We start from the raw sequence: 144,179 nt of genomic DNA, 5'->3' as shown, positions 1-144,179 counted from the left end.
TGTGGTCTAATTTCCAATCACTATTCCTGGCAAATAAGTACTTTTTTGTTTAACCTGCAGGATTCACATCCCAAGTCTTGTGCTTTAGTAGTCTAAAGTGTGATCAATGATTCAAAACAAACTGCTAACACAACTGACTGTTTTATTAAGAGAAAATTGTGGAAAGGTTTGGGTTGAGCAGGTCGATCAACAACCCAATTGAGCAGCATTTAACCTTCTGAAGAGGAGAATAAAGGTAGTAGTAGAATAGTATAATAAGGTAGTAGAATAAAGGAATGAACCTCCAAAACAAACAAAGAAAGAGGTTGTGGTAGAAGCCTGGACAAGCATTACGAAACAAGAAGCCGACAGTTGTGATGCATCTTTGAAGTTGACTGACCTCATTACTAATGTTGATGTGTCAAAGTAGTACCAGTTATCTAGTTTACGTACGAAACACAAGGGCACTTGCAGGGCAAGATTATCACCACAATGTTTATGGCATATTTATGCAGAAATATAGGAATTGCTAACAAACTTTCAAGCAATGTTGTGAAAGTTTCTGCCTTTAAGTTTTTTCTACTTTATAGTGTGTGATATCGGTTCCATGTATAGATATATATAGATGTCTAAGCATCACTTGACCTAAGCATCTGTTATTGAAGTTTCTGCTGAAGCATCTTTTTATTACATTATATAGCATTTTGTTCTGGTCCACTCCACAGAGCAAAAACTATGGCAATATTCCATGTAAAATGTCATTTTCTGTTTATTTCTTGTTTATGGAACTATTATACAAGTGCATTATTGCAGTTGTCTTGTTCTACTCAGTATTGGCATTTAGCCTTAACTATTTGAGGTAGCCTGCTATTTCAAAGTAGGCATAGTGGATGAGAAAAGGCAGTTTACTCAAGAAATGCAGGCATGAGACCATTCAGTGCTTTATAGGTCAGTGTTCTGGGTTTAGTTAGGACTTCAGCTTCTGTGTCCTGGAGTGAACTGGAACAACCAGACAATAAAGTATTACAATAATCCAACCTAGAGTTAACAAAAGCATGAACTAGTGTTTCTGCATCATGTAGTGACCTCATATTTTTTATCTTAGCAATATTTCTCAAATGAAAGTAGGCTACCTTTATGACATTATCTACATGAGCTTCAGATGAGAGACCAGTATCAATAATCACACCAAGGTCTTTTTCTACTGCACATAATGAAACAAAGACCATCCAGAGATTCTCTGGAATCAGAAACCTTATTCTGGCTGTCTGTGGTCCTAGAACAAGCACTTGTGTCTTCTCAGAGTTCAGCAGGAGGAAGATAATAAGCATCTACTGTCTATTGTCTTTTACGCATTCTTTTTTTAAGCTGGTGTCCCTCATCTCGCTGTGCTCAAACTGTGTTGGCAACGTAATGGGAAGCTTATGCCATGTTTAACCCAAACGTAGCATATATAGACAAAAAATCTGTGAGCCTAAAACTAAAATTTTTTTACCTGTTTATGATATAAAAGTCACCATTGACATCTACAAACTGATAATGATAAGTCACATAATAATTGAATCAGGAGAGGACTGAACCTTTCATTCCAACAACATTTTCTAGGCTGTCAGGATGACTAGTATGATCAATTGTAAAAAAAAATAACTGTAAGTATTAGGTTATGTACCACTTTTGCCACCGTCTCTGTGCTGTGATGAGGCCTAAATTGTGCCTGGTACATTTTATAAACGCTATCCTAATGTAGCTATGAGCTGTGCTTGATATGTGATTGTGAGGAGTGATGGACATCTAATGGAGCAAACATGGACAAACTCAGAGTTCATTTGCAAATTGTGAGGCAAAGCAATAATTCAACAGTGGCTTAATTACTTGGCTTCCTATTTGGAAACAAATGTTGTTATTGTTGTTGTTCTAGTTATTGGTGCATTTATTGATGCATGAAAAATAACAATTAAAGATCCATATTTGTGTTTCTGGATTTTCAAAACTTTCTTTGCTCTTTTTTTCACAGTTGTCTGAAGTCTGCCACAAATCACGGTGTACTTGAATAAATATTTGTGAACCTATTTTACTGGCACTTCTCCAGTCCGTTGAGAAGTTTACAGTTTGCACTATTAAAGCCCTAAATGCCATGAGTGCCCAGCCAAGGAGAATCCGTCTGAAGCCATGGCTACTGGCCCAGGTAAATATCAATATTATTCTCATCGTAATGTTATTTTTTGTGTAAATTGTTGTAAATGCCTTAAGTAAAATTGATATAGTTTTGATGTTTTCAAGAGGAAAAATAGTATCACAATATTCAGAAAGAATCCTCTTCGTTAAGGACATTCATAGTTTGTCCATGTGAACTCCCTACATGTAATTAACTCTGAGGTTGGCAGTTTTTTCAAAGTAGGGTTGTCTGAGACATGGTCAAGTAACATCTAGACACTGCCTTGAAACACATCAAACTGTCTCTAAACCCAGGAGGAAATGGGTGTTAATAAACGGCCATTTCTTTGCTGTCCAATTTGTTAATGTATCATGAAATCATATCTTCAAAATGTAATGTTTTTGTTAAAGGGATGTGCTTACTCACGTTTGCAAGTTTATTGCATTAATATTATATATAGAAATTTGGTCCTTAGCAAAAGCAGTGTAAAATACTGTCTCTGTTACTGCAAGTCTAACTCTTGTGCAACTTCTGTGTCTGCAGTTAAATTTGAGGTCTAAATACAGATGTGTGCAGTTTTGGTTTTAAATCCTTATTTCTTGCACTTTACTCTTAATACATACTTGTGTGAACAAACTTTTATTTTTTTCTTTCAAATTTTGTTACTTTTTGTATTACACAATGTAATAGGTATTCTGATCGTATAAATGGGAGTCTATAAATAGGGACATATTTATAATGTATAAATGCACAGACATGTTTCCTATCTCTAGGTGAACAGTGGGAAATACCCTGGCCTCAAATGGCTCAATAAGGAGTGCCGCTTATTTCAGATACCATGGAGACATGCCACACGCCATCTACCAACCCCTGAGGAGGAAAACACAATATTCAAGGCAAGTCTTTAAAGGCAACACTTTCATTTAGTTCCAGGATTATTAATATTAATTGTAGTTCATATGTAAATAAAAGTATGGGACTTTTTAAAGAGATTTAGCTTTCTGTTCCCTCAGAGTTAGGAGCTGCTCCTAACTAACTAACAAAGATATTTATATAGATTTAAATTGCATCTATATATTGATTCTGATGTCATAAAATCCATTGTGTTACTCTGATATCGCAGATTGCACTGAAATAACTAATCAGGAACTAGACACTACACATTCAATAAATGCAGACTTTATGAGAAACAGTATTTTAAACACATTAGTACAGAAGTGTTTTTTATCCCTTATTCTAGAAGACTGTCATCTTTGCTGATGGTTATTCATAGCTGGTCATAGTTCTGCTTTGGCTGCAAAGTGTGAGAGTCCTGTTTCAGGTCTGTTGTAGTGTTGCGGTGCATGCAGTCATAGTCTGTTAAATGTCTTTCTTACAAAGCAGCATGATCAGCATTTCTGTCTTTTATGGTTCTATATTTTGTAGGTCTTTATTTTTCAGGTCAGACTGCTGAAGCACAACACCATTTGAACAAATTGATTTCTGTATAATTAACAGGGTTGCCAGATATTTGAACTTCTTGTATTGTGGATAGATTCTGCAGATCAGCACAACACTGTTAACTTGTTTCCTCTGAAAAGATTAAGGGGAAAATGCATTTACAAATTTCTAAACATCAGGCTAGTTTCACAACTTATAGTCTGATTTTAAAGCTGTGGTTAAAGCCAGAGTTTTGCTAAGAGCTGCAAACCCTCACTCCAAGCTCCACAACAGTTCTGGTTTAAACAGCACACTTTTTGGTTTATCTAGTGCATACACCTAGTCTGTTTCTGTATTTGTATTCATCCATACAGCATTTATATTTTATGGATTTAGGACACATCTTAATAATATTAATATTAATGATAATATTCTTTGTAGTCGGTTAAATCCTAGTATTTCTAGTTTACCTTCAGGGGGTTTTCCACATTCTCATGAACCACTTTGCAGAAGTGAAAGTGCTTCAAGTTTCATTTCCCTCAGTACCATTTGCTGCATGAAGAAACTGGTCAAGAAGACGACCCTAAAACAACAAAATAATTTCAAACCATTTGCATACTACAATTTATGATATATTTCCCAGATTCACTTTTCAATTTGGTAAAATGGTTACAGTTTAATAGTTCTCACAGTTCAGAGCTGAACATACAGGTTCTTCTGATTTTTCTGAAAGGTTTTTATTTTTTCCAGGGTTTTGTTGTTTTGTACTAAGACCCTGAATGTGGCCTGAATAAATTGACAATAAGAAAATATGAGCTATGCAGGTTCATTTTTTGCTATTATTCCTCCCAAGGCCCTTAAAATGTTTTTTTTTTTTTTAAAAAAAAAAAGGCCTGGGCCCTGGAGACGGGGAAATACCAGGAGGGTGTAGACGAGCCTGATCCGGCCAAATGGAAGGCAAACCTGCGATGTGCACTCAACAAGAGCCGTGAGTTTATACTGAAGTATGATGGTACCAAGGAGACGCCAATGCAGCCTTACAAGCTTTATGAGGTGTGCGAACTGCCAGCAAATGGAGGTAAGAACTAGTGCACCTCACCAACATTGGTAGAAGTACAAATTTTTTTAAAATTACTTTTGTGTTACCCAAATTGTGTGTGTTTTGTTTTAATTATTATTATATTGTACATTTTGTTTGCTTTAAAAACTCAGTGTTTTATGCTTTTTTTTAGATGAGTGTGACAATGATGAGGAAGAGGTGAGCATTGCAGACAGAAACTGTTTACTGCACATAAGATTTAAATCATTTTTGCTTTATGCATATGTAGTCAGGATAGCTCTTTCAAAGTGTTTCTTATTCTTTGTTTCAGCTACCAAATTTTGCACACCTTTCCATTAGTAAGTCCCTTTTTTGTTTTTGCACGTAACATTTGAGGGAATATTAAAATACATATACATAGTTTTAAGTTTTGCTATGTATAGTGTAAAAACTGCCACACATTTTAACTAACATAAATACTTTTAAAGGTTAAATTTGGATTTAAATGTTAAGCATATGACTATATGAGGTTAATTATATAAAGCATATGAGGTTAATTATATAAAGGTACAATCATGGACAAAATAAAGTACATTCTCTGTTAATTCTAAGCTTTTCAATTCCTTTGGATTGATCAATTTCCTTAATTTCCTGTCATCAGGACAGAAGTTGTGTGATCAACAATGCAAAAGTCTTTTGACTTTTTCCAACCGGATATTATTTTTCTTCTTACATACACAGTGCACTTTATTAGTAACACCTGTACAGCTACTCCATTTAATGATCACACCAGCCAGTTGTGTGGCAGCTTTGGAGAATGTTCACATCAGAATGGGGAGAAATGATCTCTGTGTTTTAGACTATAGAATCGTTGTTGGTTTGAGTATTTCTGCTTTTGATCTTCTAGGATTTTCACCCAGTCTATAAAGTTTACACAGAATGATGCAATAGATAAATGTGAGTTGCAGTTTTATGGACATTGTTGATGAAAAGTCAGAGTAGAGTTGTTGGAGCTGACAGAAAGGCTATAATAACTCCGCTAATCAGTCTACAATTGTGAAGAGCCGAAAAGCATGCTGAGGGGCAGAATTTGGCACCAACAGCATGGATCAATGGATCCAGCCCATCCCAGTTACTAGTTCTTCAGCCCATCCCAGTCATCAGATCTGAATCTCTTAGAACATTATTTTGATAGAATTGGGGATTTAATCCCAAAATCTGCAGGAATTGCATGATGCTGTCATGCCAACATGCATCAGAATCTCTTAGGAAGTCTTTCAACATCATGCCATGAAGATCTGGGCCTGTTTTGGGAACAAAAGCAGAATATACCCAGTATTTGACACACTGTTCCTAATAATGTGCACAGTGTGTGTAGAACTGATGGAGGCTGTACTTTATTTCTTTTTTTTTTTTTACTTCATAACTGTAAATGTTAATAAAAGTTAAAAATTGAGTTTTGTGAGTTGGCTGCATTTAACATTTAGATTTATATATTTAATATATATTTTATATTGGTTTCAGCTGACCCCAGAATATAAAAAGTTTAAGATTAATGTAAACATAAAATCCTGAAAAAATTCTAATACAGAAAATATTAAATAAACAAGATATAAAGTGTGAAATATATAAAGACACAACATCATATACATGTAATCAAAATTGTTTTAAGAGATTTGTCCATTGTAAATTACTACTTATTAATTATTTAATGTTCTATGACAGATGCTTGTATCACTGACCCTCCAAGCTACTCACCATTCCTTACCAACCAAGATACATTCCCTCTTTCCATCATGGGACCTGGATTTTCTGATCACAGTCAAATTGCTCCTACTGTGAAACAGGAGGAGCATCTACTCAGGGAAGCTGTTCTAAATGGACATGGTCTGGGCACCAGGGTCATGGCACCAGCTGCTCTTGCCCACACTGTTGAGATGCCAGACACCATGGTGGACAGTCCTATGCCAGAGGTGAGGCCTGAAGTAGAGAGCCAAGTGCAGCCATGCATCTCTGACCTGCTGAGCAGTCCTCATATGCTGCCCTGTAAGCATGGCATCTTTCTTTTATATTCTTTCTGTATATCTGTTCTTCTAATATTTTTTGTATCTAACCATCTACGTATAATTCAGCTGGTTTGTTTTAACCAGTCTTAGATTTTGAATCTCCAAATTTGGTATGGACAGAGCAATGTACTAATGTTGAGGCAGAATTTAGTACCTACCACATCTGCATCCAATCAACAGTTTATTTTACTTCTAGTCTTAATTAGCCATTATGTTCAATATATCTCATAGCAGAGCTTCACATGACCGCTAAAGACTAAGATCTGACACATCTATTATAAAATATTCTTATGTGCCATAAATACGAGAGTACATGCAAGAATGTGCACCAAAAGTCGACATGTGCTTGTGGAACATCCTATTCCAGATCTAAAGTATTAAAACCTCAAATTCGTATTTAAAGAAATTGTTTTATTAAAACGGTCAAGTTGAGTCATAGCATTTTAAATGAAGAAAGAAAGGATAACCGCTTCATAAGTAGTTGACAATGTAGCTCATCTTCTGTGCTGTAATGTGCAGCATTTCTGCTGTGTGGAAAGTTTTATCCTGTTATGACACACAGTATCTGTCCTGAAAGTGAGAAAACTGAGGGATATTATGAAAATGCATCACGTTTTGTTAAAATGGTAAGAGTACTGCCACAAGGTTGTCACTTTAAACAGGAATGAAATCTTAATCAAGAGAACCTGGTAAATATCAGAAATAAATCTTATAATTAGATGCTTATTTTCAGCTGCAGTTTTTCTGTTTGAGAAAAAAGAAATCAGTATTTTGCTCAGTCACATTAGATAGAAGATCTTTCCAGATAGACAGGTAGAAAACTTGGCAGTGTCGTGTCTGGTTGAACAGCTCTGTAAGAAAAGAAAATAAGCCTTTATTTTTCATGTAAACTTTTCAATACAGTGGCATTTTTTTTTATTAAGCTTCTTTGGAAGAACAGCGTAGCAGTGATATTTAAAGGGGGGTTACTGGGCTGTAAAGACTTGAGCCCATAACTTCCAGATCTATAGTCCAGATCCTTTATCGACGTGAATGAAATGAACGTCTTTAAATAAACAGCTGAATTACCTACAACATTTGTTCTCCCTTAACAACACCATTGCTGTTTTAGAGAAAGCTAATGACATACAAATGTGGTGATGTGTAGTGATTTAGCTTTAGTATGCTAATAAGCATTTTAACATGATAAAAACAAAATCTTTAAACATACCAAAAATGCATTTTCATGTTTTGAGCAAGAACCCAACAATTTCACATTTAATCGTTCCTATTGATGCTGGTAATACTCATATTCATAGGTAAGTATTACATGTGCTATTAATGTGAAAGGATATAATCTGTTATTTAGTTTGGCTTAATTAAAACCTTTTTACTTTATTAAAATGTGTCCTCAGAAATTTAATAAAACTACCCTGCATTTCAAATGTTAGAACTGAGTTTATCTGTTTGCTTGTGATGATGTTGCCCCTTCACCTTATTATAAAAAAGGAAACAGTGATGCAGTAAACCTCTATTTGATTTTGAATGCAGACCAGACGTTACGGTTCTTGTCACCTGTGTAGGCTTGTGTTGACTTTATAAGTAGGTATTTGTAAAATGACCTTCAGTACTGGTTATCAAGTAGCTTATTACTTCATTAAACTGTACTTATTTATGTATAATAAGTTGACAAATCCATAATGTGTTAAAAACGGATCAACCTGCAGATTATCATGCAGCATGATTTCTCATGCATTTCAGATCTATTCAAATAATACCTAGAAATAAAATAGCTTCAATTAATGCAGTGATCCAAGTCTTTCAAAAATACCTTAAGCATCACTGATATAGAAATCAGAACTTTTGCTAATATATATTTGATGAGACTTGTTTACTACTGATAAATGCTTTTCATTTGAAAAACGATTCCATTTCTCTTTCTTTCTTAGTAACAGACCTTGACATTAAGTTCCAGTATCGGGGACAGACCGTGGGCTCTATGACCGTGAGTAATCCTCAAGGCTGTCGGCTTTATTCTGGTAATTTGGCACCAACACCAGAGCAAGTGGAGCTGTTTGGGCCCATCACACTACACCAGGTGCTGTTCCCTGGAACTGCAGGGATCCAAAATGAGAAACAGCGCTTCTACACTGAGCATCTGCTAGACGTGATGGACCGTGGCCTTATCCTTGAGATACAAGGCCAGGACATCTACGCTGTACGATTATGCCAGTGCAAAGTATTTTGGTCCGGGCCGGGAGTGCCTGATGTGGGTCAGCCTAACCCAATGGAAAGAGAGCGCAAGATCAATGTGTTCAGTCTCAATAACTTCCTGCAGGGTAAGCTGAGCATTTGCTTTGTACTGATTAGTGTAACAATATGCTGCTATGGTGGTATTTGGAATATGGAAGTCTGTAAAGCCTTTTACTTTTATCTTTTACAGAATTAATAACAAGCGCTTAAGAAAATAGAATAATTTGAAATGTGCAAAATGAAATTTTAGCAATAGACTCTGTAAACTGCTTTAAACTGAATCAGTAGCCTGGAACTGTTAACACAAGCATTGTCACAAAACTACAGAACTCTTGTTTATAGCTGGAGACTGTAGTGGCAATAAAGAAAAAACTTCCTGTCACAAAAAAAGGAAGTAACCTTAAGAGGAACCAGACACATAAAAACAGTTCAGCAACATGGAATAGTGAGATTTTATTAGTATTGAGATTAGTATTGGGATTTGATAGTTTTGGGTTTGGATTCCACAGGCATACATGAAAGACACAATTAAACAAAAGTAATGCCACGTTGAACCCTAGTCACTCTTTTATTATAATGTGAACGGTAAAGCTCTTTTTGCAGAGCAGCTAATCTCTTGATCTCTGCCTGTTCTGCAGCATAGAGGACAGCTGATAATTTTTTTTTATTCGTAATGAGAGAAAATTGTCTCGTTCAGTGTCGTGTCTCACCAACTGTCAGTTATTTAAGGTGGTGCTTTCTCCCAGTTGAAAGACAACAGGGATGAAACATGCTACATAAAAAATATAATGGACTAAACTAAAGTAATTATATTTACTTTGAAAGATGAAATATTCCTTGAATATTGAAAGATACAGCACTTTATCCAATACTAGTAAAGGAGTCCAATCTTCACAAAAGACATGACATTCAGTGTCCCATATCCTGAAAGGCACCAGTGTGTCAGATCAGTTACTGTTAATATGTCAGTGGAACAATGGCAGTGAACAGACAGGCCTTGTGTCACAGTGCCATCTATCAGACTTGAGTATAACAGCAGGATTGACACAACACAACTTGATAAGTGTGTAATAAAAATAAAAATCGTTATCATGTAATACTTGATAAGCTTAGAGACATTATGTCCCTGTGTCAATCAAGCGGAGCGCTTACCAAAGTCACACAATATTTTTACAGCTTTTGGAACTCTGTGCACACATAAGGCACACCAGGTTATTAGGCGCACGGCCGATTTTTTTAGAAAATTTAAGGCTCTTAGGTGCACCTTATTATACGGTAAAATACGGTACTTCATGTAATATCATATATTACATTGTTAGAGAAATCTTTTTAATCTCATCTAGCTGTTTGCTAATAAAATCTGAAGTTGTTGTTCTTCGTACTCTTCTTCATCCTCTTCTTTGACGACTTCTTCGTCTTCAGTCCATTGGTCAGATATTAAAATGTTATAATGCTTATTATACTTGGCAATAATGATAATATGATGAAGAAAATGGACTAAAAATTGTGGAGTTTATTATAAAGATATACAGTTCACCACACCTGTTAGAGACATTTGTCACTTTAACGACATTTCCAGCTGACAAATATATTCCCTAATCAGGGATAACAAATCTCTCAAGTAACTTGGTGTTAATGACAAACAGACCAATGTATTACTTTAAAATTATCTTCAGTTTACCATCTCCATCAATTTGGGTTATCTAGAAATGTATTTTTCTGTTTTGGAGTAAGGGAAAAATGCACTGAATTTCTCCATCAAAATTACTTCATAGGAAGAACAGGAAGTTGCTAAATTTTTGATATTATCGCTTTCTTTTTCCCATCTGTCTTTAATGTACAGCGATGATTCACCTTGTAGAAGTTGGTAATAATCTTCAACATTGGCTGGGCCCTGTAAGCAGAGGAATTAACTAAACCTAATTTATTTAAACTTCATCAGTTTTTTATTTTCCGATAAATGCTGTTGGAGCTGAAAATATCTAAAGACATCCTCTAGAAGAACGTTTCAATTTAGAATCTAAGGATTTAAGTCTTAATAATTGTCCTTGATCAATGGTTGAACAATATGCACTGATCCCTTTCTTAGCCTATATTTTTTTATTCAATGCATATCTAGCGTAAATGAATTTGCTAGAAATGTAATGAAATTAAATTAAATGCTTAAAATGAGTATCATGAGAAACCCATTCATTTGAATACATTCAAAGAGTCCTTTAGGTTGTATACCTTAATAATCTTAAACCTTTTTTATTTAAAAAAAATATATATTTTAAAGAGTTACCCAAATCCATTACCATTACCCAAAACCCAATTAGCCTTATTTAAATTCTTGTCTGCAATCTCTGTCTTTCCATCTTGCTTGATATTCCGGATTGCACCAACGGACTTTTAGTCTCAGCTGTGCTGCCTGAAAATATATTTTTGTAAATGTGGAAGGGCCTTTTTTTTTCTTTACTCAACTGCAAGGTTTTAAATTTTACCCTTGGTTCCTTGCCTTGCCTTGCCATATGAATCAGGAGACCAGTTTATCCCGCTCTGAAAATTGCTTTTTGGACATGGTAAAAGGTAATGACTGGACAAGATAACGTATTCTTGGAAGTATGTTTTGCTTGACAGAATCCACCCTAGATCTCTTGTTGAAAAATGGTAAAAGACTCCATCTTCTGATATAGTTCCATTATTCCATCTTTTTAGTTTCATTATTGATGGGGCCATAATTAAGGAATTCTAACTCGTTCATATCTGTAGGGATATTTATTTTAATTAAGTAATTCATATATTTAAAATCCCAGTTTAAGGAATATCATTTTTAATTTCTGTTGGGGGTTATAATTAAAGGTTGATACCTGTGTTGTTTTTTTAAATATTAAATTAAAATATATTAAGGAGTGGCGACAGAGGACACACCTGTCTAGTGCCCCTCTTCAAGGTGAAGGTCTTTGATAGATTACCATTCATCATGTATTTGTTTTAATTTTAGTTTTTGTATCAGAGTCATGTGTCAGTGTTGTCTCTGTGTTGTCTCTGTGTTTAGTGTATTTATTGTAGCCACAACGGTACAATACCATACAGGGTACAAGACTATAAATGTTTTAAAACAGTATATAGTGGAAATACAGGACAAGCAAAAAAATCCAGACTAAAATGGAGCAGAAAGGGGCGCAAACATGAAGGTACCATGGAAGTGAAGGGAACACCAGCATTCCTCCACTTCATTATCAACAGATCTCTGTGATTATGAGAAGAAGGCATGGTGGACACTATCATGGTTAACCATAAGTCTCACTATGAGTTATGAGCCACAGACCCAAAGATCTGCACTTTTATGTACAAAGTAGCTGACTAGCATAATTATTCTTTGTACTTATAAATAAGTTGATGTGTCTTTTCCTCCTCTGACAGGACTCATCATGTACCAGAAGGGTGAGGTGCCGACTCCCCCACCTTTTGAAATTTACTTCTGCTTTGGGGAGGATTGGCCTGACAGAAAACCCAAAGAGAAAAAGCTCATAATTGTCCAGGTGTGTAAATTCATTTGTAACCCAGGAATTCACCATTTGCTTAAACTGAACAGTAATTAACCCTAACCCTAACCCAGTACAGCAAATGTACAGTATAGCCTATAGCTATGATTATTACACCAATTTCTAGACATTAACACTAACTATTTTAAGCTTGTTTTTAGTGGCTGATCCTGTTTTCTAATTTGAAGCTTTTAGTTCAGGTATATAGCAAAATTATCTGCCAATAGAATAAAATACACAGTGGCAAGAAAAGTAAGTGTATAAATATTCTGCAGTTATGTATAAATTTGTCTAAAAATCTGGTTTGATCTTCATCCAAGTTACAGTAATCAACAAACACTGTTTGAACTTAACACATTATTTTAGTTCTTTTACATATTTAATACATCATTCAGATATTCACAGCACAATTTGGATTATTAAGACCAGAATGTTAAACCTTAGGCTAATTACCTCATGTTAAAAAGAATGTTAAACCTTAGGCTAATTACCTCAACAAAAAATAATTGTGTGCTATATCGTGTGCTATTCTCAAGAAGTAACTGCTACTATGAACTATGCCTTGTACATGCCACCTTGTAGAACATAAAAAAAAATCTATTCAGAAATTGAGTATTCAGTAAAATTGGTTATTGTTGACTTGACCACTTTAGTTTGTGGAATTTAATGTAGGCATAACACTGTACTGCTCCACTATTTATGCTAATCCTGAGGTAATTTTTTTGGACATGACCCAAAATGAACCCAAGATATGCAGCCATATTTCATATGCATAAACGAGGCTTTCTCTTTATAGCACTTGGGATAGATTCCAACACAACCCTGACTAGTGAGTAAGTTTCCTGTTTGCTGGTTTGGTTCTGTGCACCAGATGGTACCCCGTAACCCATTAATTTTTTTAAATAAAATTGTGTCTAGTCATGAGCGTAACTTGTACACATTACTCTATTAGACTATAGTCTCTAGAGTCTCTATTAGTCTTGTCATTAAGTTAAAGTGACTGATATATTTAATTTTGGGTATTATAATGTTTCTCCAGTGATAACTGTTGAAATGTTTCGGTTGAACAAGATTAATCTGAGTAAATAGTAGAGGTTTACCTCTTCTGTATTTAAAGCAATTCCATTCCTGTTCCTTTCACTCAGGTCGTGCCTGTAGTGGCAAGGATCCTGACTGAGATGTTCTCCGGGGAGCTCTCATGGTCCACAGACAGCATCCGCCTCCAGATCTCCAATCCTGATCTTAAAGACCAGACTGTTGAGCAGTTCAAAGAGCTCCACAGACTCTTGCAAAATCAACAGGCCCAGGCCTCATGGCACCAGAACATCCACTAACAATACTCAGGCACGTCATCACGTGATCCTGCTGAGGAGGAATGTAGCTGCCATGTATGGTTTTAAAAGAGTGGATCAGCAACATTTGAACATGACACATTAGCTAATTAAAGAATCCCCCACAACAGTAAACATTTGTCCTCATTCTTAGAATGAATGTTGTCCCTTAGATTTGTTTGTGGTAGTAGGTTGCTGTTCAGGGAATAATACCGAAATGTTTACAACCCAAACTGCTTTGCAGATTTCATGATGCACCAAGTAACATGATGACAGACAGACCGAGAGAGAGACAGATCATCATCATCATTTTTTTCTAAATAGGCCATCAGAGATGGAATTAATAATAATTCAAGAACATTAATAATAATGTCAAACAAATTCCACTCATGGTCCTTGTTTCCATACCTGTATTTACTTGCAGTGCAGTCCTACTAAAACGCTACCTTTGGCACCACCAGGGCTTATTTAATTGTTTGAAACTTGCATCAAATTGTTTTGTGCTAAAATGTTTTATTTTAATTTTTAAATTGCTTGGCTTTCAATAAATAACATGAGACAAGTTCTAGAGTTCTGATTTTTTTCTGAACCTGAAATGCAACATACAAACACTAGTGTACATGGTCATAGTTTTTTCAACTTGCACTACAAACACATCAATGGTCAGGTTGAACACCATTTATGAGATGTGTCAGACTCACAAAAAATGCATATAGTATATACCATTCTTGCCACTTGGCAGCTGTGATTTCATGCAGTTATTTAATCAGCCAATCAATGTGGCAGCAGCAAAATGCATAAACTCATACAGATGCAATTGAGCTGTAGTTATTGTTCATATAAAACAAATTTGTTCACATGGTTGTTCAAAGGAATAATATTTTAGAGTAATAGGTATCTAGCATATAGCAATCAACAACATTAAGCTCAGGTGAAATTTAAATGCCAAAAGTTAGTTTGTCATTTTTATGATTAATATGTGTACAGTTCTTCCAATATGTATACAACATACCATGCAGGAATTACATTTATAACTTAATAGCAGACTGCAGATAAAAAAAAACAAAAACAAGCTTGTGCTGTTGTGTTAATGTCCAGTCTTTGTACGCTGCATGTTGTAATTTTTCCTTGAATACAATATTTACTAATTAGTGCATTGGTTTGGTGATTAGTGAATTAGATTCATTGTTCCGTTATGGACCCATGAACCATGTGAAATGTCCTGTCATTTATGTTGTGTTGAGCATCCAACATGATTTTTTTTTTTTTTTTTTTTTTTGCAATGCAAGTAAAGATGTAAGATGACATAATGTATAAAAAATAATGTGTATAAGAGCCAAGGACAGCAGCCATTTTACTGATACTACACCTGCAATTTATATTTCAACAGATTCTGAATTTAGAAATAGTAGTAAACCTGGTTTATACTACAGACCAATAACCACTGGATTACAGCTAAAATATTTTCATAAGAAAATATTGACTTGCATAAATTGTGGCGACTGTTATACAGTTTCCTCTTAAGGTATATGGGTATATGAGATCAAAATACTGAAGACGACTGATCAGAATTAAAAATGTATTTCCTGGTACTAAAACAATCCAGCTTTGATGACAGACTACACAATTTTCAGGACTCATGACACTGAAGAATAATTGTCACTCTGTACTGTATACTGTATGCATGAACACCATTAATTCAAGAAAATCCCTAAATTACAGAAAAACATTTGTATTTGAACTTTTGCAAATCCTGTGTTTATTTAAATTGACCCATAAAAAAAGCTGACCAACCTTCAAATCATATGATATACTGTGCTTATAGTGAACAGATTATGCTTTTATGTCTAAATAATGCAAGATTTTTTGTTAAGATTCACAAATTTAATGAAAGTTTTGTGAAAGTTTTGTTTCATATTAGTGGCACAAATATCAATAATATAAATATCACTAAAGAAATACTAAGTATGAAAAAATAATCAAAGCAAAAATTAATTCATAATTAAAGACCAGAGATACAATTTAGAATGACATCATATAAAAGAAGAGAGGGCCCTATGATTCCTATTGTGCCACATCCTGTGGACAAAGGCTTTACTTCTTTTCTGACATAACATCAGGGAGAATTTGAGGGATTTCTGTTAGTGAGTCACCAAGAGATCGCTTTGACTAAAAAGAGTTTCTGTAACTTTTTTAAATATCTTTATTTCAGTCTGGCTAAAAAATGTACACAATGAGGCCCACTGATCTTTATCACATTTGAGGCAATGGTTCTATTACATTTGTCACTAAACAAACAAACAAACAAACCAGTAAGTATTCGTACAAAAAATGGAAGAGCATATTCTTTATCAATTTTAATACGTTTGCATAATCCAAACAGAACAAAAACTTTCTGCTGGATTTACAAAAGTTCAATGAAGCTAATTTTCTCTCTCTCTCTCTCTCTCTCTCTCTCTCTCTCTCTCTCTCTCTCTCTCTCTCTCTATATATATATATATATATATATATATATATATATATATATATATATATATATATATGTATATATATATATGTATACGTATATATATATATACATATATATATACGTATACATATATATATATACGTATATATATATACGTATATATATATATATTTTAGCTTCATTGAAAATTAGCCTCATGAACTTTTGTAAATCCAGCAGAAAGTTTTTTTTTTGTCTGTGTACTTGACCTTTTATGGAGTTTTGTGGTTATTACTAAATACTTAAGAGCTGTGTCAGGAATGCACTTTGGTGGTCAACATTATATATATATATATATATATATATATATATATATATATATATATATATATATATATATATATATATATATGGGATAGATGGGGCATGGAATGAATGATGAACGTAAAGACTGAAAGACAGAAGTAGAACACATTTTGACACATTATTAATCAAAATATTTTATAATTACTGTATCTATTAAACATAATAAGGATTTATACAGACTAATAGAAAACCTGAGGCTGCCGGGTTTGATCCAGTTGCTCCCTCTGCAACTGGACACTTTTAATTTTAAGACCCCAGCTCCAATCACAAATAACATCAACAATAATGAAGAAGCATACAGAAAGGAAACAGAGCAGTTCACAGAATAGTGTAGAGACAACTATCCATCTTTTAAATTATATGTCTAGACATAATTGTTTACTTCATGAGGACTTGAATGAATCACTTATCAGTGGACATCAACATAGCAATGGAGCCCAGACAGACCGGCATCTCCTGGACCCTCAACAACTTACTGTAGAGACATGCTCCTCCCTCACCATCTTCTACAGAGAGACATTAGAGAGTGTCATGACCAGCTATCTCACCATGTTGTGTGGGAACTACAGTCTCAGAATACAAGACCCTACATTGGACTGTGAAGAACAGTTGAAAGATCTGTTCTCTTTTACTATGTATTGTTCTACACATATTGTCTTTACAGTATATAACATGTTCTAATATATGCAAGCTATATAGAGAAATGACAATGAAATAACCCAATTGAACACATAAACTTGATAAATGAGGCCCATTGTTGCCTTCTTCTTGTCCAAAGGCATAATCATTAAATGTTCTTCCCTCATATCCTCCCCCTTGTGGCCTGTTAGTAAACCTATTTCCAGTTATATGTTGACTGATTATTACAGTCTTGGGAAAATTAAATTGATATTCTTGGATTTTAAGATCACAAATGAATATCCTCAAATGTAAAAGAACTGAAGATCATAAATGAATACCCTCAGATGTAAAAGAACTGAAGCAATTTTGTGAAGAAGAGTGGGCCAGAGCCTCTCTAAACAAATATGTAAAACCAACAATAAGTTATTGTTGCTAAAGGTGGTTCTATGTGCCCCTGAATTATAGAGGGCACTGATTTCTGATTTGTGAAAATAAACTACACATTGATGTGATTTTGTTGTCAAATTGATGAAAACAAAAGATGTCAAATGGTAAAATATATCTATATATGTATAGTAATAGAAAGGAAATGATTTATAATCACACTCTCTGGTGTCACCCATATAAGAACAGGATCCCTTTTTAGTCTGGTTTCTCTCATGGTCTCTTCTTCACATCATCTCATGGAGTTTTTCTTTGCCACCATTGCCTAAGACTTGCTAATTAAAGATAAATCTAAATTATTTTTAAACCTTGTAATTTCTGTTCTATATTTGTATATTTCTCTAAAGCTGCTTTGAGACAATGTCCATTTGTTTAATTTGTCATATTCTGTGTAGAATGATTTCATTTCAGGTGAGACCTGCTGAGGCACTGAATTACTGCTTTTGCTTAAGCATGTAGCCATTATAGCACTCAAACATGAAAGCAGACTGGGCCCAGAGAAGACCCAGATTTTCAACATTCTTAGTCAAATGCAAAAGCAAATGCACATTGTAGGTGATCTGATCTACAAAGACTGAACTAATTTAACATAAACCTTAAAAGCCTCATGAGCATGTTAATATCCTTCTGGCTAACATTAGAACCTTGCAAAATGCTCACACCCTTCACTAGTAAGGTGCAAAAATTGTTTGGAAGTACCTTATTTAGGACTGGCAAACTATAATGTAAAAGCCAGTTTTGCCATTCGTAAGCTTTCCAAAACCTTCTCTCAACAATGGGACTCTGGAAAAAAACACTCGGAGGCTTGATTGATAAATGTTTTCTATCCACCCTTGCAGTGTTCAAACCAATAGACCATGGTTTACAGTAGCTTTTGGAACCAAACCGCAAATTGCCAGCAAACCCCCAGCAACACATGATGCATATAAACAAGGATTATTGGGTCAAAATTGGGCAAGTCCACAATTGAAGCTGGCCCTTCTATGCCCAAAATGCTCTGTTCATTAATTTTGGCTATCTCAGCTATTTGCACAGTTGTGTCTTGATCTCTAAGGTCTGGCAACTCATCCAAACATGTAGACAGTGCCCACACCCATACTCACCTTTGAACTGTTTGAAATTTTGCAGTAAAGTTCATGCAACAGAATTATACATGGCACATAATGCATAGACCTTTGTTGTTTTGAATGAGTGATCTACTGGATCATGCCCCTGAAAACCATTTGCATCCCTCCACATAAGTTTTGAGGAAGCTACTGGTTTAGATGACCTAAACCGCAAGGCAAATAGCAAGACATTTTTTATCTCTTTCCTCTGGGGGAACTTCATTAACAGGGCATAGTAAGTGCCAGATGCTGAATTTGGATGACTGGAACACAGGCACCACCCATCACAGAAGCCCCTGTGGCATTGTGCTTCAGGAAAAATGCGAGGATGTTCAGCCAACTGGTATCTGTGACATGGTCATTTGAGGGACCTGAAGAGACTCAGTAGACTGATTTAGTGGGTTTTTTTTTTGTTTTTTTTATGATGTCCAATAAGCAATGTGAAGCTGTTGTGATGTGTGAAGTGGTTATAGCAGTAGTTGTGTAACTCTCATATGTCTTTCACTCACTTTTCAGCGAGGTTTATCTCACTGCCATCATACCTTCCATATGGAAAATGTCCATCATAATCCCAATTCCTAAGAAACCTCGGCCTTCAGAGCTCAATGACTACTAACCTGTTGCCCTTACATCTATAATGGTGAAATGCCCGGAGAAGCTGCTGCTGAAATTCATCTTGCCAGTTGTCAATCCACAACTGGCCCCCTCCAATAAAAGAGGCACAGAGGACGCTGTAGCCTGTCTGCTGCATCTCCTCCTTCAGCACCTGGATTCCCCTGGCAATTTTGCTCGGATAGTTTTTGTGGATTTTAGCTCTGCCTTTAATTGCATCCAAAGACATGTGATGATTCAGAAGCTGTATCACCTCAACATCCCCTCTCAGCTGATTCAACTTATACACAACTTCCTTAGCGACAGGCAGCAAGTAGTACGGCTGGGCTCAATTACATCCTCTGCTCTTACTATTAATACTTCACTCAGTGGTGTGAGGGTAGCCACCTGAATCTGAATGTTAGCAAGACAAAAGAGCTGATAGTCAGTCCCTCTACACCTCAGCACCATACTGTCATTCAAAATCAACCAGTTGAAATAGTGGACAGTTTCAAATATCTGGGAGTGACACAGGATAACACACTCACCTTTGCTCAGCACATTATAGACATTCAGAAAAGAAGTCATCAAAGACTGTCGGTCATTCGCAAACTCAAAGGACTTAATGTCGCTCCTCATTTACTATTACTACTTTATCAAAGCATTATTCAGTCAATTTTACTGTATTGTTCAACTTGTTTTTTTTGGCATGCTTTCTGTTAAAAATATGGTCAAACTCACAAAGGTGTCCAATATTGCTGCAAAAGTTATAGGTCTTCCTACACCTAACCTTATAGAACTCAATAACACAGCTATCGGACGCTTTGCCATTTCAGTAGAACGGGATTCCACACATCCACTAAATGAGTATCTAGCCCCACTGCCCTCAGGGTGCAGGTACAGGGCTCTGAGGTGCAGAAGGGCCCTGGACTGGAGCAGTGGGTGTGTCCTTAAGTGGGGTACCCATTGTCAATCTCACTGTCTCCAAAATCCTGCACCCAGTTCCTCCTCTGACCCCAATGAATTTCCGGACCTAAGTTCAGTGCCGCCTGTATACCATGACTTCAAGACCATTCGATTGCGCCATTGATCTTCCTGGGACTTCGCCTCCTCGTGGTCGTCTATTCAGCCTTACTGGGCCAGAAAGGGAAGCCATGACTACATACATTCAGGAATCACTGGCTGCTGGTCTTATTCGTCCATCCTCCTCCCCGGTTCTTCTTTGTCGGTAAGAAGGATGGTTCACTGCAACCCTGCATTGACTATCGGGCACTTAATGCCATAACAATTAAGAACCGATACCCACTGCCTCTTATGTCTTCTGCTTTTGAACTGCTCCAGGGGGCCACTATCTTTTCCAAACTCGATCGCCGGAACGCCTATCATCTGGTGTGCATCAGGGAGGGTGATGAGTGGAAGACTGCCTTTAACACTCCCACTGGTCACTATGAATATCTTGTCATGCCTTTCGGCCTCACTAATGCCCCGGCGGTGTTTCAGGCGCTGGTAAACGACGTGCTACGGGAGATGCTGAACCAGATAGACCACCTTTGTCTATCTCGAGAATATACTCATCTTTTCCCATTCTCTGGAGGAACATCAAGTGCATGTCCGGGCTGTGTTGCAACGCTTGCTGGAGAATCATTTGTTTGTAAAGGCTGAGAAATGCGAGTTTCATGTCAGCTTCCTGGGGTTTGTTCTCTCAGTAGGCAGCATCCAGATGGATCCTGTTCGTATTACGGCAGTCAAGGATTGGCCGAGCCCTAGGTCACGCAAGGAGCTTCAAAGGTTCTTAGGGTTTGCCAACTTTTATCTGCGATTTATACGGGGCTTCAGTGCGGTTGCCGCCCCCCTCCATCGGCTCACCTCCACTCTTCAGACCTTCACCTGGAGAAACCCTAAGAACCTTTGAAGCTCCTTGCGTGACCTAGGGCTCGGCCAATCCTTGACTGCCGTAATACGAACAGGATATACTGTATATATCTTCAGTAGATATACATATATCTTTAGTAGATATACAGTAATACTTCACCTCGGAGGCCGAGCTGGCCATTAATAGGCTCAAGGACCTCTTCACCTCTGCCCCCATATTGACTCTACCTGATCCAGCTCTCCAGTTTATCGTTGAAGTCGATGCATCTAATCAGGGAGTAGGAGCCGTTCTCTCTCAGAGGTCATCCAAGGACAATCGGGTCCACCCCTGTGCCTTCTTCTCTCGCCGTCTCACCCCAGCAGAACGGAACTATGCCATTGGGGACCGGGAGCTTCTGGCTGTTAAACTCGCCCTTTGAGGAGTGGCGTCACTGGTTGGAGGGGGCGAATCAACCTTTCATTGTTTGGACCGACCACCGCAACTTGGAATATCTCAGAACGGCCAAACGTCTGAACACACGCCAAGCTCGCTGGGGTCTCTTCTTTGGCCGGTTTAACTTCACCCTGTCTTATCGTCCAGGATCCAAGAACAGTAAACCTGATGCCCTTTCACGCTTATACTCCCCAGAAGAGGAGGATTGTAGCACCGAAAGTGTCCTTCCCACTTCAGTGACCATCCGGATTCTTCAACTGGATATCGAGAGGAAGGTCCATCAGGCCACCTCTGGGCAAGCCACTCCCAGCAATTGTCCTGCAAACAGACTTTTTGTCCCTAATAGTCTACGCTCCCAGGTTCTCCAGGGGTGTCATTGCTCGCCTTTGTTCTGTCACCCCGCTGTGTCCCGCACCTTGGCAACCGTTCAACAGCGTTTCTGGTGGCCCACCCTCCGCCGGGACGTTCGCCAGTTTGTGGGGGCATGTACCACCTGTGCTCAACATAAGAGCTCTCATACTCCACCTGCTGGGTTCTTTCGTCCTCTTCCTGTCCCTCTTCGACCGTGGTCTCACATTGCTGTGGATTTTATTACTGGATTACTGGCCAGACCACCATCCTCTCTGTAATGGACCGGTTCTCGAGGATGGTGCACTTTATATCATTGCCCAAGCTCCCTTCTGCCAAGGAGACTGCTCTGCTCCTCCTCCAGCATGTCTTTCGACTGCATGGCTTGCCTAGGGACATGGTTTCTGATCGAGGACCTCAGTTCACATCAGGATTCTGGCGAGAGTTCTGTCGACTACTGGGGGCCTCAGTCAGCCTGTCATCTGGATTCCACCCCCAGACCAATGGTCAGGTTGAGCGTTGTAATCAAGATTTGGAGGCAGGTCTTCGCATCTTATGAGCTGAGCAACCTGAGTCCTGGTCCACCAAGTTAGTATGGGTGGAGTACGCCCACAGCTCCTTGCCCTCCTCAGCCACAGGCATGTCTCCGTTCCAAGCTGCTTATGGATACCAACCACCTCTTTTTACATCCCAAGAATTTGAGGCTTCTGTCCCCTCTGCTCTTGCCCTAGCCAAACGTTGCCATCACACCTGGAGAAGAGCTCGTGAGGTGCTTCTTAAGTCCTCACAGAACTATGCCCGGTGGGCTAACAGCAACCGGTGTCCGGCACCTAAGTACCGTGTCGGCCAAAGGGTATGGCTATGCACCAAGGACCTTCCTATCAAGGGGTCTTGTCGCAAGCTCACTCCTCGCTTTGTCGGACCATTCCCCATCTCCAAGATACTCAACCCAGTAGCTGTACGTCTCAAGCTTCCTAGCAGCTTACGTATACATCCCACTTTCCATGTGTCTCGCCTCAAGCCCGTTCAGGCCTGCTCTTTGATGCCCGTAGGAGGGAGGGTACTGTCATATTCTTCCTGCTCAGTTGGATGTTAAAGGGCCACTTCCGGGGCGGAAGCCATCTTGGCTGTGGCACTTCCGGGTTATACCATTTTATAATCCGCCACATTATATAAGCACGCGGTCTGCAAACCTTGCCAGATTGTCTTATCGCGTTACTGCTCGTGTATGCCTTTTTCGGTCTGTAAGTTTCACTTTCATTTCCCGTGTTGGATTTCAGCCGGGTGTGTGTCAAATTGTGGATTTTCCCTTTTGTTATTTTTTTTTGGATTACTCATTTTTGCCTTTGTCGGCCAGAGACCCTTTTTGTATTTATGCTTATTTCGTTTGTGGATCAGTCCTATTTTTCTGACATTTTGGTGGGATTTATTTTTTGTTTTTTTCTTCTGTGGACTTAAAGGCCTTGTAGGATTATTCATTTGTTTTCTTCAAGAATTTTTCCTGGACTCACTCTTCTTGATTTTGTTTGTGGATTCTTATCATAGTCTCTTGTTGGGACATTTTGCTTGGCCTGTTTTTTCTGTGTTGGATTATTCACTGATATTATATACATTCCCCTTATTAAACCTATTTTTGTGGAAGTCGTATGTGTCCTGCATTTTTGGGTCCATTCCCCCCTGCACCCTGACACAATAGACATCACTGAGTGTTATTCTGAATGTTTTTGACATTTGTGTATTATGACTGTTTATGTTTATGTTGTGTGTGTCGAACAAGTGCAGTGTTGTGGAAAAGAATTTCCCCTTTGGGGACAATAAAGTAAAGTAAGTAAGTAAGTAAGTAATATGCACGCTACTTATTAAAGGTATGGTTTAAAAAATTACAATTCTTTCATCATGTACTGACCCTGAAGTTGTAATCCTGTATAAATGTATTTGTTCTGCTGAAATTTGAATGATGTTTTACCCAAGCAGTTTTGGGAAACCATTCCCTTCCATTGAATATTTTTCCTACTATGGAAGTCAGCGTGCCGCAAACTGTTTGGTTATCAGCATTATGGGATCGCCAAAGTCAAAGTGGGAAGTCAAAGTGACCACTAGGGGATGACCCAGAAACAAGCTTCATTTCATCTTTAAAGCCTCAAATCCTCTAAAAACACGAAAAAACCTATTTACCTAGTAAAGTTTATACTTTCAATATTTTTTAAGCCCACACACAAAGCATAATATGATTCACAGCCTTCATACTATTAGAAAATTATTTTGGAGAAACCTGACCTAGGTGGCGCTAGACCGGTTTTTCCCTTACCTTTAGACGCTTCCCGTTCTTCACTGGGGTAATATATTCCAAAACAAATATTCCACAAAAATCCGTAAGCCTTTTAATCCAAAACGCTTTGGTCGCGCCGCAAATATTCCGTTTGTGTTCCGAAAACTGGAAACAGTAGTGCGCCATCATCTTGTTTTGCTGCTCTAACTTCTCATTGGGGTATTCAAAAATTCTAAATTTACGTCATATTTATAGCCCAGGGCCTAACGAATCAAACAAGCCCTCACTTGACCCAATCGGTGCTTGTATTGCAGAGATAGACGGCTGAGAAGCCAATGATGTCATGACATCATTTTTGGGAACCCGCCTTTGACTGACAATTACTCCTTCCAATAGCAATGAAATGGGCCGGGACCTATACAGCTCTTTAGCCAATAAGCAGACGATTCCAACGATATGCAACATGCCGCGTCTCCTCTGCCAGGATCTGCATGAAAAAGCTGCGCAGAAGAATTCTTGCGTAATCCTTGACCTTTTGTCACTCTCACAGGCTCAGGGTGTCAAGTTACAGGCCTGTTTTCACCGAGTAGTAGACAGAGTGTCTCTCTGCTTGTTTTAGGCCTTTTAAACTGAGCATGCAGTCTTTTAATTCAAAGTTATACAGTAAACAAGTACACAAAAACGCTGGACCAGACGACCATGTCCGTAGAAAAATATTTTTATTGAAGCCATTTTGGGTCTTTTGACTTGAATTTTTTTTTAGTGAATGCCAAGACATGTGGCTATGACCCTCAGTTGTTATTTGGTCCCTAACATGTTCCAGAAAAATAAGATTAATCAGTTTATCAGGTAAACAACCCAGGCGGAAATGAAAACCTTCCATTCTAGCCTCTGTAACTTTGTGCCAGTAAGGCCTAGAATCAATCTGAAGAAGAATCTCTTCTTTCCAATGAGACCAAGACACACCCCTGTGTGTCAAAGTATGTGGGAGCTGTACCACTTTTTGTTGGGTAGGTTATGTAGGCGAAAAATCTGCAAAAAGGGGGCCGAGGCATAAAGGGGTTAAAAATCTTCCTTTGCGCTGAGTAGAACAAAGAAATAAGAACCGGAACATCTTGGAACAACTTAAGGGTTATGACAGAATTTTTCATTTTGGGAGAACTATTCCTTTAAGCATATTAAATTTAAAATAGCAGTTTCTTCACTTTGAGGTGAAAGGGTCCTGCCTCTTTGAACTATTTTTTAGAAAGGAGTTTTTTTAAGGACTTAACTATTTTTTAGATTAAGGAATTCCCGCGTTGGAATCTGATGAAAGTCTGATGAAAGTGATAAGACACTGCCTAAGAAATGCCTCAGTAGTGCAATCAAGATACAGAAATTCAGATGAAACTGATGTTGACAATACACCAGTAAGATTATTTATGTTCTATTGTCACTAAACGAATTTCTTTAATTAAACTTTAATTTAATTTCTTAGATCATGATCCTTAAAGTACTGTGTGACATAATACATTTTAAATATTTTCAGACTTAGTTCCTAATCCTATTCAGGAAATAGTTCCTAGTTCCTAATGTATTTGGAACACTAAAACCAGCAATGACAAAAGCTTGTGAGCAATTTTCAAGGGACATCCTAGGATTCTGGGTCACAACGTCAGGCTCTTGACAAAATAAAAGTTGATGCTATCTACAGTAAGTTTCAAATCAGAGTATTCTTTTTATTTGATATGCTACCTTGCTTCCTAACAACAAAAAATTTTGCGTTTTATTTATTTGTCCCACAAAAGCAATGCTGCAAAAGTAGTCTTGTTTGGAATCCTCCAGCATCAATGCCAAACTTATTGGATAGAGGGGAAAAAGAAAACATCCAGAAACCTTAATGCTCCTTGATGATTGATTGACATAACAAAGTGTTCAAGATATTCTGTTGTTGTTTTTGGTGTGTTTGATTTTCTTGAGCAAATTTAAGTTTGATTTCAAACAAGGCTGTCCAACGATTAATCACAATTAACCATGCACAAAATAAAAGTCAGTGTTTATGTAATATGTGTGTAATTGCACGGGATATGATGGCTGAACCACATGCATCAAGTACAAGCTCAAGTACAAGAAACTACCGATCAAAGTTGAGCCAGGCTGGATGCAATGAGGTTAGTGTAAATAGGAAAAGAGGGAGATAAAGATGGTGATAAGGGTAGGTTTTTCTTGAAAAAAAAAACAAAAAAACAGACAGGTGAAGTCAATCATGTTCCTGATCATCCTTAGAACTATGATGATACATCAAGCTCAAATATATGTCCTGGATGCACTGAAAAAGAAGGGAAAGGATATGGAACTCATCCGACAGAAGATCGACCTCACATTTTCCTTTAGGAGAAAAGAGATTGTAGTCCATGGTCTCAGAAATACAGGAAAGATCAGGCAAGAGTTGTTTTAATTATTGTGTAGACATTTTGGCTCGTGAAGCAAGGTAAATATTTATAATTATAACGTGTTGTAGTGACTCCTAAATATTTTAATCTAAGTTGAAATTGACAATAATGGAATTAACGTTACACTTATTTGGTCTGTTCGTCCGCCGAACCAACCGTGTAATCTTTATTAATTCTATGAAGGAGGTATCTTCCCGGCCAAGAAAGATTCACTTCCCTTTTACTTTATACCGTAATTTAACTTAAATTAACTTAATAGAGCTTGTAGTTCAGACCAGATGTTGCAGGTACCTTAAGTTTGTGAGCGATACTCAGAGACAATCACTTGTGGCACAAAAATATGGCGTTTAATGAATGAGACAAACACAACATAAAACTAACTACACAAACAAACAAAAGAAATAGGGAAAACAAAGATGAAAATAAAATATACAAAAGAAATTAAAATTGGGGAAAGGGAGGAAGAGACTGGAAAAGAAGAAATTAGAGAAAGGAAGGAAAGGAATAGCAAGCTTAGGCTCTAAAATTAATCACACCCTAACTGGGAAATCGTCACAGAAACTTAAATTCACCTTAAGACTATCACTATCACTATACGTCAACTATCATAAATATTAGTGTGATTCACACCTGAGAAGACAAAGGCCCGCATAATGAGCTGCATAATGAGCCTTTCAGGTAAGTGTGTGACTGAGAGAGGAGTTACAAAAAATAATGTGAGGACAAAATAAATGTGTATATTTTTTGTTTGTAGTTTATTTAGAATGTTTAACTAGTGGAAACAATGCCAGACAAAAGATAAGTACTAAAAAAATCCTAAAATCCACATAAAGTGCATGTGTGCAACCTAGTGCAAACAGTGCAAGAGAAGAGACCGAGCAAACAGACACTATACTACCAAATATATACTAACAGACACTATATGACCAATACAATATGGCTCTGTTAAAATCTTTAATGGAATCTGTTAAAACTTTGTGCTTCTTATAGCATTGTTTGGGGGCGTTGATCTTGTTTGCATAGTCCGCGTCAGGTAATTTTCAAATGAATGGCGCGCACGCGGTAGGTGGGATCACATTAGCGCTATTGAGGTCGAGCCAGAAAAACTGTACCTCTTTTTACTTACATACAGATTACACAAAAAGACAATATTTGCTTTTGATATTTCCTCATTTAAAAGTAGACATTTCAGGCTTTCATTAGACATACAGTATGTTCGTGTGATAAGTATTGGTGGAGTTATCAGTTCATGTTTGTAACGTGTTTCAGGAAGATGGTCAAGGAGACAGAGATGTCTGAATGCACACCCTGGTTATTTTCTTTATTTGCCAAAAGCACAGCGTTTTGTTGTTATTATGAAGGCACTCAAATAAAAGTAGACACTTCACAGTTTCGAATGATGTATTACATGTATGTGTATGATTATGAATGACGATGTATTTTAAGTGGATTTCACGTTGAAGAGGAAAAAATGCACCAAAGACGCGCCGGCGCGCCTTTGGACCACAGAGGGTTAAGGGCCTTGCTCAGGGGCCCAACAGTGGCAGCCTGGTGGACATGGGAATCAAACTGACAACCTTCTGACTGGTAGTCCAGCACATTAACCACTAGGTTACCACATCCCCAGTCATTCTGTAATGTCGGCAGATGATTACCACTGTTGCTGGGATCAACCCAAATCTGCGCAGCTGGGCTGATCTCCCGCATTTAACAAGTCAGACCCACTTGCAGGATTTGATGCATGCACTTCTTTTATTTAACAAACAAAACTACACAACTTACATGTAACATAAAGAAAGCAAATCATAACTGACATGGAAACAGAACCTGGTTAGCACATTGTCTGGCCTTACAGCTTACATTACATCAAATATTGACTGACAATTATTATGAAAACAAGTCAGATATATATAAAGCAGCACATTAAGGGAAACAAGTAACAGGTGAGAACACATAAGGAAAGAAATGGTATGGCACCGCTCACCTAATAGTCTAGCAAGGAACTACATTGGCAATGTGAAGCACTGCAGAAAGTTTTATCTATGCCAGCTATTTACCTGGGTGACAAGTAGGTCTTCTGCAAGTGGCATGTGTTCAGTTTGGGCCTTTTTACACCTGGTCACTTCATGTGTTTTCTCTGATCCGATAGCTATCTAATTTGTTAAAACTGTTCCATTTACATTAGGCCACATAAATGCGTCTTGGCGGATCGGATATCAATCCGATCTTTCTACTCCCGCCCCCAATGCAAATATATTTTACCTCATTTCGGGGTAATTGAAATGGAACATGCTTTGGTGTATGTGAGTCACCTGCGAGTGATGTACTTCCGTTTGGGAGGAGTATAGCGCTGATGTATGTGGCTTGAACAACCACATTCATTTACACCTGTCCAGTTTCATCTGAAACGCGTCCCAGACCATCTCCTGAAGGGGTTTGGGCGATCTGATTTATATCCGTCTTGAGGGCATTTAGACCTGGTCTTTTTACCATCGGATAGCTATCCGATCACAGAAAACTCATGAAGTGACCAGGTGTAAAAACCCCCTTTGTTAGCTCTGGAACAAAATTCTCTCTCCTCAGTGCTTCCTGCTTTAAAGATGCTACTGGTATTTCAAAGCAGTTCTGTTTTTAAAGCACATTTAATGACACCATAAATATTTCAATATGTCTTAATCAAACAACTGGAAAAAACAGTTGCATAGCAATCTATTCTCACATTATTCACAAAAGGGCATTCATGTAGAGGAAAGTTTTACGGGATATAACATATATATATATGTTAAGATTATATTCTAGTAGCTTTTTTACTACTCTTTTCATACTCTTTGTATCAGTGTTCAGAACAAGAAACAGCAATAAGGGATAATTACTGCGACTGCAATAAGGGAGGTTTGGCGAATCACTGCTTCTAGACTTCATTACGCACGTCCGCGCGCTCTACAGAGAAGCACAGGTACGCGCAGTGTGCACGCGCAGTCAGAGCTGGAGGCATTTATCTATAACGTTAATCGGCGGAAAGTCGCAAAGACGGCAACCAAAAGCAGTGAAATGTCACTATTCTTATTAGCAGAGTTGATAGCACAAACACAATATTAATGCAAACAATCCATTCAATACTGAATAAAATGCCTTGGAAATGCCAGGCATGTGATGTTCACTTGTGTGTTCAGCTAAAAAAGGAACTGTTTCCTTGTTCTTCCTGTTTTTTTCAGTTTTGCCCTGATTGTGTCTTCTGTGTTATTACTAACTTCTAATGTTATTTTGTGTGATAGTTAAATATTCTAAATAAACTGCAAACAAAAAATATACACATTTATTTTGTCCTCACATTCTTTCTTGTAACTCCTCTCTCAGTCACACACTTACCTGTAAGGCTCATTATGCAGCTCATTATGCGGGCCTTTATCTTCTCAGGTGTGAATCACACTAATATTTATGATAGTTGACGCCTACTCGCATATGCCCTTTGCAAACAAAAAGTGTCTTAGAAAATTTAAATCAATATATTGTTTTCTGTGAGCGAGTAAACAAGATGATTTTCACATAATTTTGAAGCGAAAACTCTAGGCTACAAGATCCAGTTCTCAAAAGTCCTGTGAACCAATGTTCTGTTTGTGTTTTATGGCCTTATTCAAGTGATTTATAATGTTTCATTTCTCACTAACCACACATAAACATTGTTTTCTCAAAAACACAATCATGTACATACAAGCTGCTCACATATTATTGTAGTCCAGTTTGTGCTGATTACAGTAATATTAGACTTTAACCATTTATATCTTCATAAGCAACTGAAAAAAGCACAAATGTCAGGGTATGACAAAACTTCTCCAGGCCCTGAAAATACCCTTAGACCTAAAAGGGTTAAGGACCTCTTTATATCTTGATCCATTCCTATATAGGAGAGCTCTCAGCTTTGTGACATTCTTACATTAAAAGACAACAAGCTCACACACTGAAGAATTATAACGTTAAAATTTAAGGGTTCATCAGAAGTCCAGTTTCCTCAATTGTTCACAATACTTTTTAAAATGATTCTCTAGGCTTGCAGCACTGACTTATAAAATAGTATAATCTCACAAAGACTCATCAGAGACTCACCTCATCACCTTTAAGTAAATTAAGTGTCCAGTCCAATGTTGGCTGCTTTTTGCCGAATTAGACCTGCTCTTTGTGTCCAAGCCTTTATGATCTTTAAGGTACAGCAGTCGCTGAGCTGCTTGTAGTCTGAAGGCTTGCATGTGACTCTTAATGTCCACCAGGTCTTGACCTCCTTCTTCCATTGGCACAGAAAGTGTTGAAGCCTGTATCCAGCACTGTTTACTCCAGAAAATAATCTATACCAGCTCTCAATCAGTTCATCAGTTGGTTCCATGACTAATACTTTGTGTCATGAGCTAGAAGTTCACCAGGTTGTTCACCACGAGAAATCTACCTGGCTAAGACAATTGTGGAGTGTAGGTTCTGACAAGAAGATATTTGTTATTTAAAATATCCAAGATTTAAAAGTCTTTTTAAAAGTCTTAGCTCCTGGTTCCAAAGATTTGAAGGAGCTTTTTCATAAGAACTGTTCATTGATGTACTTAAAAATAAGACAGAAAGTGTGTTTGTTAAAATAAATGATAGGAATAACACAGATAGCAATTTGGAAAACATAAAAACAAAGGTCTCCAGCTTCACCTCTACAGATTCTGGGGGGTTGTTTAAGGCCAAGTGGCAAAAAGGTTAAAGATTGAGTTGGTGTTTAATTTTTAAAGATGAATTGTGTGGTGGTGTGTTTTTTTTTATCTATGTATTTTAATGAATGAATGAATGAATTTCCCTATGTATTCTTTATTCTTGAATTATATTTTATTATGTTTATTTATTTATTATGGTAACACCATTAACCTATGGAAGGTTGCTCTGCATCTTTGTCATTGAGTCAATGATGAGCTGCGACTGCTGTTTAAGGGACATCTAAGTGAAGATCTTCACAATCATCATCCTCATTGTCATCCTCTTCTACATAGAATGAGAGAAATTTGTCATCTTACTTTCATGCATGTGTGTGTGTGTGTTTGTGTGAGTGTGTGTGTGTGTGTGTGAGTGGAGTCTCACTTTCGTGCGAGTCGGCTCTCTGATATTCTGGTTGTGTGATGCTGGTGCTGAAGTCAGGAAGCTTCCCCTCATCTTTGGCATGAAACTGCAAACACACACACACACACACACACACACACACACACACACACACACACACACACACACACAATTGTTTATAAAGTCTTTCTTTGTCTCTATTTCTTACACAAACACATACACACCTCCTGATCCATCATCTCCTTGATCACGGATTCTATATCATGTCCCTGTAGTTCCTCCTGCAACTGAATCAGTTTCAGCTCTGCCTCCAGCAGCATATTTAATGCATGCAGAGGATACGCACGCTCTGGCTGCACCGGAGCATCCTACACATACACACACGCAATTCAAGAACTTTGTAAGTTCTAAAACTGCTCTAAATACAGTAAATACACTGAACCACTCAGATAATTTACTTTCTGTAAGTGTGTGTGTGTGTGTGTGTGTGAGTGGGTGAGTGTAAGTGTGTGTGTGTGTGTGTGTGTGTGTGTACCTGCTGTGTGATGTGATCTAGTTTGTGACACGTATGTTCCACAGCATTGCTCAAAGTGTTCAGTTTGTGTGTGAGTCTCTCCAGAGTCTCTTTAGCTGCGTCTTGCTCCTGCTTTTCCTGCTGTAACTGAGAGACAAGCTCCTCCACCAAACTCCTCCTACTGACACACACACACACACGCACAGTCTAATAAAGTACAGACCGCTTGCTCTCTGCTGCTGAGTGTAAAGTGATATAACACAAATATGAGAGAAAAAGTGAACAATAAAGGAACAATATGAGGAATGTGTGTGTGTGTGTGTCAGTGTTGTAATGTTCTACTTAAGTAGAAATGTCATGTATCTGTACTTTTCTTCCCTATTTATGTCAACTTTCACTCTAACTCCACTACATTTCCTAGATAAAATGTATACTTTTACTCTGTTATATTTCCACTAAGCATCTTCGTTACTTGTTACTAGAAAATAAAATCAGAAGAAATGTGTGCGACTGTAATAAAGGAGGTTTGGCGCATCACTGCTCCTAAATTAAATGACGCTCCGCACGCTCTATTTCAGCGTAATCTTGCCAAAAGGAGACAGAAGCACAACTGAAACTGCCATGGAAGCACCTACTGTACTGGAGGACCTCCTGTTATCGTAGACCAGGGGTGGTCAACCAGTCAGAGACCAAGAGCCACATTTTTTACTGTGTTATTGCAAAGAGCCACATTATACACATGGGCAAACATGAATATCACCTTTTTTTCCCCTGCCATTTTGAGAGCGAACTTGACACAAATTGTTTACTCAAATGATCTTGCTCCTACTGGGAAACTTTGAGGTATTTTCATCCCACTCACATGCGCGTTTGATGAAAATACCGTATTGAACTCAAGCCAAGCGAACATGCACAATAAAAAGACCCAAATACAAACTTTGATATGAATATAAGAGCCGCAGTAAACTGGGCAAAGAGACGCATGCGGCTCGGGAGCCGCGGGTTGGCCGCTCCCATCGTAGACGACCACCCCGACGATAGTGGTGAACAGGGTGAAGAAGATAACGTTATACACCCGCGGCTGTATTTGCAAGAAATGTTTCTGTACATTGGAATGAAAGGTTCTTCCTACCGGATGAAGTGCCTCTTATGTCTACCGAAATTTTACTTTTTACTTTTACTTCAAATACTTAAGTAAATTAAATATCAGAAAATGACTTTTAATACTTGTACGATAAATATCAGATACTTTAAGACTTTTTACCAAAGTCTTTTTCTAGTAGGATACTTGTACTTTTACTCAAGTATTGCTTTCTAGTACTTTATACAACACTGGTGTATGCGTGTGTGTGTGTGTCAGTCTCTTACTGGATCAGTTTGGTGTCCCCTGAGTATTTCAGGTCCTGGTACTGATTGTATAATGCGACTCTCTCCTCCATCAGCTGCTGAATCTCATGCTCATTCTGCTCCTTCATCTTCTCCATGTGTGTGTGAGTGTCACACTGAGATATAAACCTGTCTACCACCTCCTACACACACACACACACACACACACACACACACACACACACACACACACACACACACACAAAAACACACACACACACGTATATACAAGCACACATTCTCCAGTTTAGTTTGGTGTCTGATACATGGTCATGTGACTGTAAGGATGCAGTAGAAATTAAAATCATGATGCATCATGACCATATGCAGGGCACTTCTGTGTGTGTGTCTGTGTGTGTGTGAGCGTGCGTGCCTGCGTGTGTGTGTGTAACCTGTGTGTTAGTGTCTCCTGTAGTCTCAGTGATGCGTTTGAAAGCCTCCTTGAAGCTTGAAATGGTTCTGTTGTGCTCTCCTCCTCCTGTTACAATACACTGGGCTTCACTGCACAACTCACCTGTGTGCAGCACAACCTTTTGGGCCTGACACACACACACACACACACACACACACACACACACACACTAAATTATGACCAGGAGGAGGAGCTGTTTAAAATACATATCATACACAAACATTTCTAAAATGAGCAGTGTGTGTGTGTCAGAGGTGGCAAAAGTACACACATCCTTTACTCAAGTAGAAGTACAGATACTCATTTTTTAAAAGACTCCAGTAAAAGTAGAAGTAGTGACTACACTCTTTTACTCAAGTTAAAGTAAAGAAGTATGGGCTCTGACATGTACTTAAGCAAAAAGTCACCGTTACGACTACCTGCTTAGTGTCATGCTGGTAACTGTACATCATGTTTATATATATATATATATATATATATGTGTGTGTGTGTGTGTGTATGTATATATAATTTTGGAGTGTGCTGATGGAGTGTTACGAAAGGCAGGCACTGATGTAGGTGAGGTAGGGTGGAGTCAGCGTTCACATTCATCCCAAAGGTGTTCAGTAGGGATGAGATCAGAAAACAACCACATATAGCAGGAAAGGTCAGGTGACCCAATACTTTTGGAAATATAATGTATACCAAGTGTATCACCAAGGCCATATCCCAAACTGTACGGAGATTCCAGCTCTGTCCTTGAAAACAACTCAAAATCATTGTGATGTTTTACAAATGACAAAATTAAATTAATTAAATTAAGCACTTTGTGTTTTTTGGGTTGACACCAGGGGCGGTTCTAGGGTTTCATCTTTAGGGGGTTTAGCCCTCAGTGAGAATTTAAAACAAGAAGAGTTCTATATTATATATATTATATGACAACTCTGCTAATAAGAATAGTGAAATTTCACTGCTTTTGGTTGCCGTCTTTGCGTCTTTCCGCCGATTAACGTTATAGATAAACACGCGTGCACGCTGCGCGTACCTGTGCTTTTCTGTTCAAATAAAGAAGCCAAAGACGCACTTTTGAAAGACTACAACACACGCGTGTAAAAGCAACGTAAAAAAATCGCTCTTGGATCAAACTGATAAATAATTTTCTTTCCCATCGACGACTACATTTGTACTTTTGTAGGCGTGCTGCTCATTGTTAGCTCCGCTATCCTTAGTCTAAAGCACTATTCGGACGGGACTAGTTCTACGTGGGGACGTGGGGGTAAAGTAATTATTACCAGAGCTTCTCGGTGTCCGAATGTGCCATCTCGGTAAGAACAATGTCAGTAAAGATTACGGCGACTTTTACCTTCTGTAAAAAGGTCGGGGAAAATGACCTCAGGTAATACTAACCACGTCCGAATAGACACGCTGTAAATATGTACGGTAAAATTCCGTCATTTCCTGTTAAAAGCGCGTTTTTCAAGCATGGAGGCGCCAAGTTGTTTGTTTGCGCACGTGATAACAGGAATCATACGCACATGACGACAAGGAGGTTACTGTGGTGTGTACAGCGAGTTCCCCCTCCCACTTCTGCTAGTTTTACCGAGATGTCTTGTCCCGTGCGAATTGGCCAATTAATATTACAGATGTCCTGAGGTAAAATTGCATTACTCCACGTCCTCACCTAGAACTAATCCAGTCCGAATAGTGCCAGTAAATAATACAGTACACCAGTCATATGGTGGAAAAGCCGCACAATGATAGGATGATAGGCTGGAAACAGTGCTCAATGAGAAGAAATAATACTAAAAGTAACGAGTCCGTTTTGAAAATGTAAGAAGTAAAAAGTACATATATTTGTGTAAAAATGTAATGAGTAAAAGTATAAACTGATAGTACTTTACTCCACTATTTATTTTTTCGGACAACTTTTTACTTTAACGAAGTAACGAAGTATTTTTACTCCGTTACTTCCCACCTCTGGTGTGTCTGTGTGTGTGTGTGTGTGTGTGTGTGTGTGTGTGTGTGTGTGTGTGTGTGTGTGTATACGTACCTTGGCTGAACTTTCTGCCTGATATGTCCTGGTGTACATCAGCTGAAGATCTCTGAGCTCCTGTTTCTTTTGAACAATCTCACCCTCCAACTCATCTAACTGAGACTGGAACGTCAGACTCTCCTCCTAATTCACACACACAGCTTACTGTATGTCTGTATTCATATCTCTGTGTGTGTGTGTGTGGGGGGGGGGGGTTTACCTGCAGGTGCTCCTTTATTGCTTGGAAGCTCCTTACCATGTGTTCAGACTCCTGACATTTCAGCTGTGCTTTCTCTAACTGGTTCTGCAGGTATAACATATGCAGGTTCTGTACGTACACACACACACACACACACACACACACACACACACACACACACACACACACACACAACAAATATACACATCAACAAAGAAATTGACAAGCTAAAGATAATCTGTAAGTAGAGGGAGGGGCCTAGTAGGTGTGATGAATGACAGGGGGCGGGGCAAAAGTAGTGACATATAACGGTAATAACACATTACCGTTATATGTGTGTATGAGTATGATGCGTGTACTTTAATGGGTTTCCGTTACCGTGGCAACCCCATCAGTCGGCAGGCCGGGCCTGGTGGTTCTCAGAGTGTTCAGTTCCTCCAGACGGTGGCGCTGTATGTTTGTCATGTGTTTCAGTACGTTCAGCTTCTTCATTTTCTCACTGACTTTCTGATCCAGAGCCTGCACTGCAGCCTACACACACACACACACACACACACACACTTATCATAGACAACTGGTGTCTGTATACTTACATGTGTGTATATACTTGATAACACTGTAACACACTGATTAAAATATTAAACTGTAGGTAGGTGAGACTCGTTATATTACGGTGTGTGTGTTCTGACCTTCCCAGACATGTTCCTGTAGGCAGCCAACTCTGAGTTATGGGATTGAAAAGCGTCCCTGATGACCTGCTCATCTGCCTACACACACACACACACACACACACACACACACACACACACACACACACACACACACACACACACACACACACACACACACTTAATACAGGGCCAAAAACTAATCACACAGTTTTGTCATGGATCATTTATTCCCATCCTTCTAATCCCAGTAAAGTGGGCGTGTCCTTACAGAGAGCGCCTCGGCCAGTTTCCGGTGTTGGAGTTGAATGTCATGCCTCAACTGCATGATCTTCTCTTTGTTCCTCTGTATTAAACACTGTGAACTCTGAGACTGCGCGCTCTTCTCTCCCTCTAGTGGACAGACAGGGGAACAACATGCCATTACTGAATCAATCCCACACATTCAGGGGAAAACAAAACAAAATAAACAATCACACAAAGCGAAAAGTGCTTCAAACATATATATATATATATAGAGAGAGAGAGAGAGAGTGCAATATACAGTAAATATAACGTTTTTAAATGATTATTATTCATCACTTCCCTCCCTACAGCGTCCCTTACAGTCACGTGACCATGAATCAGCTCCCTAACAGGTGACTCACTCACCCAAGAGCTGGATTTTTCTTTGTATCTCTGAGATTTCTTTATAAATCGGAGCTCTCATTTCCTTTGAACTAAAAGTCTCCGACATTTTAATAAAAATAAGTTTACTCTGTGGTTTATTATCGCTCGTAGTCAGACTTTTGCTCTGTTTGATTCTGATTCTTTTTGACTAACTGATTCGGATTCAGATTCACCCGTTGCTGGGCAACCCTGAAACTAGCTGAATGGGCGTGACCTGAGTCTACAAGCCCCGCCCACACACAGACAGGTTGGGGCTTTTTTTTTTTTTAAATAAATAATTAAATTAATTGATTAAAACACAGTGTTGGGGTTCGGTTTATGGATTAAACTTTTGTTTGTTTTGCCTTTTTTTCTCACAAACAGTTTAATTCTGCTCATCACTGTATTTTCATTTTCAAATGATCAAATTTTAAACCTTTTACAAACCATGTCAAAAGTTCAGTGTTAAACACACACACACACACACACACACACACACACACACACACACACACACACACACACACACACACACACACACACACACACACACACACGCACAGTATTTCCCTAATATCTTTTCCTCCATATTCACAGTTGATGCTAATTAGAACTCAGAACTCAGCCTAGTGAGAATGAATTAAACACAGAACAGTAAAACTGATAAACCCTGAGTCTATCTATTCTGCTTCTTTATACAAAACACTGCTTTTGTATTGTGTACACCTTCCATATACTGTAAAAAACATGTAATATGTGTAAAGTTCAATGTAGAACTAAGTAAATATGTAAGTACAGGTCTGTTTGTGTAGCTCAGGGATAAAAGGTATATAACCTGTAACTGAAACAGTGAGTAAGAGTTATTGCAGTTAAAATCATTAACCGAGTGACAGTATAGGTATGGCTTTGTAATTTTATATCCCAGTAACTGTACACAGAGTATATACTGTATGTTATTACATTATTTGGATTGTAACATATTTTTCCACATCTTAGTCATTAATAGACAGAAACTCTCTACATATTATTCATAACACATTACATGAGGTTTCATTTGTCTACACTATTTCCATCAACACAACTATCCATACATTTCACAGAGAAACCTCAGATTTGTTCAGTCCTCATCTCAACTTTTATTCCAACATTTCAGTGTACTGGAAAAGTGGAAAGGAATGCTATGGTTCAAATATTAAATATTTAATATTTAAATATTTGATCAAATGTAAATATTACATGTGTTTGGTATTGCATATACTTAGATAAATGTTTCTCATGAGGCTATGCAGGTGTGTTAGCACGCTTTAAACCTGTTGGTGCGTGCTCTCTGTCTGCAGATGGAAAAGCACACACAAGTACTTAATCTAACATTTGATAATTTCGATCAAAAGCTCTATTAGGAAGGCATAAAATGTGCCAAATTTAAACATGCGAATCCCAGTTGGAATTCCACACCGGATCAGCAAGGCCCGGGTTAACAACGACCGTCACCAGCGCTGTTGACATACAGGGTGCCATCGGAAATGGTATTGTAGAGTATTGTATTGTTTGTGTAGCAGCACTATCTCTTTTTAGAAGTGATTGGGGTGGGGCTTTAAATTGGATTTTTGTTCTGAGGGTATAAAAATGGTGTGAGTGACATTATAGGGGTGCGCCCCATCTATCAATACCTCATTTCTGTTGTGCTGTGTGAATGCCCAAGAGGTAATAGCTGTTTGCTGTGACCATATGACTGTTTGTTGACACAGGTTTTTATTAAGTCTACTTTATTTATCGTGGGAGCCTTTTTACATTTGCGTATGTTGCATGCCATCAAACTCCTTGACTAGCATAATTTACTAGCTAACAGGTATGTCATTATTTTTAATGTGTTTTAAATCGCTTAGTGTTAGGGATTAGAGTCACGGATCTGCGCAGACTTGGTGCCATGTGCGTTTGTTGTTTGTTTGTGTCACATGATTGCCCCGTCCACGTCTGCTCCTCCCCGGACATCACACCTGTTTCCCATTGTGTGTGATTGTCCGTGTCGCTATATATGTGAGCCGCGTTGCATTAGGCAGCGCGGCTTCATTGATCATATTGTTAGTGCCCCGTGTGTTGTGGTTTATGTTTGTCTTCCTATTGTATTAAACCCCTTTCATTTGAAGCTATCCTGCGTACGGGTCTGCCTTCAATCCACTTCTGCCAGGGTCCTGACACTTAGTTATAAACTTTTAATCTGTCGATGTGTTTTGTGTTTACTTGGTTAGTGTGTGGCTAAGCGAAGTTGCAGCAGGTGTCTGGCTTTGTGTATTGTACGACTATCTTGGAAGTTTACAATTTATGTTCTCTTGGGATAAAGAATTCCTAGGACATCAGATTGCTTGAAGTGACTGTTATAATTCTTTAGTGACTGATCATAAGCACCAAGTGAGGCCTGCTTGTGGGGTTGTCCAGCCAGGCCAGACCATTGACATGGCATTTTATCGTATTCGCGGATGAACACAGCGCAGCACTGATCTTTTTATATCCTTTTTTTCTAGTTTTCACAATTTGTGGAACTGGACTGTCCAATCCTAAGGCTTGGCTCCTTATAATCCTCCAATTCGAACAGCTGAAGGTAAAATGTGAATGTTAAGCCAGGAACGGCACATTACAATGTTTACCGACCAAGCTTTCACCATCTTGTGTCTTTCAATTTTTTTTTTCTTTTTTCAAACTCCTTTTTTTTCATGGTTCAAATGACTTTGATCCCTTTTCCCCATAATGTTTTTGGTCATTTCATTTGTATGACATCTGTGTTACTTTGTTTATTTTAATTTGGTATGTTGGTTGTTTATTTAGGCTGTAAATTCAGCCATTGTGGTTGTTGGCAGAGGTGCATCCAGTGACAAGTTGGTAGTTAGTACATGACTAGTTCAGTTTTTTTTGTTGTTGTTAATGGCACCTGCTGTGCTGATTAATGTGATTTTTTTTTTGTTGGAACTTAATATAAGTGAGTTCCCGGTAGTAGGCCCCCGGAATGGGGGTATATAGTTAGTATATACAGGACAATTATTTACATACTTAAAACATAAAAGAAGATAAATAACTTACAACAGTTTAAGTTTGAAATAAAATATGTGAAATGTTTGTTACTTGTGTGCAGCTGTCCAGTGAACTGTGGTCAGAGCTTTAAATGATTTTCTGTATTTTTACTAACGTGTGTGATTGGGTTTATTCTAATACTAGTGTATTCTCTCATTAAGACGGCTGATAGAGGGGCTGGTTTAAGGACTTACTTCTTGGGTTTTTCGGGCTTCCATTTGAAATACGTACACTCAGCTGTTCTCTCTCTCTCTCTCTCTCTCTCTCTCTCTCTCTCTCTCTCTCTCTCTGTCCCCTCTCTCTGCGCATGCGTGAACGAGGGGGCGGCACGTTGAGCGTATAGTCGTCTTTGTTCTCCCGGTGATAAGTTTAGTGTGAGTGTTGTTTTGTGAGCATTAGCTCAGGGTTAAACAGCAGGACGTGTGTTTCCAGTTTTGCACTGAGAGCATATGGCTGGCCCAGGTCCTGAAAGCCTGGCGTTTCTCACACCACGCCATGCTGTTAGAATAGACTCGAGTGTCAGTGTAGAGGAGTGTTGTTTAGCTGTAGGGAAGCTAGTGGGCTGTAACAACATCCTGGCTGCAGACCGAATGAACAAGAACATTATCTTCGTCAGAACTGTCGGTTTAGCGAACAGTTTAGTAGAGAGTGGGGTGGAGATTGGTGGTGTTTTTACTCCTGTGCTTCCTCTGCATACCCCTAAAACAGAAGGTCAGGTTGTCGAATGAAAAGGTGTATTTCAGTCGTTTACATGATGGTGAAAGATAACAGAGAAGATTTAGATTTAACGAAGACACAAGGACCATACTGAGACCATACTGAGGAGAAACACAGATCACTGCAGCACATGAGTTCAGTCAGGAGGCACCTGGGGAACACAGGATTAAGTGGACCATCAACTGAAGGAGAGAACAGTAGATGAGGAAGAACATGCATCTAAAGGTGAGTTTCAGGTAGCTGACAGGGTTGGTGGGTTTCAGAGTAACTGTTAAATTGTATGAACAAAACAGAGCTGACATTCTATTTCCACAAGAGAACCACAGTGACGTGTCTAATGTTGTGGACTGGACAAGAGAATTTAATGGACTGTCCATCCTAAGCCAGAACACCTCTTAGTGACACAGCTGTAATCTTATTTTCTACAATTTTTCTTCTTTCTTTTTAAGTGGAGCAGATTTAAAAGGTATATTGGTGAAAAATAAGTTTGAGAATCACACTTTTTTTTGTGTGTTTATGACCCCACCACTGTGATTGACAATGTTTTTTATACTTTGTGATGTTTGAAACTTGAGAGATTTTAATTGCCCCACATGGCCACACGCTAGATCTAATTCATCTCACTGAGTCAGATGAGCTTGTGAATGTAGGGAAGGATTTCCACAAGAAGTAGAATATTTGGGTTTATTGCTATAATATACTTTCTTTGGCAAGGCTGGACAGATTTTATAGTTTAAATAATCAACACTCTTCAGTACTGCATGGTTACTCTAGTAGGCATATCAGATCATGGTATGGTACAGTGTGGGAGAACCTTAAGCTCTGTAAAACCAAAAAGGACCTTCTGGTGATTTAATATCAATCCATTATGTCACAAACATTTTATAGAGGATGTCAAGCATTTTGGGATTGATTTTAAAACTTCATTTCAATCCTGCAGCACTTGTGGGACTTTTGGAAAAGGCAGAGATTAGACAACAGTGTCAACAATAAATAAAACTTTAAGAACTTGCTGAAATGACACATGATCAAGAGCAAATGGAAATGCTCAAAGGCACTCTTTGGCTGAGCTGTTACATTTTTGATTTTCAAATACAAGTCCGTGAGAGATCTTACACATCTTGTGTTGGTGTGATGTCAAACCTGTGCATGTTGTGAGGTGATTGGTGTAGATTTGGTGTTTGCACATTCTTTATTATGTCAGTATTAAACAACATTTTTATATCACTGAGTGCCAAGATTTTATTTAGTCTGAATTTAGTCCATCTAGCTTAATTAAATAATGAATAAATAATTGAGTGATGATAGTGTGACCTTATCTGAGGAGATATCACAGATATTAAAGGGTCACAGTCACTGACTGTTGTGTTAATCAGTGATCACACCAGAATCCTGAACGCTGGTTAGATTATTGAGACTGATTTGTGTTTTAAATGAATTCTCGTATGTCTGATCTTCCCTCAGCTCTACCACAATGTGAGACGTCCAGAAGCTGGAAAAACTCCTGACTGAAAGTTTGATAAAGATTAAAGAGCGTCACTGTCTGATGCCGAGACCAGCAGATCAGACAAAGGAGCTATTTATTCAGAGACTGATCCTCCTGCACTAGTGTCCCCCCCCCCCCCATGCACCAAGGATCCATCTGATTTCTGCCAGATTAGAGACGGACTCCTCTTTATCTGTCTCTTCTGGTACAGATTCATTGAGCTTTTGTCCTGATTTTTACTTATTAATCCATTCTATAATTAGAAATCTGTATAAAAGACAGCATAATGTTTGTCATCAATTATTATCAGATCTGTATGGATAGAAAACAATAAAAAAGAAAATCTAAAAAAGAACAGACCACATGCTCCTCAGCTCAGCAGCACAATTTGTTGCTTTCTGCATGTGTTTCAATGGTGAAATCATGACAGAAGTCTTAACAGATTAGGTGAAATGTCATTTTTAGTTTTTCACTTCTTTCTGAGCCGCTCTGAAGAACTATTTGTGAATAAATGGTTCTTCTTGTAAATTAAAAAAAAGTAAAGTGTTTATGAATCAGTTAATATGCATGTAGATTAGTCTGAGCTTGTTATTATGAAGTGTGATGAGTGATTGAGATATTTGTCTGTTAGTGTAAAACCTTTGGACTGGAAGTGTTAGTATATATTTTAATATCCATATGGCCTTAACATGTCTTTTCACTGCTTCCCAGAGAGATCTCATAAATCTGTGATTATCCCCAGCTAGTGTGTTCTCCTTAACCATTTTAACAGTATAGTGTTTTACACAGTGTCTGATTGTTAAACACTGAAATATATTCTAGATAAGTCATTTAAATACCCCATGTGTATTGTTATTTTATTAGTGAAAAACATTGTTAGCGTTTGTCTTAGGGTTTTTTCCCCACATAAATTTAGAGAACATTATTTGACCTCTCTGTAATCAGTTATTTAAAGTTTTATTAGAATCTGTTTTCTTTTCAAGTCAAGAAGCTTTTATTGTCATTTCAACCATATATAGCTGTTGCAGTACACAGTGAAGAGACGTTTCTCCAGGATCAGGGTGCTACATAAAAGGGCTAAGGACATGTAAGTAGTCTTAGCCACATAAAGTGCAACTGTGCAACCTGGTGCAAACAGTGCAGGACAAGACAAACAAGACAGTTTTGTTAGGGAAATAAAATTGCAGTTAATTGCACCACTATTTTTGATTCATTATTATGAATCATTTTACATGAATTCAGTGTTTGCTTTCAGGTTTATTGTTATCTGGACCAGACTGAAATATTGTTTTTTAGTGGTAATTAATGCATATATGAGGAAAGAAGTCAGTTCTACAGTATATTACAGCACTGAAGGTTTTATATATGATGACACTAGAAGTGATATGTTTAGATTCATATTAATGTGTTAGTGTAGTTATATTAGAAGCAGTGGTCAGTAGGAGAGGAACATAAATGTCTGCTGGATATTTCAGCTCTTTGTAGCTCTACAGTCTGCTGAATGAAGCTTCTAGAGTTCTGTGCTTGTGACGTAACAGAACAAACCGCTGTAATTAAGTGATGACGTAAAGACGTTCTAGTGTTTATTTAAACTTTCTAACGATACAATGAGACATTTAATGACTTTCATTCGCTCTCAGACTGCAGATCTTGTACTGCGCCCTCTGCTGTTTGCGGCTGGAGCTGCAGCTGCAGTCACGGCCGCAGGAGTTTATTATTATATTAATTTAGACGGCGATGGAGAGAGAAAGGCGGAGCGCGCAGACTCACCTGATACCGGAGGTACCCCCCCCCCTCTCTGTGTCTGTGTCTGTGTCTGTCTCTCTTTCTCTCTCTGTCTGTCTGTCTCTCTGTGTGTCTTCTCTTTCTCTTTCTCTCTCTCTCTCTCTCTCTCTCTCTCTCTCTCTCTCTCTCTCTCTCTCTCTCTCTCTCTCTGTATTAGAAGTAATATGTGTATGTAATGGAGACTGTGCTGACTGCAGGCTGAAGTGAGGAGGTGTTTTGTCTGTTTGTATTTAGACCCAGTAGAGACACTGAGTACAGATACAAATTGTTCTTTGGTGGAGTCAGACTTGATGTTTGATGTGAATGGAGTCAGAGACGCTCAGACTAATAGCACTGTCCCTGAGGTACTCACCAATCCACCATCACGCTAATCTCTACTTCTATACCTCATCACTCTCAGGGCCTTATGGACACTTTCATCACTGTTTGTCTTAGAAAACATTACTCATCTCTATATATATTTAAAAAATAAAACCAATACAATGTTTTTGTTAGTTAGCTAGTTATTAAGTCGCCCTCAGGGAAGTTGTTAGCTGATTAGCTGCATTAGCTCATGTGTTACCTGGGATTAGGTGAAGTACGTATGTTTGTTCTTACATCTTTTCATAACTTTAGACAATTAGAACTGAAGGTTTTGACACTTCTAAGAGTTTATTTTTCCAGGACTAGACTGAAGACTACAGTCATTAACGTCCAGAATGAGACGAGTCAGGATGTTTATCAGCATCAAGAAACCTTTACAGTTATTCTGTCAGGTGGTATTTAGATAATCTCTGGACACGTTTTTATCTTTGAGGTGGACAGAGAGAGGTCCAAGCTAGAGGAGCGAGTGAGGAAGCTGGAGGAACTACTCTATGAGGCACACAGAGAGTGTGAGAGAAACAACACAGTGTGTTAGAATAAGCTCACCGTACAGCTATTGAGAAAATAAGCTCATATTCAATAGCTAGAAATATGATGAGCATGTGTTGTGTCTGTGAGGAAAATATAAATATGAGAAGCACAACTTGGAATCTGACTGTATTGTTAAACCCCTGTGTGTTGTAGGATAGTGAGCGAGCAGAGGAGGCTTACAGAATCCTGCAGTCCCAGTATGAAGAGACATTAAAACAGCGGGATGGGCTACTAATGGTATTAACTGTTTTCCTCTAAAAGGTTTTTGAAACTGTTCTGATGAGCAACATGTTGTACTCTGGAGTGTCTGAATGTGTAGATGTAAATAACATGCTTCTGTTATTGAATTTCCAGGTCTCTCTGCCTGAAGCTGAGAGGAAATACAAGCAGGTGATGAAGACGAATGCCCAGCTGGAGAAGGAGAAGTCCAAGCTGATGTCCAGGGTGGACACACTGCAAGGCTCAATGCAGCAGCTGGGCCACCTTCTGTGTGAGACACGCACAGAGTGTATTGAGGCAAAGAGGGTGAGTGAGAAAATCCCTAAACACTTCCTTTAGTAATAATTAGGGCTGGTAATTTAACGCGTTAATTAGATTAATTAATTATGAGAAAAAAATAATGCGTCAATATATTTAACACATTTAACGCGCCCTGCCCCTCCCCACACCTGTACCAACGAGTACATATCTTGCAATAAGCTGTAGTGGCAAGTTAGTCAAGCATGATGCCAAATGACACAGATCTGCCTGGCTTTCTGAAGGGCAAATTTAAATTCAAAACTCTTTCCAATGGAGCCACTGATAAAACAAAAGTCCTTTGCGTTCTCTGCAATAACGAATTTTGCATACCATCGAAGTAGTTCTAGCATGAAATACTACCTGAACTCAAATCATGTTGCGAGCTCTGCAGTTAGCACAACCCAGGATGCTGCAGGCAAGCTCCGCCAAACCACGCTGACTGAAAATCGCCGCAAATTAAGTAAGTCGTCCTCAGAAACACTAACAAATGCAATATCTAAATGGATCGCAATGGACTTTAGGCCTGTTAATATTGTGGAAGACAAGGGGTTAATGGATGCCTTTTGAATTGCCTCTTCCGTTACAAGCTACACACTACCGGCGAGACATACACTACTTTCGAGAATAAATTATCTTGTATGACACCGAAAAACTATCAAAACAGGAAAAATTGAATCAAGCACAATATTTTGCTCTGACCGGAGACCACTGGACTTCAATCAGTAATCACAACTATCTATGTGTTACTACGCACTTCATCGATCGTAACTGGACACTTCAGTCCTTCGCATTAACGGTACTTGAAACAGAGACACGTCATTATTCTGATGCATGCAGGTGGAACTCATCACTTGATATGATCACACGTCTCTTACGGAATAAAGAGGCTGTTAAGGCTACTTTAGCCCAACAGAAACACAAGTTAGTTATGCTGACTGCTGCTGAGTGGGACAAACTGCACAAGCTGCAGATGCTCATTGAACCATGCAAGTAAGTCTGCCACACATCCATCCCATTTGTGGTTCCAGCTATATTTGTTACACAGCTAAAATGTCCTAGAGCTCTTACTAAGCAAGGTAAACATGCTTGTTACAAGAAAAATCCATAAAATGAACTTTTGTAAATGTTAAGGATTTTAAAATCACCTTTTATATTCATGTTAAATATGCTTATCTTAGCCTAAACTAAATGTACTGAAATGTATTTGACCTTGTTATCTTCCACCTCAGGTATGTGACTGAACTCCTTGGGGGTGAAACTTATGTTTCATGCTCTGTGGTGCTGCCTGCATTCTGCCACCTTAACCATGTAATGAGGGTCTATGATGAAGATCCAGCATATGTGGCGAGGTTCAAGACTGCCTTCAAGAAAGACCTTGCTGAACGCCAAGCTGTCATGAACAATGAATGGCTGAAACTTTCATCAGCTCTTGACCCACGTTTTAAGGACTTGAAAGGCCTAGCAAGAGGAGATATACAGCAGGTGTGGTCCAGCCTTGAGAAAATACTACAGAAGGCAGAACCCAGCACACATACTCCACAACCCAGTGAAGAAAATGAGCCAGCTAAGAAAAGGAGAATCCTTCTACTGGGTTCAGAGTCAGACTCAGAATCAGAGGAAGAAAATCATGTTAACAATGTGCTACAAAACTACAGAGCTCAACCCACTATTGAGATGGATGAGTGTCCTTTAGAGTGGTGGTCAGTTAATGCAGAGGCCCATATTAAACTGTCTTCCTCAGCTCACAAGTATTTGGCCATGCCTGCAACCACTGTACCATGCGAAAGACTTTTCTCACTGGCGGGCAGCATCGTGCAAAAGAAGAGGGCATCTTTAAACTCAGAAAATGTAAACAAATTAGTTTGTCTTAGCAACTGGTTGAAGGAGAAATAAGAAATTAGGGTTTCTTGTTGAATTACTGTTTGTAGCCTAAGTGATAGGCTTGTGTTCAATAATAAAAAAAATGTTACAGCCATTGTAGCCTAAGTGATAGGCTTGTGTTCAATGAAAAAAAACTGCTTTTTGTTATATTGGTTCAATCTTTCTCAAACACAATCATTTTAAATGACATTTTGGGGGAAATTCTCAACTAATATTTATGTGCAATTAAATGTGATTAAAAATTTTTAATCACTTACCAGCCCTAGTAATAATGTGATGAAGCTTGACTTTCATGTTACATAGTGAGTTTCTTCACAGGCTTTATTTAACTGAGTGAAATTAAAGCAGTTAAAGCTCTGGGTTGTTGATCAGAAGTTTGGGGTTCAAGATTGGGGTTTTTAATTATTGTTATACAGGAAGTGGCCTGTTGTCTGTGAACATGTGAACTTTTTCACCATGGCTGTGTTTCAGAAATATGAAGTAGAGCAGAAAATCTGTAAATATGTGCAGAACAAACTTGACGAGAAGAAGGCAAAGCGTAAGGAGAAGCTCGTGACACTAAGGGTATGTTTTTCCCCCTCATGTGTTTTTGTCCACAAACCTTTTCAGGCAGTTCTGACTGATGAGTCAACACCTCGAAAATGTCTGAATGTGTGTGTAACAGTAAACAAAGCCAAACAGCATCAGTTGTTACATTTCCAGGAGTCTCTAACTGCAGTTAAGGAGAAATATGAGGAAGCGATGGCGAACATAAGCCAAATGGAAGACGAGAACTCCAACCTGAGGTCTGATGTGGAAACTCTACAAGACTCGGTGCAGGAGTTGGACAGAGAGCTCGCTGTGTCCCAGATAACATGTAAAGAGTTAACAAGAGTAAGTTCCTTTAGAAATAATAGATCATAAGGTCATGATGAGTTACTCCACAGGTTATATGTAGTTTAATAAAATAAACAAACGTTTAGTTTAAGATGCTAGTGTTTATTATGAATAGAGTTAACACATTGTAGATGTGAACATTTATCTGTTCTTTTTGTCCATGTCCGTGTTTTAGGAATGTGATGGAGCAAAACAGCAGCTGAGGATCCTGCAGTCCGAGTGCAGTGAGATGAAGGACATTTTACTGAAGGTAAGATGTGTGTATTATGAAACCAGCCTGAATTCTACTTAATGAGCAAAGTCCTCCATTTTCTAACTCTATACCTGGGCTATGTTAAAGATAGAGTCTCAGGTATTGGTTTGTTGATAGAGCTCATTTAAACACTGGATATTTTGTTTAAGGCTTAAATCCATGTGTTTTTTTATATTCTTAGTAGTTACTCTGAAGTTACTTCTTTTCGGGTGAAGTGGTCGTTTAGCACTAAAGTGTAAACGTCTTCTGCACTATGACTGTGTTTTAGGACTGTGAGAGAGTGCCAGAGGTTCACCGTATGCTCATGTCACAAAATGAGGTGTTAAAGAAGTTGTTAAAGCAGAATGAGGAGTTAATGCAGGTAAGATCTGACTGCTTTTGTGACCTTTACATGGAAAAATAAATGTGACTCAGAAGAGTTCATTTGAGGTAAACCATAAATACTAATCTTTTACATAAATACCTGAAGCTCAAATCCAAAACACAAGACTTTCCAGACCTAATGGTAGAGAGATGTGAGAGAGTCAGAATTAAACACAGGCCTAGTTCTGTATGCAATCAGCTATGACTCCTCATAAAGCTGTCACTCAAACTGTTAATCATGTTACAATTCAAATGACTTCTAATATAGTAAAGCATGGAACCATGAGAGATTTGGGTTTAAGTATTAAACAATAAAAATCTTCCAGGCCTCTCTGGATGAAGCTGAAAGCAAATATGAGAAGACAGTGATGACCAATGCTGAGCTGGAGAAGAAAAACTCTGACCTGATGTCCCTGGTGACCACGCTGCAAGGTACAGTGGAGGTGATGGAGAAGAAGCTCGCTGAGACCTGCAGGAAGTGTGATGACATAAGGAGGGTAAGAGAGAACATCCTTGTATTTAGCTTTAGAAATATTATGAGGACACTTGACATTCATGCTGCATGATAAGTTGCACCATCAGTTACATCATGTAGTTAAACAAAATGTCTACAATGATTTCTGGTTTCCGGTCTAGTTTGCTGAAAGTGACCCATTGTAGATAAGAATCATGTAATGTGTGTTTTAGGAGTGTGAGCAAGAGCGAGAGGCTCACATTAAACAGAAGTTACGTTGTGCAGACTTTAGGAAAGCTTTAAGTGAGTGCAGTCAGTTACTAAAGGTAAGTCACGTGTGTCAGTTGTGGGTCAGAGATGTACAGTACAGATCAAAAGTTTGGACACACCTTCTCATTCAAAGAGAACATTTAGTTCATAACAAAAAAGTGTGAAACAACTGAAAATATGTCATGTTCTAGGTTCTTCAAAGTAGTCACCTTTTGCTTTGATTACTGCTTTGCACACTCTTGGCATTCTCTTGATGGGCTTCAAGATGTAGTCACCTGAAATGGTCTTCCAACAGTCTTGAAGGAGTTCCCAGAGATGCTTAGCACTTGTTGGCCCTTTTGCCTTCACTCTGCGGTCCAGCTCACCCCAAACCGTCTCGATTGGGTTCAGGTCTGGTGACTGTGGAGGTCAGGTCATCTGGCGCAGCACCCCATCACTCTCCTTCATGGTCAAATAGCCCTTACACAGCCTGGAGGTGTGTTTGGGGTCATTTTTTTTCCACACTTTTTTGTTATGTATATAATTCCACATGTGTTAATTCATAGTTTTGATGCCTTCAGTGTGAATCTACAATTTTCATAGTCATGAAAATAAAGAAAACTCTTTGAATGAGAAGGTGTGTCCAAACTTTTGGTCTGTACTGTAAATACTGTAACTCTGGGCATTTTAAACATTGATATTTAGGAACAAATATTTACGCTTTAAAACATATGTGACCGTGTGTGTGTACAGTATGTGTGTGTACAGTATGTGTGTGTACAGTATGTGTGTGTGTACAGTATGTGTGTGTGTACAGTATGTGTGTGTGAACAGTATGTGTGTGTGAACAGTATGTGTGTGTGAAGACTCATGTTCCTGCTGCTTGATAAGTTACTATATGTTACTACAGTCCAGATGACTCTTGTGTTTTTCTTGCACACTGGAAATCATTCCCCTTAAGCAAGTTTTTTTTTTACCTCTATATCCTGATGAACTTGTTAATTAGCTGACATTCTGCTTCATGACTATGTTTTAGGAGAATGAGCAAGAGCTCGGAGCTCACAATATCCAGATGTCACAGTATGATCAGATGACTTTAACACATAATGAGAAGTTACTAAAGGTAGGTTTTTCTTCTCATGTTACCAAGCCTGATATTGTAAAGTGTGTGTGTGTGTGTGTTCTTGTTTACTTACCGATGAGATTTCTCATGTCTAAATCTGTGTGTATAGAAACAAATGGCTGAAGCTGAGAAGAGATACGAGCAGGAAAAGGAGACCAATGCTCATTTGGTGAAAGAGAAGTTAGATCTGATGTCCCAGGTGGAGAATCTGAAAGGCAAAGTGGAGGGTTTGGGTGAACTGCTGGCTGAAAAACGCAGGCAGTGTGCTGAGGCCTTGTTGGTAAATCAGTTCCTTTAGAAATAACCCGAGGGCTTGTTATGTTCCTGTTACATAATGTTACAATGCAGGTTGTGTACTCTCTCTAACAAAAGTATTGTAACAGCAAGACCAGATCTTTGTTTTGAAGGCTTAAGGTAAATCTGACAATAGATCAGACAGAATTATTCACTTCAGCTTTCATTTCCTGATGCTGCTTTAATTTAAGCAACATTCATGCAAATATAAAGTGTCATTTACTTTAATCACCTAAAGACAGTCTGTTCCTATACTTTTGCTCACCTCCAAATTGTCTGGTCTGCCATCATTTTTTTGTAACCCATCTAGATGTAAAGATCAGGAAATGGAAAAGATGTAAATCTGATCTATTACCTCTTTAATACTTCCAGAGTAAACTACATACTTGTACAAAAGACAAATTCATGATACTCTGTTTCCTGTTTGACACTGTGTGAACAAACTGTTCACACAAACTGTGTGTCTTTAAGTAGTAAAGATTTGAACATCTTTTGCTCACTGGATGTGTTTTAGGAGTGTTCCATTGCAAAGAGCATTCAAACTATGACCAAATCCAAGGAGGAGACTTTAGAGCAGGAAAAAGATTCAATTAGGGTTTGTTTTTCTTCTCTCACAACCACAGCTGTTATTGTGAAGTGTGTGTGTGTGTCTGAATGTGTGTAGTAGTAAATAACTTTGTTAAACTTCCAGGTCTCTCTGTGTGAAGCTGAGACGAAGTACAGTGAGGTGATGAAGACCAATACTAAGCTGGAGAATGAGAACAGTACCCTGCATTTCACTGTGGTCAGACTGCAAGACTTGGTGCATAACTTAAAGAAAGAGCTCTCTGAGACCAAGAGAACGTGTAATGCGGCACTGAGAGTAAGTTAGAACATCCTTGTGTTAAAATGCTTGCATTGCGTTCCTTTTTATTAGAAGTAACATTAGGAAATGGAGATCTCACACATTGTTGTAACAAAAATGCAAAAAAAAAAACAACAACAGGAAACCCATATTTATTGGCACCCCTGCTTAATGATAAAATTTTAGTGTGATCATTTAAAAAAAAAATCAGACTTAAATAGATCACAGCATATGAGGTTTATTGTCGATATAAACATTAAGTGGTCAATGTTGTGTTTTAGGAGTGTGAGCAAGAGCGGGAGGCTTACAGCATCATGCAGTCTCAGTGTGATCAGATGAAGCAAACTCTATCTGACCAAGAGAAATCTCATACGGTATTATTTCACACGTTATAGAAGTGTGTGTTTGTGTCTTTAGTCCACAAGTGGCGGACTACAAGGTGGTCAAAAAGTGAAAAACAAAATGACAATTGAGAAAACAACATAATTTCAGACAAACCAGAAAAGGTAGGAATACTTTGCGAATGGAAGAATTACTGCTGATTGGACAATACATCTGTCACTTAAACTATACAGGCAGTAGGAAATTGTGTATAACTTTATTTCAAGTGCATGTGTGGAGTTCTGTGTTCACATTAAATCTAAGAAAATAACAATCCCATTGTCAAGCAAGAAAAGGAAGAACATTCATATGCCGTGATTCTTAATATGCTGATATCATCTCATGGCATAAAGATTAGTTTGTGATCTTTAAAAACACACCTGAAGAATACAGGTATGTTTCAGAGACTGTCCCAGATTAAATGATGTAAGGAATGCTATAAGAGCAGAGCTGCTCGGACCAGGAGAGTTGTTCGGTTACCAGACAATGTGGTTAGAACTTCAGTAGAAACACAAGTTGGGTGTTAAACCTGATGACATTATGCTGTTTTGCTGCAAGAACTTAATCCATAAGGAACAGCGCAGAGACACGTTGAAGATTTGTTCAACATTATAACTCCATGGGACCAAACTATCTGTGGCATGTGGATACACTAAAGCCATTTCGTTTGGGAGACATTTTACTGGAGTAACATTAATCAGTTTTTATTGTGAGCATATTTAACAATATAATTCCACAGTAAAATTGAATGATCTTTACCGTGAGCATTGAGTAGGTGACTATGAAATGATCTGAGATGGTTTGATCAACATTTTGAAATATCCATTTTATAATAGATTTAATATTTTCTCCTGGCACAACTTTATTGCCAGATATGGTGACTTTGAAGAGAAATATTGTTATTCTACAGTAACATGAATTTATCTTTTTATTCTTTATTTTCCCCATTATTAAAATGAGAGGTGTTATAAAATAGTTTAGCCCAGGGGTCAGCAACCTTAAACACTCAAAGAGCCATTTGGACTCGTTTCCCACAGAAATTTTGACATCTATAATGAAGATAACACTGCATTTTTTTGCATAGTTTTTTTTTTACCTTTACAGAAAATATAGAAATGATACATTTTGGGTGTTGCAGCTTATTAAATATATGATAAATAGTCAAAAAGTTTTTCTGCATGAGAAATACGATGTGTGGCGGGAAAGCGTGATAAAAGACCGAAATGCGTGACACCTGACAGCCCTGCATGACATCAAAATTTTAACTTGCCGCTGCAGCAAACCAAAAATGCTTCTGTGTGTCGGATTTCACAAGATGGCAGTTAAGACGCATATTTTGAGCGACAAACAAATTAAACACGGTTTATTTAAATGTTACTAGAGCATCATAATCGTAGAATTTAGAATTACATTTTTAAAAAACTAATTAACTAAAAAATAAAATAAGTTAGATTAAATATTTATTTTCCAAATCTACAGGGAGCCACAGCAGAGGGATGAAAGAGCCACTTGCGGCTCCGGAGCGGGTTGCCGACCCCTGGTTTAGCCTTTATATTGTGTGAATCCTTTTGTTAGTTATTACTTGTATACAATTTTTGTATTTCTTTAGCTGTGGTGAAGGAGATCACGGATGCTTGTACAATATAAGTGCGGCTAGTTTAACCGTTCCTTCAGAAATCAGATATTTTCCACATGGACTGCAGAAATTTGACATATTATTATCCACATTAAGGACAATACATTTTTACACATTTTGACTTTCTACTGCAGCCTGCTGTACTTCCTGTATATCTTGAGTGACAGATGTATCGTACAATCAGTAGTAAGACTTCCATTCGCAAACTATACCTACATTTTCCGGTTTGTCTGAAATGTCATGGTTTCTGGTTTGTTATTTTGTTTCCAGATTTATTTTGTTTTGCACTACTTGGCCACCATACAAAACATTCCAGGCTGTTTTGATGAGTGTTAATTTGAATCCATTTGTGTGTGTTGAAAAAAATAAAGCCAAAAACTCAATTTGTTGAACTTCCAGGTCTCTCTGGCGAAAGCTGTGGAGAAATACAACCAGGCGATGGAGTCCAACGTTCAGCTGGAGAACGAGAAGTCGGACCTGATGTACCAGGTGCACAAACTGGAAGGCACAGTGCAGCAGCTGGAGGAGAAGCTCTCTGATTCTGCCATGATGTGTGGTGCCATAAAGCAGGTAAGTGACACAATACTGGTGTTAAGCAGTTTAGTTAGAAATGGTTTGAGGACCCGTGATGAGCGTGATGAGTCACTAATTGTAAGCTTTTCCTCTTATAAATGTTTTACTACTACTTTTATTGCAAAAAAATCACTATAATATTACAATATAGCAATCAGTATATGTATATGGGTGTGTTTTAGAAGTACGAGCAAGAGCGGCAGGCTTACAGCATCCTAAAGTTACAGTACAATCAAATGAAGGAAACTCTACAACATAACAAAGTGCCACCGAGTGTAATCATATAATCATCACCACTCATGTGAACTCTTGTGTCTGACAGTGTGCTAACATGCTTTGGGTGTTAAAATTCCAGGCATCTTTGCCTGAAGCTGAGGAGAAACACGAGCCGGCGATGGAGTCCAGTGCACAGCTGGATGGCGAAAAGTCTGAGCTGATGTCCCAGGTGAACTCACTACGATGTTTAGTGCGGCAGCTGGAGGAAGAACTTTCTGAGACACGCAGGAATTGTGAAGAGATAACAGAGGTGGGTGGAATAATACGTCTATGAAGTAATGTGTCGTTAATTTTGACTCAGATATGAACAGCATATGACTGTGTTTCAGGAGAGAGATAGAGAGCTCAAAGGTTCTTAATACCCTGCAGATGTAGAACAAGATGAATGGACTCTAATCTATGATGAGATACTAAAGTAAGTTTGTCTTCTCACTGTATCATGACTGCTATAGTACACCATGTTTTAAAAGAGTCAAAATTTAAGCTTCTTCCTGATCATCTTACTACATTAAATCTGTTTTTTGAACAGAACTATTGCATAGGACCATCCTGTGATCTTATTAACACCGGAGAAACCTCCAGGGTCAGTGTTTAACACCTGGTATGCAAAGTCATATGATGACAGTGTCCTGGTTCTTACTAGAACCCAACACTTATGTCACGATGGTCTGGAACCTGCTAATCAAATCAAAATTAGTGTTCTCTTTCTCTTCACTGCTGGGCCCTGAGAGGTTTATCTGATGTGAGTAGAGCGGAGAATTAGTGCCATTAAGGGCCCAACCCATGGGACAGATCATAGAAGCTTGGGTTACAGTTGGGGCCCTGAGAGCTCAGTTCTAAGCACCAGTAGGGTACCATTCAAACAGCCATTGGCTCAAGTTTCATAGCAATCTTAATTATTACACAATTCCAAATTGACTGTATATGATTGTAGAAAGAACATCATTCATAATCACACTCTTTACTGTTTATGGTCATTCAGACTCTCCAGTGTTTATAATAATTTATAATCACACTGTCTGCTGTTGGCCAAATAAGGATGGGTTTCCTTTTGAGTCTGGTTCTTCTCCATCATACCAGCTAAAGTAGTTTACAGTAAGTACTATGACACTGTTGTCATATGACTTTGTGGTGCACACAAGAGATTACCCAGGTGTAATTCACTGTCCCTGGTGGTTAGTAGCGTGAAACAAAACGACTGTTAACATGGAGGTCCTCGAGATGAAGTGGATTAAAAAAACATTCCTGCAAAAAAAGTGTCAGTTTTGATTTGTACAGTTTAAATCAACTTGTATGTGAATTTATGAAATTTATTGAATTTATTGCATTAATTTTAATCAAATAGATCATTCAGAGTGAAGTAAAATAACTATTTTGTTATTTAAACAGGGTACAGGTATGTTATTACAATAGATGATAATGTCTAGTATAGAATTATTTACAAAACTGGTTTGTAAGTGAATTTTATCACAATATACAGTGCCTTGCAAAAGTATTCAGACCCCTGAGCAATTATCTCATATTACTGAATTAAAAATGGTGCACTGAAATTTCATTTTGTTCATTTCAACTATGAACACTGGAACTCAGAATCAATCATTAAGTGATGTTATTTTCATTTACTATATATATATATATGCATACAGTGCTCAGCATAAATGAGTACACCAAATTTGAAAATTAGGATTTTTATCAAATTCTCATAGAATATGAGAGCAATTTGCTGTATTTTTCAAAAATAGTTTTATTATACATTTCAATTTTATTAACATAAGGGTGTGCACACCTAACATCTTTAAAATAAGAAAGCTAATACATTTAATTGAAATGAGGTGTAAAAATGATTACATTCTACAACAGACTGAACTAAATCTAATATTTAGTATGGGCTCCTTGAATTTTAAGAACAGAATGAATTCTTGTAGACATTGAATGAACAAGTTGAGGACATACTGTACAGCATTCTATCATTTTTCATTCTTGATGTATGAACACTTCCAGATCATGGATGCTGGATGGACTATGATGTTCATCTTGTCTTTTCAGAATGCCCCACAAGTGTTCTACTGGCTTGAGGTCTGGTGACATGTTTGGCCACTGAATCACTTTTACCCTGTTCCTCCTGAGAAATGAACCAGTGGTCTTAGATGTATATTTTGTGTCATTATCATGTTGAAAGGGTGCCCAGTGAAATAGGGCACTATCGTCTCTTTCAGTATTTCACAGTATGTCTGTAAATTCATGATGCCATCTATGAAATGCAATGTCCTGACACCTGCAGCACTCATGCAACCCCACACAAGAACACTGCCACCCCCATGCTTTACTGTTGATACCATGCATTTTTCACTGTACACCTCACTCTTGTGACACCATACAGTTTGGCACCCATCAGAGCCAAAACATTAATCTTTGTCTTTTCACTCCAAAGTATAGAGTCCCCTATTCTTTATCTTTGACAACATAAGCCCTGACAAATTCTAGACAGGCTTTTTTTGTGCATGGGCTTCAGCAGTGGCTTCCATTGTGGATGACAGCCATGCATGCCACTAATCTGCAGTATACATCGTATGGTGTCATGGGAAACACTCACAACAGTTTAACTTTCAAATGATTTAGCCAACTGTGCAGAACTTGTCAACACAGAGATTTTATTTAACTTTTCTCATCACAGAACGCTTTGGTGTTGCAGGGAGGACGGCCTGGACATCTCAGGGAGTTTCCCGCATGCCCAATTTTGCGACAATATTCAAGCTTAAAAGTAATGTTTTATTAATTTTCTTATAGCTCTGACCTTTTTTGTGCAAAGGAATTATTTTCTTTCTCAGGTCTTATGATATTTCTTTTCCATGTGCTGCCATTTTGTCAGCATTTTATCGGATTTGATTTTGTCTCTTAAATACCACTCTTAATTGTCAATTATTCTGTTTCCACCTGCGTGTTGATGGATTAGACGCATCTTCTGGTGAATTCCTGTTAATTACAAATCAATTGTTTGCTTTTAATAACACAATCATTGGGGTGTTCTAATTTTTACATCATGATCTTAAATTATTTTGTTAGAATAGTTCCAATTTTGCCTTTGGTACTGACTCATTAAATCTCATTTAAAACAAATTAAACAGATCTGCACAAATATGTTATTATATAGAATCCCATAGCAAGTTTTAATTTTAAAGCAAGATGGAGGTTTTTCTGAGAACTCTGTCAGGGTGTACTCATTTATGCTGAGCACTTTAAGTATTCAACCCCTGTGGTGTGGAATCTGGCAGGTTACAATGATGAAAGAACTTTACCATTGCCATCTACCTGTGTATCTTGTGTAGAGACTAACCACTGGTGCTAGAGCTCTGTTATGTTACAGAACACAGATTGGGGTTTGGAATGATTACTCTTTACAAATCAAAAGAATTTCAGTTGTGAAGGTCACAAGATCTGGATTATACTGTTAGATTTTTTATTGAATTTGGCTGCAAGGTCATTGGGTAGCTCGCCAATGTACTAGAATGCCTCTAATACGTAAAAGAAAAGTAAGCTGGACCAAGTTTAGGGGAAAGTTTATTGAAGATGTTCATGAAGCATAGCAGTCAGAGCCAGCAGGTTCAAGGACAGCTATTTTCCATTCACTGTCACACTACTGAACTCTACACTACACTGTTAGAACACTGTAAAAATACTGTATATAACTTCTGTAAAATTCTACATACAATGTACATATCACATATTGTATTTTTTATACTCCTCATCCTCTACAAATATAGTGCTTTACATACATCTGCACTATGTCATTTTATGTGTATCTATAGCCTTTATATTTATTCACTGTATATATGTTTACATAATATATATATATATATATATATATATATATATATATATATATATATATATATATATATATATATATATTACATGCTGTACATATGCTACACATCTATCTATCTATCTATCTATCTATCTATCTATCTATCTATCTATCTATCTATCTATCTATCTATCTATCTATCTATCTATCTATCTATCTATCCTAATATAATCATGTTAACTGCAGGAGGGGCACATGCACCATGCAATCAGCCATCAAAACTAAATTTCAAGTTCCAAAATCTATCTATTTCTTCTAAAATCTGGCCAATGACTCAGCTGTTCAGACATCTAAAGAGAAGTTCATTCCACCACCTCGGTGCCAGAGCAGAAAAGAGTCTTGCTGTATACCTACCTCTTACCATTAGAGAAGTTGGAACCAATTGTGCAGTGCTGGTAGATCTGAGGGACCGTGGTGCAATGCGAGGAGTAACAAAGCTAAAAAAAAATAGATCTGGTCCATTTTTGGCTTTGTAGGCAAGCATCAGAGTTTTGAATCTGATGTAAGCAGCTACTGAAAGCCAGTAGAAGGAGCGCAGCAATGAGATGGAGGGAGGAGAAGCTCATAGCCCAAGTTGCTTGATGTCCAGTGTTACGTTTCCACAGTCTGTGATGATTTGGGGTGCAATGTCATCTGCTGGTGTTGGTTGGGTTTTTGAAACCCAAAGTCACTGCACCCGTTTACCAAGATATTTTAGAGCACTTCATGCTTCCTTAAATGACCATGGTATTGGTGTGCTTGACTGGCCAGCAAATTCACCAGACTGTCACGAGGAAAATGAGAAATGCAGATGAGCTGAAGGCCACTGCCAAGAAACCTGGCCTTCCATACCACCTCAGCAGTGCCACAGATTGATCACCTCCACCTCCGTCTTATGGTATTTCGTGTAAACATTTAAACAAGCGATCAACAAGAACATGAAACTTTATTGAGGTTTGTAATTGAACTCTAGCTTTTTGTTTGAGCCTGCTGTTGTGGTGTGAGGGGAGAAAGTCTGTTTCTTCCTGGGTGGTAATGTCTTCCTCACCGTGTGTTGTGCTCGTCACCTTCACAAGTGTGTGTGTGTGTGTGTGTGTGTGTGTGTGTGTGTAAGGAAGGTATGCTAGGGGACAGTTTAGCCTGACGCTTTGCCTCTGTTTGTAGGTTACTTTTACAGTAAATACATTTTTATAATGTGTCAAATAACTGATTGGAAACACATTAATATTTAGGAGGGTACTCCCAAACTCTTACCACCACAATGACAGTTGGGCTATACCATGGGAAATGGTATGGGATCAGGAGTAACACAGGCCAGGGATCAAAATTAACATGGTTAAAATCCTGGAACAGTCAACTCTATATAAAATTACATAATGGCTACATAATATTAGACACAATGTCAAAAAGAGCATAAGATTTTGGAAAGTATTCCATTTGTAGTTCACACACAGAAAAAGGAAGCCTTTGTGTTTATTACACAAATGAGTGTGGATCATCTAAACGCTGGATTTTCCAAATAATGTGAAATTCATAGTATAGACTTTTGTGACAACTTTTTTCTCCTATTCTCATTATTATGAACTTTTTATCATTGCAAAATCAGTGCAGGTTAGTTTTAAGAGCATTTTTATGAATGAGGATACACGTGTTAATGAAAAACGAGACAATTTATGATATGTGTTATTACATTAATTGGCTAGATTTCAGAGCTGTGGTGAATGAGGTCTGAAGCAAAACATAACCACACTTAAGCAACAAGACTAAATATTATGCAACTTCAGAAATAGTTCAGAAACTTTTGTTCCTAATCATCAGCATTGAGCTCACCAAAGAACTTTGAACTGTTCATCATTTTAAGACATTCACTCAGATAAGTTCAATATAAGTGACTAATAATATCAGCTTCTTGAGACAACATACAGGTCAGGGTGTATTCTGCCTTTAAAAACAGCTGCAATTTGTAGGAAAATTATGTGTATAATCTGTGACAGAGCATGTGCACTCATGTTCCTGACAGTTTTAAGGGTAAAATATTTGATGAACACCTTTTCCTTAATTTTCAACAAAACAAAAGATTTTGACATAGCAAAGCTGCCTGGTGACTTTGAGTCCCAAATACAAAATTAGTTTAAAAATTTTTTAAACTACATGGAATTATGAATTATTATGTTGAGATGAGCAGAACACTGTTATAGGACACTACATGAACTATAGATATATATCTGACCTAAATGTTACATATTTAACATCTGAACATATTTTCAAGTTAATAATAAATATATAAATAAATAAATATAAATAAATATTTCTGTTTGTAATTAAACCTGCTGGTATGTTGGATGTTTTTTTTTATTTTTTATAAAGAATATGTTTTATAATGTATGATGAATGTTTTAAAGTGCTTGTTTAACAAGTTTAATATGTTTAATGTACTCATCTAACAGTTTTATTGTCAGCATACTGTAATTTCAAAATAGTTGAGAGAAAATATATAATTAAAATTAATTGTATTATATTTATAATTAATTAATTCCACGTTATATATTTGGTATTTAATGATTCTTTGTGGGGTTTTTTTAATAATAAAATTGTACAAAATGTATTCTAAGAAATAATTTCTATTAAAATTTAAACAGTTATAGACCATTGTTGAACATATCTAAAAAAAAACAACAACAAAAATATATTTACTAACAACACATTGTGCGTTCAATTTTTCAGTAGATATTTTGTATTGAATTCATATCAGTATTTTTGTGAAAGAACTATTTTACTCATGGTCAGTTTTTCAGTTCTCTCCGAATCACCAAAGGAGCCGACTCAGAGTCGACTCAAACCGAAACGACACGTGACTTATATGTTTATTTCGAAAGTAAAAGTCGGTCTCTCTACCGCCATAAAACACTACAAGAGGAAGAAGAAGAAGAAGAAGAAGAAGAAGAAGAAGAAGAAGAAGAAGAAGAAGAAGAAGAACAACAACAACAACAACAACAACTCTATGTCTCGACTCCATTTTAGGATCGTTCAGACAAGTTAATCATCTTTAAAGCGGCAGAAACGGCGACATTAATGTCTCAGAACAAGGACTTTACTAACGGTGAGTTATACTGTAGTATCGTGTAAAATCATTTTTATTTGTGTCTGGTTTCAAATTCCAGGAAGGAGAAACAACAAAAACTATCACCAGGAATAGCAAGCAAGCATAAATGTAACCTTTTTGTGAAAACCTTTTCTGAAACCTGTTGCTGATAAAATAAGTGTTATAAATAAAAAACTGAACAAAGCAGGAAACTACCGAACACAGGCACATGCAGCTGCCTTCACTTGTTTGTTTTTGGGGGTTTTCTCCTTCAGTCTCCTCTTTGCCAGGTGAAATCAGCTGTCTTAAGGCCTGGATAACAATTTTTGGTTTCCAGACCATGCATTAAAAATAAAGAGATTAACTAAGAGCTAATTTTCTCTAGCTAACATTTAATAGAGTCATTGAGCTTTGCTTAGTTAATTACTGATGACTGCATTAATGACTGCATTATAAAATAGTGTCAGATAAAAAGTCAAAAATGCAAATAAATAAAAAAAAATAATAAATAAAATAAATTAAAAAAAAAAATTCTAAAAATAACCACTAGATATCATTCTGTGTAGGGTCTCTTTAGGTTGTTTCTCCCTTCTGGGATTTATTTATTTTTTTTGTTATAAAATAAAAAAAATAATTAGAATAAAAATCTTAACACCTAAATGGTGATATTAGGGTAAATGTACCTATTAAGCTTACCAAATGTCCTTCAAGATATTCTGTTGAGTTCAAGTCACATTTTTCATTAGGAAAAGTTAAGTTAAAATAAAATATTAATCTCTCATACAATAATATGTAACTTTATTTAAAAGTAAGACTGAATGTGCTTAATGGGTACATTTCTGTTTCCTTTAAGCACACACATTAAAATTAAGATCACAACACAATTTAAACCTTTTGAGGTTTGTTAAAGTTTTATTTGGAGGTGCAAAGTGTCAATAGTAAAAACTAAATCACTGCAGTCAAGCCATATGCTGATAAAATTAATTAATTATTCAGTCAATCAATTATTCAGTCATAGTGAAGTGCCAAACATATTGCATCACAAATTAATAATAAACTAACTCTATTAAACTAATAAAACATTTTATTTATCCTGTTTGCCCAATAACCATAAAAACAAGCTTAATTATAAAGGCCTATTAAGTAACCTATTATGTACATTTATTTATGTTCTATTAGTCACTTTTTGTAGAGATTCTCAATCACTTGGTAGTTCTTCACATACAGTAGAAGTATCCTGCACCTTCTAGTTCTGCCTCACACAGGCAGGGCATCTTCAGTTTTCTCTCTCACAGGCAGGGTTGCTGCCCTCTGAAGCACATACCTGCATGGGAATTATGTCTTGTGAAGAACTGGCAACATGTATGTTGAGAAAGTTGGATCCACAGATTGTTTCCACATTCAACACAATCTGAGACATGGAAGCTAAATGTAAAATATGCTGTCAGTGTGTGTGTGTGTGTGTGTGTGTGTGTGTGTGTGTTAGAGGCTCACTCTTTACCTCGTGTGAGACTTCACATGAACGTGTTCAGATGATCCACTGGTTATACAAACAGAATTATCGTTATCATCAGCTTCTGTTTACAACATTTATTCACTGGATAATACAAGGTGCACATTGAGTTCAACCATTTTAACTCTGCAACATTTCTAGTGCAATAACCAACTGTCAGGACCCTGGCAGAGGTGGCTTGGAGACAGACCCGTACACAGGATAGCTTCAAATGAAAGGGGTTTAATACATGAGGGAAAAACAAACATAAACCACAACACACGGGGAACTAACAATATTATCAATGAAGCCGTGCTGCCTAATGCAACGCGGCTCACATATATAGTGACACGGACAATCACACACAATGGGAAACAGGTGTGATGACCGGGGAGGAGCAGAAGTGGACGGGGCAATCACGTGACACAAACAAACAACAAACGCACATGGCACCAAGTCTGCGCTGATCCCTAACACCAACTCACTCACTGTGCTACATAAACAAATAATTGCTTTTAATTAAATCAATGAGGGCATTTTTTAAGGATAAAGATATAAAAATTCATGTAATAATTTAATTGCACATTTGTTTGTGTGTTTTCTAGGAGTGTGATCCATTCCATCAGAAGAGATCAGACTCTTCAGGACTCAGCTGTGTATTTGTGTAAACTTTACTAATATTTAAAGATGGAGACTCCTGATCAGGACACAGATAATGTTTCTACACCATCAAACAACTGGTAATCTACGACATCCTTGTGTTCTAGTCATTAAATATTCACATCTAAATTATTATTAGTAAATATGAAATGATTTAACCAAATGTTTTAATATTACAGTATATAATTATACACATCTAACAGTCACTAATTCACAGTAAAATTGTATTGTTTAATGTAAGTGAAATAAAGAGTTATATAAATGACTAAAGGACTGTGTATAATGTTGTACAGTAAACTCCAGGGAAAGAGATCAGAATCACAAACATACAGCTGTAACTCCATAAAGAGTGACTGGTCTATGCATCATCCTCCTGTGTTTAAAGATGGAGACCCATCAATTCCGCACAGGTACAGTAACGTCTCCTCACTGTTAATGTCATTGCTAAAGTCACACTTAAAGGAAAATTTAACTACATAAACAGGATGACAAACTAAATAGGTTTCCGATGTAGGTTTCCTTCAGGTTCTCTAGTTTCCTTCCACCTCCCAAACATATACCAGTAGGTGTACTGGTGAAGATAAATTGCCCCTATGTGTGATGGACTGGTGTCACATTCAGGCTGTAGTTTTATACTGGTTATAGTTAGGGATTTTATACCTGTGAACCTTTCTGACATGATTTCTTATAAACTGTATCTGTATTTGTATCTGTTTAGAACACATTACCTGTTCATTCAGGCTGATGGATTCAGTCACATCTCTAACAGACACAGAAATAAACCTAGAATAACTAGAGTTAAAATAGGGCGAGATTTTTTTGCAGTTCCATAATGTTCCATAGTCATGTGGTATTAAGTACTGAGAAAACTACCACTAATGTAGTGTGAACTGATGAAATGAACTACAAATTTCATTTACAGTGATCTACAGAAGACAGGAGACAGAACAGAAACGAAGATCACAGATACAGGGTAAGATCAAACCCAACATGACTGTGACCCTGACACACTGATATTATAAGCCTCTCTGCTGTTATTAACTAAAGAAGGATTAGATTATAGAAAACATACAGGAGATGAAGGAAAACACATAGTGAGAACATTATAAAGACCTATCTGTGGTGACCAGTCAGAAAATAGTGATCTTAAAGTCTAATAATTGAAATCCATGTCTCACCACATCTTCTTGTTTCTCCATATCACAGGCACGACCCAGAATCTGCTGCTGCAAATAAATTCCAGAAAAAGTTCAAATTAAATCTGATGAAGAAGTTTCAGTGTTTGAATGGAGTGATAATAAACCTGGGAACCCAAACACTCCTGAATGAGATCTACACAGAGCTCTACATCACAGAGGGAGACAGTGGAGAAGTTAATAATGAACATGAGGTGAGACAGATTGAGGCAGCATCCAGGAGAAGAACAACAGAGGAAACACCAATCAAATGCAATGACATCTTTAAGCCTTTATCTGAACAGGACAAACCCATCAGAACTGTGCTGACAAAGGGAGTCGCTGGCATCGGAAAAACAGTCTCTGTGCAGAAGTTCATTCTGGACTGGGCTGAAGGGAAAGTAAATCAGGACGTCCACCTCATATTTCCACTTCCTTTCAGAGAGCTGAACTTGATGAAGGACCAGAAACTTAGTCTGATGGAGCTCCTTCATGTCTTTTTTAAGGAAACAAAAGAAACAGAAATGTTCAGTTTGGAAAAGGTTCTGTTCATTTTTGATGGATTGGACGAGTGTCGTTTTCCTCTAGATTTCCAGAACACAGTGAGAGTGTGTGATGTAACTGAATCAGCATCAGTGCCTGTGCTGCTGATAAACATTATCAAAGGGAATCTGCTTCCCTCTGCTCTCATCTGGATCACCTCCAGACCTGCAGCAGCTGATCAAATCCCCTCTGAGTGTGTGAATCGAGTCACAGAGGTACGAGAGTTCAATGACCCACAGAAGGAGGAGTACTTCAGGAAGAGGATCAGTGATCAGATCCTGGCCAATAACATCATCACACACCTGAAGTCATTAAGAAGCCTCTACATCATGTGTCACATCCCAGTCTTCTGCTGGATTACAGCCACTGTTCTAGAGAGAATGTTGTGTGAAGCAGAGAGTGGAGAGATCCCCAAGACTCTGACTCAAATGTACACACACTTCCTCATCATTCAGACAAACATCATCAGAGAAAAATACTCAAAGAAGCAGGAGAGTGATGAAGAAATGCTTCTTAAACTGGGACAACTGGCTTTTCAGCAGCTGAAGAAAGGAAACCTGATCTTCTAGGATGAAGACCTGAGAGAGTGTGGTATTGATGTGAGAGAAGCAGCAGTGTACTCAGGTGTGTGTACTCAGATCTTCAGAGAGGAGTTTGGGCTTCACCACAGTAAAGTGTACTGCTTTGTTCATCTGAGCATTCAGGAGCATCTCGCAGCTCTGTATGTGCACCTGACCTTCATGAAGGAGAAGAGAAATGTTCTTAAACAGAATCAATATTCTAATGGGTGGATGAAAGAAAATACAATATTACATGTACACATTGCAGTACCTCAGACTTTACAAAGCCTAACCTTAATGAAGGAGAAGAGAAATATTCTGATACAAAAGCAGAGCTTTAATTTTTGGATGATATATTTTAAATTTATATGCATCTCAGATGTACACAAGAGTGCTGTAGATCAGACTTTAGAAAGTCAGAATGGACATCTGGATCTTTTCCTTCGCTTTTTTCTTGGTCTCTCACTGGAGTCCAATCAGAAACTCTTACATGCTTTAGTAACACAGACAGGAAGTAGATTCCAGAACATAAAGAAAACATTTCAGTACATAAAGAAGAAGATAAGTGAACATCTTCCTACAGAGAAATCCATCAATCTGTTCCACTGTTTGAATGAACTGGGTGATAATTCTCTAGTGGAGGAAATCCAACACTACCTGAAATTTGGAAAACAAAATGAACTTTCTTCTTCACAGTGGTCTGCTCTGGTGTTTGTGTTACTGACTGAGTTTGACCTGAGTAAATATTTCAGTACAGATAAAATAACAGAAGATGTTATTCTGAAGATGATGCCTGTGATTACAGCATCCAGTAAAGCAATGTAAGTAAATGTGAATATAACTGTTCTACTGTTACAGTGTTAGAGAGGAACTGAACACACTCTAATATGGACTTTGGGATGTTCTGACCTGAAGGTGTTACAGAGTGGAGTTCATGTAAATAGATAAATTAGGGAATAAAAACTGCATTAATAAATGAATGATACTGAAGGGCAGCTATTAAACATGTAGAAGCAGGTGATTACATTTGAGGGAGTTTTGAAGTTTTGTTTTTATGACTTATCTTAATATCTTAAAATAATTAGGAAGTTAATGCTGGGTTTATGTTGGATGTTTGGTGTATATTTAGCACACCTGTTTATAGAACCATGTTTACTGCATTAATGAAAAATTACCTTAATTACTCTTTTATTTGTGAGGCGGAAATTCAATTCAATTCAAGTTTATTTGTATAGCGCTTTTTACAATTGTCATTGTCCCAAAGCAGCTTTACAGAGCTTAAACTTAGAACAAAAGGTTAATATAAAGAATAATTTAAATATTAATATTAGATATATTTAAATGTCTATGTATTTATCCACAATGAGCAAGTCTGAGGTGACGCAGGTGACTATGGGGAGGAAAAACTCCCTAGAATGGAAGTAAGAAACCTTGAGAGGAACCAGACTCAAAGGGGAACCTCATCCTCATGTGGGTGACACTGGAGGGTGTGATTATAAGTGTACAGTCTGATAAATGTTAAAAGTAATGTAGTAATTCCCTTTTAAAATCATTACATTGATTACATCATTAAATTAAAATAATTCAGCCAGTTGGCAACATTTAATCCATTATAAAATGGAAAATTCACATTGATTGTTGATCAAACTGACTCATATCACTTCTGAATGACCTACTCTAAAATAAAGATTAATCAAGCCTTTTATTATGAATTAAAGTTAGTTAGTAGAATTTTATATACAATGCCTGTATATATGTAAATTATATATAACCTACTCATCCATATTCCATCCCATTCACGGCTCACTGTACAGAATTATTTTTCATTCATTTATTTTTACTGTATCTACATCCTAATTGTATCTACATTTTAATTTTCCTCTGTAGTTTTGTTCTTATACCCATTTTGCTATTTTTCCTTATACTTCTGCTTACTAAAATAAGGAACAGTCGTAAAACACATTTCACTACATGTCAGACTGTGTATGTTTATGTATGTGACAAATAACATTTTAAACTTAATTAATGTCTGTAATATAATGGATTACAGACATTGTAACTTTGAATGAAAATAACTTTAAATTTCCACAGTAGAATTATTTTGGCTTTACTGTGAGCATGATGTATCTCAATATAAAGTGAACTGATTCAGTTTGATCAACTAACAATTTGAAATATCTATTTTATCATGGATTAAAAGTGGCAAAAATTTAAAGAGCAAATATTAAATATTTCCACAATAAATTTGCTTGATCATTATAGTGATCATAGAATAGGCCATTATAAAATGATCTGACTTTGATCAACTAACAATTAAACTGTCCAATCAAAAATCAATCAAATTTGGAAATGAATCAAAATGTCAATTATATTGAAGCATAGACAGTGAGTTTGAAGAGGTATTACTTCAAAATCCTACAGTAAATTTGTTTATTGTGAGCATAGAGGAGGGCATTCTTAAGTGATCTGATTTGGTTTGAGCAACTTACATCTCAAAATGTTCTTTTTATAATGCATCAAATTTGGATTCTGGTTGAATACAATAGACAGAAATATCTAGTTTGAATGAAAATTACTTCAGAATTCCAGAGCAGCATAATTTGATCTTTATTGTGAGCATAGAGTAGGTCATTATGAGTGATCTGAGTGAGTTTTATCAACTAACACTTTTAAATTTGTAAAAGATTTGGTGATTTTGAGGGATTATTAAAAAATTCCACAGTAAAATTGGTTGAACTTTATTTTCTCTATACATTAGGTCATGCTCAAATGATGTAAAATGGTTTATCAACTAACAATTAGGATGGTGTATTTTATAATGGATTTTAAAAATAAATTTTTCTTTTTCTTTATGTACCTCATTTTTAATATGTAATGATTATTAAAACTTTAAGGTTTTATTCTCATTCTAAATAGTATGGATTGATTTGTATTTGTTTTGTTACGCATTTATTACAAAACTATCGTTTATTGTTCTGTGCAGTAGGAGCTCACGGATGCTCGCTTTCCGTTTACATCACTATTACCGCTAAGTTTCTAAAGGCTGCACCCGTAAAATATGTATGTGTCTAGTTCAACAGTGATTAACTGCAGCAAGATCTGCTCCTTTACCTAAGAAAAACTGTTCATTAAAATCATGACAAAACAAATGTGTTCTCATCCTGGGGCCAATGCAGTGTGTATAAGATAGGAGTGATGTGTTCATATCTTCTGGTTCTAGTTAGGATTCTAGGTACTGCGTTCAGGACTAACTAGAGCTTTTTTTATGCTCCTACTGGAACATCCAGACTTTATCTATTTTAAAATGTGAGAAGGTTCAGTGAAAGCTTTGAGGATGTGTTTGATCATTTGCACAAGTGTGAGTTCATTATGTTTTATTTTATTTCCTTTAGTATCAGCTGTGATTCACTTGGAGTAAACAGTTGGTCATCTCTGGACTCAGCGCTCAGATCAGAAACCTCCAAACTGAGAGAACTTCATCTGACTGTGAAAACACTGAATCTGTCTAGGAATAAACTAGGAGACTCAGGAGTAAAGATTCTCTCTGCTGGACTGGAGAATCCTCACTGTAAAGTGGAGACACTGAAGTAAGATCATCTCTCTGAGTACATGGGGCAACACCAACAAAGTCATTTTAACTCCAATTAAAACACTGAATGAATTTAATAATATATGATGTGGTGCTGATTAATTTTGACTATTCTGTTAAAATCATCACTTTAATAAAATCATTTTAAATATCACCAAACTAAATAATAATCAGACAAATATAATTTCAGAGAATTTTGACTCAAAGACTGAAAATAAATCGTCTCTAGGTTACGACCGTAACCATAGTACCCTAAGGAACGAGACGCTGCGTCGAAACGCTATGGCAACGCCGTGCTCTGAACCACGGGTGTAATCTGACCGATAGGCGTTGGGATGTGACGTCATCGGCGGGTGACGTCGCGTAAACAGGAAGCTACAAATGGCTGTGAGATGGACAAGACGCTAGCTCCTGCGAGAGAAGGTAAGTGCCGCAGGGATGCAGGGAGTGTGGCACAGAGACGCAGCGTCTCGTTCCTCAGGGAACTAAGGTTACGGTCGTAACCTACAGGCGTTCCCTTTCGGATCTCGGAGTGTCCAATCACGCCACACTGACGGGACCCTGCTTAGAGAGTGAGGGCCTCGCGTGTGAGGGCCTGCACGTGGGACAGAGGAGCCCGGGGTGGCTTGAGGTCAAGGTCATAGAACCTGACGAAGGTCAGCGGGGTGGACCAACCCGCAGCGTCACAGATGTCTTGGAGTGCCACTCCAGCGGACCAGGCCGTAGAGGCCGCCACACCCCGGGTGGAGTGAGCTCGGATCCCGAGCGGTGCGGGGAGGCCAGAGGACTCATGAGGCGACACAAACGCATCCACTACCCATCTGCTCAAAGTTTGTTTAGTGGCCGGGAAACCCTTCATGTTAGGGCCGTAGCAGACGAGCAGCTGCTTCGACTTTCTTCACGGACTCGTCCTGCAGAGGCAAGTGACCAGTGCTCGCACTGGATACAGTCGGTTCTGTCACTCCTGTTCGGGGGCTGTAAACGGAGGAGGGCAGAATGCCTGCAACATGACAGGTCTTTAGGGGCCCGAAGGCACCTTAGGTACGTACCCAGGTTTCGGATAGAGAAACACTCTGGCCATGCCAGGGGCAAACACCAGGCAAGACGGGGCCACGGACAGGGCCTGCAGATCCTCGATCATCTTCAGGGAGGAAATCGCAAAGAGGAAGGTGGTCTTAATAGACAGAAACCTAAGGGCCACTTCGGTCAATGGCTCGAAGGGGGGCTCCGATAGAGCCGCCAGCACAAATGCCAGATCCCAGACAGGCACTCTGGGTTGCGTCCCGGGCCTCAGCCTTCGGGCGCCACGGAGGAAACGTGTCACCAATGGATGCCTACCCAGCAACTGCCCCGCCGGCGGGGTGCTATATGCCACGATTGCGGACACGTAAACCTTTAGGGTCGAGGGGGTTAACCCCTGCGGCAAACTGTTCCTGTAAGAACTCCAGAACTGAGCCGATCGGGCAGTTAACTGGTTCCAGGCCATGGTGTGAGCACCATGGCCTGGAAGGAAGCTCTGTAGTGGAGGAAGCTCTGGAGTGGAGAAGTACATGGGATAATTACATTCGCTCTTCGACCTTTTGGCATTTCGACCGGTTTTAAGGAACGGTCTAAGGTCGATAAGCGGGGTACCACTGTATATTGTTTTCTGTGAGCGAGTACACAAGATGATTTTCACATAATTTTGAAGCAAAAACTCTAGGCTACAAGATCCAGTTCTCAAAAGTCCTGTGAACCAATGTTCTGTATGTGTTTTATGGCCTTATTCAAGTGATTTAAAATGTTTCATTTTTCACTAACCAGGCATAAGCATTGTTTTCTCAAAAACACAATCATGTACATACAAGCTGCTCACATATTATTGTAGTCCAGTTTGTGCTGATTACAGTGATATTAGACTTTAGCTATTTATATCTTTATAAGCAACTGTAAAAAGCACAAATGTCAGGGTATGACAAAACTTCTCCAGGCCCAAAAAAATACCCTTATGCCTCAGAGGGTTAAGTGTCCATACACACTAATGTTGACAGGTGAAACAATCCTATTGAATGGTGAAGCTCCGTGTGTGTGTGTGTGTGTGTGTGTGTGTGTGTGTGTGTGTGTGTGTGTGTGTGTGTGCGCGCTACATAAACAACTGATAAATGAACAGATCTCTTTCAGCTCATTGTCCTCTTTTTACAGTCATGCAAGTTCTGTTAATTGACTGCTGATTTTGAGTTCTTCTCAAACCTGTGCCCACCCTGTTTTACCCAGGCCCACCCACTGTTCACAATCTTACAGTAATGTTTTGTTCAGTGTTAATTATACCTTATATAATAAAAATCTGTGTCTGTGTCATCTGAAGAGTGTGTCATTGTGTCTCTCTACAGTTTGTGTAAGTGTGGTGTCTCAGATGAAGGTTGTGCTGCTCTAACTTCAGCTCTGAGATCAAACCCCTCACACCTGAGAGAACTGGATCTGTACAGGAATAATCTAGGGGACTCAGGAGTGAAGAGTCTCTCTGCTGTACTGGAGAATCCTCACTGTAAACTGGAGAAACTGTGGTAAGATCATATCTCTGAGCATCACATGACCTGCTCCTCAGTAAGACACATTCTTTAATAGTGAGACTGAAGCAGAAGTTTTAGGTTCATTATCAATGTCCTGAGGAGGAAGATTGTTTCTTTTCACTGTATACTGATGATTTCTCACAGACTCTGATGTGACTGCAATGTGTCTGAAATTACTGTGAAATTTATTAAAACATTGGAACTAATCACACAAACTGGAGCTGGGACACAAACTAAATGTACTGTGTGAGCTGCAAGGTTTAAAAGCAGCACTGACATGGAAATGATGGAAATAAATAGAACTTGGTGGCTAAAATTACACAAGAGTTTCTGATCAGCTCACACTATTACAATATAGAATTTATGGATTTACCCTCCATCAGGGGCAGAAGGGCTGTGTCACGGTTACGGGATAAAACAGACCAAACGCAGGATAGCAAAAATAAACAGGGTTTAATAACAACAGGACACGAAACATAACACAGACTAGAGCCAGGACAAGATGACCAAACAACAGTAGATTCCGCACTGCATAAGGCAACGCGGCACAGTTAAATAGACAAAAGATAATGTCAGTGGGAAAAAGGTGTGTGGAGACAGGAGGAGCAGACAAAGGTGGGGCAGACACGTGACAAGGAACATAAACAAATGCACGTGGCCAAAGTCCGGGCTGAGTCCTGGCAGGCTGCATGATGAAGGTTAAAATGATCATCAAGAGTCAGTTATCTGTCAGCTATCAGCTTTTTTTATTATATTTATTTTAACTTCTTAATTTTTTACAGTCAAATCAGTAAAACTTGTTATAAACAGAACAGAAATAAAGAAGTTTTCTGTATTATAATGTAAGAACATGTAAAATTCTGTTCTGTGTACAAGTGGGTCTGTTTTACACTCTAACTGTTATAATAAAATTAAACTGTAATAAGACTCCATTGTAAAAAACAGAATGATTCAGAGGTGAATGAACTAAACCTACACTATACATGTCAGTATTTGTACTATAAATTTGTGTTGTCAAGGTTTTTGTTAGAAACACAAGTCTATCAACAAGATCCAGCTTTAGTGAGGACCACAAGAGAGGAACAATATTCCCCCAGTACTAAAAGCCTTCTCTGAAGGGGAACCTACACCTGACCTAAATGATATTAAACACTGGGGACTGCTGAGTTTGTTATTCAGAGATTATAAATTACTCTCCAAGGTTTTGGCAACAGACTGAGTGAAGTCTTAGAACAAGTCATCTATCGTGATCAGACAGATTGTGTCCCAGGAAGATGAATTTTTATAATATTTCTGTTATCTGGGATATTTTAGAAAAGACTTTTGACCGAGTCGATGTGGACTAAATTTAGTCCTGATTGTTTTTCCATGACAAAGGTTTTGTACAGTGATGTTGAAAGTATACTGAAAGTTAATGGTGACTTATGTGGATCCTTATAAAGTTTATAGAGGTGTTAGACAAGGTGGTGTCTTGTCTGGTGTGTTGTATACTTTAGTAATAGAAACACTTATAAACAAGTTAAGAACAGATTTGTACTGATTATATATTCTGAAGTTCACAATCCTGATTATCAGCTGATGATGATGATGATGATGATGATTTAATTAGTGATTAGGTGGAAGTTTGATGTTGGAAAATTAAAAGAATTTAAAAACATCTCTGCTACAAAAGTAAACGGATATAAATGTAAATCCATATTTTTTACAGAGTTAAACTGTTTCATGCCTTTCTGCAGTGTAATAGATGAACATTTATTGTGTTATAGTCTATTTGATGTGAGGAAACATTCTCACTAGAAATCTTATTTGTGGTTTGGTTCTGTTTCTGTCAAATTTATTTAATGAATATATCTGACAATATTTTAGTAATTGTAATAAAGGGTTTTAAAATCTGTTGATGAAGAATTTGTCATTGTGTTTCTCTACAGTTTGTGTAAGTGTGATTTCTCAGATGAAGGCTGTGCTGCTCTGACTTCAGCTCTGAGATCAATCCCCTCACACCTGAGACACATGAGTCTGTCTGATAATAAACTAGGAGACTCAGGAGTGAAGAGTCTCTCTGCTGTACTGGAGAATCCTCACTGTAAACTGGAGACATTGAGGTAAGATCATATATTAAAATATTAATAATAAATCATGGTCTAATCTTCATCCAGGTCGTAACAATAGATAAACACATTCTGTATAAATAAAACACAGTCACAGTTGTTCTTGTCAATACTGAATAAACCATTCACTTTAACCCACTTTCACTGTCTGGGTTTAAAAAATACACCAATGAACTAACAACTTCTCCAAAAACTAATGATTACTGACAGTCTGATAACTTAACTGTACTGATCTCTCTCTCTCTCTCTCTCTCTCTCTCTCTCTCTCTCTCTCTCTCTCTCTCTCTCTCTCTCTCTCTCACACACACACACACACACACACACACACACACACACACACACACACACACACACACACACACACACACACACACACACACACACACATCAACTGTATGGGCTGCACAGATCTACACTAAATACACACTCTTCCAATATATATCCATCAATCTGTTTACATGCTGTTTTACACACTGTTCCTTTACTATTTGCACACACTGTCTGACATTTCAGTTGACTGATTGCTGTTTTGCACAATGCTTTACTATATCTCATGTAACTGCTGTTATAACACTATGTTCAATCCAATATTTCTGCACATGCAATATTGTTGAACATACAGTATTTATTAGAAAGAAAGAAAGAAAGAAAGAAAGAAAGAAAGAAAGAAAGAAAGAAAGTAAAAAGAAAAAAAACAATAATAAATCTGTATTTTCAGGTTTCTGTAAAATTCTTGTGGGCCTGTGATCAAAGTGATTAAACTCTAGAAGTGTCCCTGTGTACAACCAGTGAAGAGTGTGTTATTTTGTCTCTCTACAGGTTGTGTGATTGTGGTGTCTCAGATGAAGGCTGTGCTGCTCTGACTTCAGCTCTGAGATCAAACCCCTCACACCTGAGAGAACTGGATCTGTCTGATAATAATCTAGGAGACTCAGGAAAGAAGCTGCTGTCTGATCTTAAGGATGATAGACATTACAAACTACAGACACTGTGGTGAGTAATGACCTGTTAATAAAAGTTTAACCTCATTATCATTACACACTGAAACATCACATTTTCTTTTCAATAACTTTCAGATTATCAGGTTAGAAAATGTCACTATATTCTGTTTAATCAGAGTTTTTCTAACGATTCTCTTTAGTGCTGTTTTGTGTTCAGTAAAGTGTGTTGATGTAAAATTCATGTGAAGGCAGAAAACAGGGATTCAGACAGTCTACAAAAAGTCACAAATGAGTTGATGAGAGTGATTGTTAATGAACATTGTGTCTTCTGTCATTCCTGTAAAATTCACCTGAGTTTGTTCTTAAAGTCTGCACTTAAATATGAATGTAGAACAAGATCTAAATGACACAGTAGTGTTTGTTATTTAAAGTTCCTTTGATTGGATAAGAGTAGTGATGTGGTGGGTAAAGATCTGCTCATTATCCTGTTAGAACTTGTGGAAGTTCTCATTTGTTCTAGTTAAATGTTAGAATACAGATGTTAGTAAGAATGAAGAAATGTTGAATGATTCATTATAAACAGGAGATGATAATGTTTCTGTTGGAGCAGAGATGATTACATGTTGTTGATCATAAAGTACCACAGTCCACTTTGTGCTGATTAATTCACGAGTTTTTCTTTCATATTCAGGGTATAATGAATATCTGTGTGTGATGAAGACTCCAGTGATCCTGCATTACCATGATGGAGAATAGAGAACATGTTTATTAACACATCACTCATTTAGTTCTAACACATTAAACAGACTCAGAGACGTGAGAAGTGTGTGTTCATTGTGTACAGTGAATCAGACTAAACACAATTCTACACTGAGTTTATAATGACCTCTGATCCCTGGATAAAATTCCATGGACCTCATAAAATCCTGAGGGATTATTTGTAACAGGAGGACAAAAGCACATGAACTTGAGCTGAACTTGAGCAGTGGAAGAAAAATAAAAGGAACACTTTCAAGACCTGGAATTCTCACCTGTTAGGTCTGGCATCCAGTTGAGTTTATCTGAGGAGTTCATCTGAGGAAACCCCTAGGAGACTCGCTGCTTGTCCAGTCAAATAAGTTCACTAGAAACACACTGTTTAGTTGTTGTTGTTTTAATTATGGAAAATAACGATATCTTTCAAACCACTATTGTACACAGTGTTATTTTAAGTATTATGCCAATAATGACAAAGTACTTTTTTAATTTGTTTTGCAGAAAAAAATACAATTTTTGTTAATGATTTTTTAAAAATTACATACAAATTTATGCAAAATGACAATATTTAACTGAATTTAAACATGCTGTTCATTATATAAATTTTTTGACTTTTTTCACTAACAATCTAACGTTTTTCCTTGTAATTTTAAGGCAACTCTTGTGAAATACGGAATCGTCCCGTATTTACAGGCAAAATGACGTGTCCCGTATCAAATCAATACGGAACGCGATTTGTCCCGTATTTTACATAGGTCCACATTATACAGCATCCCATGCAAATCACCCCACTCGCATTGTGTGGAGACGCGTCCTATTCTGCCCCTAATACTCATTGCCATCGTTGGTTTGATTGGTTTGTTTTAGGGTAACGGGCCGTGAATCATGGCCAATCAGAGTCAGAGGAGGGCCGGACGCCACCTCGCCGGTTCTTTTGACAGAGTCAGAGTGACAGAAAATCCATATGAAACGATGGCATCTCCAGATACCTGACATGCTCCGATACTGCACACTACTACTTCTGGTCCACTCATATTCACTGATACACTGATTCCTCCAAAAGCTTATTTTTTGTGTTCTCAGTCACACTTTGTTGGCGTATATTTATTATTGTCATAGCTATGTATTCAATATGACCACTTAAGTTGTGATAGTGAGAGACTGAGTGCATCTGTTCACATTGATTTAAATAGCAGACATCTTATTATAATGTCCATTGGTATCAATCGTAATATTTTTATGAATAGATGTTTTATATTATGATATACCACCACTGGCACGCCATCGGGACTGTGGTCATCGTGGCCCCGAGGGGTGTGGCCCCCGCTGCGGCAGGCGTCCCTTATTTTTCTGTATTGAAGTGGCAACCCTACTCTTGTCAGTTATCAAGCATCGCGTTAGTTCAGGCAGGCCACGCAGTAAGCTGCATCAGCTGCTAATCAGCTGTCCACAAGGCGCACCAATCCAGCACAACTTCCGTAATTTCCCTCCTTTAAATCCTCACCTTCGAGCGCACCTACGCATCGCCACTGCTGCGATCCAACACCCTCCTCCATCCCCGACTCCTCCAGCCGAACCCGTCGCCAGCGCCGATTAAATTCTTCACATAAAAAAAATTCGCACCTCGCGCAATTTCAGTTCTGATTCTGAGCTGTAAAGGTGGGGGTCTATTCATTCCCCAGCGCTGCCTCCCCGCCCCGTCCATGCATGTGCACGGACAGGCACGTGGGAAAATTGTCCCAGAACAGAACCATCCCGCCAACACTAACTGTATGCTCGCTAACCTTCATTTACGTTGTGGTCCTGACTGAATTATATTTATGTGTACTTTTACATTTCGACTTTGCAATTCTGGATACAAATTTAGTCTAGCTTTTGACAAATCTATACAAAAAATATCTTTGCTTACATCATTAACTGAAATACATTAAAGACTGTCGCTATTTATAGTGAGACGTTTAACAATTACAGCTTATATTGTCCCATCTCCGGGATGGCTAATGGCCTAAAGACTGCAGTCAACACCTTGGACCTGGTCGACCCAGAGCTATGCAGAACGATAAAGACAACAGATGGATTTGCAATAGACTAACTCACTCCATGGAAGTAAACAGACGTCTAAATAGCTATGATGACCAATTAATGCTGCTTTGGACAGTAACACTGCAACACAATAAAAAGTCAAATGTCATTGTCTTGTGTGCAAAGTTGGAATTTTGGCATTAAGTCTTGTTCTAAAGGAAAGGTGAAAGATTTGTTAAAATTCAAGAGCTTTTTTTTTTTATATAGGCTTACATGCAATATGACATAACTGTATGATACAGAACTGTTTACTCTGTACCTGTTTTCTAGCAGTGGTGGCTGTAGGAGATGTTTTGTTGATTGTTTCATCTCCATTTCTGTCAGTACAAATTTTGGTTCTTGTGCAGATAATAGTCTAATAGATAGGCACTTAATAATATTTAAAGAACCATTACTACACACTGGGCCTACAGTGCATATTGTAGGGCACTCTAGTAGGGTGAACACATAAAAAAAAGCATAGAGTAGGGATTAGGGTGCAAAACACAGACTTAATTTACTGTGCAAATAGAGGGCACAAAAGTTGCAGCAATCTTGGAGTAGCAAACTTGCGGTGAGGGTTTAGGCCTCAGTGAAGGCCCTTCAGTAGGTCTACAGCCGAGGGGTGGTTGGGATTCTAGCCAGCAGCGGTGAGATAAAGGCCAAGAAGTATGGCACAGGCCATGCAGGCAGTCGAAGACTAGAGACTAGCTAGAGACTCCCTCTAGCTGCATGCATGTGCTGCTGTCACAATATGGATCAGTGTGTTGGAGTTCTGATGGAAAACAGACTGAAATAAATATGGACTGATGAAGTCCTACATAAGAATGGAATGACCATTCAAACCATTGTCCTGAAAACACATTCAAGCTGTTAATAATCTTTGACCAATGAATTAAATATAATAGATTACAAGTAGACACAGATTTATTTATTTTTTTTTTTATTATTTTTTAAAATATATCTGTTTTGGTGTGTGCTGCTGGTTATTTGTGCCTTCTTCTTAGTTGGTCACTTGGCAATAAGGTTCTTACCAGGATTATTTTAGATCTGCCTGCTAAATTTTAATTAGATTTTTGGGATCTCAACAGAGAACAAAAGTAACTAAGAATATAGACAAAGAAGAACAGTCAGGAGGGACCTGTTCGCTCACTTAAGTAAAATTTGGTAAATTTAGGTCCTGCCAAGATTGTTGATATCAGGTAAGAAAAAATGTACTATGTTATATTCTGTAACAAACTAAAGTAATATTTTGTGTTCCTGTCTTTAATTTATGTAGCCCAGACTAAAAACATTTAAGTTTAGACTAATGAATAGATAAACAAAAGAGATGAATTAATAATTGTAAATGTTTAAAAAGAATTACATCAACCTCAGCAAATTACTGTGTTTAATAAAGTTAATAGTAAAAAATTATGCTATAGGCAAAAACATAAATGTTTTTCATTGTGTACATGAAGTTAATTGGAATTCAAATAGTTTGTTTACTCTTCACATGTGAGTGATGTGCTTAGCTCATAACGTGATCCCAGAGGGCAAAACTTTGTCTTTTTTTAATAATGTAATAATGAAATAATTCCATTGGTTGTTCCACTCTTATCAGGCCAGTGGCAAAGTTGGTAGTGCTGGATGTATAGGCAACCCAAGTCTTGATCTCTTACACGTACACACACTTTTCATATTATAATAAATCCTGTAGGTACAGTATGTTCACACGTAGCGATTTTATCACATGTTGCTAGTCACTGTACTATGATTGGCACTATTAGCCTACATTTTACTTTTGACAACGAATCAGATTTATTGCTGCTAAAATGAAATATTCCAGAGGGAGAGTGATTGTATATCAATTTCACCAGTGCATATCTGCATCATATCATATCAAGTTGAAGGAGAGACAGTGTGCACTCTTTGCCATTGTGGCAACCTACGGTAAAAACACAAGCTCTAATTAACTTAGCTCAGCATACTGTATGGCCTTAGCGTGTTTAATGCAAAATAATAATAATCATGTAACACAGTTAGTTTTTGTTGCAATCTTCCACAATGCAGAATAGCCTCTATGTCAATAAACCCCTATCTCCTCTCAATGCACCTTAAAGGAGCTACTCCAGGATTTTTCTAAATTACAATAAAAACTGAGTGGTTTCACGATGATGATGATGATTTTGCTTTGAATGTGCTAAAACCATAAGCTCAGCTCAGCTACTATTGTTGCAATAATAATACTTCTGCTAGCAAGCACAGGAGGCTACAGATCACATGTGATCTTCTGTCTTTACTCCCAGTGGTTGACCAAGTCCCTTCAAATTAGCATAAAGTTAAACATACATAAAGTCAAATTTTTTTTGTCTTTCTGAATACATGTGATCTTCTGTCTTTACTCCCAGTGGTTGACCAAGTCCCTTCAAATTAGCATAAAGTTAAACATACATAAAGTCAAATTTTTTTTGTCTTTCTGAATACACCTACATCTAGTCGCTAATGGTCATTGTCACTCAGGCAGTTCTTGTTAAAAAAAAGACCTCTGTGGGATATTTTTAGGCCTATGTGAATTTTTGTGATTGTTAAAGATGAGGTGACACCATGAGTTATTTTGAGCACCATTTCTGTTATTAGTTATATGGAATATGTTTGAAAGGACAACAATGACAAAATATTTAGGTGTGTCTGTTCAGCAGGAACAGGCTTATGAACTAACAATAACATCTTTAGGTCTTATCAGATAGCTGGATTCTGTACAACAGCATCGATTGTATCTCTTCTAAAGATGAAGTTATAGCCAAGATCATATAGACTATTCAGAGCAGTGTTGTTCCTGTGGGGCACACAGCTGAAGTCTGAGAGAATCCTTATTTTGTTGAGGCATTTAAAACAACACATAACAACACAAGGTATGTTTGTCACACTTTAATGTTTCAGAGCATCAAACAAATTTAAATATTAGTCAAAGATAACAAGTAAACACAACATGGGGAAACAAAATGCAAACCTACATGGCCCAGAAGGGGCATCAGTCTGCTTTCCATATGAGAACCTGAATCTGTTCCCTGTTCTGGGCAGTGCTGTTGCAGTGTCTTCATACTGTATGGTGATGTTAGTTGCCACAAACAGTACCTTTCCCCAGTATAAAGCCCAGTGATGGGGGATTTTTCCTCACTACTCTCCTCCTGGCTTTTAAATCACACTGTTAGTATATTCATCTGCGTTGTAACAGGGCTATTCTTTTTCTGATATTCTTTTGGGGTGTGTGTTTATCTAAATATCCTCTCTCTCTCTCTCTCTCTCTCTCTCTCTCTCTCTCTCTCTCTCTCTCTCTCTTCTCATCTCTCTCTCTCTCTCACACACACACACACACACACAACAAACACACACACACACACACACACACATCACCCTTTCTCTCTCTCACACACACACTCACACACAAAACACCCCCCCCTCTCACACACACACACACACACACACACACACACACACACACACACACACACACACACACACACACACACACACACACACACACACCCTCTCTCTCACACACACACACTCACAAACATCCTATCTCTCTCTCTCTCTCTCTCTCTCTCTCTCTCTCTCTCTCTGTGTCTCACACACACACACACACACACACACACACACACACACACACACACACACACACACACACACACACACACACACACACAAAACACCCCCCCTCTCACACACACACACACACACACACACACACACACACATACACAAACATCCTCTCTCTCTCTCTCTCTCTCTCTCTCTCTCTCTCTCTCTCTCTCTCTCTCTGTGTCACACACACACACACACACACACACACACACACACACACACACACACACACACACACACACACACACACACACACACACACACACACACACACACACACACACACACACACACATCCAGCAGAGGATGAACCCTTTCCTCAGCTGATCATCACTCCTGATCTTGACAGGTGTGAAGGCCCCCTCCTGGAGTGCCGGGCGAGGGGGAGATGGACTTTGGGACAGTGTCAGGGAAGCTGCTCTACAGCTGCTCTATTTCACAATTGCTAAAACACTACACCCCATTCTCTGAACTCATTGCTCAGTGGCCTAAACCCATTTGTCGAATCAGTCACTTTGTAGGCAAAACCTTAAACAAGTTCAGGTAGTTAAGACACTGTTTGCATATCTCATCCACTCTTTTTGCAAAACTCTAAACACATTCTTACTCACTAAAACACATTTTGCACTGTGTTGCAAAATGGTAAATACATGTGGCAAAAGTTAAACACAACCACAACACAGCTGCCATCGTTTACACACAACAACTCAAAATTGTTCACACTTGTTTCTAATGATGTGATCAATTCACTTGTCTAGAATATAAGCCAGTTCAGAGTATACACTTCCTATACATACATCTATTGTTCATATACATACACTTTTGCAGAAGTATGTCTTTCTGTAACACTTACAAAAATCAAGCATTGAGTTAGTTCAGGCAGGCCACGCGGTAAGCTGCATTAGCTGCTAATCAGCTGTCCACAAGGCGCACCAATCCAGCACGACTTCCGTAATTTCCCTCCTTTAAATCCTTGCCTTCGAGCGCACCTAAGCATCGCTGCTGCTGCGATCCAACCGGCTTCACTGTTGCTGCGATTTAAAAAGGTGCTTCGCTGCTGCTGCGATTTAAACGGCGTTTCGCTGCTGGCACGATTTACAGTTTTTTCTGAATGCTTAAGCGCTAATCGTGATTCTTGTAGCACAATTTCTAAAACTATTAATACGTATAGCAAAACCACTCACTGAGTTTGCAAAACTAAAAACACAAACACTGCTTTGCACTCAGTTTGCAATTTTGTAACACACACTTTGCAAAACTGTAGGCACAATTCACTGCACAACACTCTTTTTGCAGAATTTAAACACAACTCACTGCTTACACTCAATTACCAAATTTCCAACACACTCTTAGCAAAATTATTCACATGTATGGCTATCATTAACACTATTTTGCCAACTGTCTGGCACATTTTCACATGTGAAAACTGTTTTAGACAATTAGTTCACTGTGCAATCAGCCTAAGCCCTATAAATAAGCCACAGGTAAGCTGTCTGTGTGGAGTACGATGGAAGGAGCAGTAAGAGTGAGAAGAGTGAGAATCAGAGGAGGCCGAGTGAGAGGACGCGGAGGTGAAGAAAGAGGAGGAAGAGGACGTGGAGGTGAAGAAAGAGGAGGAAGAGGAGGAAGAGGACGCGGAGGTGAAGAAGTAGGAGGAAGAGGAGGAGGAAGAGGACGTGGAGGAGTAGAAGTAGGAAGAAGAGGACATGGAGTTGAAGAAGCGAGAGGGTTAGAGGAAGTTAGAGGAAGAGGACAAGGAGGAGCAAGAAGAGGACGAGGAGGGGAAAGAGGAAGGGTAATAAGAGTAAGAAATGGAATAACTGATGACATCAGAGCTACAATAGTGGACCATGTCATCAACCATGGGATGACCCGGAGGGAAGCTGGCCAACGGGTTCAGCCTAATTTGAGCCGCTACACTGTGGCAAGCATCATTAGGACATTTCGAAATGAGAATCGGTAAGTACTTTGTGGCCCTGTCATACTCTAATGAGAAACACAACAGTACCATACATGCAAAAATACCGAAACTGTTACTTTACAGAATTGCTAGACATCCAGATGCTGGGGGCAGAGGAAGAATGTTCCCTCCAGAGCAAGAGACCCATATAGTGAACATGGTGATTGCCAATAATGCAATAAGACTGTGCGAAATACAGCAGCGCATAATTGATAATGACACCATCTTTCAAAATATACACAGTGTAAGCATTTCTGCACTAAGTCATGTACTTGCACGCCACAGAATAAGAATGAAGCAAATTTACAGAGTTCCTTTAGAGAGAAACACAGAACGTGTAAAGCAACTGCGATATGACTATGTGCAGGTAAGCTATAGTGTCATTGGTTCTGAGTCTTTTTTGTCTTGTCTTGTCCAGAGAGTAATGGAACTAGAAGCAGATGCCATGGGACATGAGCTACTTCTTGTAGATGAGGCCGGTTTTAACCTCAGTAAAACCAGGAGACGTGGCAGGAACATTATTGGACACCGTTCCATCATCAATGTCCCAGGACAACGTGGTGGTAACATAACCATGTGTGCAGCTATAAGCCAAAATGGTGTTGTTCACCATCATGCAACCATAGGCCCATACAACACTGCACACATTATTGCATTCCTGGACACCTTACATGACATGCTCACTGTTCAGAGACCAGAGCATACCCGATATGTCATCATATGGGACAATGTTAGTTTCCATAGGGCTGCTTTGGTCCTCAACTGGTTTACAGACCACCCATTCTTCATGGCACTCAACCTCCCTCCATACTCTCCATTCTTAAATCCCATCGAGGAGTTCTTCTCTGCCTGGCACTGGAAAGTGTACGACCGTCATCCTCATCAACAGGTAGCCCTTTTACAGGCAATGGAGGAGGCATGTGGAGATATTGATCAGGCATCATGTCGGGCCTGGATATGTCATTCAAGGAGATATTTTCCCCGGTGCCTTGGACTGGAGGATATCGCATGCGATGTGGACGGAATTTTGTGGCCGAACCCAGAAAGACGACATGATGTACAGTAGGCTGATTGTCGTTGTTTTTTTTTTTCTTTTTTGTGAAATTACTATTTTGTGTTCTGACTTTGTCTTGGTTTTGATGAGTGTGAATAAACACCAATACTTGAAGTTTGGATCCTTGTATGTTTACATGACACTATGACAAAAGTATGACCTCAAATTGACATCTGTACACAGAGAAAGCAAACGCCAGATGTGTTTTGCATTCATACCATCAGTGTGTAGTTGGCACATTGTGTGCTTAGTAGATGATGGCTTGTGTTTACTGTTTGATACAAAAACACAATTTTTATGAAGGTGTGAAGAGTTTATCTAGCTGTGTTCGCTTTTTTCTCCATCTATCCACCTGCTCCTCGTTGGCATCAGGACAGGAACACCAAAAGGCTCAGACAAGCGACTTCCTCTCACCCTCCCTCTTGTCAAAAAACTGGTTACTAAACCGAGACAGGGGTCCTACGTGGACGACTGGAAAACCACGTCGAGATCCTGTTTCGCCGGACGTCTACGTACGGCCAGCTAATCCTGCAGCCTCTCACCAGAGCTCTACACGCCCCCCCTCCTTCCGCAACGGAGCCGTGACAACTGCAGCCTCTGTCGGAGCTGCGACAACTGCAGCCACGATTCCCACAAGTCTAGGACGATGGTCCTCCGCGGCATATGTACGTTACGTCCGTCCGGGAACCATGGACATGTTAAACGCCCAAAAAGCCATGGACCTCCTCTGATCATGTCTGCCTTCCTAATGCGTGTTCCCTTCCCGCTCTCTCCTCTCCTGCTTGCCTACACTCTCATTCATGCCCCTGCCATGCTTACCAGCTCCCAGCCCCTAGTTCTCTAGGGTGCACCGTCCCCGCCGTAGCGGCGGTTAATAATAATACCCATTCCGTCAACGCTAACTGTATGCTCGCTAACCATCATTTACGAAGTGGTCCTGACTGAAAACAAGCATCGCGTTAGTTCAGGCAGGCCAGCGCTGCCTCCCTGCCCCGTCCGTGCATGCGCACGGACGGGTGCGTGGGAAAATACTCCCAGAACAGAACCATTCCGCCAACACTAACTGTATGCTCGCTAACCTTCATTTATTTTATTTTATTTATTACCCTCAACTATTTATTTATATACTGTATCTATTTATATATAGAGGGTGTTTGAAATGGATTCCATGGAAAGGCCCCATGAATATATTTTGTAGATGAAGCAGGGTTCAATATGGCAAAGAGGAGAACATAATTGGCCAACGTGCCATTGTGGAAGTCCCTGGCCAGCATGGTGGCAATGTCACCGTGCATGACGGTGGGGAGTCTCCACCGCCATGCAACCCTGGGGCCATATATAACACTGACCATCTTCTTACATTTCTGGATGGTCTTAGGGATGTTTTGTTTGAACGTGAGCAGCAGGATCATCAGCAGGCTCTTCCCCCGTTGCCTAGGAAGGGACAACATTGCATGTGATGTGGACGAAGTCCTCTGGCCGGACCCAGCACGAAGACGGGATGCTGAGGCGGAAAGAGTCTCTCATGCCCCTTTTCCACCGAGGCAGTTCGAGTGCTGGTTCGGAGCCAGAGCCTAATTTAGAACCAGTTCTTTCTGTTTCGACCGCCAAAGCACCGGCTCCGAACCAGGAAAAGTGGTTCTTAACCTGTTCAGGACCTCGCCCCCTTTTTGCAGGTTTTTCGCCTACATGACCTACCCAACAAAAGGTGGTACAGCTCCCACATACTTTGACACACAGGGGTGAGCCTCATTGGAAAGAAGAGATTCTCTAGTTTCAGATTGATTCTAGGCCTTACTGGCACAAAGTTACAGAGGCTAGAATGGAAGGTTTTCATTTCCGCCTGAGTTGTTTACCCGATAAACTGATTAATCTTATTTCTCTGGAATATGTTAGGGACCAAATAACAACTGAGGGTCATAGCCACATGTCTTAGCTTTCACCAAAAAACAATTCAAGTCAAAAGACCCAATAATGGCTTCAATAAAAATATTTTTCTACGGACATGTCCGTCCGGTCATGTGTTTTTGTGTACTTGTTTACTGTATAACTTTGAACTAAAAGACTACATGCTCAGTTTAAAAGGCCTAAAACAAACAGAGCCTCTCTGTCTACAAGTCTGCTGTGAAAAAAGGCCTGTAACCTGACACCCTGAGCTGTGAGAGCGAGAAAAGGTCAAGGATTGCACAATAATTCTTGTGCGCAGCTTTTTCACGCAGATCCATGCAGCGGAGACTGTTGATGTTGCATACCGTTGGAATCGTCTCCTTATTGGCTAAAGAGCTGTAGAGGTCCCGGCCTATTTCATTGCTATTGGAAGGAGTAATTGTCAGTCAAAGGCGGGTTCCCAAAAATGATGTCATGGCATCATTGGCTTCTCAGCCGTCTATCTCTGCAATACAAGCACCGATTGGCTCAAGTGAGGGCTTGTTTGATTCGTTAGGCCCTGGGCTATAAATGACGTAAATTTATGACGTAAATTTTGATTTTTTGAAACCCTCAATGAGAAGTTAGAGCTGAAAAACAAATGGTGGTGCACTACTGTTTCCAGTTTTCGGAACACAAACGGAATATTTGCGAGGCGACCAAAGTGTTTTGGATTAAAAGGCTTACAGATTCGTTTTTTCTAAAACTTAGCCCTTTATCTGCTGTACCTTTGAGATATCGAAACACATGCTTCACAGTGACACACTGTTCTTCTGTAGGTTCAGCAAAATACTGTGATAACCTGCTCACTACAAAACTCAAATCTGGTCTGGTGCAAACAGTCAGGTATATAAGACTTCCCACAGCTTCTCTGTACATTTTGACATCTTTCATTTTTACTGCATTTTCAGTATACTCCAACCTTTAGTTCACATGGTGTTTCTCTGATCTTACAGTCTTGCATGTTAAAACGCTGTAGTCTCTTATTAGTATACTTTTCTTGTGTCATTTTTACACACCCATCTGATAGATTGAAATCAATACCCAGAAAATGTTTCAGTTTACCCAGGTCTTTCATTTTAAACTTTTCTGCAAGCATCTCTTTCACTTCTTTCAGTCTCTCTTGATTGCTCGCTGCAATAATTAAGTCATCGACCCATGTAACTATGATCAATTTTCCTTCCTTTGACTCTTTGGCATAAACACAGTGGTCGGCTGGGTTTTGTGTGAATCCATTTTCAGAAAGACAATCGTGTAAAATCTTATTCCAGTTTTGCCCGGATTGTTTCAAACCGTAAAGTGATTTCTCTAGTTTGTAAACTATACCCTCTTTCTCTTGGTAACCATCTGGTGGATTGATGTAGATCTCATAGTCAATGGGAGCATGCAAGTATGCTGTTTTCACGTCCATTTGATGCAGAAGTAGATTTTCCTGTGCTGCTTTCTGTAGCATAACTCTTACACTTGTTAAGTCCGCAGTGGGTGAAAGTCTCACCATAGTCTATTCCCATTCTCTGGTTGTAACCCTTGGCCACAAACCGTGCTTTGTATTTGTCTTTTCCATCTGCATCAGTCTTGATAGAGTAGACCAATCTACCCCCCACTGTTTCCTTGCCTATTGGCAGTGTTGTCGGGGTAAACGTTTTGTTCTCGTTTAGAGACCGTATTTCTTCATCCATGGCTTTTATCCATTCTTTTGAGTTAGTTGACCTCATTGCTTCTTCAAAAGTCTGTGGAATGCCACACACCGCTCTGCAGCAATAATCTACTGTGATATTAACTCCATCATTATTACTGTATTCAGTTACAAAATCATCTAAGTAACTCAGTGTTTTTCTCTCTCTTGTCGGATATCGGTGTTTTTCTCTCTCTTGTCGGTTGCTTCACCTTGACTATCACTATGTATATTTCCACTCTGTACACTTTTCTCTGGAGCATTTTCTGTACTCCTACTCTGTGTAGTCTCATCAGTCTTGAGTTTCACTCCGCTATAGCCATCGCTTAGATCTGGCACACCTGTCTGTTTTTCTGCAACCGCTTTACTCACAAATTTCACTAGTCTGTACTTTGTTTACATCTGGGTGATACACCCAGTATGCTGGGCTGTTCTTGTCGTAACCTACAAAACGACCCCGGTCACACCTGGAATCAAATTTTCCTTTGTCCTGTTTGTACGTATGACATACAGATCCAAACTTTTGCATTTTTGACACATTAGGCTTTTTGCCTGTTATCATAAGGAGTCCGTCCCGTACGCTTATTGAAACACCTGTTACGTACCATTGCTGCTGTTTGTACTGCGTAGTGCCATAGTTGTTTTGGTAATGCACTTTCAACTATCATGCACCTACCCATCTCAAAAAGAGTACGCCAACTCCTCTCTGCAGTCCCGTTCTGATGTGGGGAATATGGAGCTGATGTTTCATGTCTGATTTTATTTTTCCTCAGTAATGTTTGGAAATCTTTGCATGTAAACTCTGTTCCATTGTCGGATCTTATGCACCTCACCTTCCCACAAGGGGATACATCCGGCAGGAATTTTTCAGTAGCCTGTACGGTGTCACTTTTCCTTTTTAGGAAATATATGAACACAGCGCTCGAGTAGTCATCAGTGAATGACTGCGCATATTTGTAACCATCTATCGACTCTGTGGCTACTGGGCCTGCAAGGTCTGTATGTACCATCTGTAATGGAGCCTTTGCTCTGGTGTCCGGATCCCTATTTCTGGTTTGGACAAACTTTCCCTGTATACACACATCACACTCTTGTTCTAGTCTGTTTGTTTTACCTTTGATCTGCATACCTTCAACAACATCCTGTAGCTTAATAACATCATCATAGTTACAATGTCCTAAAATCTCGTGCCATGTTTGTATGTTGTGACATGCATTACACTTGTCATTAGATTCAGTTCCAGTATGCAAATAATACAACTTGCCGTATACGTGTATGTTAAATCTGGTACCGTATCTGGTTATCAGGGTGTCTTTATCTTCTTTAAAAACAACTGTAGCTCCACTCATGGTTGCTGCCTTCACTGAAAAGATGCTTTGGGGGTATGACGGTACAAACAAAGCGTCTTTAAGCACTGCCTTGCGTTGCTGTCCTCAGCTGTCGATGAGAGAAACCTCAGCATTTCCCCTTCTCTGAGCGACTCCGTTGCATCGAGTGCCGTCTGCCAGCTCTACACTGTGTGTCTCTGGCCTGAATGTGCTGTCGAAACTCTTAAACATAGTTATGTCTGTGATGATATGAAACGTAGCCCCCGTGTCCACCATTGGACCTTTTTCCTGAATGCTACATGTCGGTTGCTGCTGGACACCAGTCCCTCTGTCTCTCATCTTGAACGCGTAGTCCTCGACATCATCTGAAGCTTTACTTGCGCCATCGTTTTTGTCTTTAATGTCCTTACGCCTACACATTGTGTCTTTGTGTGTGTCTCTTTTGCAGATACTACACCACATCCTCTAGCTCGATGACCTTCGATACCGTACTTGAAGCATACAATCTCGGCGTCGTCTTTGCTCCAGTCACGTGCGCTCGTCTTTGCAGGTTGTCGTCCAGCTTTTCCTTGAGTTTTCATCACACTGTTGCTCGACTCAGTTGCTTTTATCTTTTCTGTTTCTTCAAAATTACGTAGTTTAGTCTTGAACTCAGCAAATGTGATTTTATCATCTGTATGTGCCACATGTATTGCAAATGGCTTAAAACTCTCCGGTAATCCCTTTAAGACCATAGCCACTAGCAGTCCATCTCCTAACGTTTCACCTGCGTTACGCAGTGCTGTGATAGCGATCTCTGCTCTGATGATATAGTCCACTACACTTTCATCGTTTGCTTATTGTAGCGACGTCAACATGGTGTACAAGCTGATTATGCGGGGCTTTACCTTCCCTGCGTAATACCCTCTCAGTATTTCCAGAGCTTTTCTTCCATTGTTGGGTGCATCTTTCATAACTAACGAGAGGCTTTTGTCATCTAACAGTAAAATCAATTCAGCATATGCGTCAGCATTTTTCTTTGCATCCGCTTCTATCTCAGCTTCCGACTGCGGTTCATTTAACACTGTGTCTTTTAATCCTGATAAATGAAAATGTCCCAACATTTTGGTTTCCCAAAGATCAAACTTAGTCTCATCTCCATCAAACCTCAGTCGAGGCAAACTGTGCATCCTCCGTTATTCCGCCATGTTAGCACGCTGTCCGTCACAACTTTCTAAACGGTGGAAAACAACAAACTTTTCCGAACAACTCCTGGGCCCATAACCTGTTGAGTTGTGCTATACCACTGTTGCAGCTAGCGTTGCATTCGGATGACAAATGGATGACAGAGACAGGTTACCTTTAGCCTTTCTAGGCATATTTATTTTTCTTACCTGCACATCAGTCTCACGGCCAGACAGTTCAACAGTATCAAAAAAAGGGGGAACCGTAACACCTTTAGGACAAACCAATTTTTAGTGCCCCCTTGTGACCCACTCATCTACATAGCACAGAAATGCACAGCATTATAACAACATACGACCGAGGACATATTTTAACATATTTTAACACTAATGTTTAATACACTTTTACTTTACTGCGATATGATAAATTATCAGCACACATGATAGTAGGTAGCTACATGCTAAGGCTAATTTTTTTTCTGTGTTAACGATGAAATAACGTTATGTACTTTATCGATTACAACCTCCTTTTATACAGATTACATGGAGCTGCACGTACATGTTTTATTCGCTTATAACGTTGCTGGGACACGTGACACGTATACAGTGACGTCACACTCGGCGCTGTGATAGCTCTCTAGCCGGTGGAAAGGCAAACCGGTTCTTAGAAGGTTCGCCATTGGAACCAACTTTGAACCAGCACTAGCGCTAGCTCTGAACAAGCACTCGTTTCTTTCCGGTGGAAAAGAGGCATCATTGATTTTGATTTTGTAATTGCACAATATTTTGTGTAATATGCTTTTCATTTAGAGTTGTCTTTGTTCTTTGGGCTTACTTTATTTTTATGCTGAAAATACAGAAATTCAATACTGTATTACTTGCAGTACTTACAGTATGCAATATGTTTGCTGTACTGAGTTGTGAATTATTTACTTTTATTTATGGCAAAATTATTTTATAAATGCAATAAACATCTTTTCTTTGTAACTACATGCCCTGGATGCTGTGTTCTCAATTTTTTGATGTAGTGTCTAATGAATGCTGATGAGTGTTTATATATTGACCGGCTGGGTTTATGTTTTGAAAGCATTGTTTGATTTTGAGCACAGATCAAATGGTTTCGAGGTAAGTGTTTGATTTTGCCAGAAGAGTCAGGGGTTTTGTGAATGTAGTTTAAAGACTGGGTTTTGTGTTTAAAGTTTTGAGAATATGGGTGAAGGTTTCAAGAACATGTTTTAGCAATTGTGAAATACTATAAACCAGAGTGGACACTGTACAAACCACCGTTACCAATAAGAGCTGCCGACCTCCAATGGAGGATTTTACACTGTATTCTCTCTGTGAACTCTTTTATTTCCATTTTAAACCCTGATTTTGTACATAACTGTAATTTCTGTTCACAGAGAGAAACTGTTTTTCATGCTTTTATTTACTGCTCCAGGTTACAGTCTTTCTTTGTGTTTTTACGGAGCTTCTTAAGGTCTTTTAATGTTGATTTTACTTTTCAGTGATTTATTCTTGGTTTTAAATATGTCAGGAGAAACAGGTTCAGGTGCCAATTGAGCGATTTTCTCTTTGGTCAGGCAAAAATGGCAATATACCTGAGCCGAAAAAACAAAATTACTCAAAATACAGACTGTGAGTCTAAAGTAATCTTAAATCAAGAGTACGGTCAGATTTTAATTTTTATAAAAGCATGAATAACCTGCACATGTTTCAATCAGTTGTTGTTGTAACAATGTTCTATGCGCTGTCATTGAAGGAGAACTAAGCTTTGCTCCAGAGCTAAGCTAATGATTATTATTATCGGTTAACCTAATTTATTGGAATTATTTTAATACTTTAATTTATTTATTTTTGTTTGTTTGATTGTTTGTTTGTTTGTCTGTTTATATAGTTATTGAGTCACTCTGATTTTTTTAATGTAACTTGTGCAAATAAAGGTTTGGAAAAGAAGTCTCTCTCTCTCTCTCTCTCTCTCTCTCTCTCTCTCTCACACACACACACACACACACACACACACACACACACACACACACACACACACACACATCTCTCTCTCTCTCTCTCTCTCTCTCTCTCTCTCTCTCACACTCACACAGTTAAAAGCGCGTCCCACATGTATTTTGTAGCCTTACTAATTGTTTAATAGTGCCTTACACTCTATAATCAAAATGAAACAATATACCAGAGAGTAACATTGGCTGGATAAATGTAATTATATGTAAATTAAGTAGACTAACCCCAGGGCAGATACGTCATACCTAGATACTGTTGCTAGGGTAACCGTTATAAACATTAGCAGACATTGCTCGTGTCTTAGTAAACGCCAGCTTCACAGTTTTATCTTCTATTCAGCAGCTAATTTAGTATCATCGTGTCTTTATTAAAATGACTTCCTTGTTACAGCCTAAAAGAGAGCCTCCGAATGGATTCTACACGTTTTCCAGTCGTCCACATGTGGTTCCGAACCGACTCCGATACACGGACCCTGTGATGATGGAGTAAGTCTGTCTGTGTTATTGAGCTAAATGTAAATGTTTATATCATCCGGCGCGACTCACTACTATCACTTATTTGTCACGTGGAACAGAAATGATGGACGACCGATCTATGGAAACATTATGTATGACCGACGGGTCGTTAGAGGGAATACATATTCTCAACATGTACTACCAGCTGTGAGTATTTACACAAAAAATACCGGAATTAGTACAAGTGCAGGAAATGTTTTATATGTGATCACATTACTGACATGCACGAAAATGATCTGCCATCAGCATCTCGTTATTATGTGAAAAACATCTCATTATTCAGTGTAGTGGACATGGGTCACATGATTTGGATACAATTTGGACAGGGCTTGGGTCACATGACTTGGACCCGGGTCATATGACTTGTTATCAATTTGGGTCACATGACTTGGAATTAACTTTTAATTCAGAAACAAATTTGCACACATTTGACTTGATCCAAGGAGAGTTACACTTCAAGTTTGACTGATTTTTCTTGACATACTTGGCTTAAAGCACATTTTGATTTTAATGTCACATAGCAGTGTAGAATGTATTGGCAATTCTCAAATATTAGTGTTGGTACAGATGCAGCAAATTGTCTTCATGGTTACAGATTTCAACATATATAAAATGACTTATGTTTGGGTGTAAACATTCTGTTCAGCAAAACACAGTCAGTCTTTGATTTTCATAAATTTGGAACACCGTGAAGTTGAACAGTAATCGCTCCTGATGCAGCCATCTATGTGGCTTTATGTGGCTCTACCATTCATAATATAAATAAATAAATAAAAATCCTTTATTTTTGTTGTTTGCTTGTAATAAGGTGTTGCTAGATGCTTTAAGGTTTTTCTTTTCATGGATGGGATAAATATGCTTCTGTAATGTCAGTAAGATGACACCAGTTAACATGGTACTGTAAGATATTGTGTTATGTGGTTAACAGACAGCTCAGCTGGACCCAGTCGAGATCCAACGGCAGCAAGAAGCAATGCAAGGAGCTGCAGTAAGAAAGGGCATAAAAAAGTTTCAGAGAAGAAATTCAGGCAACTTCGCGGAGAGAAAGCATGTGGATGTTCAGACTGGTAGCTATTTACTAATCATTGTGGAAACTTTATGGTGTTCAACTTGTATATGTTATATTTAGGCTAAATATATCAAACTTATTTAATGATATAACATTAAAGCAGCTTTCGGGCACCAGGTGATCCAGCCGCAACCAAGGGCTCATCATTAACTGTCAAACACTACCATTGCACCTTTTCCACAAAGGCAGTTTGAGTGCTGGTTCGGGAGCCTTATTTAAAAAAGCACTGGCTCTGAACCAGGAAAAGTCGTTCTTAAGTAACACCAAAACGTTGCTGGCCTAGACTTAAGAACCGCTTGCGTGAGGGGCTGGGGGCGGGGCTACTGTTAGCGCACATGATAATGTACCTTTAGTATGGGCTGGGGTGGGGCTGGGGGCAGTGTTACTGTTAGCGCATTTGATAATGTACCTTAAGTATACCAATGTTTAATACATTTTTAATTTACTGCAATATAATCAGTTATCAGCACACATATAGTATGTAGCTACATGCAAAGGCTAATGTTTTTCTGTGTTAATGATAAAATAATGTTATATACTTTCTGTTATTTTTGATTGCAACAATGTAGGGTTATAAAAATCCAATTAGGAAAGACATACTTCTGTTCAGACAGTGATTCTTGCCATTTTTAATTCAGGCCTACATTTTATTTATACTGCTGGTAGTGTATTTTTAAAGCCCCAGCACTGTTGGGCCCTTGAGCAAGGCCCATAACTCTTTGCTAGAGGGTCAGATGTATCATGACTGTCCCTGCGCTCTGTCCCCAAATTCCAAAAGCTAGGATTTGCAAAAATGTAACTTTGTTCTGCTATAATATACAGAATATTTGATGAATACAGGCTTTCTCATGAGCATATGCTAATCTGTGCACCAGGCTAAGTCTGATTTGTGTCCTAGAATTATACTTGGAGGAGCTGAGTGATCATATTGAGGATGCCAGTGTGGAATGCCAGACAGATGCATTTCTGGACAAGCCAGCAACACCTCTATTTATTCCTGCCAAATCTGGCAAAGACGCAGCGACACAGATTGAAGATGGAGAGGTACAGATAACTTCTTCATTATTTGTCCACGTACAAATTTTGTTGCTTAATAAAACAGTTTTAACAGGCCACTTTTTAACAGATTTCTGTGTTGCCACATTACTTCCAAAAGAGAAATGGAATATTTCTTATATACCTAACTCAGCTGTGGAGAAATCTCGCTAGCAGGGTTTGATTATGGACAGAGGATGAAACAGCAGAACCTATTGTCATAATATGGATGTCAATCTGATCTTAAATTCTGATTAAGATATCTCATACAATGTGGATATACACAGAGAGACAATTAACATTATAACTAATGCTTGTTGCATGTGTTAGTGTGACACTTATGCGCAAAATGACAAAGCAACCAAAGATTATTCATTTTGCTGACATGAGCGACAGAAATCACTGTCTACTAGATTCAGGCATGTCCAGCTGCATGACAAAGTTGAGAAACGTTTAAAGCTAATGCAAATATTGAACAAATTGTTGCAGTGACTACCAATGGGAGTGAAGACAGTTGAGTGCATGTGATTCATGGCAAATAACACAAACTGCTTCTCCATCATCTACTACAATATGATGCCTAACTGAAATTTATATACAAACACCAGATCTCCCTCCAGAACCTTTCATTTGATCAAGAAAAATTATTTGGAATGCTAGTTGCTCCACCCACTGCTAAACATTATTACTATAGCAACCAGTAAAAGAAATGACCACTGTAGACTTCATTAGACAGCGACTGTAGATTTGCAGCAATAAAATCACTGTATGTGTGAATGTAGCTTAATATTTAATAGTAGGAAATGAGCATCTTATAGAAATGAAGAGCAAAGTGTAGTGTAACTTACAGTCTTGGTGTTTTGAGATAAAAACTCTTATTAAGAATGAAATTTATAGTTCAAATTTAGTGTAAATATCATAGATAAAGTTGTTCCTAATCGTGTGTCTATCACTGTGATGTCTGCTGAAGAGACAAGTTTGTAATTTGCAGTTGCTCATATAGATAGAATGCAATTGATAGAATTACGTACAAATTATTAATGTAAATTAAGAAGTAAAGCAGAAGAAGGAAATCATTAAACATTTAGACATTAGAACATCAGTCTGATTGTGGAGCATTTCAAGGCTAGCCGTTTTGACAAAAGTGTTGGACTAATAAAGTTGGTGTCTTTCTCGGTTACAGCTGTTTGACTTTGAGCTGGAGGTTGAGCCAGTGTTGCAGGTTTTGGTAGGAAAGACCATGGAGCAAGCTTTGCTAGAAGTACTGGAGGAAGAAGAGCTGGCTGGGTTGAGGGCTCAACAGCGTGCGTTCCAGGAGTTGCGTAATGCTGAATTGGTGGAAGTTCAACGACTGGAGGAGCAGGAGAGGCGCCACAAAGAGGAGAAGGCACGATAAACTGCATAATGCCCAGCTGGAATTCTTATTTTTCCCATTTTCCATTTTTAGAAATTTTAGGGTCAATCTTCAGTAGCTCTGGATAGAAAATTAATATGAATTAGAACTGACAATATTTGATTTATCTTCAGAGTATTTCAACACAAATGTGACATATCTTCCAAATGCAGGCCCGGAGGATTAAGCAGCAAAGGATGGTTTTGAAGAAAGAAAGAGAAACAGCTGAGAAAATTGCTGCTAGAACATTCACCCAGCATTATCTTGCTGACCTGCTTCCCACAGTCTATTCAAAATTGAGAGACAATGGATATTTCTATGACCCAGTGCAGAGAGGTGTGTTTCTAATTTACTGTCATTAAAGTATTAAATACTAAAAATGTTTTAAATAATATTGTATTAATTCTTCCAGGCCATCTACTTCACACCAAAACTAACATATAGTGTATAAATTCTATTGTCTTCTGATCAGACAGTAGAAATAGACCAGACGCAAGACTAAACACTTCTGTTCTCTGTCTTACATGATTGGACTATTGTTGCAAATCCTCCATAAAGTGACGTCTTTACTGCAACGTTCCTGTGGAGAAATCTGTAATACCATGACTTTGATACTCCACCAAGTCTTTCAGTAGATAATCAATTTATTCAATAATGAATTAAACAAATAACACAAATGTAGGTATTTATGTGAGTCAGCTATTTAATGTGTCTAAATAATGTTTCATTATAGGGATTTAGCCAATATAAACACTGTTCTAGGGTATTTCGAAAATTGAGTGAACACTACCTATAACTATTTATAATTAAATATATGCAAAATATCAACACAAAATGTGTGGCAGAGAAGATAGAAAGCATTTAACCAGGCAGGTTCATGCTGTTCCAAGATGTACTGTACACTCTATCAACTACCAAACCATACCCTTTAATAATGTTTTCATTCTCACATATTTTTACTAACATAAATACAAAAATTTTGTTCCAATGCTGTGATCTCATGCCGCTTGCAGTTCTTTTCCCATTTAGGCACTTTATATGCTTTAATGTAATTTAAATATACTCTTTTTCTTTATATCAGATATAGAAACTGGATTCCTTCCCTGGCTGGTGGCAGAAGTAAACAACACTCTGGAAAAGCAACAAGTTACTAGAACAGTGCTCGACAGTGAGTATGCATTTACCATTCTACAGTAGCTTTCATATCTATACAAATACTATTTTATTCTACTCTACATCAAATGTGAAGTTTCCTTTAGATGCTGGCTACCTTTAGTTTACTGGCTTTCTCTAAAATCTTTGCTTATAATCCTCCAAAAAAAGAATACATAATTATATAAAAAAATTACACTAGTTAAACTGTCCACAACATTTATTGTGACAGTTGACACTTTAGCAGTTTCCATCTCCTCATGTGGCATTGCATAGAAAAATAATAATAAAAAAAGCCTTGTTCAAAGAAAATGTTAGATAACGTTGGACAAATCTCCTGCTTTTATTGATACAGTTTCCAATCTTTAAAAACATTTGAAAAGGAAGTGATTCCTCTAAAAGTAACCAAAAAAGTTTATCCTAAAGCTTTAATCCTTCCTCATTGACTTGTCACATCTAGCTCTAACTACTACCTTGCTGCTTGCATTTTTCTCAGCATGTTTTCTGGGTTATTTTAAAGTGATTTTTTGGAAGATTTTGTACTTTAACTACTAAGTCATTAGTAGATTTATACAGAGTTCAGCCATTTCATGATTAGGGCAGAATATGGAACATCAGCACTATTAGTGTTAATGATGAAGCTGTTGAATGATGAAGTTCTGATCTCAATAATCTTACCTTAATATGTCCTGAGTGTTGGAAAGAATTTAACTTTGTAACCATGTGTTTTTTTTTCTCAAACCTGTCCTGTCCTTTCCTGTCCTAGTGCTCATACAAGATATAGCAGCCCTTCAGCATCAAACAAAGGAGGCAGAGAGTTTTTGACCGGTGCCTTCAGTTTATTTCATTTTGATGTAATAAACTTCATTATTGAAGTATTTGTTGTCTGAATTTCCTTTTTACATATTTTCTCTATTCATCACAACTATTGATTGACTTCATAGCATGACAATAACATCACAGTACCATGGCACTTTAAAACTACAAAGAGAACCAATAACAAAGACCAATAAACTCAGCCAACATTCACAATAGACAAACATTAAACACAATATAAATATTAACTACATTTAATATGCATATTTAACAGTATCCAAATTAATCAACATGTCATAAAAAAGAAATAAATAGAAAACAATTCAACCAACTAACTTGCTTGCCAAAGAGATAATCAAAGCTGCAAACTGGAACCATTTTCCCATGCTTATCAACCTATTAGCTCGAGAACAAAGATGGACTACTCTAACTCTATTTCATTCTACTTATCCTGCACAGGTATTGCTCCCTCTAGTAGTAATACCAAGCAAAGTGAGTTAAAAGGAGAAGGAGAAGATTACACAAGATGTGATCAATAATAGACAGGAATTCTGTGTGTCAACTACAAATAATGTATTTTATTTTTTTTGCTCTACATTTAAATGTTTACTCTTGAAGCTGTAATTATTTATTCTTAAATGTATTCTTAAATGTTTGTTCTTAAAGCTGTAATTATTTAAACACTTGTCAAAAGTAAATTGTTTTGAGTACATTTGTCATTGATTGTTTCATTTACCTTTGAGTTAATGAGACTTTTACATACTGTCAGCTGCATGTGGGGCACATACAGTATGGGCCGTTAGATTTTAACAGAACTCAACCATACATATAAGCATATAAGCATTGCATATAAGGCTCACATATGGGCCACATTAAATTGTATTATTTGGCTCATGTTTGGTGGAGTTATGGCACTCTTTTGGTTCAGTTCTGGCAAAGAAGAGGTGTGCCATATTTGGGCCACATAAAATTACATTTGGCTCATGCTTGGTGGAGTTATGGCACTGCTTTGGTTCAGTTTTGGAAAAGGAGATGTGGGCCTTATCTGGGCCGGCAAACACAAAATAATCTGGGCCACAGCTCAGCTGTTTATCTGACCCAAATCTGGGCCAAAGGAAATTTGCTGACTGGGTTATTAGACAGTGGCAACACGGAACAGAAATGTTACCCACACATTTTCTAGAGGGACTGCTTAAAGCGGAACCCAACAGTATCGTAGAACATTCATCTGCAGATTTGTTTCTACTCAGAAGTTGGTGGAAGTTTTGCGTGAATATTATAGTTGAAGACTTCAAGCAAAGAAGGAAATATAGAGGTGAGTAAAGTTGTGAATATGTTGTATTTGTATTAAATGCATTACAGAAGTAATGCATATGTAAATGCATAACGTTAGATCAGCTAATCTCAACCTGGCCGTTTGTTAGTTTGTGGCACTGTGGTAAAGTTGGTTTTATATTCACACATTCGGACTTCTGGGTTCAATAGCTTTGTTAATGTGCATTTAAAAAGGATACTTACAATTAATTTTCATTACTGACTATAATAAGCAGTACCTACAATCCATTTTTCTGCAAAAGTCGATGTGTTTATAAGGCTTAAAAACACGTTTTTGCCTATGGAATGATGTGACATCATCAGCACCAGAGGGACCATCTACAAATTACACGATACTTTTCTGGCAAGGTGCTAAGACTAAGTGCAGGGAGCAATGCATATTTCTGATGAAAGTTACTGGTCTGAGCTTTTTCTTCGAATTCATGATGGTATGTTTTACAATTCCAAACCACCTTTCCACATGGCAATTCGTAGTGCTGCACGATTAATCATATCGCAATCGTGATATCAAGCCTGTGCGATTATATGACGCAAAATGCTGCATTTATTTATTAAATAAATAATAAATAAATGCATGTGGGGACATGACAACCCATTCTCTCTGAAAGCTGTTTGCCTATTTCATACACTACACCGCTATCCGCTAATTATAAAAAAGACCAGTGAGTTTCAGTTTAGGCAGTGGCACGTGTGGCACGTATGGTCATGTCGTGACTTTTTCCGGTGTGCAGCGCGGAACGGGTGAAGATGGATGCCGAGCAGACGGACACTGAACTGGTGGCCAAAAAAAAATGCTACCTCTGTTATATGTAGTGTTAATTTCGTCAGACGAGACGAGACGAAATATGTTCGTCAACAACCTGAGAAAGACAAACAGGGGCAGAACACCAGCAGACATTATGCTTTTGGCTGTGAGGCAGGTGAAGCTAGAAGGCAAAAGCATATGTAGCACAGCTAAAGAATTTGATATTAACTACATTGACCTGTTACTGCCAGAAAATGTCAAATGATGACATCCAGGGTGAAGCTACCACTTTCTCAGTGCCAGTTGGCTATAGAAAAAATCGCCAGATTTTCAACGGTTACCAAGAACAGCAGCTGAGAGATTACATAATAAAGGCCTCTGAGATCTATTATGGTCTATCTCCCAAAGAAGTGCACAGTCTGGCTTACCAGTTTTCAGTGTCGCAACAAATTAATAGCAAGTCCAGGGAAGTATGGCTCAGATGTGTTCGCTGCCAAATGTTTGCATACAAAGATTGTACCCCTGGCAATCCAGGGGCATAAATTTGTCACAACTGTGATTCTTGTGACTCTGAATGAAGCACAGCCAGTGCTGCGCAGGGTTTCCTACTTTAGTTCAAATTGTTAAGAGTATTGGACATGTGGACCTTTTAAGACTGTTGGTCTGTTTGTTTTTGTTTGCTATTAGGCAACTTACATAATGAATTGATGATAAAGAGGCTTTAGCACTAAAAAATATTTCATTTTATTTCTCAACACAGTAGACAATTCAAGTAACTGATCACCCACTTTAATCCCATTGTTTAAACATAAGGGGCATTGATGACAACTATCATAGGGGTGGTATTCATAATAAAACTTATTTGCAGTTTCTAGCTTAAAAAAATGAAAAAGTTACACATTACCTTTTTAGATCCCAATTTATCACTGAAATCCTATTGAACCTCTATAGGGACAACCAACCCCATACCTCGTGACAAGCAACCCCGTAATGGGGTTGGTTGTCACATTGTGTCAGAGTGTATTTGATGGTTAATTACTTCATGTTACAATACATTCTAAAAGTAAAAAGTATACACATTTAAAGCCAAGACCCCAAGTTTTCATTTCATGTAGGAATTACTGCTGAAAGATTTTTTGAAGATGAGCAAGTCACGCATGAGTAAAAATTGTGACAACCAACCCCGGTCTCCTCTACATGACAGCTTATGTCCCGATGACCGGTCTTTGCATTCCGATTAAAAGCAATATCAATGAAGTAAAAAATGTGCGGCCAAGTTCGAGTGTATGTACTGTTTAAACGAGTGTTCTCAACTTCTCACTGATATTTTTGTGATCCGAGGAGTTTTGACAAGTTTTATAGCCTTGATATTGTTTCTTATTCAAAAGTGGTGACAGAAAAAACTCTTTACCCCCAACCTGAAACCTCTTCCCCTGTCACAATCACATCATAATCAAAATTAATAATTAGACTTAAAAGCAAATGTATATGTAAGGGAATCAAGTTTAATAATTACATGTAATATTGCTCCAAATATCATCTATAATGGTGAGTGCAATACCATGTATAACTTGCATTAAGTTGGTAATTTACTTTGTGTGTGTGTGTGTGTGTGTGTGTGTGTGTGTGTGTGTATAAAATATGTATATGTATATATAATGTATATGTATATATATGTGTGTATGTACATACAATATATATATATATATATATATATATATATATATATATATATATATATATATATATATATATATATACTATATATATATATATATATATATATATATATATATATATATATATATATATATATATATATATATTGTATGTACATACACACATATATATACATATACATTATATATACATATATTATATACACTGTACACCTACAGTTTTGATCTTAGGCTTTTCTTTAATCAGCATTAAAGTTTTATTTTATATTTTAATTTGAAAATGTTTTGCATTTGTTTGTTGTTGCTAGTTTGAGTTTAGAAATACAAATTTCAGCATTATCAGTAATCTGTGTGTGCATTTTCCTTGAGAACCAAGCAAGTTGACTCATGATACCATTTGTTTATTATATTGCAATCGTATTTCGCAATCGCAATATTGACCTCAATAATCGCATGACATTTTCCCCAAATTGTACAGCCCTAGTCCACTTAAGAGTCATGCGCAAGTGCACGTCTTTACGTATCGCATGTAATTCACACACAGTTTCACGTCGCATCGCTGATATGGCAGAAGACGTTTTAAAACAACTATTGCTTCGGATAAAATCCAGTGATTTCTACGCTTTACAAATCTACGAATCGACTGATGTAGCTGGTTTAGCTCAGCTGCTGGCATATGTCCGGTATATTTATGATGGTATTTTCCAGAGACGGACAATGCAAAAAAAAATAAAAAATCAAGACCACAATTTAGACACGTAGAATGATGTTAAATCCCTAATGTATCTGTAAAAAGTTTGGGAACCACTGATCTAGTGCACAGGCATTCTGCAGTCTTGCAAAGGCAAATGTGACAAAGTCTCTCAGTCATCAGTTGGCTTTGATATTGCCTCTCTGGCTGCTTTGAGGATGTGAGCAGAACATATGTGCAGCACAGTGTAAGGCTTCATGTCATCCTGAATTTTTTTGCTTGTGCAAATATCAAAAGCTCTTTCTAGGTAGGTAGTGATGTGCTCTCTGTTGAAAGCTAGCAAAACACTTTGCATGAGAACCCAGCTATAGTCTGTCTCAACCTGGTGTATGTGCATTTGTGTGTATTTGGACAAATGCAATGTAAATTGCATGAGCCAATATGTGATTGGGGGTACCGAATGCTCATTTGATAGCATTTCACAGATTGGTAAAAGGGGAACATCCCCTTTTATATGACTAGAAATAATGACTAGGTCCACGTGTAATTGCTCTTGCAAGTGCTTCTCTTTTGAGGTTTGTTGCTGGCCTAAACCGTTTGTCACCCACTCTGTGTTTTATTTGTCCATGTTGACCGACCAGCATCTTTACCATTTTGCAAATTCTTTCAGGCTTGGTTTTCAGTTTGATTTTGTATTTTGCCTGGCATGATGGGAATGTGCAACTTGCCACAATGTGTAAATATGTAAATTTTTTTCCTGCTGCCCAGGGCAGCTTTTATGTTCTGATATTTAAAAGATAGAGTGCAACAGGGATTTTCTTTTTTAAATGCATTATAGAGATAGTGAGTCCAGGGTGGCCTTAATTTAGTGGAACCTTTCGAAGGTCTTATTTTGTTCCATTCCTTTCTGTTAAGAGTGATGGAAAACTGTTTATGCACCTTTTGTGCTGTCCTGTAAACATTTGGACCAGCATCTCCCAATGGTGCATTCTCACTTGTTTCTCTTCCTTCCAGGTTCACTCTGGTATCCTCTGGGGCTGTTTAGACCACTATCCTCAGTTGCACTCTCTCTTCCCAGACTTGCTGTGTCCTCCTGTGAATCCATGTTAGTTTGGACAATATCTGCCTTGGTGTCCTCTTTCCAACTCATTACCGTGTCTATGGTAGATCAAATTGAACAGTAAGTGTATATTCCTGAACATTTGGACATGAAAATTAGATATTTATGGTCAGCACTTGTTTTAATTAAATCTGAACAATATAAGAATAAATAAATGCTGGTACACATGGTAATTGCAGATAAAAATCAAGAAAGCTAATTTTTAAAACATTTTTTATAAACAGTCTGTTAACATTTGTTGATGGTTAGACCGAAGACTATTTGGTTTGATAGTATGATTCTTAAAGCAATTAAGTAATAATTGTTTAACAATAAGTTGGGCCACTACGGAAGCGTATTGCATTCACTTGAGAAAAAAAAAATCTACTCTGTTTTTCTGAATTAACGACTTAATTATCTCAGAATTATGAGATCATTTTTCATGAATAAAATTTTTTTGCTCTGTTTTTCTGAATTAACGACTTAGTTATCTCAAAATTATGAAATAATTTTTCATGAAAAAAAAAATTAATTGTTCTGTTTTTCTGAATTAATGAGATCCCTCAAAATCCTGCCAGGAGCTCTATTTTAGGTGGATTGCATGGAAATAAACATGTCCCGCCTTTCAAGTTTAATCCAGTTTTATTTTACTTTGGGTTTGAGACATTGGGAGATACTGCTGTCTTTAAGCAATGTAAATGGTATTGTTATTAGTGCGTCAACTTTGCGCAGACACCTCAAGACTTTGCGCCTGTTCAGACGAAAAGAACATTCTGATCTGCTTGACGTTGCTGTGTTTCTACAGGATCAGTTGAACCGATATGGTATGCTTCACGGATATAAGATGATGCATCTGAAATGCATTCAGGCTGGCTATGTGGTGACACAAGAGACAATCAGGCAATTGTTGAAAATACTGGATCCCCATGGAGTGCAACTGAGGCGCCGGAATCGTCTTCGGCGACGTTTGTATCATAATCCAGGCCCGAACTTTTTATGGCATGTTGATTCATATGATAAACTCAAACCATATGGGATCTGCATCAATGGTGCAATCGACGGGTTTTCACGAATGGTGATATGGCTACATGCATACTCTACAAGTAGTGATCCCAAGGTCATCGCTGGATACTTTATTGATGCGGCGTTATCAAGGAATGGGACAGCCACCCGAATTCGCTCAGACTTAGGGACAGAGAACTGTTACATGGAACAGATGCAGATGTTCATGAGACATGATCATACGGACGACTTTTCGAGAAATTGCTATTTGTATGGCTCAAGCAATCATAACCAACGGATAGAGCAGTGGTGGGGATTTTTGAGGAAACAGCATGCACAGTTCTGGATCAACCTATTTCAAGATCTAAAAGATTCTGACGACTTCTCCGGTGACTTCATAGACAAAAGTCTAATACAGTTCACATGTCTTGAAATAATAGAGGTACAGTAAGAAATGTGCTTTAGACATGTAAATTGTGATATGTTATTCAGCTATAGATTTTGTCAATACGCCAAATGTTGTGACATGCAGCATAATTATGTCATTTCATAGGTCTAACAACTGTTCCATAACAGAAGCAAATGGGCAATAACCATTATTTAATTAGATTATTAAATTAATTTGTAGATCACAATTTTTTCCTTATTCCCATATAGTTGACTTTTTAAGAGATGGATCTCAGTATAAGTAGTTAGAATTAGCAGCAGCCTGCATCTACAACAATAAAATGGTTATCTAATATTAACCCAAAAACATCATAATATAAAACACTGACAAGGAAAATTTACCGCACTATGAGTAGCCTACTTTTATTAATTTCATTCTGGTACTTTTATGAACATTTTGGTGAAAGAAAATTGTTTCTCTGCATTAGTGGGACACAGTATATGAGAGGGATGACTTATCTGACCCTGATCATATAAAACAAATCTTAACATAGAGTTTTATTGTTTTCAAATATAGAATTTAACATGCATGAAACTGTTTGAGAAACGGCTCTACTGTATCATACTGGACCATAAGCATTTATTTTGCCTGCAGGTGGTATTGCAATGGTGTGGACTAATTTTTTTACTTCCCCACTGTTTTTTTTTTATATTTAGAGAGAACTGCAGGATGTTGTTCACCTCTGGAACACGCACAGAATTCGCCCATCCAGAAATGCTGTGTCTCCATGTGGACGTCCAGTGATGATGTACACCCTACCCCAACTTTTTGGTGCTAGGGAGTACCTTAAAGAGGTATCCCAACAGAAGATACAGGCTTGTAGGGAGGAATGTCGTGAGAGAGGACCATATCCCTGTGATAATACAGTGTTTGACATTTGTTGCCTTGCCATGGTAGAAAACAGTCTTCATCCACCAACCTCTCCAGAGGAAGCCATTGATCTTTACATGTTCTTACGTGCTTACATACGTACCCAAATTTAATAATCACAAGTTGTTCTACTGGATCAAATGACTGAATGTGAGCACCCACTCATAGCCAAAAAAACAACAGAATTGCTGTTTGGACGGAAAAGGATATATACCATGACATTCATTGACAGAAGTACTGTGTTTGCAATCGATAATAAACACCTCTTTCATAATGGACATCTCCCAACTCAGCTCCATATCATCTCTTTTTATTCATCATTATGTAAAAAGTACATCTCATCCACAGAACTGGGAACAATCCTGTACCTGCAAATGAAAGGTATCACATGTTGCCATTGTCAAAAATGGCACATTTGTCCTTATGGTGGAACTATTTCGCATCACCAGATGTGGTCTGACACACTTTGGACTCATTGTAAACAGGGCAACCTACATGATGCTTGGATGGCCTTTAAATCAAACATATTATTGTATCTTGTTATCATGTGTCTCTGGGCTGCACATAAAGCACTTTTTTACACAATTATTTGTCATCATATAAATACATGCTAAACCAGTAAAACATTTTTTCTCCCCAGTGTGATTTACTGTGTATGTAGGAAATAAGCCTATTTGGTAAATTTGGTAATGTAGAGATGACTGTTTAAATATGTTGTCTAAAGAGTACTGGTGAATGCAGGAACTGCAGTGCAGTTGTCAAAACTCGGTAATTCTATTGTGTAGACAAAATTTGTGTGTGTTATCTGCAGTAAAGACCCGATTTGTTTGAAAACAAGAGAGAAACCTGTGCTTTTTATTTGTAAAAAGCAGAACACCTTCTAATGTACAGTGCTGTATGTTAGAACAGATTTCCAAACACTGGCAAAATTTAGAATTAACATGAGCTGACATTACCCCAGGGTCTTTTAAATTGTTAAATTGTCCCAAAAAGTATGCTCCTAAACTGCTAACAGAAATGATGGCTTATATAAAAGTTTTAAAACATTTAAAATATTGGTACATGTATCTAAATAAAAATGAAAATGTATCCACATGCATTTCTAACATACATTGTGTAAAAGGCTTATAATTGTTTTTTTGGTTAAATGGACCTTAAAGTATACTAACAAAATGTTCAGCCACTCAATATGTTTCTACAGACAGTTTAAGTCTGGTAACAACAACAACTGCATATGAAACGTTGCAAAACGTTGAACTGAAGTGGAACTATTCAGCATGACCAAATGTGATTTGACAAACTTTGGGCCCACTGCAAACAATGCAACATAAATGGCATTTAAATGGTCCTGTATCATTATCAATAAATCAAACTGATTATTGAATCTTGTTATCATGTGTAAATGTTTCTATGGGCTGGATATATTCGGAGTCCATCAACAAAATGCTCATCAGCCAGTAAACTTGTTTCCACAGTAAGTTTGGTAATGACATTTTGTATAAAACTGAAACTGAAAAACAAAATAAAAAATAAATCACCCTGCACTCATAATGCAATTACTTCCCCTATGTGCTCTGTCTTACATTCACACACTATCTAAAGGTAAACAGATGGCACTGATAAGGCTACTGTATACCTGGGCAAAAGGGAAGAGTGTGTACATGTGAGTGAGTGAGACACTTCTATGCAATGTCCATTGCATAGAAGTTGCTAGACAGTATAGCCTCCATTTCAGCTCGGAGGTCAGGATAGCTGTTGTAAGTTGATGGCAGCTCTAAAGTTGGGCCACAAGTATGTGCAATAGGCCGCCTTGATAAACCTTCCAAAGGGGTGAATATGACTTGAATGTCTTTAACGCAGATGACATCAGACCCTGTCATGAATCTCAACATCTTCCGGAGGCCTATCTCATCCAATCCCCTGATGTACTGATGTAAAAATTGCAAACTTTGGTTCTCTGCTGGAGTAGCTGGAGAGGCCGTGATCAACTTTAAAACCTTCCGGGTTGATGGTTTAAGATTCTCATACATCTTCTGCATATCCAGCACACTGGGGAAGAACTCCCTGAGAGTTGGTCCTGCGACTGCTGCAATGTTATCCAGTGCATATTTTGGTTGCTGGATTATTTGCTTGTGGGCCACTTGGAGAAGCACAGCTTTCAAGTTCTCTTGTGTTGGTACTGTTCTTACTCCCATGCGATCCATAAGATCAAGAAGCTCATCTTTATCATCACCATCAAGGGTGTCTTGCAAAGCAGTGGACAAGAGATCGCGCTCAGACTGACTAAGATACAACATTAGTGAGTCAAACAATAAATCAGGTGAGACAGTGTGTTCACCAAATGTGATTGCTGCTGTAAAGGCTTGAGCCAGCCGAGAAGGAAAATATCCATGTTCCTTTAATCCCTTGACCATTATCCTACCAACAGATTTCCATTCTTCTTCTTGCCATTTTGGGGATAGTGATGGTACTCTCACATCTGCACCCTCTGCTGCACAGTCTAAAAACTCTGTCCAGAAGGCAGCATATACATCCCTGGACACGCCATCAGCATCTGCCCCCATTTCATGAATGAAGCTGTATTTCACAGAGTAGGACATAATCACTTCATCCTTGAATTGGGTAATCAGTTCCTCCAAGAGATTGACTCTGTGGAGTTTCACCGTCACATGCAAAGGTTCATAAGTAGGACTTAAGGGGCCAGCAGGCACTGTGTCAGAATGGACAGGAGTTGAGCTGTAGGTGTTGATGTGTATCTGTGCCTCTTCTATAGGCTCATGTAAGATTGTGTCATCAAGATCTTCTAAAAATGGTCCACCTTGCAAAGGGCCAAAAATGACCTCTGATGTATCACACAAAGATGTAAGATCAACAATCTCTACAGCAGTAGAGACAACATCTTCTACAGTATGTGTCTGCTTTTCACTGTCATGTGTTTTTTGTGTCAGCTGCTCATTATCTTCTGTTGTGTTTTTCTGTCGCTCATTTTGCCTCGCTGCATCTGTCTGTTCATCAGTTCCTTCTGTCATCTCTGTGAACACTTCATCTTCATTTGTCTGGTGCTCTGTGAACAAGTAAAATCTTAAAATCCCCAATTTATGTGTCTCATAGAGCTCTCCCACACTAACACCCTCATCAAGGTATGCTTCCTGAAAGTCAACAATATTGTGACTAAACTCTTCCCACTTTCCCTTTCTCGATTTCTCATTGGGGAAAAATAGCTTTTTAGCTTGTGATAGAATCTCTGTTTTTGTGGCTTTCTTGGAAATATCAAGAACTCTGGTTCCTCCACCATTGCGTTTTCTCACTTGTTTCTTGTCGTGTATCCATCCTAGTTCTATTTTCCTTGTCATCTTCACGGCCCTTTTGTTATTTCTCAGATGTATCTTTGTTGGCTGCATAGAATGCTCCTCCTCAAAATCTTGATCTGTGTCTTTATTGCTTGTCAATGTGCCCAACTTTCTTCTAAGTTTTTCAAATAAGGACTGTCTTTTTAGATCATCACCACGCTTTCTCTGTTTTTCCATACAGAAACGCCTTGTAGCAATCCTATCACCATATGCTGGAATGTAAGCAGTCATAGTGGCATCATCTATTTCTCCAACTACCGAGCTGTCAATCTGTAATAAAAACAAAACAATACAGTAAGATATATTGGTTATCTTAAATCTAAGAGATGGCTATTTTTCCATATGAGTGAAAATTTATTTCTTAGCAGTAGCTACAAATCAGCAATTTATTTCTATTTTTCTTCACTTGCTTGTTTCTCTTTTCGCATGGGAATAAAAAGGAGCTAAAATATTAAGTAATTTAACACAAAAACAGCTGTCTAAAAAATGGTTGTAACCATAACAATGAAGTTTGAGTGACATAATGATGCTGAAAATAAAGTGTATTAACAGTGAAAATCCTTGACATCAAAGTTAGTCAGGGGACTGATTACTTTCATGTATTCCTCTTTAATTACATAACTATTTGCCTCAATTACAAGAAAAGCACATTGACAGAAGCAGGATGTTGTTCACCTCTGGAACACACACAGAATTCGCCCATCCACAAAAAAAAACATACGAAAGCAAGACATCGTAAATCGTATTGTAATTTTACTGTTGCCATGTAAAGACAATTTTTTTTTACTATAATTATTGTTTATCAGAAGCAATCCACATATTATTGTAACATTATTATTATTATGAATACATAATTATAGTGATGTTACCAGTGACACCGAAGCTCCGAGGCGTGTGTCAAAAAAATTAACCGATTTTCATCGAAGCTTTGTATCGAAGCTTGATTCGTTCTGGCAAAATCACGTGACCAATGACGTCCGAAGCTTCGTTTCACACCCACCCACGTGACTGCTTCGTTATCTGATTCAAAGGTTTAAAATCGTGCGCGACACGCTGCGCGCCCCTGTGTGTTGTATTGGAGTACTGCATGGAATCTATTACTGTATAGCGAGTTTAGGAGAGCTTATTGTTGCGACATGTCAATGGAGCCTGTTACAAAAAGATCTAAAATGTGGGAACACTTTCATTTGATTTCGCCCAATAAGGTGGATATATATGGTTTTGTTGTGAGGCCTATATTTATAAATGAAATCTCACTCATCATTGGGCAATTATACGATTCAATGTAACATTGCATGTCGTATATTTTGTAATATATATATATATATATATATATATATATATATATATATATATATATATATATATATATATATATAGGATAGTAGTAATATGTTGAAAAATATGGGAATGCAAGAAAAGATCCTTTTTTTGTGCACCGCTTAATACCATGATCTTTTTTTTTTTTAATGGTTCGCACTTTATACTTTTGAGCCAAGGTCTATCCTTAATCTGTTTTTATGTCCAGTGTTTGATTTGGGCCCAGCAGCTGGCTTATAATAATAATAATAATAATAATAATAATAATAATAATAATAATAATAATACATCATCCTTGTCACTCATTCAAGAACACTTACAATGTCCATTTCATGAGCTCACACACTTATAGACTGTGTGTCTATATAGTCATGTTAAACAGGTGGACACCTGATTGCTGACTGCTGATTGTTAATAAAACATAATTAAGCACAAAGCATCCATCTAGCCTACAGTACAGTAGTCTGTAAGGCAGATTTATAATCGTGTAAAAGTGTGACTGCACTTACATACCTTCAACATTGAGAAGTTTTTTTTTTTTTTCTAAAAACAGTCAAAATGTCCACATTCACCATAGAAAAAGTTATCTTTATTACATTTTTTTTTGGAGTTACCATGCGTATGCAGTGGAATATGCTTTGGTCATGTATTTAATATATTGTATCATTTATTTATTAATCTATCCTTAATTTGTAAATCCATTAATTTTTGCTTCTAAAATTAGTACGTTGTTTGGTTGTGGAACACTCTGTGATAGCGCTTTCACCAGCAGAGGTCCTCATCTGATTTGAAAAGCTTCGAGTAATGAACCTTTTTCCGAAACAATTGGGTTGAAAGATTCATTGCTTCAAGAAAGCTTCACTTCGCCATCACTAGTAACAGCGTTTAGCTCAGGAGTTATTGACTCGGGAAACTCCAACCTGTGAATATGTGGCCAACTTCCTGCTCCTTCAGTTCTCTCCAGCGCTGGAAAGCTGATCCTGTATTAACACGTCCTACTTCTTGCCTTATCGTAAGTCTTTCTTCGCTTTCTTTCTTTGTTTTTTATCCTCCATGTCAATGTTAAAGCCGCTTTCTGCTAATGTCACACATGCGCACTGAACACTCTCTCCGCCCATTGACAAGCCCCGCCTCTTTTTGCTTATTGGCTACACTTTTGTTTTGAAATTTGTTTTTGATTTTTTTTATTAATCAGTTTTCTGAAGCATTTCGGAGACCCCGCCATTAATTAATTAATCAATCAATCGATTAATCAATCAATCGATTGATTGATTAACCGATTAATCAATCAATCGATTGATTGATTAATCGATTAATCAATCAATTGATTAAGTAATTGATTAATTTATTGATTAATTGATTAATTAATTAGGCATCATTTTGCTCAAGTGCGAAAAATCTAATCACAACAACACTAGAGGTGTGATGAGTGTGTAACACACATTACACACACAGTTTTCTTGGCAAAACATCAGAGATATCTATACACTAGATGTCGCCTTGGGGTCGTAAAAATGCGTCAAAACCGCCGCCATCTTTATACGGTGCTCTTGTACTTTAAATGCATGGATGATGCCGGACTTCTGTGCTGCGTTTGGTTGTTCATACGAAATAAATCTAAAAACCAGAGAGCAAGGGATTACATTGCACAAGTGAGAATGTGTTTTATGATATTGAATCACAATCAAAAAACTAGAAATCACATTCATGACGATTTATGGTGATTTTATTTCTTTGCCTACATTGACGCTAATGCATTAAGAGGAGGGGGTCCCCCGTACCAAGATGGCGACTCTATTGACGCATTCGTTCCAATGTACTGCCCAATACAAGGCGACATCTAGTGTATATATCTATGGCAAAACATTTGCACTCAGTACTTCTGCTTTTTTCTTGACTTTGTCTTTTAGTTTGTTGGCTAAACGTGGTGTGAGGGAGGACATTGTGACGTTTGACGCCAGAAACATCACACATGAGATCCGGGAAAGTGTTGAGGAGTTACTGCACAGGAACAGGGCCTCCTGTGTGTGCCTGTGTGTTTGTTTGTTTGTTTGTTTTTGTGTGTGTGTGTGTGTGTGTGTGTGTATGCACACACACACACAAACAAACAAAGAATCAAACACACACACAGTCACAGAGCTAAGCACTGAACTCAAGTTAAGTTTGAAAGCCCACCATCGCTAATTCTCAATTGTAAAATTAAGATAAATTATCCCAGATCGATTCAGGGTTGCATCTAACTGAATTAGTTTTTCTAGAGAAGATTAAGAACAAAAAAAATCCACAGGTTTGTGTTTCAGAACGCAAAGCGTGCAAGTGCAGCATCTACTCCTTTGGCTGCATGGGTGAAAGCAAATGTCCAGTACTCTCATGTCCTGGAGAAGATTCAACCACTGGAGACTGAGCAAGCTGGACTGATGGGGTATGTACACACACACACACACACACACACACACACACCCCTGTACAAAACGAGTGTATGACTGTTCCTCAGGTGGCTGAAATCTTCACTGATAACTTCGACTATCAGATTCTCGTCAACGAGGAGGTCAGAGCACTTACACACCTCACACGCTAGTAACTTTATTCAGCTTTTTAATCATGCTAGCCAGAGTTAGCAGTTCTGTACAGAGTAAACTGTATGAATAAACAACTGCTTATAGTAGCATGTAGCAGTGTGTTGTTTTCACTGATTTTCCTGTTAGATTTTGGGTAATCAGATCCACATTTTTGTGAGTAAAAATGGCTACGGCGCAGGCGTCTCCAACCTGCACATGTACGACTCCGTGTCCTGTGATCTGATTGGCCGCTGGTCGTATCCCATCACCCCGAAGCTAACTTCTCAGATGAAGAGGGGCGGAGCTGCAAGCACTAGCGCCACAACGTTCACCGTGAAGCGGGCGTCGGCCTGGGACACGGCATTTTGATGGAGGAGAACGTTCTGATTGGACGAAACACGGTGATCGGCGCCAACTGCAGTCTGTCAAACACTGTGATTGGGGCTAACTGTCTGATCGGTAACACTTCCTGCTTCACCCTCACTTCCTGTTTTTCTCTCTGACGTGTGTGTATGTGTGTGTGTGTGTGTGTGTGTGTGTGCATGTGTGCATGTGTGCATGTGTGTATCTGTGTGTCTCCTGGTGTTGGATCGATTCGTTGGATTTGTATTGGTGACGGTGTGACGGTTTGTCAGTCTGTGATCTGTGATGGAGTGGAGGTGAAACACAGAGTTACACTCAAACCACAGTGTGTACTCGCTTATAGTGTAAGGATACACACATACACACACACACACACACACACACACACACACACACACACACACACTCTCACACACACACAGACACACACTCACACAGACACACACTCACACTCACATACACATACACACACACACACACACACACACACACACACACACACACACACACACACACACCAATTTGAGCTTCCATACCGGGAATGCCGGAATTCCGATCGCTTAGAAAAATAGAAGCAAAAAACTTCAGACCAGGGTCTACAACATATCCGAATTTGGTGCATGTGGCTCGAACGCCCTAGGTCGCATTTTTTTAAAATAAATTTTTGTCTAATAATAATAATTAGCTTATAACGGAAATTAGAATGTTGGCTTCTACAAAGCCAACATAATAATAATAATAATAATAATAATAATAATAATAATAATAATAATAATAATAATAATTAGCTTATAATGGAAATCAGAATGTTGGCTTCTAAAAAGCCAACATAATAATAATAATAATAATAATAATAATAATAATAATAATAATAATAATAATAATAATAATAAGCTTAAAACGGAAATCAGAATGTTGGCTTCTACAAAGCCAACATAATTACAAGTAGTTAAGCAAATGCTAGGAAGAGTCGGCCTCCGGTAGGGAATTAAGAGGTTCCCTCGATAAAGAAGGTATCCAAGAATATGGAGGTCAACTAAAAACCAAAATAGGAAACTTAGAATTTAGAATTGACACGGGAGCTGATGTATCCCTTTTACTTCACTCTTCAGGAGTCATTTTGTTCCATTTCTCTGGATCAACATAAACACTACTCCTTTTCTCATCAGATTTAGTAAAGTGCTTGTCTTGTGGGGGCGACTTGTATGTTTTACAGAAGAATGTGTCATGCCGGTTTTCCTGTTTGAGGCCATGTCGTAAATTTCCTCTTTCATGAGGAGGCCTCATTGCAATTACTTTATGATTAGCCTTGGCCTGTGGGTGATAATATTCACGCTGTGCAGGTTTTGACACAGACAGAGAGACAGAGACACAGACAGACTCACAGGCAGAGAGACAGAGTATATACATATTACACATGCACACACACATATGCAGACACACACACACACACACACACACACACACACACACACACACACACACACACAGTGCCATATACTGTATATTTGGACACATGCAAAAATTTTTTATACATTTCCCTATGTATGCCACAGAATAAATTGAAAATGGAAAAAAATAAAAAGATTAATTTGAAGAGCAGATGTTCAGCTTTAATTCAAGGGGTTGAACAAAATGATCAAGTAAAGCTTCAGGAACTGGAGCCATTTTTATGCACAGTATCCACATCAGGGGGCTCAAATGTAATTGGTCAAATGAATATAAACATAAATGTTCATTTTTAATATTTTGTTGAAAATCCTTTGCAGGCAATGACTGCCTGAAGTCTGGAGCCCATGGACATCACCAGAGGCTGGGTTTCCTCCTTTCTGGTGCTTTACCAGGCCTTAACTGCAGCTGTCTTCAGTTGATGTTTGTTTGTGAGTCTTTCTGCCTTTAGTAATCTACTGTTGTCTTCCTTGGATTGCCAGGCCTTTTTATGTTGCTGAGCTCACCATTGCATTCTATTTTTTCTCAGAATCTACCAAACTGTTGATCTGGCCACTCCTAATGTTCCTGCTATCTCTCTGATGGATTTGTTTTTTTTACGAAGCCTAATGATCTCCATGCAAGCCTGTTTGACTTGCATGGAGAGCTCCTTTGAAGGGATGATGTAGGTTTACAGCAACAGATTCCAAGTGCAAATACCACACTTAGAATCAACTCCAGACCTGTTACCTGCCAGTAACAGGCAGAAATAATGATGAAGAAATAATGAAGGAATAGCCTACACCGGTACATGAAACAGCTTTTTATTGAATTCAATTACTTTTGGTCCCTTGAAAAAGGGGGCTGGCTACTCTCAAGAGCTGTAATTCCTAAACCCTTCTTCCAATTTGGATTTAACACTAGAAATACTGGATTTTTTATTTTCTGGTGCAGGTCCCAAGGTGTGATTCCCCCCTGTTGAGATTTTCACAGTTCTTCAGCCCTGCTTTTGTTGCGCAAACAGCCCCATCACCTGTGAGGCCTGGCTCATTTGCATTTGTTCACTCAGAGTAGCTCAGATCCAAGGCAGGCCAAACCTCTGTCTGTGACGGAAACCTTCAAGGCCTATCTATACAAAATAGTCTGTTTAATTTATATAAAAAATTGTGTGCTGTTTGTCATTGCCATAGAACATATCAAATTTATATAACCCTTGTGCAGACCTGGGGTCTATTTGACTCATCTGGAAAGTATAATGTGTCATAACTTGGGTTTCCTTCCACATATTTGCCTGAAATTTACCAAGATTGTTCCAAATTATGAACTCTGCAAGTAAAATTAATCTTGTCCTCCTGGGTCAATTTGACCCGGGCACATTTAGTGGGGCAATAGGTCACACTTTTACCCTTTTCAGCGCAATGAACATACATACCTGTAAAGACACAAAAATGCACACATAAAATGTCCACTAACACACGCACCCAAAACACACACACACACACACACACAAATTGGGCATTGCGTTTAATTATGCCTTTTGATACACTTTTGCTATGCCTTTGCCTAGCAGAGGAGTGTGTATGAGACATGAGGAGTGTGTTTGGAACAGTAAGAGGAGTGTTTATGAGACATCCCTTACTTGGGAAAAAATGAAAAGTTGCTAATACATGAATAAAATGAAAACTTGCTAACACTTCAGTCTCCAACGTATGTTTGTAGACAAATGTCATAAGCTGAGTGAAGTTATGGTCCATGGCTTTTGACATGTTCTTACACATACAGAATAAAATGATGGCCAATGAAAATGAAATTACATCAATGAATTATAACACCAAAAGTGAATTTTGAGAACAAGAACCCAACATGCCTCCACAGAAGATGCACCGTGGTACTGGGAAGCCCTGTCTGAGCCAGACGACAAAAGACGGCACTGTGTGGGTAGAGGAGGACATTGGAATGTCCAGTGCAGTAGCAAATCGCTTGTGCTTCACTGCGCAAGCTGGACCCTGGGCGACTGGGGTACTTTCCCAAATAAGGAGATGCATTGCAGACATATTTGGTCTCCAAATCCGTGGCCATCCAGAACTTGATCCCAAATTTGTCTGGCTTGGTTGCGATATACTGTGTGAATGGACAACAAACCATGGTAGGGAACAGCTGTTCATCTATGGTCATGTGTTTTCCTGGAGTGAAACTCTCAGCACAGTTCTTGTTGAAGCATGTCCAGATGTCGGAGACCATATCAAATTTGTCTGTTAGAAGGTGTTGTATAATTGAAATGAATTCATCTCTTGGCAATGTCTCTTTGAAAGCCAGGAGATTGTTTTGAAACCATTTTGACCATTTATAATGTCAGTAAATAATAAAATCTGTTTTTTCCAGGTCAAATTGACTTGAATGCTTATAAAGTAAAAATTCTACAATGATCACCATTCTGTGTGATCAGCTTACATTTTGAACATTTTACATTTATGTCTATTTTGCCTACCAGATGCCATCTGATCACCCAAAAACGGGCTACACACACACACACACACACACACACACACACACACACACACACACACACACACACCACTCAAAAACTTGGCATAATTTATTGTGAATAAAACTTCCTTTACACCTCTTATGCTTTTTATTATATTTAAGTTATAAACAATAAACCTCATGATATTATGCCATGATTTTAAGTAAAATAAGCAGAAATTATTAAATATTATTTTGGATAACCACTGGCTGGTGTATGTCAAACATCCCCAGGTCAAAGCTGACTGAAGCAACTAAATTCATGAATAAAAGAGAGAAAACAAATATGATTTGAATATGAAAACACAACATCTGTGTGTGTGTGTGTGTGTGTGTGTGTGTGTGTGTGTGTGTGTGTGTTTCGGCAGATCATATTTTGCCCTCTTCTTGGCAAAGGCATTTCAAAAGTGAAATATTTACAAATGTGTAGCTTTTTTTTTCTGGAGGCCTAATGAGATGCAATGCCCAATTTGTATGTGTGTGTGTGTGTGTGTGTGTGTGTGTGTGTGTGTGTGTGTTTTGGGTGCGTGTGTTAGTGGACATTTTATGTGTGCATTTTTGTGTCTGTATGTATGTTCATTGCGCTGAAAAGGGCAAAAGTATGACCAATTGCCCCACTAAATGTGGCCGGGTCAAATTGACCCGGGAGGACAAGATTAATTTTATTTGCAAAGTTCATAATTTGGAACAATCTTGGTAAATTTCAGGCAAATATGTGGAAGGAAACCCAAGTTATGACACATTAAACTTTCCAGATGAGTCAAACAGACCCCAGGTCTGCACAAGGGTTGTATAAATATGATATGTACTATGGCAATGACAAACCTTAGCACACAATTTTTTTATATAAATTAAACAGACAATTTTGTGTAGATAGGCCTTCAAGGTTTCCGTCACAGAGTAGCTCAGATCCAAGCCAGGCCAAACCTCTGTCTGAGTGAACAAATGCAAATGAGCCAGGCCTCACAGGTGATGGGGCCATTTGCACAACAAAAGGAGGAGAACAATGGAGCTGTAGGGGTGCTGGTAGGTGTGAGGTCCAAAGATTTTACGCAAAATTGCGCAGGTTTAGCAAAGCTATTTAAACACCCTCAAATTAAAGCTGAGAGACTTTCAGCCCACTATAAATATACAACTATAGCCTGAATATGTTTTGGTAAATACCTACTGTTAAAAAAAAAAAATCATTTGTGCCTGTGTCCAAATATATATGGACCTAACTGTACATGGAAATTGTACTCTACTTCTAAAGATTATCAGTCAAGAACTAAATGTATGGTTGCAATTTTGAAATTTGGCCAACAACATATAAGATCAAATAATATATTTAACAGTGAATTTTTAATTATAAACTTTATTGCTTTTATATTAGTTTTCTTCTTATTGTTGATGATAGTAGTAATAGAAGCAATATTCTAAAATGTGCAAATGTAGCACTGGGTAAAAAAAAAAAAAATAATAGTAACCTTGAACTATATGTAACCATTGTGCGTTTTTTTTTTTTTTTTAAATCACATTTCTTGAGATGTACAATGTCTACATGGTTCGACATGCTCTTTATCACTGTTCTAATTATGTTTCATTTTAACTTGATTAAACCTATTCTCTCAGTTCCTTTTCACCCTGGTTTCTTTACACTGTATCACTAAAACTAAAAAGTTCCCCTTAGATGTGACAAATTCAGAAAATGAATGAAAATCCTTTGTATTGGGTTTGACTGAAGATCATATTCAGAATATTTGAAAATATCCTAAAATGAGCGCTCCTGAGTAGAGGCCAGGTAAAGGACAAAAGATCAATCTGTTCCTTCCCCAGAATAATCACCATGCTCAATTACATAGAATTTGTATTAGTATCATTTACTGAAAGTGGACACTTTATTAATACACAATTAATTATATATACTGATGTCATATCTATTAATATAAGAGGTGAAAATCATGAACATTTAGGAGGGGGAAAGCAGCTATTACTTATTACTTTAGCTTATTACTTTAATGATCCAAATGACAAAAAAATACAGACAGAACATGAGGACTCAGGACACAAAGGGACAGGGGAGCTAGATTCACAAAAGGTACAGTAGGGAGAACTTGGGCAATGCAAAGAAATGAACAGAATTACAAACAGAGCCTTGTGTAGTCCTTTTTTTTCTTCTTTTGAGCTAAATAAATTGACAGCAAAGAAAAACTAGCTGCATACCCTAATCTAAACTACCAAAAGTACAGTGTGTGGCACCAGGACTCTTAGGTCTATATCAGGGTCATCTGGTGCTTTTCTCTCTTTTGTCCATTTATTTATATGAACGAACTGATAAACAGTGAACTGTCAATTCAGGTGGATTACAGACTTTAACATGAGTAAAAAAAAATCACTAGATCTCAGCTCAGAGCGAGCTCTTATATGAAACGTCACTTCAATTGTTTAAAGTAAAAATTTAAGGTGAAAATTTTAAATGAATTCTTGAAAAAAAATTCTACTAATTTCGAAGATTAATAAGGAATTTGTGAAAAGTTTATTCTTTTTATTCCTTTAATGTTGTAAATTATTTTTAACTACTTTCATGTAATTGATCACGCAATCAAATGAATTAAAAAAAAAATGTTTAATTTCTTTACCACTAGCTGAAGTTTTATTGAGGGCTGTAAGGGGGAAGGGGAGAGAGAGAGAGAGAGAGAGAGAGAGAGAGAGAGAGAGAGAGAGAGAGAGAGAGAGAGAGAGAGAGAGATTGCGCCAGGCCACAGTGTGGAAGACTAAATCATGACAAAGGTACAAGCAAGAAGAAGGCAGATTCGAGGACCAAGAAAACAGGCCCTAGCATCGGCGAGCTCATCGTTAAAACGGTTTCCTCGTCCAAGGAGAGGAGCGGCGTGTCTCTTGCCGCTCTGAAGAAAAGTTTTGGCTGCCGGCGGATACGACGTGGACAAGAACAACTCTCGCGTCAAGCTCGCCGTCAAGGGCCTCGTTACTAAAGGCACTCTGGTGCAGACCAAAGGGACCGGTGCGTCTGGATCTTTCAAGCTGAACAAGAAGCAGACCGAAGTTAAGAAGCCCGCAAAGAAAGCCGCGCCCAAAGCGACAAAGGCGGCCGCCAAGAAGCCCGCCGCGGCTAAGAAGCCCAAGAAAGTAGTGGCCAAGAAACCCGCAGCCAAGAAGTCTCCCAAGAAGACAAAGAAGCCCGTCACTGCCGTCAAGAAAGCCACCAAAAGCCCCAAGAAGGTCAAAAAGCCGGCGACCCCCAAGAAAGCAGCCAAGAGCCCCAAGAGGGCCAAAAAGCCAGCGACCCCCAAGAAGGTAAAGGCTGTAAAGCCCAAAGCAGCGAAGACCAAAAAGGCTCCTAAGAAGAAGTAAACTTGTTTCTTATGTTTTTTTTTACTCCTCAAACGGCTCTTTTAAGAGCCACCCATGTTTTCCCTTAAAGAGCTGTTTCCTATTCTGATAAACATGATAAACAAAATGATGACTTTAGTGGATTCTGTAGCGAGTGTTTAGGCAGCTACAGACTTGTACATTCACCTTCACATAAACGTATGAACAACTAGGGACAATTGGACAGTTTACATTTTAAATCCATGTACATTTGTCTTTACTCTCTTCTATACTAATATATGCTTTATAGATATAAAACCAGTGAATAATCAAGTTACTGATTATAATCAGTTTACAAAATATTTTCTCTCTACAGTGATATGCATTTAGTCTTTTTTATTTTAATTTCATTCATTCTCTCTCTCTCTCTCTCTCTCTCTCTCTCTCTCTCTCTCTCTCTCTCTCTCTCTCTCTCTCACACACACACACACACGGGAGTGGGAGGGGCGTGTGGCGTACAATAGAATGATGGACTGACCCTGGAATTCTACGGCGTGTTTCGGATTGGTTCTTCCGTCACAAGGATCTTAGCCAATAAGAGAGATGACGTGATGGTTATATCACAGAGTGCTAGAAGGACAGCGCTGTTATTTCGTATCTGAGCTACAAGATGAGCGGAAGAGGCAAAACCGGCGGGAAAACTAGGGCTAAGGCCAAGACTCGTTCATCCAGGGCCGGACTGCAGTTTCCCGTGGGCCGTGTGCACAGGCTTCTGCGTAAAGGTAATTACGCCCAGCGCGTCGGTGCCGGCGCTCCGGTTTATTTGGCCGCCGTGCTCGAGTATCTGACCGCTGAGATCCTCGAGTTGGCCGGCAATGCCGCCCGTGACAACAAGAAGACCCGTATTATTCCCCGCCACCTGCAGCTCGCCGTGCGTAACGACGAGGAGCTGAATAAACTGCTCGGAGGAGTGACCATCGCTCAGGGAGGTGTACTGCCCAACATTCAGGCCGTGCTGCTGCCCAAGAAGACCGAGAAAGCCGTCAAGACCAAGTAAACTCGCTCAGCGCTGCGTTTCTCACCACCCAAAAAGGCTCTTTTAAGAGCCACCCACTTTTACTGACAAAGTGCAATTTCATCCTACTTTTTATTATTACTGTGAGTGTGAACTTTATAAAGACAATTTCCCCAAATAAGTGTTAAAATCTAACACTAATAATAACGGACTTATTTAATGACAGACAACAATAATAATAAAAAATAGTAATACTAACATTACTATATAAGGTTTTGATAATAAATAATGAAGCCTGCTCTCTTAATGACACAAAGAGACAGTAGGTTACTGACAGAAAACAAAAGCGCTGTGCTACTGAGCGCGCCAGCACAATCGGGGCGGGCGGTTTGGGTTTCGAACTGTGTCCGTGACAGAGTACGGTCCAATAGTCATCAGGTGACGTAACGCGTTCTATCCAATGGCAGACGTGTGCTTTCTATCCGCCCAATGAGAACAGGGCAGCGTTAGGGCTTAAAATGACAGCGTTCGCCAGCGCCGTTTATTGTGGTTTTTTCCTCCGTGAAGTTCACAGTTCGACGCTATGGCAAGAACCAAGCAGACCGCCCGTAAGTCCACTGGTGGCAAAGCGCCCAGAAAGCAGCTCGCTACTAAAGCTGCTCGCAAGAGCGCCCCGGCTACCGGCGGCGTGAAGAAGCCTCACCGTTACAGGCCCGGCACCGTTGCTCTGAGGGAGATCCGCCGTTATCAGAAGTCTACTGAGCTGCTTATCCGTAAGCTGCCCTTCCAGCGCCTGGTCCGAGAAATCGCTCAGGATTTCAAGACCGACTTGCGTTTCCAGAGTTCGGCCGTCATGGCCTTGCAGGAGGCTAGCGAGGCATACCTGGTCGGTCTGTTCGAGGACACCAACCTGTGCGCCATTCACGCCAAGAGAGTGACCATCATGCCTAAGGACATCCAGCTGGCCCGCCGTATTCGCGGAGAGCGCGCTTAAACCTCAATTCTGTCTAATGTACACAAAGGCTCTTTTAAGAGCCACCACATTCTCTCTGATAAATCAGCACTTCTTCATATCCGTGTGTGTGAGCTCAGAGTTTGTTGTATAAACTTTACTTTGTGTGTGTGTGTAGTAAATTTATATATATACATATATCACATGTATGTAAAGGTGAATCTGCTTTAGAGAAATTTCTCTAAAGCGGATTCAGTGAGTGTTCAGGGATAAGAAGAGTAATTTGAAAATAAATCAATGCACATTTATTTGTATAGTGCTTTTAGCAATGGATGTTTGTCTCAAAGCAGCTTTACATGAACACAACATAAAGTTATTTAGAGATTAATATAAAACATGATTGTAATATAAAAGTGATTGTAGTGAGGAAAAACACCCTTATGGAGAAACCTATTTAATGAAGCAGAGTCCAACTGGAGCTGTGAAAATAAGATTATTGCCTTACTGAGTAAAGAAACAGAAGGCTGAATTATTATTATTAATAATAATAATAATATAATCTAATTTGTAATTACATATTAAAGTATAGTAGCATGGACAAAAAAAAGTGTTTATTCTTTGTTTTGTGTTTGTGTTTAAACAGAAAAAGAGCAAAATTCACCAGTGCTGATTATTATGAGCTAATTATGACCTCAGGTACAGAGCTAAAGAATTACAATGAATGTATGATTGACAATTTTGCTTCTATTTGATCTTACAATTTGGTCCTTTAAGTAGTAGTAGTAGTACTCTTGCTGTTGATATTAGTGGTGGTGGTGGTGGTATTAGTAGTAAATTGTATTAAAAAAAACTCACAATAGTTACAAATAGTTTCAGGTTACTATTATTATTAATACTATTATTAGTAGTAGTTGTAGTAGTAGTAGTTTTTTTTTGTTTGTTTTTTTTTGAAGATGAAGGTTACTATTATTATTATTATTCATTTATTTATTTTTTCCATTTATGCAGGTCTACATTTGCACATTTTAGAATATTGCTTCTACTACTACTTCTAACAAAAACAACAAGAAGAAAACTAATATAAAAGCATAATTAAAACTTCACTGTTATGAATACTATTTGATCTTATATGTTGTTGGCCAAATTTCAAAATTGCAACAATACATTTAGTTCTTGACTGATAATCTTTAGAAGTAGAGTACAATCCTCATGTACAGTTTGGTCCATATATATTTGGACACATGCACAATTTGAAATTTTTTTAGGTATTTACCAAAACATATCCAAGCTATAGTTGTATATTTATAGTGTGCTGAAAGTCTCTCAGCTTTAATTTGAGGGTATTTAAATCCAAATTGGAGGAAGTGTTTAGGAATTACAGCTCTTGAGAGTAGCCACCGCCCTTTTCAAGGGACCAAAAGTAATTGGACAGTTGAATAAAAAGTCACACTTCATTGCTCTGCTTTAAGTACAATAGAGTGTACAGTGTATCAGACTCTGTTGTTCAGCTGTTTTCGTGTTTATCTATAACAAACAGAATCTACTTATATACTATGTATATAAGTATATACATAGTATATATATATATACATACATATATATATATATATATATATATATATATATATATATATATATATAGTATACAAAGTATATGTATATAATATATTATGTAATCTAACATAGCTGTTCAAATGATCCCATTTACAGCGAGACCTGTGTCTAGACGGTGTCGACTAAATATTTCAAGTAGAATAGTGATGTTTTGTTTTGACCCACGTTTGATATTTGAATTTTGACTTCAATGAGCTTTCCTTGTGAATGACATTGAGTTTTAGAATGAGATTAGTGTTGGAGACAATATAGCTCATTTAGACTATAAACCTTATAGATTCTGTAATATTTTGTGTTTTACAGCTGATAAAATGACTCCTGGATGTTGTCTTTACATTTCTTTCTGTGTTGCTTGTAATGTAATCAGGGTTAAACATGGGCTCTGTTTTTAATGTACCCAGACGAACGGGGAACACCGGGCCTCCTAGTAATGGACCTAGGAGTATAGAATACAGTTCTCAAGCCACAGATGTGCTCAAATGGATGTTTTACATCTAAACAGTGCAGGTTAATGTTGTACAACCAGAGAGTGTTGTTACTAACCTCCATACATTGCTGGGTGTTGGTCTGTATATTTTTACTGAAATACTCACTTTGTAAACCTTGGGTAAAAATTCTACTACTACTACTATTACTATTACTACTAAGACAACTCTAATAATAATAATAATAATAATAATAATAATAATAATAATAATAATAATAATAATAATAATAATACTTGTGTGTACAGAGAGGTTGCAGCAGAAAAATACATTAGTAAGTTAAAAGCTGTGGCTTTCTCTTTGTTTATGAACGGCTTCTATTGCGTGAGCGCTGGTCTTAGACCCGCCTCCTTGTCTGGTCTCAACTGGGTCCTGGAGATGGTGGATAAATAATCAGTTTCTGCGTGGTGTATTTTATTGAGCGGCTTCACTTCAATAGAGCAGTATCATGTCTGGTAGAGGTAAAGGCGGTAAGGGACTCGGTAAAGGGGGCGCAAAGCGTCATCGTAAGGTCCTTCGCGATAACATCCAGGGAATCACTAAGCCGGCTATTCGCCGTCTGGCTCGCCGTGGCGGTGTTAAGCGTATTTCCGGCCTGATTTATGAAGAGACTCGCGGTGTGTTGAAAGTCTTCTTGGAGAACGTCATCCGCGACGCCGTCACCTACACCGAGCACGCCAAAAGAAAGACCGTCACCGCCATGGATGTGGTGTACGCTCTGAAACGCCAGGGACGCACTCTGTACGGCTTCGGCGGATAAACGTTCAACACCGAACCACATCAACACAACGGCTCTTTTAAGAGCCACCCAAATATCTACAAAGACATTTTCCTGCTTTATCGCGCACGTGTGTGTGGACGCAAATGACGTCGAAAGCAATATTAAGCAATATCCAACATATGTTAATATAATAGATGCTCTTTAGTACAATATTACAAGTGAATTGATTTATATACATCTCTGTTTCTTTTTTTCCCCCATCTTGTGTGTATGATGCAAATGACGTCAGAAGCCACATAAAGCAATATCCGATATATATTTATATTATAGATGCTCTTTAGTACAATATTATAATTTAATCGATTTATATACATCTCTATCTTTTTATTTTATATAGTGTGTGTGTGTATGAAACGCCGTGTAAAGTTTGATGGTAGAAACAGGATCCCCCCTTCCCATTTCTTTTGTCATAAAGCACAAAATGGAGTGTAAAACGGCGGAAGAGGAACAAAGCACGGAGGGGACAGTGGGGAGGAGTAAGTGTGTAGGAGGAGCGGGAGGAGGCGCTCCGCATCAGGAGCTTTGGGATTATGACCAATAACACACGTTTGTTCTTTTGTTCCTAATTACAATGTCAGACTGTAAATAGAGCAGCCGCTAGGTGGGTGTTACTCATTCTCTCGTAGTTCACTCGAGCAGCAACACCATGCCTGAACCAGCTAAGACCGCACCCAAGAAGGGATCTAAGAAAGCTGTGACCAAGACGGCAGGGAAAGGTGGCAAGAAGCGCAGAAAGACCAGGAAGGAGAGTTACGCCATCTACGTGTACAAAGTCCTGAAGCAGGTGCACCCTGATACCGGGATCTCCTCTAAGGCCATGGGCATCATGAACTCGTTCGTCAACGACATTTTTGAGCGCATCGCCGGTGAGTCTTCTCGTCTGGCTCACTACAACAAGCGCTCCACCATCACCTCTAGGGAGATCCAGACTGCCGTGCGTCTCTTGCTTCCCGGAGAGTTGGCCAAGCACGCCGTGTCTGAGGGCACAAAGGCCGTCACTAAGTACACCAGCTCCAAGTAAAGGGCCTTAGCGCCGTCTTTATCAACACAAAGGCTCTTTTAAGAGCCACCCACTTTTTCATACAAGGTGCAAATCTCCTTTCTGCGTGTGAGTCTCACTCACACACACACACACACACACACACACACACAAACAAAACAACCACTTTTTCATGTATGTATTCCATCGTTGGTTCTGTATTTTAATTTGTAATTACAATTAAATGCTTTGTTACCGGTTTTGCTCCACCCCCCCCCCCCCCCAAAAAAAACTTTATTGAAAGATTTCCTAACTAATATATATATAACTTCATTCTTTCAAGTATCATGTGTTTTACAATCATACATTTAAATAATAATAATAATAATAATAATAATAAAAAAGACTTGCCCAAAACAGCAATTGAGTAGTCATATCTGCTGTAAAATCGTAGATGCTTGTAAATATGCATAAATGTGTCTACCAGCAAACCATTTTTTAATAAAGTCCAAGGTAAATTGTTTTCTGATCGTCGGTTCATGTTCTTTTGTGTTTTTAGCTCACAATTTGTGTGTACCCTACCTCAGCAGGAATATGGCACTGGTTTGTATTGACAATACAAGCAATTAGTCAGTAAACATCCATCACATATTTGTTAGCTTACTGTATATTATTACAATATATTACAATACATTAGTGTTTTTTCACTATACTTACTTTTCACTATAGTTACATACTTAAGATACCATGAGTTTAAAACTTTTTCATTGTAACTTTGAACAATGTTTTAAAGTCTTGAAGTTCCCTGTAAATTTACAGGGCATTCTTTTGTAAATGAACTATATATACTATATTTAACTACACATCACAAATAGGGCTGGGTGATATTGCTGAAAACTGTATCACGATATCAGTGTTTCATATCGGTCCATATCAATAATTATTGATATTTTTTATGATCCCTTTAAAATAAGGACCAGGAGAAAAAATGTATTACATTTAAACATTTTTATTTTAAACTTAACTTTCCTCTGATCACAATCCCCTCAGTTATTAAGACAGAAATGTCAACAACCAGGAAAACTCAAATAATTAAAATGTAAACATAAGTCTAAAGTCACAATGAACACTTTAAATTCAAACTGTAAATAATAATATTTACTACAAATTATTTCTAAGGTGTGAGTGACCTGCACTTGCTAAACGTGGCCACACGATGGCGGTCAACATCCATCCACAATGCTAGTATTTTTTGGGTATTTTTTAGCTTATTAATTATTTCCTCTATGTTCTCTTCTTCTTATCATTTGGTAACAAACAGAGAAACATTTAAAAACACTAATTACATTATGTATCCTTATTTAGAATAGCAGTTGTGTGAGGAGTGAGAAATTGTCACATGTAGGTGGTGTGCAGGAACACACACACGCATGCACGCATGCACACACACACACACACACACACACACACACACACACACACACACACACACACACACACACACACATTTGGTGGAAAACTACAAATTTATTATTACTGATTTTGTGTTGTTTTAAAGTAATAAAATGTGACGGCTCTTTGTTCAGCAGGTCGGTAGTTAATAAACAGCTTTTAAACTCAGTTATAGTGCCATCAGAACATGTGCTTCAAATGTCTTTATCCTGCATATAACACACTGAGCTGCTGTTGTTAATGAGAAACATCCTCATCTGGCTCTACTGCTTCTTATTAAGTGAAGTAGAAGTGTTATGTTCTTAAATGTTCATGGTGTGTTAAACACAAAGGAAGTATATCAAGATATCTTTGTACATCTTCGATTTAAAACAGAAGTCAAGTTGCCTAATAGATCTTTTTGTCCACAAGTTTGTCATAAATATGGAAACAACAAGACACCCACACACACTTAGGGATATAAACACATACACACAAGAATAAGACTGTGTAGTTAATTATCAGGTCTGTAACATGATTAGCTTAAAAAAGGGATGTCTTAGAGAGGCAGAGACACTCAAATCTGTGAAAGAGCAGGTAAAAAGTTTGATACTTTAAATACAATTGTTCCTCATTGTTCAGTTTAAATGCCAGCATCTCTGATGTTATGAGGTGTATAAGTCCATACGGTCTGGGCAGCTTGCATGTGTTGGAAGACATTATGAATGCTGAAAGGTATACAAAGGTTTTAAAGCCACATGTGATCCCCTCCAGATGACTTCTATTTAAGGGAAGGCCTTGTGTATTTCAGCAGTACAACAAAAACCGCACATTGCAGCTATTACAACAGCATGGTTTCATCGTAGAAGAGTTTGGGTGCTAAATCGGCTGCCTGCAGTCCAGATTCTATTTTTCTTCTGGGTTTTTTTTTTTTTTTTTTCAGTTTTACAGTAGATACAATATTTGTCTCTTTAATGGATATTTACTGAGTGAGATGAATTGATGAATTCCTGGAGAGCAGGAATGTTGAATCAACACAATGGGAAAATCTTCACTGTCACAGCAAACAGTGTCACAAAATTATTTCCAGTTTTTAAATAGTTCATTATCAGTTATCATTTATGATGTTTAATTTGCTGTCCTGTGTTCTCTCTGGTTGTGATGTTACTAATCCTCATGTTCTGTGTTCTCGCTGGTTGTGATGTTACTAATCCTCATGTTCTGTGTTCTCTCTGGTTGTGATGTTACTAATCCTCATGTTCTGTGTTCTCTCTGGTTGTGATGTTACTAAGCCTCATGTTCTGTGTTCTCTCTGGTTGTGATGTTACTAAGCCTCATGTTCTGTGTTCTCTCTGGTTGTGATGTTACTAAGCCTCATGTTCTGTGTTCTCTCTGGTTGTGATGTTACTAAGCCTCATGTTCTGTGTTCTCTCTGGTTGTGATGTTACTAAGCCTCATGTTCTGTGTTCTCTCTGGTTGTGATGTTACTAAGCCTCATGTTCTGTGTTCTCTCTGGTTGTGATGTTACTAAGCCTCATGTTCTGTGTTCTCTCTGGTTGTGATGTTACTAAGCCTCATGTTCTGTGTTCTCTCTGGTTGTGATGTTACTAAGCCTCATGTTCTGTGTTCTCTCTGGTTGTGATGTTACTAAGCCTCATGTTCTGTGTTCTCTCTGGTTGTGATGTTACTAAGCCTCATGTCCTGTCTTCCCTGTTCTCAGTTTAAATTACAGCCTGTGTTTTGCTCTGTGTGATCAAAGTCTGGTTCAGATTTATTACCTGCTGTTTACTAACCTGTCTTTTACTTTGTGCTTTTTTTGGTTTTATCTACATTTGGATTTATTTTCAGATATGATAAAAGCTCCCCTGTACTTGTGTGCAGACATCCTCTGTTCTTCTGACAGTTTAAAATAAAATAAACTTCTTCAAATGAACATTGCTTGAGGTTTTACATTCAATAATTACATGAATACTGAGTTTGCCTCCCCTGAACTAATCTGTGTTTAAATTCAGTTATAACATATATAGTGATGTTTTACTGCTGGTCTGGGGTCTTATTTATAAAGCTGTGCGCAGGATCCCTACTAAAAGTTTACGTACGTGAACCAGCCTCAAATCCCGCCCTGTACACGCCCATTTTTAACCATAAATTATCAATGCAAATCACTGCGCGGGCACGAGAGTGGACCTCGTTATAATGAGTTTCCTCTGCTCTCTGTGTGTTTAAAAATGGGGTGAGGAGCCAGCGTCTCAGGGGATAGCCACTGTCGCCTGCAGGTTATAATCATATTAAAAGCAACATTGTTATAATTATATTAAAAACAAAATTGTTACATTTTCTACTTTTTAATATTGTTAAACTCACCAAGAAGCCAGCCATCACGTACTGCGCCTGCATTTAGTCTGTTCCCTACACTGTTATGTGTCAAGATAAAGGAATCATGTGTTGAACCAGGCCAGCGTGCCACAATGTTTGTGAGGGTCATGTTGGAGTCACATATGATTTGCACATTAATAGAATGCACATGCTTTCTATTAACATAAGCAAATTCATTTGCAAATGGTGCCCATATAGCAACATGAGCGCAGTCAATTGCGCCGATTACATTTGGGAAACCAGATATTGCTGCAAATAGCATTTTAATTTCGGCCTGTTCTCGCACAGTGTAGGGGAACCTGATGTATAGACTACCCATATTAAGTATACCATTCAAAACGACATATATTATGGCACTCAGGGACGGCTAGACCTATAGGCACCAGACCTATAGGGTGAGATGATAGATTCAAATAGCATTATTTCATATAAGAAAAGGTTTTAGACACAAAGTTGAGGATTACTTATAGTTTTTTTTTATATAAATAATTTACCTGTCTGCAGTTTCCCGCTGGAAACAGCCGGTTGCCACGAACCCCAGAGTGGTGAGGACTTGTATTTGGACTGGGATGGCATGGTTCCGGCGTGTTGCCCTCTCTAATACTGGACCCAATTCAACACATATATCTAAGAGCACAGCTCTAGGGAATCTAAATGGGCTTATTAGCCAGTCATCATAATGGTCCCTGAAAACACTCCTTATTGGCGTAATCCTCCAACAGTGCAGCAGTGCCATCATGAAGCATTACATACCCTGGTCACCGGAGAATTTATATGTTTCTAGCAATACACCTTGAAAAATTCACAGAATTAATTTGTGGGTGAAAATTTAAGACGAAAATGTTATAGTGAACACACTTCTTCATGACGGTTTTGTAATGAACACCGTAATAGTTAGGACCGATGATGAGTAGCGATTGTGCTTCATGACTGTATTTGCAGACTTTGACATTTTATGATATATGTACATTAAGGAAAATATTTTGTTTTTACATTGTGTTCTGCAGTTCTCTAATAAAAGAGTATTTCATGCTATTCTGTATCACATGTAGTCGCACCATCTCCTCCTGCGCTCCCGTTGTGGACAATGTGACTGTAAGGCAGCGCTGATTATTCATTCATTCATTCATCTTCTACCGCTTATCCAAACTACTCGGGGCACGGGGAGCCTGTGCCTAACCTCAGGCGTCATTGGGCATCAAGGCAGGATACACCCTGGACGGAGTATAGCGTTGATTATTATTATTATTATTATTATTATTATTATTATTATTTTACTTTTAATACATTTTGAATTACGTTTGGATTTTACTAGATGTATATAGCCTAAAACAATCGGCACAAATAACACTGTTGGATTTAATCTTCATGATAATGTGGATATAACGTATGAAATGGAGTGAAAATTAAATGTCATTAATTCTTATAATCGTTCTTCTCACAATCTACAATCTAACTTCAGTTCACGACCTCACCATCTGTGTTGCCAATTCCCTTTGTCTCCAGAATGTGCGTACGCACATCTCAAAGTTTGCTTATAGGTGCGCACATTTTCCCGTCAAGTTTGTTTTTTATAGATCACAACCTTTGCGCAAAAACTGGCGTAGGCACGTTTCCAGCCCCGTTTTGTGCACGCACGCTTTATAAATGAGACCCCAGAATTGCTGAGGGATTTTAATCACATTTATTTTGCCTTAGTTTATCTACACATCAGTAATGGATGTGTCTTTATGCTCCTGTTTTTCACAGGTGAGAGAAGTGCGTGTGTGTGTGTGTGTTCGTGTGTGCGTGCGTGTGTGCGTGCTGATTTAAAATAATTTTTTGTTTTGTACCAAAGAAAAATTGGAAGAAAAAAAAGTTTCATTATATAAATGTTTAGTTTGAAGTTGCACAATCAAGTGTGGGAAAATTATGAGAAGAGTTAATTAAAATAAGTAAAATTTGTAACTGAGGTAATTTGCATAAAATGTTTAAATGAGATGGCCCCTTTTGCAGGTTTTTCGCCTACATGACCTACCCAACAAAAAGTGGTACAGCTCCCACATACTTTGACACACAGGGGTGAGCCTGGTCTCATTGGAAAGAAGAGATTCTAGGCCTTACTGGCACAAAGTTACAGAGGCTAGAATGGAAGGTTTTCATTTCCGCCTGGGTTGTTTACCTGATAAACTGATTAATCTTATTTTTCTGGAACATGTTAGGAACCAAATAACAACTGAGGGTCATAACCACATGTCTTGGCTTTCACCAAAAAAAAATTCAAGTTAAAAGACCCAAAAATGGCTTCAATAAAAATATTTTTCTACGGACATGGTCGTCTGGTGCAGCGTTTTTGTGTACTTGTTTACTGTATAACTTTGAATTAAAAGACTGCATGCTCAGTTTAAAAGGCCTAAAACAAGCAGAGACTCTCTGTCTACTACTCTGGTGTGAAAACAGGCCTGTAACTTGACACCCTGAGCTGTGAGAGTGACAAAAGGTCAAGGATTACGCAAGAATTTTTCTGCGCAGCTTTTTCACGCAGATCCTGGCAGAGGAGACGCAGCATGTTGCATATCGTTGGAATCGTCTGCTTATTGGCTAAAGAGCTGTAGAGGTCCCGGCCCATTTCATTGCTATTGGAAGGAGTAATTGGCGGGTTCCCAAAAATGATGTCATGACATCATTGGCTTCCCAGCCGGCTATCTCTGCAATACAAGCACCGATTGGGTCAAGTGAGGGCTTGTTTGATTCGTTAGGCCCTTGGCTATAAATATGACGTAAATTTAGAATTTTTTAGAAATATTTGCGGCGCGACCAAAGCGTTTTGGTTTAAAAGGCTTACAGATCCCAGTTCCTTGGACCTGTGTGGATTTTTGTGGAATATTTGTTTTGGAATATATTACCCCAGTGACGAAAGGGTAAGGGAAAAACCGGTCTAGCGTCACCTAGGTCAGTTTTGCCCAAATTTTTTTTCTAATAGTATGAAGGCTGTGAATCATATTATGCTTTGTGTGTGGGCTTAAAAAAATATTGAGAGTATAAACTTTACTAGGTAAATAGGTTTTTTCGTGTTTTTAGAGGATTTGATGCTTTAAAGATGAAATGAAGCTTGTTTCTGGGTCATCCCCTAGTGGTCACTTTGACTTCCGTGGTCACGGCGACCCGTAAGAGGTTCCTCTCGTCCTGTCTGTCACTCGTCAGTATTACCTGATCCAGCAGGGAAAACCTGGAGTGATGCTCAGGCTTGCTGCAGAGACACACACTGACCTGGCTATCATCGACAGTAATGACAACATGGTTCAACTTCAGAATGAAGCACAGAGACAACAATTCAGTTCCAGTGATGGATCAGACTCTACAATCCCATCAACAGCTGGTGCATGGGGAATAAATCACTGTGAAGCAGTGTTCAGATGGAGATGGAAGATGGAGTTCAGGTCAACACGACAACTTTGGTGGACATGAGGAGTGTGGTGCACTTGCTCCCTGGGGTTTGGCGGATGTGCCTTTGGCGGATGTGACTTGGTCAATCCCTGCTGTCTGTTTAGATGGTAAGAATCTACATATTGATCACTTTCCTATTTCTCAGAAGAGAATGTTGTGTTGTCATAAAAATTCTGTACAATGTATTTTTAATATACTCATTGGGTTGAACTGGGAAAAATATTTAACATAATTTCTTAAAGCAAATTTCAGACACTGTCGAAATATTTACTTGTACAATCTACCCAGATTTGTGTCATGTTCTTGATGTTCTGTCAGCAACTTTTAAGAAATTTCCTTTTGGGGTTTTAATCTTGTAATCTGTGTATTTTTTTGTTTCTGAACCTTCCATAAACCTACAGTATGTTTCATCTTTGTGTTTTTTTATTCTCATAGGCAGTTATTCTGGACATCAGAGCTACATTTACATTTCTACTACTATGTCATGGCTTGAAGCTCAGACTTACTGTAGACAGCATCACACAGACTTGTCAAGCTCAAGAGATGCAAATGAAGACACAGTTATAAAGGGACTGGTCTCAGGCTGGACATTTATTGAGTTCATGTTTTATTCAGTCTTCATACCTTTTGATTCCTGCTAAGTTTGGAGTTTAGTTGTTAGATGTATATTAGCATAATATGTACATGATGTTCGAGTCCGGTTACTCTCAAGGTTTCTTCCTTACCAATTTAAGAGAGTTTTTTCTTGCCACTGCTGCCTGAGTCACCTCAGACTTGCTCATTGGGGATAAAATATACATACATACACACTGTGAACTATCTTATATATATATCTTAATTTTTACTATATTAATTCTTTTTTCTCCTTATGTTTAACTTCTGTTCTATGTTTATGTTCTGTAAAGCTGCTTTGAGACAAAGCCCATTGTAAAAAGCACTATACATATAAACTTGAATTGAATGTTAAATCACTTTCTATAACTATTAGTCAATAATGAATGTATATTAAAACTTGCTTTTAGTTCCAATCAGTGGTGTAGTCTAGTTTTTTGTAGTGAGTATACTGTGATCCCCCTCCCAGCCTCATGCACCCATCCTAGAGCGACACCCCATCACCACACTCACTAATGCATAAAATATGCATCTACATGTAATTGAGAGCATTATTAAAGACTGCTGATGTGTTATCAACATTCCAATTTATTATAAGCAACAAAAGACAGTCAGCTGATAACCTGTGCTCCAGGTCCCGTATTCATATAACATTTAAGGCTTAATGTAATCAGACAGTTGGCAGCACCCATTGACTTTCACAGTAGGAAAAAATATAGACTATGAAAGTCAGTGGGTGCCGCCAACTGTCTGATTACCAACATTTTTCAAAATATCATCTTTTGTGTTAAACAGAAGAAAGAAACTCGTACAGTTTTGGAACAAATTGAGGGTGAGGAAATATCTCATTTTTGGGTGAACTTTATGCCTTTTAAGAGCTACATTTAGCCTTAAATGTTATATGAATATGGGACCTGGAGCACAGGTTTTATCAGCTGTCAATTTTCAATGTACATTTAATGGTGAACAATAAACATTTGTTCAGTTTTTTCACCAACACTCTTTCATTGCAGAATACCATGAACTGAATGAACTGGTAGTTTACAAAGCTTTCCAAATACATTTGTACTCGGGCTGTGGGTGAAATGTCACCCGAAGTTGCTGTGGCTTTAGGCGCAGGCTTCCGAAAACACTCAGAGTGTAGTTTGAGTCTGCTTTCCTTTCATATCTTCTTTTACATTAGTTAGTTAATTTCAAATTTGCGCCACAAAAGACCACCAAGCAACTAATTTTCCTCCTTGGTAGGTGACGTCAGATCAGGTCCTTGGCATTTCCTAGGGGGTATACAGCATATACCTGCGTATCACGTAGACTACACCACTGGTTCCAATTATAATGAAACAAAATGGTTTGACCTTTGAATTTCTCCTGATAACATCAGTTGTAAGTACTGTAGCTCTGTACACTGTAATAAGGGATGTGAGCTTTAAACTGATATTAAACACTGACAAAAAGGCAGCAAGTCTTCTGAATACATCTTAGTTGTGAGCAGTTCTGTTCACATCATAATTAATCATTGGTAGAAGGGGGGCACGGTGGCTTAGTGGGTAGCACGTTCGCCTCACACCGCCAGGGTCGGGGTTCGATTCCCGGTGTGTGCGGAGTTTGCATGTTCTCCCCGTGCCTCGGGGGTTTCCTCCGGGTACTCCGGTTTCCTCCCCCGGTCCAAAGACATGCATGGTAGGTTGATTGGCATCTCTGGAAAATTGTCCGTAGTGTGTGATTGCGTGAGTGAATGAGAGTGTGTGTGTGCCCTGCGATGGGTTGGCACTCCGTCCAGGGTGTATCCTGCCTTGATGCCCGATGACGCCTGAGATAGGCACAGGCTCCCCGTGACCCGAGAAGTTCGGATATAGCGGTAGAAAATGAATGAATGAATGTTCAGTTGGTTCCGTAAGTGAATGCGGAATATGGGTACAAAGTTCGGTGAATGTGTATTTAAGTGAACGTTAATTTCCTTGTCCTCCAATGCACTTATTGTAACACTACTGTGTGTGAAGAATAATGCCTTAACTGGCACTCTCGACGTAATTCAGGATTCCTCTGGTGACAAATCAACGGCTGGCCACTCCGTTAAAGATCATCTACCAGTCTCGCAGGCTAGGCTCGCCATCTCGGTTCATCCAGACTTTCTAGTACTCAAAAAAAAAAACAATCTGCACAAACGATACAGACAAAAACAATTCAGTTCTTTTTCCTTTTCTAACATGAGACCTCATTGACTTCTTTTTCTTTTAAAGTGCATGTTAACCATATTTAGGAATACACTTCAATCTATTAATCAAGTTACATCAACTTACAATATTATTATTTGTAATAATAATATTTCTAGTATTTCTGATTACACATTAATTCCTTTAAACTCCATCATACATTCAAAATTGACCTGTTTAACAAAGGTTTAACATGTAACTAATTTGCATAAGCAATAAGCAAAAAAATATGGAATTCAACACATCATTTACATTAACCATGTACCTTAGATATAATGAACATCTTGCATTCACTCATATTGCATAAATAGCAACTACAAAATAAATAACATTTTTTCATGCTATCCTGAACCATTCTGTTCTACTTACATGCTAGCTGCAGCCTTAGCCACCCCTTAGCATTGTAACACCATGAAGCATAATTAAGTAGATAAATCTTATGTAATTATAAGGGCACATAGTTCGTTTGGATTTTGCTTTACAGATAACCGCAAATACTCCGACTGGTTTTTAGTTTTAAGGTAATTCTCCAATAACATTTTAGCACACATGAAAAGTTGCATCATACTTAGCAAAATGTGCTTCCACTCACCGGAGTTTCAATTGTTTCTATTTGGAATTTTTCCTGGGTTTTCTGCTTTCTGCTGGTTTTAGGATTTTAGAAAATGTTAATTCAGCTGGTGGTAGAATTTTAGAAGGTTTATTTTCTGCTGGCATTCACGAGGAGAAGTAGCAAAAAAAAAGAGAGAAATGCTGATAACCATAGGCTCTAATCGAGTCAGTCCCCCAGCTCCCCCTATGGTTGGGACCGGAACTACAATATAGTAGCCCTTATTTCTCTATGGGTTACACGCGGTTCTGCGCTTAGCACTTAGGTTTTTTGCGTCTGGCCATTTTTTGTAAAGTGTGGGCGATTCAGAGCATGTGAGAAAGGCAACTGTGTGTAGAGCCGTTCGTACAGTATGTCTGGCACTTTTAAAGTATGTCTGGCACCCACGTTTGTGCAGTTCCCTGGCCATAAACCTTTGCTTGTTATTAAAGATGAATTCCACAGAGTGGCAGGTTTGTCCTTTGTAGTAAAATCTATGACGCGTATGTAATATTTAGTCATATTATTTATATCTATACATGTATTCATTATGCGCACACACACCCTTCATACTTCCATAACTTTGTTTCATGGTTTCCAAATGTAATTGGGTTCATTGATGGCACACATATTCCTATTAAAGCTCCACCAATAAATGAGGGAGACTATGTTAATGGGAAATCTATTAGTATCAATGTGCAGGTAACAACTTAATTTTTTCCCTTCTTAAAATCATTAAAGTCATTATTTTTTCCACTAACTAGGTAATATGTGAGGCAACCCGAATCATTACCAATGTCGAGGCAAAATGGCCAGGATCTGTGAATGATGCTAGAATTTTCCGCGAGTCATCATTATGCCAGACATTTCAGCAGGGTATGTTTTGCTTTATACAATTGTTTTTTTTTTTCCTTTTTACATTCAATTTGTGTTGTACACTTCAATCATTACAGGACAGTACAATGGTTACTTGCTGGGGGACAGAGGATACCCTTGTCTGCCCTATTTAATGACACCTTACCCTGAACCTGAGCCTGGACCACAGACACGGTTTAACCTGGCTCTGAACCGAACACGGGCCAAGGTGGAGGGATCCTCAAATCTCGGTTTCAGTGTCTGCGTGGGTCAGTCCAGAGAGGGCATGCGACATTTTAGTGGCTTGTGTTGTGCTTCACAATATTGCCACTATAAGAGTAGAGAGCCACCCTCCTTGTATTGAGGAAGATGGCCCAGAGGAACACCTACAGATTTTAGAGGCCAGCAGAGACGGAAGACTTTTGAGAGACAGGATCTGTCTATTACTTTAATTAATTTTTTTGCACTGGTCTGCCAGGCAGGTTATTTCTTTATTTCCTGAAAAACAATAAAAGTAAAATTCAATGAAATGTTTTATTACATTGCTTTACACACACACACACACACACACACACACACACACACACACACACACACACACACACACACACACACACACACACACACACACACCACTTTCAACAAGCAACAGATTAAAGTTCTCACCTTAAGGCGATGGTCCAGTAATTCAATTTCATTTTTTTTAATGAGGAGCCTTTTCTCTTCCATTTGAAGCTGTATAAGGTCCATCATGTCACTTTTTCTTATTTGTTTTTGAAGATGGGCCTTCTACAGCTCCTTTGCTGGCAACTAGGAAGGTGGAAAAAATTTAATGAATGAGATTGTTTGGTCAGACAATAAAATTCAAATATGGACACCTGGACACAAATTCTTACCCTGCTTAGATTGTGTGCTGAGGTTGAAGGACCCTCATCTGTGGGCAAATCCCTAGGTATGTACTGTGAAAGGACAATGACAGTTTGTTACACTAATGCCAAAAGGGGCCATACATTATAAAATGGTATGCATCATACCTCAGTGGATCTACTAGCATTGTCCACTTCTGTCACCGCAGATGTGGTCTCTTCATCGTCATCTTCATCATCTTCATCCTACAGGAGAAATATTCACGTATACATTATCTAGCAAAAAAAAACAAAAAACAACAACCTAAAATCAACTAAAGGTACCTGACAACAAATCACTTACAACTGTGACAGACTGCGTTCTTTCTGGAGGGTCCAATAATACAATCATCCATCAGTATCTATAAGAACACACAACCCATTAAATTCTCAATATTATCAAAGAAAATGTACTGTAAAACTTTAAAACTGATTAATATTTTAATATTCATTCATTCATTCATTCATTCATTCATTCATTCATTCATTCATCTTCTACCGCTTATCCGAACTACCTCGGGTCACGGGGAGCCTGTGCCTATCTCAGGCGTCATCAAGCAGGATACACCCTGGATGGAGTGCCAACCCATCACAGGGCACACACACTCTCATTCACTCACACAATCACACACTACGGACAATTTTCCAGAGATGCCAATCAACCTACCATGCATGTCTTTGGACCGGGGGAGGAAACCCCCGAGGCACGGGAAAACATGCAATCTACACACACACATCGAACCCCCAACCCTGGAGGTGTGAGGCGAATGTGCTAACCACTAAGCCACCATGCCCCCTTAATATTTTAATTATAAACAAACAAACAAATAAATAAAGTAAAAAAAATAAAAAAAAAGCAGATCTTGTCTGATCTCGGAAGCTAAGCAGAGTCAGGAATTAATTTACTTTACTGTTTGAATTCTGTAACAACAACTTAATATTCATACCCTGTAGATAATGTTTTGATAGATTCAAACAGTTTAAAATCACTGTACACGTGACCTGATTAAACTCTCTAAAACCTCCTGCCCCTGTCCACCACCCACATCTATTACAAAATGCTCCTGTATAATTTTTTCAAACTGACTTCAGCAAGCTAACTACCTTTATAGTCACTATCATGTTGTGTAAATGAAATGATTAGTGAAGTTCTCTAGGTAGACAACATACATCTGTCACCAAGCCCATTATCACCAGATCTGATGAATCACTAGTCTAAGTAGGATTTAGTGTAAATCCAGTAGTCAGGGTTGTGAAAAATGACTTTTTAATGGACTTGAATATTAGATTGTGGAAATAAACTCATTCTCATTATCTAAGCTCATCAACTCCTTTCAGGATTTTAGTATGGAATTTAAACTGACAGCTACGGTCGCCAGCAGGTTAGCTAACATTAGGCTGATTATATTTACATTTAATTCTTCTTTTTCTTCTTCTTCTTCTTCTTCTTCTTCTTCTTCTTCTTCTTCTTCTTCTTCTTCTATTATTATTATTATTATTATTATTATTATTATTATTATTAGTAGTAGTAGTAGTAGTAGTAGTAGTAGTAGTAGTAGTAGTAGTAGTAGTAGTAGTAGTGTTGTGTAAATGAAATGATTAGTGAAGTTCTCTAGGTAGACAACATACATCTGTCACCAAGCCCATTATCACCAGATCTGACTAATCACTAGTCTAAGTAGGATTTAGTGTAAATCCAGTAGTCATGGTTGTGAAAAATGACTTTTTAATGGACTTGAATATTAGATTGTGGAAATAAACTCATTCTCATTATCTAAGCTCATCAACTCCTTTCAGGATTTTAGTATGGAATTTAAACTGACAGCTACGGTCGCCAGCAGGTTAGCTAACATTAGGCTGATTATATTTACATTTAATTCTTCTTCTTCTTCTTCTTCTTCTTCTTCTTCTTCTTCTTCTTCTACACACTTAATACATTAATAATACTTAATAATATACTGCATTTGTTACATTATTTAAAGATTAAATCTTTGAATAAATAAATTTTATTATAATAATAAAGATAACTTGCCTGGACTTTTTTAATTATATTGATTAGTTTATAAAACAGTATGTAAAGGTGAAAAAGGTTCTGTTTTGTTGAAGTTTTGACGAGTTTTAACAATAGAAGAATTCATGAAGTTTGAAAGCTGAGTTTATTTAATGCTTTTCCATAATACAGAGCAGTGAAAGGTGATTCAGTCACATAGACTGTTGTTGTTCTAACTGTGTGAAGAGGTTTGTAAATGTGAACACAGTAATCATAAATACATGTCACTAACTGTAAAAGAAATTGTACATAAGAAAATACCGCCATCTGCTGGTAAACGATGTTATGACATTAAGTAATGTGTCTAATCTGTTAAACACATATTCTTCTGTAACTGTCTGAACATTTCTCCTCCTTTTATAATGAAGTGTCACGTTTTGAGTCATGTCACATATTGTCATTACTGTCGATGATAGCCAGGTCAGTGTGTGTGTCTCTGCAGTAAGCCTGAGCATCACTCCAGGTTTTCCCTGCCGGATCAGGTAATACTGACAAAGTGACAGACAGTACGAGAGGAACTGTGGATACATTTTAAACATTTTATGCAAATTACCTCAGTTACAAATTTTACTTATTTTAATTAACTCTTCTCATAATTTTCCCACACTTGATTGTGCAACTTCAAACTGAACATTCATATAATGAAACTTTTTTTTCTTAAAATTTTTCTTTGGTACAAAACAAGAAATAATTTAAAATCGCCATACACATCTATCATATCAAATATTTCTGAATCAAAGATTCTTCCAATAGCCATCAGTGATCATGCACCGGTAACATTAAAATGGAACACAACTAGTCAACATAAACCCACTACCAGATGGCGATTTAACATATCTCTTCTGAAAGATCATGATTTTGACAGTTATTTCAAAAGAGAGTGGGCATGTTTTCTAGAGATGAATGACTCGCCGGAAACATCTCCATCTCTTCTGTGGGAAACAGGAAAAGCAGTACTAAGAGGAAAAATAATTTCATTTTCAGTTTACAAAAAAAGGAAAGAAAATTATGAACAAGTAGAATTGGAACAAAAAATTAAACACTAGAAGACATTAACATAAATAACCCAACAGAAGGAACTCAGGATTCATTAAGAAGATATAAACTCAAATTGAACAAATTAATCAATAAACATACACAATTCCTAATTCATAGGCTACGACAAGAAAACTTCCACCATAATAACAAATCTGGTAAATATTTGGCAAATCAAATCAAACAAAATAAGGAAAAAGCTACAATACCAGTGATTGTAGACACAGCAGGGAAATCCACCAACTCACCAGAAGAAATAAATCAAATCTTTCAAAACTATTACAGTAAATTATATTCCTCCAATAAAGACCCAGATCAGAAAGACATTGACTCATTCCTCAACAAAATCGACCTACCTCAACTCAGTAAACATCAAATAAATACTCTTGAATCTCCCTTATCAGAATATGAACTTTTTAATGCCCTCAAACTCATGCCAAACAACAAAGCACCAGGCCCCGATGGATTCCCTGCTGAGTTCTAGAAACATTTTTGGTCCATTTTATCACCACTTTTTATCCGTATGATTACTGAATCAAAACAAAAATCAAAACTCCCAGATACTATGAACACAGCCACAATTTCACACCTTCTTAAACCAAATAAAGACCCAACATTACCATCAAGTTATCGCCCGATTTCCCTAATTAATGTAGACATTAAAATCATCGCTAAAGCAATAGCTCATAGAACAGAAAAAGTCACACCATCTATAATCCATTCAGATCAAACAGGTTTCATCAAAGGTAGACTTTCATCCAACAACACACGCAGACT

General features: G+C 38.2%; 9 protein-coding genes, 2 long non-coding RNA genes and 2 pseudogenes across 27 annotated transcripts in view; 10 read left to right on the top strand and 3 right to left on the bottom strand.

The window, feature by feature from the left end:
* irf5 (interferon regulatory factor 5) overlaps window positions 1-14,310 on the top strand; it is an 18,442-nt gene extending 4,132 nt beyond the window's left edge. The window contains exons 2-11 of one of the 3 annotated variants that reach the window (XM_027151017.2): window positions 1,994-2,164; window positions 2,908-3,030; window positions 4,445-4,631; window positions 4,786-4,811; window positions 4,924-4,951; window positions 6,318-6,638; window positions 8,587-8,976; window positions 12,296-12,414; window positions 13,214-13,246; window positions 13,563-13,690. In XM_027151017.2, coding sequence (XP_027006818.1) covers window positions 2,114-2,164; window positions 2,908-3,030; window positions 4,445-4,631; window positions 4,786-4,811; window positions 4,924-4,951; window positions 6,318-6,638; window positions 8,587-8,976; window positions 12,296-12,414; window positions 13,214-13,225 — 1,257 coding nt within the window. In that variant the 5' untranslated portion in view covers window positions 1,994-2,113 and the 3' untranslated portion in view covers window positions 13,226-13,246; window positions 13,563-13,690. Of the gene's footprint in view, window positions 1-1,993; window positions 2,165-2,907; window positions 3,031-4,444; window positions 4,632-4,785; window positions 4,812-4,923; window positions 4,952-6,317; window positions 6,639-8,586; window positions 8,977-12,295; window positions 12,415-13,213; window positions 13,251-13,562 lie in introns of all 3 variants that reach the window. The other 2 variants (XM_027151016.2, XM_027151014.2) reach the window with 2 other exon arrangements.
* Window positions 14,311-31,514: 17,204 nt separating this feature from the next.
* On the bottom strand, window positions 31,515-37,786 carry LOC113645428 (outer dynein arm-docking complex subunit 3-like). Of its 4 annotated transcripts, none has more exons than XM_027151019.2 (12): window positions 37,603-37,786; window positions 37,223-37,344; window positions 36,973-37,050; window positions 36,662-36,814; window positions 36,305-36,412; window positions 36,103-36,228; window positions 34,054-34,200; window positions 33,644-33,804; window positions 32,297-32,453; window positions 31,986-32,129; window positions 31,783-31,867; window positions 31,515-31,686 (listed from the first exon to the last, which is right to left on the bottom strand). In XM_027151019.2, exons 1-12 carry the CDS (start codon window positions 37,685-37,687, stop codon window positions 31,631-31,633), a joined length of 1,422 nt encoding a protein of 473 aa, XP_027006820.2. In that variant the 5' UTR covers window positions 37,688-37,786; the 3' UTR covers window positions 31,515-31,630. The 4 variants fall into 4 exon arrangements, with proteins under 4 accessions (XP_027006820.2, XP_027006821.2, XP_027006819.2 ...); XM_027151020.2 differs by having other exon boundaries at window positions 32,297-32,456; window positions 36,341-36,412; window positions 37,603-37,785; XM_027151018.2 differs by having other exon boundaries at window positions 32,297-32,456; window positions 37,603-37,784.
* Window positions 37,787-40,909: 3,123 nt separating this feature from the next.
* On the top strand, window positions 40,910-58,332 carry LOC113645415 (leucine-rich repeat flightless-interacting protein 2-like). 12 transcript variants are annotated; one of them, XM_047804391.1, is made up of 20 exons: window positions 40,910-41,607; window positions 42,847-43,955; window positions 44,509-44,650; window positions 45,701-45,784; window positions 45,902-46,072; window positions 48,419-48,511; window positions 48,650-48,820; window positions 48,999-49,073; window positions 49,345-49,437; window positions 49,766-49,936; window positions 50,127-50,219; window positions 51,179-51,265; window positions 51,375-51,545; window positions 52,074-52,154; window positions 52,251-52,421; window positions 52,685-52,777; window positions 54,820-54,990; window positions 55,316-55,510; window positions 55,597-55,684; window positions 55,799-56,528. In XM_047804391.1, exons 3-19 carry the CDS (start codon window positions 44,606-44,608, stop codon window positions 55,642-55,644), a joined length of 2,013 nt encoding a protein of 670 aa, XP_047660347.1. In that variant the 5' UTR covers window positions 40,910-41,607; window positions 42,847-43,955; window positions 44,509-44,605; the 3' UTR covers window positions 55,645-55,684; window positions 55,799-56,528. The 12 variants fall into 12 exon arrangements, with proteins under 12 accessions (XP_047660347.1, XP_047660344.1, XP_047660345.1 ...); XM_027150988.2 differs by lacking the exons at window positions 40,910-41,607; window positions 42,847-43,955 and adding an exon at window positions 44,888-44,997 and having other exon boundaries at window positions 44,031-44,650; XM_047804384.1 differs by lacking the exons at window positions 40,910-41,607; window positions 42,847-43,955; window positions 55,799-56,528 and adding exons at window positions 44,888-44,997; window positions 57,944-58,332 and having other exon boundaries at window positions 44,032-44,650; window positions 55,316-55,519; window positions 55,599-55,684.
* Window positions 58,333-62,019: 3,687 nt separating this feature from the next.
* Window positions 62,020-77,192, top strand: LOC113645455 (annotated as a pseudogene).
* A 16,317-nt stretch (window positions 77,193-93,509) lies between these two features.
* On the top strand, window positions 93,510-99,423 carry rsph3 (radial spoke head 3). The gene is made up of 8 exons (XM_027151039.2): window positions 93,510-93,866; window positions 93,956-94,043; window positions 94,825-94,963; window positions 95,864-96,009; window positions 97,184-97,387; window positions 97,567-97,729; window positions 98,475-98,561; window positions 99,312-99,423. The coding sequence occupies exons 1-8, from the start codon at window positions 93,754-93,756 to the stop codon at window positions 99,368-99,370; spliced, it is 999 nt and encodes a 332-aa protein (XP_027006840.1). The 5' UTR covers window positions 93,510-93,753; the 3' UTR covers window positions 99,371-99,423.
* Window positions 99,424-105,483: 6,060 nt separating this feature from the next.
* On the top strand, window positions 105,484-107,444 carry LOC113645431. Its single transcript, XM_027151033.2, has 2 exons — window positions 105,484-106,354; window positions 107,017-107,444. The coding sequence occupies exons 1-2, from the start codon at window positions 105,512-105,514 to the stop codon at window positions 107,341-107,343; spliced, it is 1,170 nt and encodes a 389-aa protein (XP_027006834.1). The 5' UTR covers window positions 105,484-105,511; the 3' UTR covers window positions 107,344-107,444.
* Window positions 107,445-108,069: 625 nt separating this feature from the next.
* Window positions 108,070-111,644, bottom strand: LOC113645425. The gene is made up of 2 exons (XM_027151011.2): window positions 111,450-111,644; window positions 108,070-110,850 (listed from the first exon to the last, which is right to left on the bottom strand). Exon 2 carries the CDS (start codon window positions 110,809-110,811, stop codon window positions 108,913-108,915), a length of 1,899 nt encoding a protein of 632 aa, XP_027006812.2. The 5' UTR covers window positions 110,812-110,850; window positions 111,450-111,644; the 3' UTR covers window positions 108,070-108,912.
* Window positions 111,645-113,695: 2,051 nt separating this feature from the next.
* On the top strand, window positions 113,696-117,279 carry LOC113645460. Its single transcript, XR_003441225.2, has 4 exons — window positions 113,696-114,322; window positions 114,395-115,165; window positions 116,591-116,701; window positions 116,800-117,279. It is a non-coding gene; the product is annotated as an uncharacterized LOC113645460 (long non-coding RNA).
* A 3,852-nt stretch (window positions 117,280-121,131) lies between these two features.
* LOC113645637 lies at window positions 121,132-122,195 on the top strand (annotated as a pseudogene).
* Window positions 122,196-122,551: 356 nt separating this feature from the next.
* LOC113645444 (histone H2A-like) lies at window positions 122,552-123,195 on the top strand. Its single transcript, XM_027151047.2, has one exon. It carries the CDS (start codon window positions 122,755-122,757, stop codon window positions 123,139-123,141), a length of 387 nt encoding a protein of 128 aa, XP_027006848.1. The 5' UTR covers window positions 122,552-122,754; the 3' UTR covers window positions 123,142-123,195.
* Window positions 123,196-123,336: 141 nt separating this feature from the next.
* Window positions 123,337-126,959, top strand: LOC113645638 (histone H3-like). Its single transcript, XM_047803907.1, has 3 exons — window positions 123,337-124,011; window positions 125,802-125,813; window positions 126,595-126,959. Exons 1-3 carry the CDS (start codon window positions 123,683-123,685, stop codon window positions 126,908-126,910), a joined length of 657 nt encoding a protein of 218 aa, XP_047659863.1. The 5' UTR covers window positions 123,337-123,682; the 3' UTR covers window positions 126,911-126,959.
* Window positions 126,960-127,535: 576 nt separating this feature from the next.
* Window positions 127,536-128,002, top strand: LOC113645453 (histone H2B). Its single transcript, XM_027151057.2, has one exon. The coding sequence runs from the start codon at window positions 127,578-127,580 to the stop codon at window positions 127,950-127,952; it is 375 nt and encodes a 124-aa protein (XP_027006858.1). The 5' UTR covers window positions 127,536-127,577; the 3' UTR covers window positions 127,953-128,002.
* A 12,167-nt stretch (window positions 128,003-140,169) lies between these two features.
* Window positions 140,170-140,516, bottom strand: LOC113645457. Its single transcript, XR_003441222.2, has 3 exons — window positions 140,447-140,516; window positions 140,309-140,371; window positions 140,170-140,222 (listed from the first exon to the last, which is right to left on the bottom strand). It is a non-coding gene; the product is annotated as an uncharacterized LOC113645457 (long non-coding RNA).
* Between the last annotated feature and the right edge of the window lie 3,663 nt (window positions 140,517-144,179).

This window comes from Tachysurus fulvidraco, chromosome 19, assembly GCF_022655615.1.
Source record: "Tachysurus fulvidraco isolate hzauxx_2018 chromosome 19, HZAU_PFXX_2.0, whole genome shotgun sequence".
In the NCBI taxonomy this organism is placed as follows: domain Eukaryota; kingdom Metazoa; phylum Chordata; class Actinopteri; order Siluriformes; family Bagridae; genus Tachysurus; species Tachysurus fulvidraco.
This window is presented reverse-complemented; position numbering and strand designations above follow the sequence as displayed.

Coding starts and splice junctions, on each gene's coding strand:
- LOC113645428 (XM_027151018.2), bottom strand. CDS start 37,687: ATGTCGGAGACTTTTAGTTCAAAGGAAATGAGAGCTCCGATTTATAAA. Junction 36,413..36,661: donor CGACTGATGGGGTTGCCACG/GTAACGGAAACC, acceptor GTGTACGTACAG/AACCTGCATATGTTATACCT. Junction 33,805..34,053: donor CAGGAGACACTAACACACAG/GTTACACACACA, acceptor GTGTGTGTGTAG/GAGGTGGTAGACAGGTTTAT.
- LOC113645415 (XM_027150988.2), top strand. CDS start 44,476: ATGAGACATTTAATGACTTTCATTCGCTCTCAGACTGCAGATCTTGTA. Junction 50,220..51,178: donor AGTGCAGTCAGTTACTAAAG/GTAAGTCACGTG, acceptor ACTATGTTTTAG/GAGAATGAGCAAGAGCTCGG. Junction 55,511..55,596: donor CACGCAGGAATTGTGAAGAG/ATAACAGAGGTG, acceptor TGACTGTGTTTC/AGGAGAGAGATAGAGAGCTC.
- rsph3 (XM_027151039.2), top strand. CDS start 93,754: ATGACTTCCTTGTTACAGCCTAAAAGAGAGCCTCCGAATGGATTCTAC. Junction 96,010..97,183: donor CACAGATTGAAGATGGAGAG/GTACAGATAACT, acceptor TCTCGGTTACAG/CTGTTTGACTTTGAGCTGGA. Junction 97,730..98,474: donor CTATGACCCAGTGCAGAGAG/GTGTGTTTCTAA, acceptor TCTTTATATCAG/ATATAGAAACTGGATTCCTT.
- LOC113645431 (XM_027151033.2), top strand. CDS start 105,512: ATGGAAATAAACATGTCCCGCCTTTCAAGTTTAATCCAGTTTTATTTT. Junction 106,355..107,016: donor CATGTCTTGAAATAATAGAG/GTACAGTAAGAA, acceptor TTTTATATTTAG/AGAGAACTGCAGGATGTTGT.
- LOC113645425 (XM_027151011.2), bottom strand. CDS start 110,811: ATGACTGCTTACATTCCAGCATATGGTGATAGGATTGCTACAAGGCGT.
- LOC113645444 (XM_027151047.2), top strand. CDS start 122,755: ATGAGCGGAAGAGGCAAAACCGGCGGGAAAACTAGGGCTAAGGCCAAG.
- LOC113645638 (XM_047803907.1), top strand. CDS start 123,683: ATGGCAAGAACCAAGCAGACCGCCCGTAAGTCCACTGGTGGCAAAGCG.
- LOC113645453 (XM_027151057.2), top strand. CDS start 127,578: ATGCCTGAACCAGCTAAGACCGCACCCAAGAAGGGATCTAAGAAAGCT.